At 44.9% G+C, this 141,275-nt stretch overlaps 9 protein-coding genes and 1 long non-coding RNA gene across 20 annotated transcripts; 4 read left to right on the top strand and 6 right to left on the bottom strand.

Annotated features, from left to right (window-relative positions):
* Positions 1-4,447: 4,447 nt before the first annotated feature.
* Positions 4,448-6,375, top strand: LOC117838141 (GDSL esterase/lipase At5g45910). Of its 3 annotated transcripts, none has more exons than XM_034718054.2 (4): positions 4,448-4,907; positions 4,986-5,198; positions 5,424-5,572; positions 5,682-6,375. In XM_034718054.2, exons 1-4 carry the CDS (start codon positions 4,541-4,543, stop codon positions 6,180-6,182), a joined length of 1,230 nt encoding a protein of 409 aa, XP_034573945.1. In that variant the 5' UTR covers positions 4,448-4,540; the 3' UTR covers positions 6,183-6,375. The 3 variants fall into 3 exon arrangements, with proteins under 3 accessions (XP_034573945.1, XP_034573943.1, XP_034573944.1); XM_034718052.2 differs by having other exon boundaries at positions 4,455-4,907; positions 4,983-5,198; XM_034718053.2 differs by having other exon boundaries at positions 4,460-4,907; positions 4,983-5,198; positions 5,427-5,572.
* A 46,696-nt stretch (positions 6,376-53,071) lies between these two features.
* On the top strand, positions 53,072-54,950 carry LOC117838142 (GDSL esterase/lipase At1g28600). The gene is made up of 5 exons (XM_034718056.1): positions 53,072-53,383; positions 53,478-53,690; positions 53,790-53,941; positions 54,032-54,311; positions 54,445-54,950. The coding sequence occupies exons 1-5, from the start codon at positions 53,110-53,112 to the stop codon at positions 54,711-54,713; spliced, it is 1,188 nt and encodes a 395-aa protein (XP_034573947.1). The 5' UTR covers positions 53,072-53,109; the 3' UTR covers positions 54,714-54,950.
* A 5,889-nt stretch (positions 54,951-60,839) lies between these two features.
* LOC117838143 (shewanella-like protein phosphatase 1) lies at positions 60,840-64,986 on the bottom strand. The gene is made up of 11 exons (XM_034718057.2): positions 64,575-64,986; positions 64,355-64,458; positions 64,078-64,191; positions 63,768-63,983; positions 63,429-63,564; positions 62,963-63,138; positions 62,736-62,827; positions 62,550-62,619; positions 62,022-62,125; positions 61,677-61,795; positions 60,840-61,208 (listed from the first exon to the last, which is right to left on the bottom strand). Exons 1-9 carry the CDS (start codon positions 64,762-64,764, stop codon positions 62,039-62,041), a joined length of 1,185 nt encoding a protein of 394 aa, XP_034573948.1. The 5' UTR covers positions 64,765-64,986; the 3' UTR covers positions 60,840-61,208; positions 61,677-61,795; positions 62,022-62,038.
* A 4,613-nt stretch (positions 64,987-69,599) lies between these two features.
* On the top strand, positions 69,600-70,813 carry LOC117838146 (uncharacterized). The gene is made up of 2 exons (XR_004636520.2): positions 69,600-70,302; positions 70,468-70,813. It is a non-coding gene; the product is annotated as an uncharacterized lncRNA (long non-coding RNA).
* Positions 70,814-73,506: 2,693 nt separating this feature from the next.
* On the top strand, positions 73,507-77,481 carry LOC117838140 (subtilisin-like protease SBT1.8). Its single transcript, XM_034718051.1, has 2 exons — positions 73,507-75,300; positions 76,511-77,481. Exons 1-2 carry the CDS (start codon positions 73,662-73,664, stop codon positions 77,170-77,172), a joined length of 2,301 nt encoding a protein of 766 aa, XP_034573942.1. The 5' UTR covers positions 73,507-73,661; the 3' UTR covers positions 77,173-77,481.
* A 2,364-nt stretch (positions 77,482-79,845) lies between these two features.
* On the bottom strand, positions 79,846-84,622 carry LOC117838144 (serine/threonine-protein kinase RIPK). The gene is made up of 5 exons (XM_034718058.2): positions 84,175-84,622; positions 81,429-81,564; positions 80,651-80,787; positions 80,380-80,503; positions 79,846-80,263 (listed from the first exon to the last, which is right to left on the bottom strand). Exons 1-5 carry the CDS (start codon positions 84,571-84,573, stop codon positions 79,905-79,907), a joined length of 1,155 nt encoding a protein of 384 aa, XP_034573949.1. The 5' UTR covers positions 84,574-84,622; the 3' UTR covers positions 79,846-79,904.
* A 2,008-nt stretch (positions 84,623-86,630) lies between these two features.
* Positions 86,631-108,289, bottom strand: LOC117838139 (protein OPAQUE1). 8 transcript variants are annotated; one of them, XM_034718045.2, is made up of 38 exons: positions 103,929-104,324; positions 103,656-103,799; positions 103,219-103,364; positions 102,979-103,135; positions 102,770-102,828; positions 102,271-102,427; positions 101,419-101,568; positions 101,183-101,319; positions 100,117-100,263; positions 99,948-100,049; positions 98,280-98,337; positions 98,096-98,197; positions 96,991-97,028; positions 96,791-96,917; positions 96,521-96,694; positions 95,949-96,080; positions 95,642-95,751; positions 95,410-95,470; positions 94,397-94,574; positions 93,424-93,629; positions 92,887-93,006; positions 92,066-92,164; positions 91,548-91,769; positions 91,068-91,186; positions 90,578-90,668; positions 90,388-90,432; positions 90,224-90,307; positions 89,917-90,087; positions 89,692-89,841; positions 88,973-89,149; positions 88,686-88,823; positions 87,953-88,023; positions 87,769-87,868; positions 87,637-87,693; positions 87,498-87,554; positions 87,314-87,394; positions 87,154-87,236; positions 86,631-87,038 (listed from the first exon to the last, which is right to left on the bottom strand). In XM_034718045.2, exons 1-38 carry the CDS (start codon positions 104,061-104,063, stop codon positions 86,897-86,899), a joined length of 4,527 nt encoding a protein of 1,508 aa, XP_034573936.1. In that variant the 5' UTR covers positions 104,064-104,324; the 3' UTR covers positions 86,631-86,896. The 8 variants fall into 8 exon arrangements, 3 of the variants coding, with proteins under 3 accessions (XP_034573936.1, XP_072146679.1, XP_034573938.1); XM_072290578.1 differs by lacking the exons at positions 103,656-103,799; positions 103,929-104,324 and adding an exon at positions 108,066-108,289; XM_034718047.2 differs by lacking the exons at positions 87,314-87,394; positions 87,498-87,554.
* Positions 106,348-107,992, bottom strand: LOC117838145 (stress enhanced protein 1, chloroplastic). Its single transcript, XM_034718060.2, has 2 exons — positions 107,125-107,992; positions 106,348-106,945 (listed from the first exon to the last, which is right to left on the bottom strand). Exons 1-2 carry the CDS (start codon positions 107,180-107,182, stop codon positions 106,623-106,625), a joined length of 381 nt encoding a protein of 126 aa, XP_034573951.1. The 5' UTR covers positions 107,183-107,992; the 3' UTR covers positions 106,348-106,622.
* Positions 108,290-111,678: 3,389 nt separating the features above from the next.
* LOC117840502 (MOB kinase activator-like 1A) lies at positions 111,679-115,948 on the bottom strand. Of its 2 annotated transcripts, none has more exons than XM_072290945.1 (7): positions 115,923-115,948; positions 113,519-113,570; positions 113,117-113,225; positions 112,931-113,024; positions 112,695-112,828; positions 112,424-112,587; positions 111,679-111,938 (listed from the first exon to the last, which is right to left on the bottom strand). In XM_072290945.1, the coding sequence occupies exons 1-7, from the start codon at positions 115,946-115,948 to the stop codon at positions 111,864-111,866; spliced, it is 654 nt and encodes a 217-aa protein (XP_072147046.1). In that variant the 3' UTR covers positions 111,679-111,863. The 2 variants fall into 2 exon arrangements, with proteins under 2 accessions (XP_072147046.1, XP_034576902.1); XM_034721011.2 differs by having other exon boundaries at positions 113,519-113,567.
* A 9,205-nt stretch (positions 115,949-125,153) lies between these two features.
* LOC117837557 (F-box/LRR-repeat protein 15) lies at positions 125,154-135,771 on the bottom strand. The gene is made up of 17 exons (XM_034717238.2): positions 134,989-135,771; positions 133,458-133,722; positions 133,223-133,355; positions 132,745-132,844; positions 132,458-132,655; positions 132,097-132,367; positions 131,886-131,984; positions 131,716-131,804; positions 131,505-131,604; positions 131,234-131,404; positions 130,861-131,013; positions 127,695-127,855; positions 127,412-127,610; positions 126,568-127,025; positions 126,020-126,083; positions 125,647-125,736; positions 125,154-125,563 (listed from the first exon to the last, which is right to left on the bottom strand). The coding sequence occupies exons 1-17, from the start codon at positions 135,390-135,392 to the stop codon at positions 125,486-125,488; spliced, it is 3,033 nt and encodes a 1,010-aa protein (XP_034573129.1). The 5' UTR covers positions 135,393-135,771; the 3' UTR covers positions 125,154-125,485.
* Between the last annotated feature and the right edge of the window lie 5,504 nt (positions 135,772-141,275).

Genomic DNA, 141,275 nt, shown 5'->3' with positions numbered 1-141,275 from the left:
GGGACCCTGGCAAGGGCCCCGGTTGTGGCTGCGATGCGAGGTGGGGGAGTGCGTTTCCTCCCTGCGGCGTCGTTGTCGTTGGACCCCTTGGAGTGCACGTCGGCCATGAAGCACTCTTGCGAGGGGTGGTGGCTCCCATTGTTGGAGCTGGCGTCGGAGGCTGTCCTCGCCACACCCACGAACTTGTTGTTCGTGGGTGGCACGATCATGGACCGCGCCAGGAGATGACCGTAAGTCGCCGCGGCGTTGCGCAGCCCGAAGGGCCATTCCTCCGAAGGAGGCCTCGTGGCGCGCGCGCGGCCGCTCACCACCATTCTGGCGGCGGAGCTGGAGATGACGGGGCGAGCGGGCAGGACACGAAGAGGGATTAGCTCAATTCCCTCCCCCCGTGGCGAGGAAGTCCAAGCTCCCGAAGCGGATGAGGGAGCCGGGAGCAAAGCCGGTGTCGCAGTTGGCCATACGAAGCTGGTGATGTATGCGCAAAGGTCCCCTCCCTGGCACGCCAACTGTTGTTGTCAAGAATAGCGGATCAAGACTACGACAAGTAAACTTGTTTTATGCGCGTAAGGCTTGGATGGTTGCGTGAGAGGACACGGGGTTAGACTGGTTCGGGCAGGAATAGCCCTACGTCCAGTGTGAGGAGCTGCTCGTGTTACTCATGCGGGGTCTGTAGTAGGGTTTACAAACAGGCGAGAGAGGGAGCTGGCCCCAAGTCTCTTGGGTGTGCACTGATGCTCGTGAGGAGAGGGGTGAGTTCAGTTGGCTTGAGAGTCATCCCTGTCTCGGGTCTCCTGGTCCTCCTTTTATAGCGCAGGGAGAACACAGGAGTTACAGATGAGCTAGGTGTAAGGAGAAGTAAAAGAGATAAGCGTGAAGGTAAAGTAGAGCACTGGTGGAAGGACCGAGTCCCCGGGATCGCTGCCTTCCCTTCCGGTCTCCGTCTCCCGTCAGCGTGGCCGCCAGAGGGGGGTGGCTGTCGTTGGATCCTGTCGACGATCCTCTGGTTGCCCGTCATTGCCGTGTGTGCGTGATGCACGTATCATCCGACCGCTGTGGCCAAGCATGATGATGATGTCCAGCCAACGCAACTGTGCACGTCGTGGGGGACGGTCGACCTCTGTAGCCCTGCGTGCTGACCGGGAGGCGCGACCATCATGTCCCTGCTGTCGGACCAAGCGCAGAACTGGGCGGCACTCCGTCTTGTGCCGGGAGGCGCGGATAATGAGTGCCCTACGGCGAACAGGGGAGGCCGCGGACTAGGACGGTGTCGCTGTAGCCTGTGCGATCTTGGCTACAGTGTACCACCCGAATACTGTGGCGAGTCACGTCGAGGAGCGCGGGCGCCTTTCTGTGTGCCAGAGCCGCAGCACATTCATGGCGAGGTTGGTGGGGGCCCACGAGATCTACGCCCTTGTTCGCTAGTCTACGCCCAAGGTGGATCCTTATCTTGTGGGCCCGGATGAGTCCGACCCTCTGCGCCTAGGGTCGAGCGAGGTGGAGCCTTGGGGCGAGGGGTCGGGCGTATCGTACCCTAGGACCGTGGGTCGGGTGAGGCGGAGTCTTGTGGCGAGGGGTCGGGCGTGTCTGACTCCCTATTAATGTCGAGTCAGCGGAGGTCACCATCGTTGTAGGTGGGCCCAGGACTTTATGATTGTTGTTTAAGGAGCATAAGGAGGTCGTTAATATTTTCCCCCAACACCTTCTTATCGAAAAAACAATGGACGTAGCTTCGCAGGGTCTCATCTCGCCATTGCTTGACTTGTGCCAAGTCAAGTCTATTGCCTGGACGCTGCATTGCTCCCGCGTAATTGTTGGTAAATGCCTTCTTAAGATCTGGCGATGAGTCAATTGAGTTTGACTTCAATGATTCGAGCCAAGTGAGAGGCGTTAATTCCATGCATATGAGAAAATAGATGACTTTTGTGTCATCGTTCCCTCCTGCAGCTTGAACTGGTAATGAGTAGCATCGAAGCCATTGAACTGGGTCCTGCTTGCCATCATATTTGGAGATGCCTAAAGGTTTGAATTTCTCGGGTAAAATAGTCTTCCTGACCCGACTTGTGAAACCCAGAAAGCTATCGTTGTCGTCACCCCTTAGTCAACTTCGAGAATTTTCCCATTGGGTTTCGGGGGAATGTTATTCGAATATGGTTCTCAGATCATAATATGTTGATCTTCAAACTTACTTATGAGTTTTCCTTTTAAAGGTTTTTCTCGTATGAATTTATAATGAGACAATAATCCAAATATGCCATATCATTTTCTTCTTATATTTTCCCACTGGGTTTTAAAGGAGTTTTAATGGCATGTGGACATACAAGTTGGTTTCTCCTCAATATTTTTCCCATAGGGTTTTTAGAGGAGTTTTTCCCATAAGATAATCAAAGATGATTGAACAAGGATTACATGAAACTTATAAGAAGCTAATTGATCAAGGGGGAGTGTTGTGAAACATTTTATTAGTGATCCATTAGGATTAGAGGCAACTGTATATGACCTTTTATGAAAGGGTGTGGACCTTTCATGAAGGGACCAACTCCCAAAGGACATGATGCCCTTTGAGCATGTCCTTTTCCCTTTATAAATATGTAACCAGACCATTCATTTAATCAACGGTAATGCTAACCATCCTACGTCCGACGCGGACGGAAAATATCGGACGCTCAGATCCACTCAAACGGCATCAGGGCGACGGACCCGAAGTATCATTTAAACCAAGCTAGTTGCAAGCTCAAGTCCGATCGAGAGTTATCTATTTGCTGCAGTGCTGCATGCTGGGTTGCCCGCTATGCTTTCCTCCAAAATCCTTCACTCCTGCTTTGCTTTCTCCTTGGAGCTCGCCACACCGGCCATGGCGGGCGCCGCACCTGGACCTCACCCCCACCCTGCCGGCTATGGAGGCCGCTGTGCCCGAAGCTCGCCTCCGCCTCGCCAGCCATGGAGGCACCTCGCCGTGCCCGGACCGCGCCCCGCCTCACCAGCCATGGAGGCCCCCACGCCTGGAGCTCGTCATCCGCATCCTCTCGGGCGTGGCCCCAACCTCTTCTGCGTCGCTGTCCGCCACCTCCCGGCATGGCGCATGGCGCGGCGAGGCTATCAGTGAGCGAGGCCGGCAGCCATGGGCGCGCGTGGCGGGAAGCGGTCTCCATAGCCGACGAGATGTTTCTGCATGTTGCAAGGGTATGTTTCACGTGTTTCGGATGTTTCAGAAAAATGTTGCAAGAACTTCATGTTGATGTTGCAAAGTAGATCTAGATGTGCATATGCTTTGCACATGTGTTGCAAGTGTTTAACCTATCATATGGTGATTTTTTGTTTGGAAATGTTGCATGAAACATGCGTTTGATGTTGCGGTGGAAATTTTTTTAATCAGAAATGATGTTTACATTGAACGATTTTTCGCATATTTTTCAATGTTGCAACCTCATACTTTCGATGTTGCAGATGTTGTTTTTGAATGTTGCAATGGAGCATCCGATGGGAAAGTTCCCATCGGACGTTCGAGCGCTAGCAACACCCTTTAATCAATTGAAAGAAACCTTAGATTCATTCTTTCAGTCTCGTTTTCAACTCTCAACAAAAAAGATATACTGCCACAATAGATAACATCCTCAATAGATAAAACATGTTCTTTAAACCTAACATGGTTCCACATGCAAATACATAAGGGGATTAAATGCGATTATAGACTAATCAATACTAGCTGGCTTTTCTTTATATTTAATCACAGATGGCACAATTTAATTGGAGGTGCCCTGCCCACCTACTCATGGGATATTGGCATGTTCGCTTCAGCTTATTCAGCCGGCTTATCAGCTACCAAACAATATTTTCCTCTCACAACAAATCAGCTGTTTTAGCTTTTCAGCTGGCTTATAAGCTGAAGCGAACAGGTCCATATGTTGTCGGTTATCGCACATGATCAATTTCTTAATTGTTTGATTAATCTACCTCATGTTTGGCCCTCAGATTAATTATAGTTTCATGGGGCATCTTGTTTTCGCGTCAGATTCCATTATAGAGGGTGGATTAGGTGCTTAGTTTGATTAGTTGTACTTGCGTTTCATGCCGGGTTACATACAGTTTTCTAGTACTTGATATGGTTTCCAACCACAACACAGTAGGATTACTTATTAGAACAATGAAGATCGAGGGCCAAGGCCTTCATTATATTTTTTTCGTTCTTTGCAAAAAGAGAATGCATCTCTTCTTTCAAGAAATTAAGCATATAGTATCAGTGCTTTCTTTTTTTAAAAAAGTTGCGGCTTGAGCAGAGACGGATGACACGTCCTTTTTCTAAAAAAAAGTTCAACAAAACACAATTTCTTTAATTCACAGACATCGTGGATACCATCTTCTTTTTCTTTACTTTACTGCAAATCCTCAAATTTTCACGGACTGCCCCTTTGCCAGAGGAGCAATAAACTCCGGGATCTTCCGCCATGTGAACAGCTGTTGTTCCATCATCTTTTCTTTTCTTTTCTTTTATTTACTGCAAACTCTCCGAGGTCCTCATTGATAAACCAAAAGCTACTACAACATGCTACCTCCAGTAAAGAAATCACCCAAATCGGTCACCAGGGCACTACAAATAACGTTGCAAACTCTCAAGACCTCCAAGAAGGTATCCATGGCGCAGCTTTCACGTCTCCTCATGGGGCTTCCACTACTGCTCGCCCTTCTCGTCGCAGCAGAAGCCGCTGCCGACCCGGCCACCGGCGGCAGCCTCAGCCTGGCGCGCTACACCCGCGTCTTCGCATTCGGCAACTCGCTCACAGACACTGGGAATGCCGCCATCTTCCCGGCCACGGCGAAGGGTCCATCCACCCGGCCGCCGTACGGGCAGACCTACTTCGGTCATCCCAGCGGCAGGGCCTCCGACGGCCGACTCATCATCGACTTCCTCGGTACCAAACTTTCAATTCCACCGTTTTTCACGTGCAAATGCATGCAAGGCTCAAGCCAATCCGTGATGCACGCAGTAGAAGAACTGGAGGTGCCACTGCCGACGCCGTACCTCGCCGGCAGGACGGCTGCTGACTTTCTTGATGGCGCGAACTTTGCGCTGGGCGGTGCGACGGCGCTCGACCCGGCGTTCTTGGCGAGCCGAGGGATAACGTCGGTCGTGCCAATTTCTCTCGGCAATGAGACAAGCTGGTTTGTGAATGTTCTGCAGCTACTAAACTCCTCAGGCTACGGTAAAAATATGATCGGGCAGCATTCTATTTTTTTTCTTTCCTTTCCTTTTTATAAACAAGATGAGGGGCTTATTTAACTCAGATCTCGTGGCACCTAAACTAGTACGTGGATTCTGCATCCGTATAAGATGTGGAAGTTGACCTTCTGAATGGACATGCAATCAAGCCACACATCATCGGCGTCATCATATCCTGTCGACTGTTTTAATTTGTTTAATCATGTAGCAGATCAACGCAAGATCACGGCGAGGTCGCTCTTCTTCGTCGGTGAGATCGGAGTCAACGACTACTTCCTCGCCCTCATGAGCAAGTCCGCCGATGTCGCGGAGAGCCTCGTGCCACACATCATCGGCACCATCCGCTCAGCCCTGACTGTAACTACTATACACCCACGAGCTCATCGACACCCTGTCGATCACATGTCTGGATAGTGGCGTCCAACGTTTCTGGCGGGATTTTCTCTTACCCTTTCGATCTTCATAGGCCATGATCGGCGCCGGAGCGAGGACGGTGGTCGTCACGGGGATGCTACCGCTCGGTTGCGAGCCCAAGCTGCTCGCCATGTTCCCAGGTGGCCCCGGCGACTACGACCCCGTGTCCGGTTGCGACGCCCGGTTCAACAGGATCGCAGTCCAGCACAACCGCGCGCTCAAGCGCATGCTCTGGGAGCTCCGGCTCCGCCACCCCCGCAGGTCCTTCCTCTACGCCGACGTGTACCGCTCCGTCGCTAGAGCCGTCGCATCGCCGGCGAGGTACGGTTTCGGGAGCAAGCCGCTGGCCGCATGCTGTGGGGGCGGCAGCGGGCCGTACAACTTCAACTACACGGCGTTCTGCGGCACCCCGAAGTCGACGACGTGCGCTGACCCGTCCGAGTACATCTCGTGGGATGGGATCCACCTCACCGAGGCAGCCCACGAGTTCATCGCACACGCCATGCTAGGGGAAGTGCTGTCCGTGGTGGAGACAGGATCCCGACAAGCCTGAGGACGGAAGGCTAACATACGTACAACGCATCAGGATCACAGCTTGTTCAATTGATACATTAAAATACATAATTTCGTGGCAAATATAGAGCGGTAATGTAAACAGGGTTAAGGACAGCATCAAAACGTTGGGATCATATATTTTGCTCTGCGTTAGCACTGAGACGTTTAGTTCCCTTGACATTTGTTTTGTAGTTTTATCCTTCTCAATCTCCCGTAGAGTCTTCAAGATCTCGTCAGTGACCTCATCGATATTATCCATCATTAAACTATGATAATGAATAGTGGATAATTCGTTTTGCTTTGCTAAAAAAATTAATTATACTATACATAAAACAACCTCTTAATCACAATAAACAAGTTAAAAGGAGTAACATTATCTATAGTACTATATCTAGATATACCATGAGCCCACAAAGCTTGAGAAAAAACCTGAAAACATCTCCTAGGATTGTTTTTTATCTTCTTTATTATGAGTTTGATCAAAGCTTGTTACTTGCTCAATCTAAGCATAATATATATGGAGATGATTTGAGCAATTCGATCTTACAAGATTCAGCAAACCTCAGCAGCCATAATATATGTTGAAGGGATCTTGACACCCTAAGAGGGGGTGATGTCGGTGTTTAGACCCGGTAACCTACCAAGGGGCTGCTCGAGGTAGTGTTTTAGCTGGTAGGGCTCGCTAAGATCAGGAACTCGAAGATAAATGTAGGCACACGATTTAGACAGGTTCGGACCGCTGAATTGCGTAATACCCTACGTCCTGTGTATTGGTTGGATTGAATTGCTTTAGAGGGGGTCCCTGCCTCGCCTTGTATATTCAAGGGTGGGGTTACAGGTCAGTTGGTTACAAGAATACTAGTCGGATACGACTAGAAGAAGCCTACCCTATTACAACGAGTACTTTCCTAATCCTCGATCAATTCTTATATTTCCATGTAGACTATATCGTCTTGCGCCATGGTCTCAATGTCAGATATGTCTCGGTGTCGAGCCTCATATTTGGGTCCGTCCAAATCTTTTGGTGGACCCATAGATGTATGTACGACAAGCTCCCGAGTAGTTTTTAGTCAAATGCAGTAGTTTCGAGTACTTTTGTACACTTCACCGACTAGTTTTGGTGCTCTTCGAGTACTTCATCTGGCTGAATCTTCAAAGGTAACTAAAAACTGTCATGCGGCTAGAATGTGCGCCTCATTTAACTTAGTCTTGTATCCTTCAACCTTGTTTTTTATATGGAAGTGCAACGAAAGTTTCACTCCATATGGAGTAGCCCCCGAGCCTTAGGTTGAATCGAAAAACCAGGCTGAGGAACAATCTGTAATTTGCATCACTTGCCCCTTAAAATCCGAAGAAAAAACTTTTTGTCAATGGACACATGGCAATAGCTCCCGAGCCTTTAGCCGACTAGTTTGGTGGGTATAAGGTTCAAACTTAGTCAACGTGACCATCTTTTGGAATATCCATATCTTTTTTCCGAAATAAAAGAAACCACCAATCAATTTTCCTGAATTTTGGGAATTCTTTGAATCGAAGACCATTCACTTGTGCAAACTGTGTCACTGTTATAAATAACGGAGGAAGTTATCCCTTCTGTTTTACTCTTGCCATTCACCTTTCCAACTTTCACACTGTAGCCCTAGTGCTGCCACCACTGTTCGATCTCCGAACGCTAGTGCCGCCACCCCCACCATGTAGCCCCAAGCGTATGCAACTAAAGACGCTCGTGACACTAAGGATGAGGAGGAAGACCGCTGCATCCAAGCTCGCTGAGGACAAGAATAAGAAAAAGAGATCCGGCAAGGGGAAAGATCCTCAGTTGCCAGCGCCTAAGTACAGCAAGACCAATCAGACGGCGCCGCCCAACGTCGTGTGCGCCTGGAAAGAGTCGAAGGCAACCGAGGGTGACATCAAGGCTGTTGTCACCGCAAAGCTGTTGCAAGGGCAGTGCTATATTCAGTGGAGATCCGCTTTTGGGAATGCCTGCCCATTGGAATCATATCCAAATGAGACGGTAATCTTTCTACACTTCATTGAGTGAGGCCTTGGATTGCCCACCTGTGATTTCTTCCGAGGTCTTCTTGATTACTACAAGTTGGAGTTAGTGCATCTAAATCCTAATGAAATTCTGGAAGTTTTTCCGTGTGAAGCCACAACCCTCGAGGAAACAAACGTTGTTGGTTGTAGGCACTAGAATTTAGATGTGGGAGACAGTAAGCAGCCTGTATTTGAATTATGAGTTGATAGACTCCAATGCTGGGTGAAAGGAAAAATGGTGCTACATTGGCAACCGTGATCCGAAATACCCAAACTGACAGGACACCACCCCTCTTGGAACAACCGGTGGCTTGATGAACTGAAACATGGAGATTGCCTCCAACTACCTGAATTTATGGATAAAATTGCCAAGTTGAAACAAGAGGGGCTCACTATAATTGGAGTAGCCTTTAGCTTTATGAAGCGCCGAATGCAGCCTTTGTAGCAGCGATGCCACTATGGCTATGAATACACTGGTCTCAACGACCCATCCAGATTTTCTCCTGATGAAATCAGCACAGATGAGATCATGGTTAGCCTCAAACGGATGTTCAAGAACATGGGCGGGATCCCCATTATTGTGCGGGAATTCAATGCCTCACACCCGCCAAAGCCTATAAGTACTCATGACTGTGGCTCCTAAGTACTTAATTTGAAAGTATTAGTCAACTAACTTGTCTCATTTTGCAGGAAGATGTTGATTTGTACTTCTCCGTTCCTCCTCCTCCTGGATCTAAAGATGTCTGTGAAGTTGCTCCTCGCTTGTTTACATGGGAAGTCATGAGAGGCGATGACCAGGAGGAGGAGGTCGTCGAGTCCTCCAGCGGCACTAGTTCTAATGTCGCAGATCGATATGAAGTTAAGGTCCGACCATCTGCTAAGGTCAGATCTTCCCCCGTGGTAAAGAAACACTCAGCCACAGATGAACTTGAAGTCGCGATCCCTCCACCACGAAAGAAGAAACGGGCTGCCCTTGCAAAGCGGGTCATGAAGAAATCCAACACTGTGGATGATGTGCCTCCCAAGGTTTACCTATGAGGAAAGACAAGATCCTAGGTATCATGTACTCCCAAAGGATATTTCCAATGTCACCACCGTGTCTACTCAGGATGACACTGGTGGTTTGCAGATACTCGAGCTAGCGATGGAAACTGAGAAGGCAGCTGCCTTGGCTGCTCAGGACAAGTCACCGATCACCAAGGAGGTGATCAATGTTGAAGATGATCCAGAGTCTGTTGTTAGCAATGACAACTCCTCTAGAGATGCAGTGAACCCTGCTGGCGCAGAGATGAGGTCAGCAGCGGGGGTGGTAACTAAGGCTGTCGAAGATCAGGCTGCAACTTCTCAGGCTACTCCAAAGGCACCATCTCCAGCTATTAAGCCACTGCGCCTGACGGGAGAACCCAAATTGAAACTAAGGAGATCTTTAAGGTATCCTTGGTTGCTCTTTTCAGTATTTATTATGACTCGTAAGTAAGTTGCTTGTGATAGAAATATGTGCCCTTCTGCAGGAAATCCTTGGACATAGATTTGGCTAGGCCTGACTCCAATCCTGTGACTGATGGTGGCAGCCACTCAGCTCAAGACATCATCCAGGCTCAAGCAATACTTCCGCCGCCGGAGCAAATTGTGGAGAAGTCATCTACTCCAAGGGCTACGTGTGATGTGGCGGCTCTTATGCATGAGGTATTGGCATCATTGACCGATGTTGTGCCGCCAGCCCCTGACCGACAAGTACTCGAAGAAGTGGTGGCGACTACTTCTAGCACTGTGACTACTCCCGTAGCCCTCGAGCCAGAGGTGGAAATTGAAGCGGTGACAGTTTTGGAAGTCATGGCTGCCGACGCGTCCTCCGAGCTAGGTCTGTCAACAAACCTTACCATGGTTCCGCAAAGCACAACTAATTCTAAAGCTCGTGCGGATCCTCTATCGGTCGGAGAAATTCGTCTTGAAGAAATTCAACTGATTGATGACCCCTTGTTGAATATAAATGTGGTCACTGTAATGATGGAGATGCACCACCGTATCAGCAATTATGCAGAGGTATCTTCTTTCTGACTTGATTTGTTGATAGTTGCCTTGTAACTTGTACTCGTGTACTAATACAAGTACCTATTGTGTGTGTCGCAGGATGTCATCAAGCACTCCCGCTACAAATCCCAGATGCTTGAAGGATGGGGACAGTACTTCGTGCTGAGTCCTTGAAAAATAACTTGCTAAGGAGAGGGAGCACTGTTCTCGATTAGTGATGAAGTATGACGGACTTGCCACTAAATACCAGAATCACATCTTGCAACTTGAAGAAGAGAAAGACCAACTCAGCGGATGCAACAAGTCCTTGAACCAGCGGATTAAAGGTAATTGTTATTCTTGCTACTTTCTAAATACTGATTCTATTGTGGTACTAACCCTCTGCTACCTTAATGTGCAGAGCTTGAGAAGTCGAATAAAGAACTCCAGGAGAAAGCCACCAATTGGACCAATGCGTTCTATCATGTGACTGACTAGCATGACAAACTTTTCTTGCAAGTTGAGAAGTTGGAGCATAACCTGGAGAAGGAGAAGAAGATGCGCGAGGATGGCGAGGTTGATCTTGTTACTGCCATGGAGACCATCAAGATTGCGAGGCTAAGGCAAAAACTGCCACATTCATCCTGAATAAGATTTATGAGGCCGCCTAGCCGATTGCGGATGTGATAGAGCCCCCAGTTGATGGTGTAGAGCCTTGACCGCAGTCAGAGATACTCAAGGATGCGCCAGAGAAGATTTCTGGCTATATTCAAAAGATGGCGAAGTCTATCTCCTAGCAGGTCTTGAGCTTTGTGAAGTCTTTCTATCCCCGGGTAAATTTACAACCCGTTGTTGAAGGGATGGCGTGAGACTGCTTGGACGAGTAATTCAAGGAGAGTATGCGGGAGATGGATCCTGTCGCTAAAGAAGTAGCCAAGCAACTAGACCTTGAGTAGATCTGGAGATGAACAAACATTAGTATTTGTATAAAGAACAATTATCAATGCTTGTAATATATTAAAGTCTTTATGAAATTATTTTCTTGCTTTGCAACTTGTTATTTTTAGTGCCTCTCACAATTAATCCTGATCGTTGCTCGTATGATTAATGTGAGTGTCTGCATACAAGGCTTCTTTTGTGAGCCTCATCAAATGCACATTGTAGAGTACTTAGGACATGTGTTCTTTTGTGGAGCACGAGTACTCGAGCTATCTAGATAGTAGACTACTGGGCGAGTAGTCTCTTCAGGGTTTCGACGACTAGAGGCTATCTTTACAACCTCTCTAAGTTGTATTGATGTTACACTTTGGAAAGCCTGGAACTGGAGACTTGTTATTACAAGCTGCAACTAGACAGATTTGTCTTGTGAATAGTCACTCAGGTCGTACTGATGGCTTCTTTTTTGCAAGCCGCCAAGGGACAGATTTGTCCAATGAGTTAACTAACTCATGAAGTTTACTGCAGACTTGCTTGCAAGCCGCAATTGGACGATTTTGTCCAGTGAGTTCAATAACTCAGGATGAATACTGCAAACTTGCTTCACAAGCTGCGATGAAACAAAAATAAGTAGTCAAATTATGCTGAAAACATGTATTGTATTGTAAATACAGCTAAGACCGATGGCCGATTACATGTATTGTAAATCTAATTTATGGATTAAAAATGACACAGATGCTCGATGTTCCATGAGTTGTCGACATCTTCATCGGAGGGATAGTGGAGCCTCTACGACCCAGGTCCAGTGACCTTGGAGACAACGAACGGTCCTTCCCATGGTGAGTTTAGCTTGTGCAGCCTCTTGGTGTCTTGGATACGCTTCAGGACCATATCGCCTATATTGAACAAATGTTCTTTGAAGTTGCGATCATGGTAGCGGCGGATCCCTTTGTAATGACTTAGGTTTAATCAGCCGAGCTTAATCTTAAGACAAGTTCCCAAATCTGTTGTTCAACTCAATCCCGACCCCTGACGTCTAGCAGAGCTCAGTTCTTCTCTAAGTCCCGAAACCAGTGTCTTCCAAACTGTGGGAGAGCCAGGGGCTGGAAGTGGACCCAAACGACGGATCCCATGGATCTCTCAGGTCAAGCGCGCTAGAGCAAGTGTGCGGCCTATTTCAGAGCCACTCCGCCGCGTGGCTCAACCTCCCTGACGAGCGCCGCCTCGCCCAGTCGCCGACCGCGACAAGATGGATCAGCGCGCCTCCTTCCCAATCGCGCGCGGAAGCCCCTTGCATCCCTTTCCGCCTTGTCTCGTCTTGCCCAAGATCTTGCCGACCGCGCCAGGCGCCCTGTCGCTGCTGCGACCAAGGATTGGCCACTGCCGCGCCAGTCCGCCTCGTCTCCTGCGCACATCTCCTCACCCGGATCCACGGCCATGCATCCCAATGCCTTCCGACTTTTCCATCGCCCCCCTCAGTCGCGCTGCCCACGCGCGCGCACCGCGACGATACCGCCCTCACAAACCACGGCGCCTGCAGTGACAAATCCTTTTCCCGCCTTGCCAGTAACGTGTGTTGGCGGTATGCCCTAGAGGCAATCATAGAGATGATGATATTCCATTTGTATCCATGATTTATATTGTGTTCCTTGAATATCCATTAAAGGCTACTTGAATTGATTTGCAATTATGTGAATTATGTGTGAAACTCTTTACTTGTATGGTTATTCTAAAGTTGTCCCTAGTCGGAGTTCATGTGATGACACACATGAATATTAGACTAGCACATGTATTAGTTGATGACTATGTTTCACAAGTCATGGACATGGATATGTTGAACTAATAATGTGGGCACATGTGGAGACATGTGCTAGGACTGACCCAACACGAGAAGTAGTTCTCTCTTTAAACAACATATACGCTTTGTCCTTAGACCTGAGATTGTCGCATGTATTCAAGATGTGGATTGACCTACTTAGGGGCTATCAAACGCTACGCCGTAACAGGGTAGTTATAAAGGTAGCTTTCGGGTTTGTCAAGAAGCATGCTATGACACATGGTCAATCAAGATGGGATTTGCCCCTCTCTGATTGAGAGTGATATCTCTGGGCCCCTCGAGTGATCGGATCCGAAAATGCATGGCCATGCTACGTACGGTTAAGAGTTAACCTACAAAGGGATTCCGAATCACAGGATCGAGAAAGAGCGGTCGGCTTGAAGCTAGACCAAATATCGTGAGGCAAAGGGAATAACATGTATATAATGTTGTGATGGTTCGTCTGATATGATCTTCGTGTGCATATAGGAGTTAGCACGTCTTGCTAGAGGCCGCTACCGACTATTGGGCCAAGTAGGAGTACTCGGGCCATGTCTATACGTATCCGAACCCATAGGGTCACACACTTAAGGGGCTGGAAGCCCAATTCGGATGTGATCTGAGTTGGATTAGGTTTAGAAGTACTAATGGGCCTCGGACCCAGAGACCTGTTAGGAACCTCTATAAATAGAGGGGTGGGGCGCCCTAGGGTTTACACCTTTTTGGCGAAACACATCTGCCGCGCCTCCCACGCCCTCGCCTGTTGCAACTCACGGATCTAGCAGTCCGGCTTGCGACGCTTCCTCCCTGCACGTGTGGATACCTTTGAGGTGTTGCGCCTGCAGCATTTGGACAAGCCGCTGACGAGCCACGACGAGCCGCCGACGAGCCACGACGAGCCGACGACAAGCCGCGGCACGAGGACGATCTTGCTGCACGTGGACGAGCTGCTGAGGAGTTGTTGGACGTCGACGTGATCGACTACGTACGACTACATTGATCGACTTCACTGCATCGACGCGAATCTACATCTTCCGCACCAGTAGTGCATCGAGTGGTAATCTCGTGTTCCTTATACGGCAGTTTTCCTGATTTACGTGGTAGAAATTTTTTTTTTGCGCTAGTGTAGCCTACCTCGTATCCCAACAGTGGTATCAGAGCCGTAGTTGTTTAGTTTTGGATTCGGGATGTGTGCATATGGAGATATGCGAGTTTTCAATTTGATCTATGTCCTGGTTTCGTGTTCTTGCTGCAATGGTAGTGTAATGACATACTCCTTCCGGTCGGGTTTCCGCCATCGAAGTTAAGTGATACACGTAATTCCAGTTGCAGTGAGCGAAGATCAATGTGATCGGTCGAATCGAAATCCAGGTTCATACGCCAGGCGCATGAGATGTGCAATAGTAGATGGGATCTACTGCCGGGGTCGGGATTTTGCTGTGTGCGTATGCTTCGGTAAATCAACCGTAACTTTTCGGTATGATCTCGAATCGGGGCGAATTTTATATGAAAATTGATCTACAGAAAAAGGTACACATGAAATTCAACGGCTTTACCGTTTTTGGTGAAATTAGATTTCCCAAATTTGGCTTGTAAGATGGAGTTTCGGGCCTCCGAAGTTTGGAACGTTAGGACGCTTAACTCTGTTTTGCAGGATGTATGTATCTTGTGATCAGTATGGCCCTTTTGTGTATGTGATGCATGTGTGTAACTCTTTCGTGACCTGCGTGTCGCGTGTATGGCAACACGGCAGGAGCCATATGTGTTGTCACTTTAATGTATTTAATGGTCTGCGTACCAATCTGTGATGATCCAAGCAACTATGTAATCTTCATTACTAGCTTCTTTACTAGCTATTAGGCGTAATAGCATGTTCTAGTTCTTGGAGGACTCATCACTAGGAGGATGACGCACATGGAACATGGAGATGGAGATCACCATGGTGAACATGTTCTATGGAGATGGAGATCACCATAAGAAAAACGGGCCATACTGTGTCACAACTGTGTGAATGCTATTCTGTTTATGTTTTACTTTCGGCATGTTGTGATGTTAGAAGTAGAACGATCCCTCACAAAGTTTAAGTTAGTATGCCCTCCCAACTAAAACTTGCACCGTCCCATGTCTTGTACAATTAGTGGTGGGTCTATGAAATTAGGGTGCCACTAGTTTTCCTTGATTAGACGGGTTTGTGTCGGACACTTACACGCATAAGGGTTGGTTTGCTTAACAAGGTTATCTTAATGGTTAAGGACCTTGGGGCATAAAGGTTGGGCGCCGAGACATGGAGATGTCACCCAACAACAGGATTCATATGTGATATGATTAGCAAAAGTTGCTTACCGATCTACCTTGTTTGCTAGCGGTGATGCTAAAGCTCACTAGTAGATTTGTTAGTTGTGGATCCTGAATCATTAAGTATCTATAGAGGGATATTGATTTTAGTGGGAGTAGATTCTGTTAAAATAGTTTAATGTGATTTGCTCTATCATGGATACATTTGTCTTAGTGTATTTTGCATTACTTTTGTTGTAGATTAAATGGCACCTAGCAACACCACACCGTTTGCTTTGCGTTCGGTCCTTAAGAAGGACAAGTTGAATGGAACAAACTACTCGGATTGGATTCGTAACCTGAGAATTGTTCTCAGTGCCGATAAAAAGGAAGATGTTCTAGACACCCCACTACCACCAGTACCTGCTGATGATGCATCTGCTGCCGTTAAGGCTGCTTACAAGAAGGCATTTGATGCTAATCTTGAGGTAAGCTGCCTTATGCTTGCTTGCATGGAACCCGAGCTGCAGATGCAGTTCGAAACAAATCATGAGGCACACGATATGATCGTGATGCTCAAGGACATGTTCCAGACACAGGCTAGGACTGAAAGGTTCAATGTGTCCAAAGCCTTTCTGGAGTGCAAGCTAGCAGAAGGCGCAGCAGTAGGACCACATGTAATCAAGATGGTTGGTTACACTCAGTGATTGGAGAAGCTGGGCTTCCCAATGGGCAAAGAGTTGGCCACTGACTTCATTCTTTCATCTCTTTCGCCTAGCTATGGGAACTTCATCTCGAACTACCATATGCATGGGACGGAGAAGGGTCTGAATGAACTGTGTGGTATGCTCAAGACAGCAGAGGTTGACATTAAGAAAAGCGCTAGCAGCAGCCATGTGATGGCTGTACAGAACAAGCCTACCTTCAAGAAGAAGGGCAATTCATGGAAGAAGAAGGGTAAGGCTGGAGTGTCCAAGCCAAACCCAGCGCCCAAGGCTAAAGCTGGACCTGCTCCAGATAAAGAGTGCTTTTAGTGTCATGAACCTGGTCACTAGAAGAGAAACTGCAAGCAGTACCTAGCTTCGTTGAAGAATGGCGGAAGTAAGAGTACTTCTACCTCAGGTACGCTTGTTGTTAATGTTATAGACAACATATTTCTCGCTGATACAATTATTAATTCTTGGGTATTTGATACCGGATCGGTTGCTCATATTTGCAATTCGATGCAGGGAATGATATGAAGTAGAAGCGTGGAAAGAGGAGAAGTTGATTTCCGCGTGGGCAATAATGCAAGAGTTGCTGCGTTGACTGTCGGGACGATGCAACTCCACCTCCCGTCAGGATTTATTATGGAGTTGAATAATTGTTATTTCATTCCTAGTTTAAGTCGAAACATTTTGTCTCCTTCATGCTTGATGAAGGATGGTTATTCATTTGCGAGTGAAAACAATGGTTGTGTGATCTCTAAGGATGATATGTTTACAGCTTTTGCACCCATTGTGAATGGATTATTTGTTTTAAATCTTGATGGTTCACCTGTCTGTAACGTAAGTGCTAAAAGGCCTCGGCCTAATGATTTGAGTCCTACCTACTTGTGACATTGTTGTTTGGGTCATATAAGTGAAAAGCGCATGAAGAAGCTCCATTCTGATGGACTTCTAACTTCGTTTGATTTTGAATCATACGAGACATGTGAGGCTTGCTTGCTAGGCAAGATGACCAAGACGCCTTTCACAGGATTTTCTGAGAGAGCAGTAGACTTGTTGGAACTCGTACATAGCGATGTATGCGGACCAATGAGCACGATGGCTAGAGGAGGATTCCAATACTTCATAACTTTAACTAATGATTTTAGTAGATATGACTATGTCTACTTGATGAGGCACAAGTCTGAAACCTTTGAAAAGTTCAAGGAATTTCATAATGAAGTTGAAAATCAGTGTGGCAAGAAAATTAAGGCCTTATGATCTGATCGTGGAGGTGAGTATTTGAGCCACGAGTTTAGCAATCATCTAAAGAGTTGCGGAATTGTTCCACAACTTACGCCGCCTGGAACACCTCAGAGAAACGGTGTATCCGAGTGACGTAATCGAACTTTGTTAGACATGGTTCGATCAATGATGAGCCAGTCGGACCAACCGTTGTCATTTTGGGGATACGCTCTAGAAACAGCAGCTTTCACACTTAATAGGGTACCATCTAAATCCGTAGTTAAGACACCATATGAGATGTAGACTGGAAAGGTTCCCAGTTTGTCTTTTCTAAAGATTTGGGGATGCGAAGTGTTTGTCAAGCGACTTCAGTCGGACAAGATCACACCAAAGTCGGATAAGTGCATTTTTGTGGGATATCCAAAGGAAACTTTGGGATATTATTTCTACAACCGGTCAGAGGGCAAAGTGTTTGTCGCTCGGAACGGGGTTTTCCTAGAGAAACAATTTCTCAAAGGAGAAAAGAGTGGAAAGACAGTGCATCTTGCAGAAGTTCAAGATGAGCCGATTGGGCAAGAATCAATGAGTGATGCTAACGTAGCAGAACAAGTTGAGATACCCATGGCAAAAGAAGCACCGCCACAACCACGAAGGTCGGCAAGGCTCTGCAAAATGCGGGAAATATTATTGTTGGACAATGATGAGCCTGCGACATATGCAGAAGCAATGATGGACCCAGACTTCGAAAAATGGCAGAGTGCCATGCAATCCGAAATAAAGTCCATGGGAGACAATCAAGTTTGGAACTTGGTTGACCCGCCTGATGGTGTTAAAGCCATAGAATGCAAGTGGATCTATAAGAAGAAAAAGGACATGGATGGAAATGTTCACATCTATAAAGCACGACTTGTCGCAAAAGGTTTTCGACAAGTTCAAGGAGTTGACTACGACGAGACTTTCTCGCCTGTAGTGATGCTTAAGTCCATTCGGATTATTCTAGCTATAGCTGCATATTTTGATTATGAGATATGGCAGATGGATGTCAAGACAGCTTTCCTAAATGGAAACCTAGCTGAGGACGTGTATATGATACAACCTGAGGGTTTTGTCGATCCGAAAAATGCTGGAAAGGTATGCAAGCTTCAGAGATCCATTTATGGATTGAAGCAAGCATCTAGGAGTTGGAATATTCGTTTTGATGAAGTGGTCAAAGGGTTTGACTTCACCAAGAACGAAGAAGAGTCTTGTGTTTACAAGAAGGTTAGTGGGAGCTCTGTAGTATTTCTAATCTTATATGTGGATGACATATTGCTGATTGGAAATAATATTCCTATGCTTGAGTCTGTAAAGACTTCACTGAAAAATAGTTTTTCGATGAAGGACTTAGGGGAAGCGGCATATATTCTGGGCATTAAGATCTATAGAGATAGATCGAGAAGGCTTATAGGATTAAGCCAAGATACTTACATTGACAAAGTGTTGAAGCGGTTCAGCATGGAAGAGGCAAACAAAAGGGTTCTTGCCTATGTCACATGGCATACATCTCAACAAGACTCAGTGTCCTTCGACTGCTGATGAGTGGGATCGCATGAGTAGAGTGTCATATGCCTTCGCTATTGGATCTATAATGTATGCAATGATAAGTACTCGCCCAGATGTTTCATATGCGCTAAGTATGACAAGCAGACACTAGTCTGATCCAGGTGAGAGTCACTGGACAACGGTGAAAAACATTCTTAAGTACTTGAGAAGGACTAAAGATATGTTCCTCGTCTATGGAGGTGAGAAGGAGCTCGTTGTAACAGGTTACACCGATGCTAGTTTCCAAACCAACAGAGATGATTCAAAGCACAATCAGGATTTGTGTTCACGCTAAATGGTGGTGCTGTTAGTTGGAAGAGTTCCAAGCAGGAGACGGTGGCCGATTCTACGACAGAAGCCGAGTACATCGCGACTTCGAAAGCCGCGAAGGAGGGTGTTTGGATAAGTAATTTCCTCATTGAGCTTGGTGTGTTCCCGAATGCGTCCAGCCCATTGAATCTCTACTATGATAACAATGGGGCAATTGCGCAAGCAAAGGAGCCAAGGAACCTCCAGAAGAACAAACACGTAATGCGGTGATTTCATCTCATTCGAGACTTCGTTAACCGGGGTGAGATCAAGATATGCAAAATACACACGGATCTGAACATTTCTGATCCGTTGACAAAACCACTCCTGCAGGCTAAGCATGATGCACATGTAAGAGCTATGGGTATTAGGTACCTTCTAGATTGACTCTAGTGCAAGTGGGAGACTGTTGGAGGTATGCCCTAGAGGCAATCATAGAGATGATGATATTCCATTTGTATCCATGATTTATATTGTGTTCCTTGAATATCCATTAAAGGCTACTTGAATTGATTTGCAATTATGTGAATTGTGTGTGAAACTCTTTACTTGTATGGTTATTCTAAAGTTGTCCCTAGTCAAAGTTCATGTGAGGACACACATGAATATTAGACTAGCACATGTATTAGTTGATGACTATATTTCACAAGTCATAGACATGGAGATGTTGAACTAATAATGTGGGCACATGTGGAGACATGTGCTAGGACTGACCCAACACGAGAAGTAGTTCTCTCTTTAAACAATATATACGCTTTGTCCTTAGACCTAAGATTGTCGCATGTATTCAAGATGTGCATCGACCTACTTAGGAGCTATCAAACGCTACGCCGTAACAGGGTAGTTATAAAGGTAGCTTTCGGGTTTGTCAAGAAGCATGCTATGAGACATGGTCAATCAAGATGGGATTTGCCCCTCTCTGATTGAGAGTGATATCTCTGGGCCCCTCGAGTGATCGGATCCGAAAATGTATGGTCATGCTACGTACGGTTAAGAGTTAACCTACAAAGGGATTCCGAATCACAGGATCGAGAAAGAGCGGTCGACTTGAAGCTAGACCAAATATCGTGAGGCAAAGGGAATAACATGTATATAATGTTGTGATGGTTCGTCTGATTTGATCTTCGTGTGCATATAGGAGTTAGCACGTCTTGCTAGAGGCCGCTACCGACTATTGGGCCGAGTAGGAGTACTCGAGCCATGTCTATACGTATCCGAACCCATAGGGTCACACACTTAAGGGGCTGGGAGGCCAATTCGGATATGATCTGAGTTGGATTAGGTTTAGAAGTACTAATGGACCTCGGACCCAGAGGCCCGTTAGGAACCTCTATAAATAGAGGGGTGGGGCGCCCTAGGGTTTACACCTTTTTGGCGAAACACATCTGCCGCGCCTCCCACGCCCTCGCCTGTTGCAACTCACGGATCTAGCAGTCTGGCTTGCGACGCTTCCTCCCTGCACGTGTGGATACCTTGGAGGTGTTGCGCCTGCAGCATTTGGACGAGCCGCCGACGAGCCACGACGAGCCGCCGACGAGCCACGACGAGCCGACGACGAGCCGCGGCACGAGGGCGATCTTGCTGCACGTGGACGAGCTGCTGAGGAGCTGCTGGACATCGATGTGATCGACTACGTATGACTACGTTGATCGACTTCGCTGCATCGACGCGAATCTACATCTTCCACACCAGTAGTGCGTCGAGTGGTAATCCCGTGATCCTTATACAACAGTTTTCCTGGTTTACGCGGTAGAATTTTTTTTTTTTGCGGTAGTGTTGCCTACCTCGTATCCCAACAACGTGCCCCGGCAAAGCCGTTGGCCTGCGCTTGCTAGTGTCGCCGCTCGCCCTGTCTCGCTTGCAGCACCCTCGCCTGTCGTGCCCCTTTCCTTCCTTCCTGCTGCACCCTAGCCGAGCCGCCGCCCCCAATCCACTGCTTGACGCGACCAGACCCATGCTCGCCCTCACCAATCCTTCCTCCCGGCAAAACTGCGCTTGCACAAGCTCTGTCTCTAGTGCCCAATGACCAAAGATCCTATCCCCGAAGCTCCGCTTCGCCGGCCAATGGAGGCGTCGACCAATCGCCGCCACGGCAGAGCACTCCATCCTCTTCGCGCTGCTCGAACTCTTTCTCTTCCGCGCAGCTATAAAAGGGAGTACTAGAGCTTCTACTAGAGTTCCCTTCACTAAGCTCTTGAGGGACTCCCCCTCTCTGCTCAACACCCGCCTTTCCTAACCCACCAGCCGCTTGCTTCCTCCGCGCTGTGCTAGAGCTTACTTGTTGTCCACAAGGAGCACCGCCGCCGCTGGAGCACCGCCGGACCTCGCCGCCGCCCAAGCCTTAGCACCTTAATTCTTTCCTCCTGAGTCTATTCCTTCCCAACCCCAAGACTTCACCAAGTGGGCCCAAAGGTAAGCTGCCGACCCCTGTCCGGTTCGCCCGACCCCTGTCCGGTTCACCCGACCCCTGTCCGGTTCGTCCGACCCCTTTTCCGTTTTGCCCGGCCCCAATCTGTTTCACCGACCCTTGTCCGCCTTGCCCAAGGGCTCGGTTGTATCCTTTTCTTTGACCAAGGGTATCTGTATAAAATTTCGAGGACTTCTCTATGTTAAGTCTGAGGACCCCGGTACAGTTATTCCTTAAGTCTGAGGGTCAGATCATAAGTTTCTCCCAATCCGACCCTTTTGTCTTGTTCTCTATCAACTGAAGCTTGGAATTCCACACCTTTTCCTGTAGCTTTGCTACAAGTTTCTGAGCTAAAGCGTGCAAGTGTTGTTGAAATAACCGTCTAAATGTTTAACCCCTGCATTTGGATTTCTGTGTCAACTAAATCTCGCTGATGGCACCTACGAGCTGCATCCGGTGCCAGAAAACGGAGCGGTAGCTGAGCTGCCGACTGCAGGAGCTGAAACCGAGTGCGCCAAAGACCAGTTTGCCTCCGCCCCGCTCGAAGGCAAGCCCCGGAGCATAACCCAATCTTTCTAAACTTGCGCATGCCTTCATTTGTATGTATGTGCATTTATGTTATAGGAGTTGTGTGAAACCATATATGCATGACTTAGTTCCCTCGATCTGAACATTAGCATGACACGTCCGAGTAGTTGCAGTGCTTAACATGACTCGGTAAAAGTTGAGTGATTTCCTGTCGCTCGCGAGTTATAGGAGTTGTTTGTTCTCCTTCTGGTTACAACTATAAGGATGGTGGACAGGGTAGGGCCTTGTGAACTCTTTTGGTGGTCGGTGGATCGCCCCGTCTGTCTATATGAAACTGCTTAAGGTCGGAAAGTGTTGGTGTTCGTGATCAAGTGTTTGAAAGTACTAATCTCATACTAGTATGGGATGGGGAAGCCTAGTATCTGATTGAACTGGGGCGTGGCTTATACCCCTGCTGTCCTTGGAACGAGGTTCCCATAGTGCATCATGTTGGTGCAAGTGCGGTCACAGTACGACAAGAGGTCGGGACTATGGAGCATTGCATGCCAAGGGAAGTTTGGACCTGACACGCGCCTGGGAATTGATGGGGACGGCCGACATAGGAAGCGACCCTCTGAGGTGCGCGGATGTCGTGAAATTAGGTTCGCCATGCATGGTTAAGAAACTCGAATCGATTCGTCTGCCTCTCACAGTTTAAGACTGCTTGATCGCTATGCTACACTGAGTAAATATGAAACATGGTGATGATATGAACTTGATGCTTGCTCTCTATATATTTTTTGGAAACTATGTTTGCTTAGCATAAGTTGCAAATATAGACTGGATAATGAACTTAGAACCGGAGCTAAAATATTGAAAGTAAGGACCTAATGTAGTTGCTTTTGGCAAAACAAACCCCTCAGCCAAAGAGCCTTGCATGTCTAGAAGTTGGTGGAGTAGTTTTCCCATCGGTCGGTTAAGTCTTGTTGAGCTTAGTAGCTTAGCCTTGTTTGTGGCATCTCTTTCAGGTGAAGTTGAAGCTTCTGAGTGTGCTGCTGTTGGCACTTGGCCGCCCCAGTTTCCTCTTGGGTGGACGGTCAAGTGGGATCCCTCCTCGGACAGCGAGGACAGGGACCATTGATGTCCTGATCGGCCTCATCAGGGACATCCGACCCGACGCTAGCTTCCGCCGTTCTGTTTTACCTTTTCCGCTGCTCATGAACTTGTAAAACTTTGATTTTTGAACCAATGTTGAAATAAATTGTTGAACTTGTTTAACTTGGATGATCTGTTGTATTATCTGGAACCACTCACCTTCGTGTGAGCTATGCTAACTCGGTCCTGTATAAGTGGTTTTATCGGATGAAATCCGACGGATCGTCAAGTTAACTTGATTAAAGCATATGATCGCATGTTAGGCGACTTAAATGTGCTTTAGCTAAGTTAATCCGGTGTTCCGCCACAGCTGGTACCAGAGCAGGTTTAGCAAGACAGAGAACACAATAGGTCCTAAACACTTTCTTTTTAAATAAAATTTGCAAGAAATGTGTTGAAAAATCTCGTACGATCGTTAAGGATGAACTTAGTACGAGAGGCGTTAGGGGAATTTTGGGGTTATTTTAGGTAGCTATTACTTATTGGTTATTTTGCTAACCTCCAGCACTTCACCACGTGTATCATACGTGTGCCGAGTTCCGCATCACGAGTATGCGAGGGTTGATAGGGAGTTCTATTCAAAGGACCCTATCATCGCGGTTGTTTTCACCCACGTTTATTATACGTGCGCAGGTTCCGTATGTTAACTCATGCGAAGGGTGGTATGGTTCGATTTCAACGAGCCTATCATCACGGTTGATCACCCACATCTATCATACGTGCGCACGATTCCGCATCACGAGTATGCGAAGGGTTATATGGTCCTATTCAAAGGGGACATATTTCCACGGTTGTTGTGTTGTCCATGCAACGTTAAACGCATGGGTACCATTTCTATAGTGAATGGTAATGTTTGGGGACGCTTTCGTGAGTGCTGGCACGAAAGGTTCATGTGGTTGTGTTTTCTGCAGGTTTACTAACCGTGTTCGCATAGGAAAACGATATTAGAAAACTGACTAGATACTATAGGGAGTGACGTAATTGTTGCCTTGCCACCGGCTCTAACTACGTAAGACCTAGTCTTTTTGGCAGTTATGTTTGCTTGAGAGGACGATGTAGGTCGTGCATGCGTCATGAACTAAAATCTAGAAACACACATCCCTAAAACAACCTTGCCCTGGTTTAAGCTCTTCTTCGCTTTAAGGATTTCTAGCTACCTTCTCAGCTTGTGCTCTGGTCAGAAATCCGAGTATCTCACCCTGCCCGATCTGTTCTCTTTCGGGGGTCTATCTCATGCTTCTTTCTATTTTTGTTCCAGATGGCTGCTCCCGGTGTGACGGAACCGCCCAAATTAACCTGACTAAAATGCACTTAAGTTGCCTGACATCATGCACTTTAAGCAGGTCAACTTGGTCGTCCGTCGGATTTCATCCGATAAACCACTTACTCAGGATCGAGAAGCATTGCTCACACGAAGGTAAGTGGGCACAGAGATTACAACATTCCCATCACAATAACATAGTTCAACACTTTATTACATCAGAGTTTTCGAAATTCAAACAGAATTTGCAAGGTTTCAAACAATGAAGAAGTAAAACAAGCGGAAGCTAAACGTCGATACACGATATCATGACGAAAGCGATCATGACATCAATGACCCCTATCCTCGCCGATCGAGGATGGGTCCCAAACAAGACAACACCAGCAACCACACCTGAAAAAGAAGCCACAAGCAAGGTTGAGTATACTAATACTCAACAAGGCTTACCCGTCAGGTGGTAACTACTCCACCGACTCCTAGACATGCAAGGCTTTTTTGGCGGTGGGTTTGTTTTTGCCAAAAGCAACTAAAGTTGGTCCTTACTTTCAATATTTTAGCTCAAGTTCTAAGTTCATTAACCAGTCTAGATTAGCAACTTATACTAAGCAAGCATAGTTTCAAAACAATTAAAGAATAAGCATCAAGATTAATATCATCATCATGTTCCATCTTTACTTAGTGCAGAATAGCAATCAAGCAGTCCCAAACCGTGAGAGGCAGACGAATCGATTCAAATTTATTAACCATGCATGGCAAACCTAATCTCATGACATCCGCGCACCATGAAGGGTTGCTTCATTTGTCAGCCGTCCCCATCGATCCCTTAGGCACGTGTCAGGGTGTGGCGTCCCGCCCCCCTGGGGCCGGGCCCGCTTACACCTAGCAGCTCTCTAGAATATCAAGAATTCCCTCACAGACCAACACAAGTCTTTTCTGCGCACTTTGTCCTCACTCGTGCGCACCCGGGAAGAGCTTCCCGGTCGGTCACCCATCCCGAAATTGCTCCGGGCCAAGCACGCTTAACCCCGGAGTTCTTTGAGGATGAGCTTCCGGAAAAGAAGTTGCAACTTGTTGGTACGAGTATTCTATCAATACTATTAAGCCTTGGGCCAGTATGTCACACAGGGCCAACTGCCTTTGGCATGCAATGCTCCATAATCCCGGCCTCTGTCGTACTATGACCGCACTTGCACCCACATGATGCACCATGGGAACGACATTCCAAGGACAGCCAGGGGAGTATGCCATGTCCTAGTTCAATTAGGTACTAGGCTTCCCCATCCCATACTAGGTATGAGATTAGTACTTTCAAACACTTGATCACGAACGCCGACACGTTTCGACCTTAGTCCAATTTCATTTAGATAGACGGGGCAATCCACCGACCACCAAAACAGTTCCCAAGGCCCTGCCCCGCCCGTCATCCTTATGGTTGTAACATAAGTAAACAAACAACTCCTATAACTTGCGAGTGACAGGAAATCACTCGACTTTTACGTGTCCTATTAAGCATTGCATCAACACAACTTATCATGCTAGTGTTCAGATCAAAAGGGTACTAAGTTCATGCATCTAAGGTACCATTCAACTCCTATAAACGTAAATGCACAATCATAAGCATCAACATATTGCATAATTTAAAAATAGGGAAGCATGCACCGGGGCTTGCCTGGAATCCACACTAGGTTAGTGTTTGTTAGACGACACTCGCTTGGCGAGCATCTCCCATCTCAGCACTTGCTTAGTCCTTCCATCTTCGGGATAGCTCCACCATACACCGTCTTTCGGTTCGGTTCCATCATTACATCCTTTACATGGTTTATCTAGCGTATCTAAATGAGATGCAAGATGCAAGAGCATGAATACGAAGAACAGTAAAAAGAGCTGCATCACACAAAAGCATTCGGGACACGCACAAGGTTACACCACAAGATATAAGCACTTAGAGAGCAAGTTATTTAACTAATTATCAATCAAGTCTCCATAGATATAGCAAGCATAACAAGCATGGCACACTAGTTAACTCAAGTCAAGCTATTGCAAGCATTTAACAATCAAGAGTTAATTAAGCCTAGCATCATACAAGAACTAGGGTGATGGTGCTTATCAACATGGCATACATAAGTGCATCACACAACCAGCAAGTTGAGGTGATCAAAGTATATTACATTTATTTTTAAACAATTCATACACAAGCAAGTCACATACCAACATCACTAAGGTTCTAGCAAGCTATGCAACAAGGTTATTTTGTAGCAACATCCACACATGAACATTTATTAGTTGAGTGCTTGATCAACATTATATAACACATTTATAAGATTCTCAGGTAGATAAATTTAACTCTAACAGTGATATGAGCTAACTAACAAACACACAAGGCAACGTCAAGTTAAAGCTAATAACTTAAGCACATTCACAGAATCTGGACAACAGCACATAGTCACTTGTTCGAGCTATAACTAGGGATATAAGCATCCAACAAAGGTGACCCTAGACTTTCTGTAAAGTTAACGAAATTATCTAAAACTTTTTTTATTCACACCAAAAGCTGATTCAACAAATAAGAAGGTGAAGACACACCAAAGAGCGGATCTGTACAAACAGGGACAAAAAACTAACACGAACTTCATAGATGCATATCTGGAGTTCTAGACCTCCAACAACCATGATTCTTAACTTGGTATAAACCTTATTAAGTTATTTATAACTTTTTTATTGTCATCTTAAGATGATTCAACAGTTAACAAGACTATACTACACCAAGAAGCAAATCTGTCCAAGCGTGGACAGATTCTGACATTAAACTTTAGACAGCCATAAGTTGAATTCTAGCTTTCACAACAAGGTGGTTCTAGACTTTTTAGAAAGCTTAACAACCCATGCACAACTTTGTTATAAACACCACAAGCTAAAACCAAAGTGAACCAGGTCAAACATCACAAAGAAGACATCTCTGTTCAGATTAGGACAGATTATGTTGTTCTACTTCACAAGCTCATAACTAGGGATTTATACCACCAAAAGGGGTGATCTTTAACAATTTGAAAGGCTCATGAAAAACCCTACACTTATTATATTATCTCCATGACATGATTCAAATCTTAGCTAAGTCACAAAACACAATCATTCAGACCTATACATAGAGCATGCAAAACCTGACAATGAACTTGTAAAATCTATAGCGCCTAAACCATCAGGCTTATGGTCATGAAAGTTTAACACAAGCTATATTATGAAGTTACCTACAGCTTTTGTATTCACCACAGTTATAGAAAACATCATTTGCATCATGAAAATATTGCCACAACAGAAACTACTCTAGCAGCCATTTCAGCACATATGCAACAAGGTTCTTCATTTAGTCCTTTATCAAGGTGACACATGCATAAGTTAAACACATAGCACACAAATACTTGAACATAGTTAATTAGCATTAGTTTTAGATAATATGGAACACCCTAAATACCTTAAGAAAGGTGAAGAACTTTATAAGCAGTTGTTATATTAACATGAGAGCATACATATGAGTCATATTCAAAGCTTAACTCCTACTTATCATAACTTAGCATCATATGTACCCCTCAAAAATAACTATTAAAAGCTTCACATGACCTAACTATATGCATCTACTAGAAAACTTTCATCATCCAATTATATAGTAAGCATACATATTAATTATAGGTGATGTGGAACATCTCATTGGGAGCTGAGATTTTTATGGATGATAGATGTTATCAAAACATGGCTATTGTATAAATCACACATGCTCAGGTTTTATAATTTAATTGCTATGAAAAAGACAAATTGCTATAGCAAGAAAACATGTAAAAGCAAGATAAATCTAAATATCATTATTTTCTATAAACATATAGCCATTTTATATGTTATTATGGTAGAACAACATCATACAAAGGTAGTGGAACCACATTTCCCATTTTTACACCTACATTAAAGTTATAACTTATTTAAAACTATTTATGAAGTAATAAACAAGTTAACTCAATAACTCAGTCATACATGCACCAATCAGTATGAAATTTTTACCACAGCACAAGAGAACCACATATAGCCTACCATAAAAATTTCACAATGATTGGAGCACCACAACTTTAGATATGAAAATGATAAGCACAGCAAGCTAGAATTTGCCTATTTATCAAGATTAAATCAAAACATGTTAAAAACAGTACACAACTAACATTTTTAATATTTTTATTAGCTATAGGGTGTCATAACAAGACCAACACAACTGGAATCACAAGTTTTGGACTTCTATAACTCAAGATGTGCATCTAACAACTTAAAAGGATTTCTAAAAGCACTCTGAAAGAATAAAAAAAACATCAGAAACTTTCTACTAAAACATATCATATTATGACTCTAATGTGTAAACCTACTCACAAGGATTCCAAAACATCCTCATTTGCTATTTTATGATTGTTCTACAATTTACTATGAATTTTTAAAGTTTCAGCCTTTTTAGATCTAGAAAATAAAGAAAAACCGAGACAAACTTTCACTCTAGCCCCCAGGTCTACGGGTTAATTGCGAAAAAGTCCCTGAAACTTCCCCATAACCCCCTACACTTCCTTCTTCTTCTCCAATGAAGCCCCCCACGCACCAACAGTACACAACATAGGCACGCACGCACGGGAACAGGCACGGCCGGCCATGGACTTGGGGCCGAAGGTGGGGGAAAGAGAAGGGGCGGCTTGGGGAGGGAGAGGGGCGGTGCACGGGGCCAAGGAAGCTCACCAGAAGGGCCTGGTGACGAGGAGGAGCGGCACAACAGGAACTTCCAGGAGGTAGCGGATGGGGGTGGGGGAGCTCGCCGTGGGGAGGGTCGTCCAGCGAGGGAGGACGGCCGGGAAGTAGCAAAATGGAAGCGCGACATCGAGAGGATGCTCTAGCTGCGAGGAATCAAGTCGAGACTCGACCATGGTGACGGATTTGGGCAGCGAAGTTTGGGGAAAACTTGGAGCTTGTACTGGCAATGGTGGTTTGGGAGGGGGAAGTAGTTCTGGAGGGGCTAGCGCTGCTTATAAGGCGAGAGGGGACGGATAGGAACGACACGGCAACGCTGGGCGGCTATTGGTGACAAGGGCGAGCGTCGGGCATGGCGGCCCCATGGTGGCACTTCTGTCCGTGTGGCACCCATACCGTGCAGGCGGAGCACTGCCCAACCAGGCGTGAGGAGTGGTGTAGGAGGGAGGGGGAGCATGTGGGAGATGCTTAGGGGACCTATGGGTGGAGAGGGGCCTGCTGGCATGGCTGGAGGTGCCCAATGGCCATCCTCGGTGTCTGTGCCAGCCAAGGGGAGCCGTGCAGGTGGCTGGACAAAGGTTGAAGACGACTGACGCGTGGGCCCACGGAGAAATAAAACATGCCAACTTTGACCCTTAAACGACCTAGCTATTGATGTCTAAAAATTCTCTAAAAATACTCGTTGGAAAGATAAATCACCAAGAATCTAACGCAACAAGAATCAACTCAAAAGGTTTTATAGTTTGAGCACAATCGTCAAAACAAAACAGCTAAAATTCAACTTTAAATGAATTTTTAACCCAAGAAAACATCTCTGAAAAATTTGGTAAAAATATTGTAAAATCACTAAATGGTGTCTAGTATTTGAATAAAATATTTGTGAGCACAGTTGTATGGAATTAATTGGGGTCCTTCAAAAATTCGATTTTCCACCGATAAATAACAAAATTCGGAGCACTTAACAATGCATGGCCAAAACACTCATGTATGCACAAATGATGCTTATAAAGGCCAACGATGCACAAAAAGATGTTCATGATGCTTAAATATGCATGATGATGCTCGTGATGCGTGTCATGATGAAGTTGTCGTGTATAACATGTGTTTTCACACCAAGTTCGAACTACGCGGTTTGATTTCCAAAAGTGAAGGTTCGGGAACAAGGTATATGCTATGACTTTTATAAAGATCAACAAGGAAAAGCTCGACGAAGTTGGAGATAGGATGGTAGGACCTTTGGTGGAACGTCGGTCAAAGCTATTTTGGAATTGGATTTGAAACTTGACCGATCGTCTACTCGATTTTGGAACATCCTCTGCTCAAAATCAGAAGAAGTGTTGTGAGTAGAAGGTGTTCAACTTGAAAGTTATACCAAAATTATTTTTATTTGCTTCACAAGTTATTCTCAACAGGAGGGAGTTTTTAAAACTTGGTTCGAAAACTGAGGTATTTTTGGACCTTAACTCTCAGTAAATTGGAGTTAGCTTTGATTTGCTTCTTAATCACCCTATTGATTATTTGATTTAGGTTCTTAATTACTTGGGCTGTCACAGCCGGACATGTGTTTCGTGGCGCCGATGGCACTTCCCACTCCACATGCCTACATTTCGAGGGCTTTCCTGCTATTTTGTGGGATACTTTGAGGTGGTTTGGGTACCAGTCACCGCCTCTTTACGTGGGACGTGAGTACCAAGAGCACGGAGTGCAGCAGTGCAACGTGCAAGTGGTTGTACCTCCACCCCCTGTACAGCCTAAGTGGCCCCAGCTCGAGGTCTCGACCTACGGTCATACCCTTGAGGACACTTGGGAGTGAGCTGCCTTGCAGGCTCTCACTCAGTTTTGCCGGCTACATCCGTTTGAGGTCCTCTTGGACCCGATCGGTTTGTTCCCCACCAGGGATCGGATGGACCCGGCTTGGCTTGATCGCGTCAATAACATGGAAGTGTTGGTAGCCTCACACTCACTGGTTACCGTCTCTACCACGACAAGGTGCATGTCAGCTTTGTACCGACTAGTCGAACTTCAAGGACGGATGGCTGTCTTGGCACGGATCGCCGTAGACACCCAGGAGCATTTCAACACCGTCAAGAGAGACTTGGTGGAAAAGTCATATTAGCTTATCCAAAGGGGCATACAGGTCTCCGACATGCAGACCAAGATTACCCAGCTAGAGGAAAGGGCGGCTGATATGGAGCAAGACATGATGCAGCTTGCTGAAGAGAAATTGGAGGTTGAGATGGAGCTCGCGGTTGCTAACGCACACTTGGCCGAGCACCATGCCGAGCTCGATGCTATCCATGCTTTGGAAATGCAGCTGGATGAGCAAATGGCCCCGGAGGAGGAGGAAGACCCCGAGGAGGTAGAGGGAGTCTCGAGTATGGACATTGAAGATGGCGACGCCCCTTCTCCAACACATAGTGTTTCCTCAGTAGGCAACCTAGATGACTTATAGGTCGAAGGCTGTAGGAAGTTAATCTTTTGTTGAACTCCTCGGCAACCTATAATTTTGGATAGTGGTGTAATAGGTCAGCCTTGAGTTGAGTACTTCTTCTGTGTTAAAGGGCCAGTAATGAAATGATCTTGGTAAAATCAGTTCCTTTTTCCCCCTTGCTCTTGAATCCACTTTTGACCCTTGTGGGACACGCCTTGAATACCAAAGTTGTGCGTGAAGTTTGCGCTGTGACCGCACGCCAGGTTTCCGTTCTTTGGGTCTGTCCAAAAACTTGGCCGACCCCGGGTCACAAGGTCGGATGCGCCCAACCCCTCGTGGCAGGTCTCCGCCTTGCCCGACCCCTTGTTACAAGGCTCCACTTCACCCGACCCGGGCACTAAGGGTCAGACATAGCGGGACCCATCGGATAAGGTTTTGACTCGCTCGAGGATGCGTGCGAACCAGCCGATGAGAACACGGATCTTGTGGGCCCTACCGAGCGTGGATCAGAATACCTTCCCATTCGGTTAGCAAGAGTAAAACGACAGTGCAGAAATGAGCTAGTTACTAACTAAGATGGCAAAAAGAGATGTGCACCTCCTTAATAAAAGATATGTTGTTGTGTTGGACTATCGGCAAGAGTCACATTTAAGGATTCAGCACATAAGTCCCCGCATGATTGGAATACTTCTGGGATTATGTAACTAATGGAACACTGACTCTTGCAGATGGCGCACCGCACCCATTCCGATTCTGTTCCCAGTGGCAGTGAGCAGAGGCAGGACCTTCCCCCGCCTCCGCCCCCGCCTTCGCTGGAGGCGATCTTGGCGGCTCAAACTGAGCTGCTGAGACACATTGCACAAGGGCAACAACAGCAGCCCCATGGAGGAAGGGCTCATCAGTAAAAAACATGGTGCTCGCTATGAGGATTTCTTGGGAACGAAGCCCCCTCTGTTCCAGAAGACACAAGACCTGCTTGACGCCGACGCGTGGATTCGTGCCATCGAGTCCAAGTTCTCCCTCCTCACCACCCATTGCTCGGAGGAGAACAAGGCTCGGTTCGCCACGAAGCAACTGCGTGGTTCTACCCTCCTATGGTGGGATCACTACCACGCTATGCAGCCGGCCGACCATGTCGTCAGCTGGGAAGAGTTTAAGACGGCGTTCAGGGGCCATCATATCCCTGAAGGTCTCCTGGAGCGAAAGCTCAATGAGTTCCTGGCCCTTACCCAGGGAAGTCGTGATGTCCTGCACTATGCACAGGCTTTCAATGATCTGTGCCGATATGCTGGATATCATGCGGACACAAATGAGAATAAGCGGGATAGGTTCCGCAGAGGATTAAGCCTGGAGCTCCAGGAAAGATTGAACTCGATAAGGGTGAATACCTACAATGAGTTGGTCAACTTGGCCATCTCACAAGAGGACTGCATGAAGGCTCTGGCAGCCGAGAAGAAGAGCAAGGCTCCAATGTCGATGCCCAGCCCACATGCACAGAGATTCATAATGGTTCCCCCATAGGCGCCCAGCCGACCCTAGCAGTCGGGAAGATGGGTTGCCCGACCCCCACCAGCGGCAGCCCTTCGTTTTCTGGGATTTCAACCTCAGGCACCGCAGCCGACCCTACAGCCACCGCCGTGTCCTGCCAATGGTAACCGCTACTTCACTTGCAGCAATGTGGGGCATTTCACCAAGGACTGCCGCAGAAATCAGAATCAGCGCCCAGGGCAGAGCAACGCGATGCTCAATAAATGGGAAGAAGCCCAAGATGCAAGTTCGCCAAGGTCGGCTGAACTTCACCAACGCAGCAGAGCTTCCCGAAGGTGCACCGATAATGACGGGTACCTTTCTTATCCACAATCATTCAGCTTTGATTTTGTTTGACTCAGGAGCATCACATAGTTTTATTGGAGGAAAAACTAGTGACAAATATGGGTTAAAGGAATGCCAAACAAAAAGGTCTTTTAGGATCTCCACCCCGGGTGGGGTAATCACATCAGATAGAATGAGTGTCAATGTGCCTATCCAGCTAGGCCGAACCCTTTTTAAGGAGAATCTTGTTATCCTCGATCTAGAGGGGATTGATGTCATCCTAGGAGTGGATTGGATGACTAGGCACCAGGTTGTGCTAGATATCCCAGCCCGAGCTATCCATGTCAACTCACCCCACCAAGGCCACTCTGTTGTCCAACTACCTCGCCAAGAAGATAATTCTTGTGTGTATTCCGCAGTTGAGACCCAACTGGAGGACATCCCTGTAGTCTGTGAGTACCCCGACGTGTTTCCCGATGACTTGCCAGGCATGCCACCCGACAGAGATGTGGAGTTTTCCATAGAGTTGATCCCCGGCACAGTCCCTATCTCCAAAAGACCTTATCGGATGCCACCCGCCGAGTTGGCTGAGTTAAAAATCCAACTTCATGAGTTGTTAGAGAAAGGCTTTATCTAACCCAGTACTTCACCCTGGGGTTGCCCAGCCCTATTTGTGAAGAAGAAGGATGAAAGTCTACGCATGTGTGTGGACTACCGACCCCTCAATGCGGTGACTATCAAGAACAAGTATCCCCTTCCCAGCATTGATGTTTTGTTTGATCAGTTAGCTAGAGCTAGAGTGTTCTCCAAGATTGATCTTTGCTCCGGCTATCACCAAATCAAGATCCGACCCTGTGACATCCCCAAAACTGCCTTCTCCACAAGATATGGACTCTACGTGTACCTGGTTATGTCTTTTGGACTCACTAATGCACCCGCTTACTTCATGTATCTCATGAATTCGGTGTTCATGCCCGAGTTGGACAAGTTCGTCGTGGTGTTCATTGATGATATTCTAGTGTACTCGAAGAATGAAGAAGAACATGCCGAGCATCTTTATGTGGTTCTTCAGCGTTTGAGGGATCATCAACTTTATACCAAGTTCTCCAAGTGTGAGTTCTGGTTAGAGAGTGTCAAATTCTTGGGGCACACGGTCTCTCGGAATGGCATAGCAGTTGACCCCAGCAAGGTACAGGAGGTCATGGACTAGAAGCCACCCACTTCAGTTCATCAGATTAGGAGTTTTCTCAGTTTAGCAGGCTACTACCGTCGTTTCATCCCAAATTTCTCAAAGATAGCTAAGCCGATGATTGAGCTACTGAAGAAGGAAGTCAAGTTTGTGTGGAGAAACAAATGTGAAGAAGCCTTCCACACCTTGAAACAATTGTTGACTTCTGCCCCAATTTTAGCTCAACCCGACTCTTCTAGGCTGTTTGAAGTGTATTGTGACGCCTCTGGCACTGGACTTGGGTGTGTTCTTATGCAACACAATCAAGTCGTTGCCTATGCCTCACGGGCGTTACGACCTCATGAGCTAAACTACCCAACCCATGATCTTGAGCTTGCAGCAGTGATTCATGCCTTAAAGATATGGAGACACTATCTGATGGGCACCCACTGCAACATCTACACCGATCACAAGAGCCTCAAGTACATATTTACTCAAGTCGATCTCAACATGCGACAAAGAAGATGGTTGGAGTTGATCAAGGATTACGATTTGGAAGTACATTATCACCCCGGCAGAGCCAACGTGGTGGCAGATTCTCTTAGCCTCAAGACCCATTGCAATTGCTTGTCGGCAACCCACTTCACAGAGACCGTGTGCCATGAGATGGGAAAACTTCGTTTGGAGATCATTTCCCATGGAACCCTCGGTCATGTTTCTCTTGAATCTACTTTGGAAGCCCGAATTGGGTCGGCACAGTTAGAGGATGAGGAGTTAAAGCTAATCAAAAGGAAGGTTGCACAAAAGGATGAGGGGTACAAGCACTTCCGACAGGATGAAAAAGGGAGAGTGTACTATGAGAACCGACTTATTATTCCATCTGACCCAGATCTCAAGAAGCAAATCCTAGATGAAGCCCATCTCTCCAAATTCTCAATCCATCCGGGCAGCAATAAGATGTATCATGATCTCCGTCGAACTTTTTGGTGGAGTGAAATGAAGCCAGAAATTGCACGCTATGTCTCGGAATGTGACACGTGTCAGCGTGTCAAGGCCAGCCATTTGAAGGTAGCAGGTACCTTGCAACCGCTACCTCTTCCATCATGGAAATGGGAAGACCTCAGCATGGATTTCATTGTTGGATTGCCCCTTACATCTCAGTGGCATGATTCCATTTCGGATCATTGATGTCATGATTGGCTTCTTCATGATGTCCTGCAACGACGTTTAGCTTCCGTTCATTTATTTCTGTTATTTGAAAACTCTGCAAACCTTGCTTGAATTTCGAACTTGAGGTTGTAATAATTTGATGCACTTGTTTATTTGAGATGGACTGTTGTAATCTCTGTAACCACTCGCCTTCGTACGAGTCTTGCTTTCTCGATCCTGAGTTTAGTGGTTTATCGGATGAAATCCGATGGACGACCAAGTTGATTTGTTTAAAGTACATGATCGCGTGTTAAGCGACTTAAGTGTGCTTTAGCCATGTTAATTTGGGTGGTTTCGCCACAGCTGGTACCAGAGCTTGAAAGCAGGATAGAGAAAACAATAGATCCTAAACACCTTTTCTAAATAAAACTTGCAAGAAATTTAATCCCGTACGGTCATTAAGGATGAACTTAGTGCGAGAAGCCCTAGAGGAATTTTAGGTTATTTAAGGTAGCTATTAGCTATTGGTTATTGTACTGACTCCCAGTACTTTCGCTCACGTGTATCATAGGTGTGCAGAGTTCCGCATTGCGAGTATACGAGGGGTGATAGGAATTCTATTCCAAAGAACCTATCATCGTAGTTGTTTTCGCCCATGTTTATTATACGTGCGCAAGGATCCGTATGTAAAGCATGCGAACGGTGGTATGGTTAGATTCCAATGAGCCTATCATCACGGTTGTTCACCCATGTCTATGATACGTGCGCATGATTCCGCATCACGAGTATGCGAAGGGTTATATGGTTCTATTCGAAGGGACCTATTTCCACGGTTGTTGCGTTGTCCATGCAGCGTTAAACGCATGAGTGCCATTTCTATAGTGAACGGTAACAAATGGGGATGCTTTCATGAGTGCTAGCATGAAAGGTTCAAGTTATATGGTGTTTTTCTGCAGTTACACTAACCGCGTTTACGTAGGAAACGATATTAGAAACTCGACTAGTTATTATAGGGAGAGACGAAATTGTTGCTTACCACCGGCACTAACCACATAAGTCCAAAACTTTTTAGCAACTATTTCAGTTGAGAGGATGATGTAGGTCATGCATGCATCATGAAATAAAATCCATGAAACCAAAAAAAGCTAAATCGATCTCGCTCATGTGCTTAAGTTTATCCCACGTTAAGGATTTTCTAGCCGTCCCTTTTCAGCAATGATCACCTTGTAAAAATCTTTTGGGTTGTTTTCATGTGTTATCTCCAGAAGCTTTATATAATAAATTTGTGTAAAGAAACCTTTAATTAAGATGCTGGTAAAATTTGGTAAATTTTGCCCAAAAGAATTGTAAGTATGATGTTGTAACTCCTTGTTGTTGAAAAACACAGTTTGTGCACCTGTTGAAGTTTTACTTTTTCGACTACCTTAAGAACAATTTGTGCTAGTCACTGCTTAAGCAAAGTTGTGAAGCACTGAATGGAGAACATTGTGGTAAACTTTCGGCTTATTTGAATGTCTGGTTTGACAGTTATGCTCAAATTGCTGCTATACTGTCTCTCAAATCACAGCATGTACCACCTGTTAAAAACCTAAGCATATCAACCTGTTAGGATCTGTTTTCACTCAACCTCTGAATACCAAACTTGCTACCAACTTTCTGAAGAATATTCTGGTAAAATTTTAGAATTTTTGGATGAATACTTGTTGAGTTATGAGCTTTTCTCTAACCTAACAGAATCTGTTGCTCGTTTTCAAGTTTTTAATCCATGTCTCACTTATCGATCTTTGGTTCCAGATGGCTGCTCCTGGGCATGTGGTTTTCGGCACGGATGGCACCTCCCACTCCACATGCCTACACTTTGAGGGCTTTCCCGCTATCATGTGGGATACCTTGAGGTGGTTTGGGTACTAGTCGCCGCCCATTTATGCGGGACATGAGTACCAGGAGCACGGGGTTCAAAGGTGCAGCGTATGCGTGATTGTACCCCCACCCCTGGAGCAGCCACAGTGGCCACCAATCAAGATTTTGGCCTATGGACATACACTTGAGGACACATGGGAGTCTGCTGCCCTGCAAGCACTAACTCAGTTCTGCAGGCTACACCCTTTTGAGATTTTCTTGGATCCGATTGGCTTGTTCCCCGCTAGGGACAAGCAGGATGTGGATTGGATTGACAGGATGAATAACTTGGAGGTGTTGGCTGCCATAAACCCGCAGTGCACGATCTTCACCTCAGCCCGGTGCATGAATGCGCTATTCTGACTGGTCAAGCTACAGGGTAGAGCTATGGCTACCTTGGCTAGGTTGGCTATGGATACCCAGGAGACTCTTACCACCACCAAGAGAGACCTGGTGGACCAGTCGCTTGAGCTCATTCAGAGGGGCATACGGATTTCTGACATGGAGACACGGATCATCAAGCTGAAGGGGGAGGTAGCAGATATGGAGCATGACATGCAGGTACTCGCAGAGCAGAAGTTGGATGTTGAGATGGAGTTAGTTGTTGCCAACGCGCACTTGGACGAGCACCATGCCGAGTTAAATGCGATCCACGCGCTTGAGCAGCAGGGGGAGAATGAGCTGATGGAGGAGGAGGAGGAGGAAGAAGACCCCAAGGAGATCGAGGATGTCTCAAGTATGGACTTTGACGGCGTTCAGTCTCAGCCCCAAGTTGGTGACGCTCCTTCTCCGACGCACAGCGCTGCCTCCGTGGGCAACCTAGATGACTTTTAGATGTTTGTTGTTTTGAGTCGGTCTTTTTGTTTACTCCTCGGCAACCTATATTTTGGATGGTGATGTAATAGGTTAGCCTCGAGTTGAGTACCCCTCTAGTATCGAAGAAACTTGTCGCAAGCCCGGACTTGCTTTGTCATGAAGTAATTGCAATGTTCGAAATCTTGGTAGATTTCAGTCACTGTTTTGATCTCACTTTTACTTCCACTTCTGTCCACTTTTAAGATGAGTTTTGAATACCAAAATTGTGTGAAAATTTGTGTTCTAATTGCTCGTAAAATTTCAACTCCTTTGGATCTGCTAAACTCACATTAGAACCAAATTTCCACCACCCAGCTTGCTGAAAAACAGCCTGCATAGCAATGCGCTAACCTCATTTTTTGACCACGGTACTTTTCAGTTCGGTTAGCAAGCATGAAACAAAAGTCACTGAGTTCGGAGTGATCTAACCGCTGACCAAGGATGGGAAGAAGAGATATGCACCTATTCAATAAAAGATGAGAAACCATGTGCATAACAAAGAAGAGATATGCACCTACTTAATAAAGGATCTTATTGTTGTCTTTCTCACTATTGATAAGATGGATGCTTATGATTCAGCACATAATTTTTACTTGTGATTAAGCAAGCTTTCGGATTATGTGACTAATGGGAAAGTACACTCTTGCAGATGGTGCGCAGCAATCGTTCAGGATCGCTCCCAATTGGTGGCAGGGATAACCAAGCACCACCTCCACCACCGCCCCTTCCGCCATCGCTCACAGACGTTATGGCTGCACAAACTGAGCTCTTACGACACCTAGTCCAAGGGCAACAGCAGCAAAAGCAGTAACCCCGGGGAGGATGAGGTCCCCCGCAGCCCAAGGTTGCTCGTTATGAGGATTTCTTGGGCACACAACCCCCGACCATCCACAAGTCGGAGGACCCGCTAGACGCAGATGCTTGGATTCACACGATTGAGTCCAAATTTGAGATCCTCACCACTCCATGCCCGGATCTGAACAAGGCTCGGTTCGCAGCCCAGCAGCTGTGTGGTTCTGCCCGACTCTGGTGGGACCACTACCATGCCATGCTGTCGGCTGACCACGTCGTCAGCTGGGACAATTTCAAGACCGCTTTCAGGGGCCACCATATCCCTAAGGGCCTACTAGAGCATAAGCTCAATGAGTTCCTGGCTCTTACCCAGGGAAGCCATGACATCTTGCATTACGCGCAGGCCTTCAACGACCTGTGTCGCTACGCCGGCTATCACGTGGATTCGGATGAAAAGAAGAGAGATCGGTTCCGCAGAGGCTTGAGCCTTGAGCTGAAGGAAAGGCTGAACCCCATCAAAGTGGACTCCTACAACGAGCTGGTAAACCTGACGATTTCTTAGGAAGGTTGTATGAAGGCCCTCAAGGCCGACATGAAGCGGAAGGCACCAATGCTATCACCTTGGCCGCCTGCTCGGAAGTTCAGGATGGTTCCCCCTTCAGCACCTCACAGGCCAATGCAGCCTGAGAGATGGGTTGCTCGCTCTCCACCGTCGACAGCACCTCGTTTCCCCGGTTTCTAGCCACAGGCACCTCGGCACAACCTTCCACCGCCGCCACGCCCTGCAAATGGTAACCGCTGCTTCACCTGTGGCAACATGGGATATTTTGCCAAGGACTGCCCCAAAAACAAGAATCAACGCCCTGGTCAGAGTAATGCCATGGCCAACAAGGGGAAGAAGCCCAAGGTGCAGATTTGACAAGGGAGGTTGAACTTCACCAATCTGGCAGAACTCCTGGAAGGTGCGCCAGTAATGACGGGTACATTCCTTGTTCATAATCAACCTGTCCTTATTTTGTTTGATTCGGGAGCATCTCATAGTTTCATTGGGACTAAAACTAGTGATAGATGTGGGTTGAGTGTTTGTCACACAAAAGGGTCGTATATGATTTCGACCCCAGGTGGAAAAATAGCCTCCGACTGAATAAACCACTTTGTACCTATCAAGTTAGGAAAAATTCTTTTTAAGGAAAACCTCATCGTTCTTGATCTAGAGGGGATAGATATCATCTTGGGTATGGACTGGATGACCGGACACCAAGTGATGCTAGATATCTCTGCCCGAACTGTCCACATAAACTCACCCCTACACGGAAGCTCTACCTTACACTTGCCCCACCAAGAGTGCGTAAATTCTTGTACCTATCCAGTGATGGAAATCCGGTTGGAAGATATCCCTATTGTCTGCAAGTATCCCGATGTATTTCCGGATGACCTGCTAGGCATGCCACTAGACCGGGATATTGAGTTTGCTATTGAGTTACAGCCAGGCACGGCACCGATATTGAAAAGGCCATATCGAATGCAACGCGCAGAGCTGGTAGAATTGAAGACCCAGTTGCATGAACTATTGGAGAAGGGCTTCATTCGCCCAAGTACATCACCATGGGGCTGTCCAGCATTGTTTGTGAAAAAGAAGGATGAGAGTCTACGCATGTGTGTGGACTACCGACCTCTCAATGCGGTCACTATAAAAAATAAGTACCCTCTTCCCCGCATTGATGTGTTGTTTGATCAATTAGCCGGAGCCAGAGTATTCCCGAAGATAGATCTTTGCTCTGGTTATCATCAGATCAAGACCCCACCGTGTCCTGAAACGGCTTTCTCTACACGATATGGACTCTATGAGTACCTAGTTATGTCTTTTGGGCTCACTAATGCACCTCCTTATTTCATTTATCTCATGAATTCAGTGTTCATGCCCGAGATGGACAAATTATGTCGTGGTATTCATTGATGATATCCAGGTATACTCGAAGAGCGACGAGGAACATGCCGAGCATCTTCACATAGTTCTTCAGCGCCTAAGGGATCATCAGTTGTATACCAAGTTCTCTAAGTGTGAGTTCTGGTTGGAGAGTGTTAAATTTTTAGGACACACTATCTCTCGAGATGGCATTGCAGTCGACCCCAGCAAAGTACAAGAGGTCATGGATTGGAAGCCACCCACCTCAGTTCATCAGATTCAAAGCTTTCTTGGTCTAGCAGGCTAGTATCGGTGATTCATTCTGGATTTCTCAAAGATAGCTAAGCCTATGACTGAGTTATTAAAGAAAGGAGTCAAATTCAAATCGAGTGACAAATGTGAAGTAGCTTTCCACACCTTGAGAAGACTTTTGACTTCCACCCCGATCCTAGCTCAACCTGACACTACTAAGCTGTTCAACGTTTATTGTGACGCCTCCGGCACTGGACTTGGATGTGTTCTTATGCAAGACAACCAAGTCATTGCCTATGCCTCACGAGCGTTACGGCCACATGAGCTGAACTACCCTACACATGATCTTGAATTGGCAACCGTAATCCACGCTCTAAAGATGTGGAGACACTACCTTATGGGCACTCACTACAATATCTACACCAATCACAAGAGTTTCAAATACATCTTTATTCAAGTAGATCTTAATATGCGGCAAAGAAGGTGGTTGGAATTAATCAAGGACTATGATTTAGAAGTGCATTATCACCCCGGCAAAGCCAATGTAGTTGTAGATGCTCTCAGTCGCAAGGCCCATTGTAATTGTTTGTTGGCAACCAACTTCGCAGAGACCTTATGTCATGAGATGGGAAAGCTCGGTTTGGAAATTATTCCTCATGGCACATTAGGTCATATTTCCATTGAATCTACCTTAGAGGACCAAATTGGACTGGCACAATTAGGAGATAAGGAAATAAAGCTCATTAATAAGAAGATTGCACAGACAAATGAGGGGTATAAACATTTCCGATAGGATCAGAAGGGAATAGTACATTATGAAGGTCGACTCGTGGTTCCATCTAACCCCGATCTTAAAAGGAAAATTATGGATGAAGTGCATCTCTCCAAGTTCTCAATTCATCCCGGCAGTAATAAGATGTATCATGACCTCCAGCAAAAATTTTGGTGGAGTGGCATGAAACCAGAAATTGCACGCTATGTCTCAAAGTGCAACACGTGTCAACGTGTCAAGGCAAGCCACTTGAAGGTAGATGGCACCTTGCAACCACTACCTATTCCATCTTGGAAATGGGAGGATATCAGCATGGATTTCATTGTGGGATTACCCGTTACCTCTCGGCGCCATGACTCTATTTGGGTTATAGTGGACTGCCTCACTAAGATAGCGTATTTCCTTCCCGTTCACACCACCTACACCGCTCGAAAATATGAAGATTTATATCTGGACCATATTGTTTCCCTTCATGGTGTGCCGAAGACAATCATCTCTGATCGAGGTGCTCAATTTGTGGCATGCTTCTAGGAACAACTATAGTCATCGCTTAGCACCAAACTAATTCGTAGCTCTACTTACCACCCTCAGACTGATGGCCAAATAGAAAGGGTAAACCAAATTCTAGAAGATATGCTACGTTCTTGTGTCATACATTTTGACAAAAATTGGGACAAGTGCTTGCCGTTAGCAAAATTCTCTTACAACAATAGCTACCAGTCTAGCTTGAAAATGGCACCATTTGAAGCCTTGTATGGCTGAAGGTGTCAAACACCTTTGAGTTGGTCACAAGCAGGAGAAAGATAGACCTACGGACCTGATATAGTGATTGAAGCCGAAGAACAAGTAAAGATAATACAAACACATCTCAAGGCCGCTCAGTCATGACAGAATAGTTACTCCGACAAAAGGAGAAGACCCTTACAGTTTGATATTGGTGATCATGTATACCTCCGACTCTCCCCGACTAAAGGTGTACAACGGTTTGGGGTCAAAGGAAAATTGGCTCCCCGTTACACTGGCCCCTATGAAATTGTGGAGATATGCGGACCCGTCGCATACCGGATCAAACTTCCCGAGAAGCTTTCAGCCATTCACGACATCTTCCATGTCTCTCAACTTAAGAAGTGTTTCGAACCCCGACAGAAATTTTGGAGCAAGAGCATTTTGAAATCGAGCCCAATTTATCCTATGCAGAGTATCCTATCAAGGTCCTCGATCGTAAGGAAAGATACACCCGAAGACAAGTTGTAAGGATGTATAAAATTCAGTGGAGTAACCACACGACAGATGAAGCGACATGGAAAATGGAGGAATACCTTAATAATCACTTCCGCGGTTTTGTTTTCGACCAGGGAGGTAAGGCACGCAAGCCACACTAGTTCGTCTTTTCACTCGAATCTCGGGACGAGGTTCGTTTTAAGGGGGTAGACTATAACAACATAGCCTAATTAAACCATTTTTAATCTTAAGTAAAGTTATTAGAGCATAAAGAAGAACATTTGGCAATTGTGAAGGCAAGTAAAAACACACTTTTGCCATCACAAGATAAACAACTATTTAAACCATAACTCAATTTTTTGCTTAAGAACTTAAACATTTGTCCAACTAAGAGTTGTAGAACTCAACCTTCCTAAAAACTCTTATTTTTGGTGTTTTGCTTGAATCTGAGCATAAGATCTTCAAAGACTCAAAGTTCAAAACTGTGTCAATTTAAGAAAAATAGATAAAGCCCCAACTTTGGAGCTCTTTATCTAAAAATTTTCCAAAATAAACCTAAGCTGAACTCTATACAAAAGTTTTAGAGCTTCAAGCCCTTAACAACTTTTACTAAAGGAGTAAGGTCGAAATCCACACAGAAGGCTTCCAAAACCCATGTCAAAGTCAGCTAGTTTGGTCAACCCAGCTCCAATCAGCAATCTAGGCTGTTTGGAATCAGTTCAACCATGCATCTTGACTTAAGCTTATCTCACAAAACTTGAACAGAATGCCAGCAAAACCCTTTATAAGAGTTTGAGAACTAAGTTTATACAACAACTTCCTCAATTGGACTCTGGTCAAATTCACATCAGAAGCTTTTCAAAATTGGGGCTCAACTCAGCCAAAACCCTTGAAATCATCCACACTACCGTTTTTGCGTAAGTCTAAAAATCCAGCGTTCCTCCAAACTTTGAAGATGTGTATCTTCAAATCTATAGCGAATTTAAACTCAGTTCAATTACAAAAGTTGAACTTGGATCTGAGGACTACAACTTTTGCAAAGGGAGTAAATGCTGCACAGTTCAAGAATCGGGAGTTAATGGCATTTGAAGATCAGCTTGGCGACGCAATCCTGCAAATCCCTCGGCCAGAGCGCACCCGAGCACGCGTGCCACACGATCTCGAGCGCCGCCGCCGCGTGGCACGGCTTCACTAGCGAAGCCATCTCACCCAGTCTCCGGCCCCGGCAAGATGCCGCCTCGCGCCTCGCCGCTAGTAAGCGTCGTGGTCCCCCCATGCTCCCGACAGCCTGCCTCGCCCGAGGGCACGCCCCACCTCCTGTCGCTGCTCTGCCCGTGCGCGCCCCCGCGGACACCTGCTCGACACTGCCGCCTCCGCCAACCGCCGCCCCGGTCGCGAAGCCTCGAGCACCCGCCTCGCCAACCCGACGCCCCGACAAAGCCATTCCCCGCGCGCACGCTCCCTTCGCCCAAAGCCTGTCACCTCGCCTGCCGCACCCCACCGATCACCCCCCCCATCTGCCAATGGTGCCATTGCCATTAATGGCCACAGCAGCGCCCCGGCTCTCCTCCGACCCCCAGCTATCAGTCCCGGCCCCGCCTCACTCGCCTGCTCCGCCCGACCCTATAAATGGAGCCCAGGCGCCGCCTGAGCCCCCTACCCCGCTCACCCTTGCCACCCGCCAAGCTCCCCTGCTCCACATCCAAGCATCACCGCTCGGTCCTCCCATGGAGAGCCCACCTCCACGCAGCCTCGCTCTCCGCCGCCGCCGCAAATTGCTCTGCCACCACCTCGCGCAGCTCGAGCCATTGACCGTTGCCGTCACCAAGCTTCGACGCCGCCGGAACGCCGCCACCCAGCTCCGCTGCAGCTGCAGCCCCGCCTTGCGCCATTCTGCCTCCACCGAGCCTCCTCTACGCCCCAATCGCCGCCAATCAACTCCCGGTGAGCTCCCAAGCCTATCCTGTGACTTCTTACCCTGGATTGGCCGGCGCATCGCCGGAATTTGGCTGGACCGCTGCCGTACGCGCCGCCAAGGGCACACTTGTGTCTTTTCCCTTCTTCCAGGGACCTTAGCGCTAAAGTTAGGGACCTCTGCGCGTTTAACCTATAGACCTAAGGGCTAGACCATAAGTTTGCCGCAGTTTCTTTTAATTTTGGCAGAAAATGATCCAAACTTTGAAAATGCACCATAACTTGCAGAAAAATTTTAAAATGGTAAATCCAACTCTCAAGTTTTTGTTTCAGAGAATGGAAGCTTATAAAAATGATGTGGAGCCTAGCTTAGATGTTTAAATCTCTGTTTTAGTTTTATCATGGAAATTTAAGGTTGCTTTTGTCTTTTTGCATAATAATTAAACTAGAGATGATAAAAATGTGAAGCAAATTGAAATAAGTCAGTGGTGTAGTATAGTTTGTAGGAAAATTATAGAACCTGGTCAAAAGCAGAAGGAAAACCACTTTCCTTTTTGGGGGAAGAATAATTAGGGTAAATATATGGGAAAAGATGCCCTTCACTCAAAATTATGAAAAATTCACCGAAGGCTCTATTTCACCTCTGGAACCTACTGTTAAAATTTCATACCCAGATTCGTTATAGTTTCTGTCTTAAAAATAGTTAAGCACACACTACCTTATCATAATGAAATAGTTTTAATTATTTTTGTGCAACTCTAATAAGCCTCGAATTTGTGCGTAGCTTAATCATAGCAAGATTAAGTTGCTGGTAAAATTTCAACTTCATAGCTTATTGTTGATAATAGAAATAAAATTTGAAGATGAACCAAATTAAATGGAAGAAAGAACCTTGAGTAAAGGTAATAGTCTTTTTGGGAAGAGGTAAAAAAAAACATTCAGAAATAGGATAACTTTCCGATCTAAAGTTTAATAAACTTAAGTTGTATATATGTACACAATCACCATCAAGTCAACCCTGAGTTATACCATAACACACCTTACCTTATGCAGATAAAGAAGGTGTAGCACCTTGTTTAGGTGAATGTGGTCATAATGTAATTTATACTTTAGTGCTAATTCGTGTTTTGCATCCTATATGAGAAAGCATGGAAGTTGACCTTGATGCATTTGCATTTCGTGTAGAGTTGAACCTTGCTGACGAATCTGCATCAAGTCAGAGCTGAGCTCATACCGGAGCAAGCCGAGGACCAGTTCGCTAACTCCCCATGTGAAGGCAAGCCCCGAAGCATGATTTCCTATCTTTAAATATTTGCGATACAATTGATTGCTTGATTGTGCATTTATGTTCCAGGAGTTGATTGAAACCGTAGATGCATGAACTTAGTACATTTGATATGAACACTACTATACTGAGTCGAGTAGTTGCAATGCTTAATAGGACTCGGTAAAAGTCGAGTGATTTCCTATCACTCGCGAGTTATAGGAGTTGATTGCTTTACTTATGTTGCAACTATTAGGACGATGGACGGGGCCGGGCTTATGTTCGGTACTCGGTGGTTTGCCCCGTCTGTCTACATGAAATTGGACTAAGATCGATATGTGATAGTGTTCGTGATCAAGTGTTGAAAGTACTAATCTCATACCTGGTATGGGATGGGGAAGCCTAGTACCTGATTGACCCAGAACGTGAGCGGATCGTTCCACTATCTCTGGAATAGAGTTCCCTTGCGGCCACATGTGGTGACAAGTGCGGTCATAGAACAGTAGAGGCCAGGTCTATGGAGCCTTGTACCAAGGGAAGTGGGCTCGACACGGATCTAGGAATTGATGGGGACGGCTGACAAATGAAGCGACCTCTCGTGGTGCGCGGATGTCGTGGGATTAGGTTCGCCTTGCATGGTTAAGAAATTCGAATCGATTCGCCTGCCTCTCACAGTTTGGGATTGCTTGATCACTATGCTACGCTGAGTAAGAATGAAAGATGACAATGATCTAATATTGTTACATATATTAATTGCTTGGAAACTATGCTTGGTTTAGTATTGTTGCTAACTTAGAAGGGTAAACAACAATAGAACTTGTGGCTAAAATATTGAAAGTAAGGACCTACACTAGTTGCTTTTGGCAAAAATAAACCCCAGAGCCAAAAAGCTTGCATGTCTAGGTGTTGGTGGAGTAGTACCACCGGTCGGTTAAGTTTTGTTGAGCGTAGTCGCTCAGCCTTGTTGTGGCACATCTTTTCAGGTCATGTTGATACCCCTGAGCTCACTGCAAGTGGCACTTGGCCTCCCCAACTTCCTCCTGGTTGGACGGTTGAGTGGGATCCCTCCTCGGACGGTGAGGACCGGGATCATTGATGTCATGATTGGCTTCTTCATGATGTCCCACAACAACGTTTAGCTTCCGCTCATTTATTTCTATTATTTGAAAACTCTGCAAACCTTGCTTGAATTTCGAACTTGAGGTTGTAATAATTTGATGCACTTGTTTATTTGAGATGGACTGTTGTAATCTCTGTAAGCACTCGCCTTCGTGCGAGTCTTGCTTTCTCGATCCTGAGTTAAGTGGTTTATCGGATGAAATTCGACGGACGACCAAGTTGATTTGGTTAAAGTACATGATCGCGTGTTAAGCGGTTTAAGTGTGCTTTAGCCAAGTTAATTTGGACGGTTCCACCACACCGAGGTGGTGAACGTAGGCTTTCGCAGTGCTCCTGCGAGGACCGGCATGACCGGATCCCTGTCTGGCCTGGTGCAGAAGCCCTGATGAGGTGATTTTCTGATTTACATGCGAACTAGCGCACTCGTATATTGGCCAGAAAAAGTGCCAACAGTTAGCTTGTAAACCATCCGTCGTCGCTTCATCGTAATCGCAGCGCTATCATATCGGCGGCTCTCATCGCCGAGGATCACCGCATCGGCTCGTACAGCCGGTGCCCGAAGGCCGTCGCACATTGCATCTCCATCAGGACAACGTCGCTACCAACACGCTGCTGCTGAGGATCACTGTGCGTCTCCAGGCGTCGCTGCACTTACACGGCCAGGAGGCCGAGCGTTCATCCTTGTTCGCCGGAACAAAAGTACAAGACGGAAGGCAATCTGCAAATTGGGCTGTTATCTACTATTAGTCTCCTCCGTACTTGGATTGGTTATCTTTTTGTAATTTCTATTTTGAGACTCATTCGGATTAATTACTAGTTGCCATTAGAATCTCACGTTTGCATAGTCATTACATTGTGCTGCTGCTTGGAGAGCTTTGTGCTATATATTTCTGTGTGTTGGCTTGCACGGCAATTTCTTGTGCCAACAGTTATTTTGCCCCTAACTGAATTCGGCTTCATTCTTTAACTCAATAATAGGAATAAAAGCGTTGCTCTTCCCCGATTACATTTCATATGTCTTCTCAAGTAATTAACGTTACCTAGGAATTTTTTTCATATCTTGTTACCATGTACAATAGCTTCTGTTTTCTTACGATATATCTCCCTATGCCATCAGGCCTAAGAATTTCCCACCGGATATACCAAGAACACATCTAAATGGGTTCATCTTCAGTCGATACCAACGCATTCTTTCAAAAGTAAGCTGCAACCAAGTAAGAATCTAAGACATGATTTGACCAATATGCCATCAATGTACACCTCTAATATAACACCAACTAGATAATGGAAAATTAAAATCATAGTCTAGCACCGGCATTCTTTGAAAGAAGTTATGACAGCCCAATCGAACAAACCAACAAAGTTTGGACATCTAAAGGCCATTTAGACATGCTTTCTGCAGCCATAAATATGGATTGTAATTTAACTAGGGTTATTATAAATAATAACAATAATTCTATGTCCAAATGCATCATAAGTCAATGTAATGGCTAAAGCCTTCATATATTCAATGCAAACTCTTAACTTACCATAGACCAAACTTACCAATGTAAACTATATATTTAACTTATTACCATAGGATACTCTATCTTTAGGAGTGGCTCTATTTAGATATCTAAAATCAATGCAAACTCGAACTTAGAGATCAACTCAACATACTCATATATATATAGAAAATTATCTATATGCTATTGGAAATTTAACCCATCCCTTGTATGCCATCCAAATTTAAGTCATCCCTGTCATTGAAATTTGAACTCCATTCCGTGTAAGCCATTACTAGCACATTACAATCACATACTCCATCCATTTTTATTTATAAGGCACACACGCATATCAAAATTCAAACTTTGTAATCTTTGACCAATAATTTGACTATTAATTTTTTATTTTTATAATGTAAACTTTATAAGGTTGGCTACAATGATTATAAGTTTATAACCATAAATAATATAATATAAGATAAATGAATGATCAAAGTGTTATTTGGAAGATCATGCCAAGTTATACCATGCCTTATAAACATAGATGGAGAGAGTAACTGTTAAGTGAAGCTGAAAATAAAATTATTACCCCCAAGAAAAGAGATGAAACATTTTTCCTGCTTCCTATTATGTTACTGCAGTCAACAACAATCAGTATGTCTTCCAGTAAAATTTTCAAATTCTTTAGTTTCAGTCGTCCTTTTCCCTCTCCTATCCTCCACTCCTCCCATCATCCTCTCTCCCTATCAAATCGACGCACAACGGCGTGCCGCCGGCCGGGTTGCGGGCTGGCATGTCTGCAAAAGAATAGGCGGCCGTGGAGCCGTTGCCCATGGCAAACACTTGCAGCGGCCATCCGGGTGCTAGGGGTAAAGGCAAGAGCGGGGAGTGGCCGGGGGTCGGGGGGCGGCATGTCTGTGAGTAGGCAGCCGGGGGGCCGACGACTGTGGCAAGCGCGAGCAACGGTCATATGGGGGTGGAGGCAAGCGCGGATAGTGGCCAGGGCCGCAAGGCGGAGACGAGCGCGGGCAGCGGCCATCCTGGGGCCGCGGGGTGACGGCGAGCACGGGCGGGACCTCCCAAGGCTGCGTACGGTGATGTGGGGGATTCGGCTGCCCGATGGTGGAGGGGGCGGGTTGGCAACGAGCCCCTGCACCGATTCTTGAGGACGGGCGGACAAGGATATGCGGCTGTCAGACCAAGGATCCCCGCGCGCTGGACTGTGACCGCCGAGTCCCGACTTGCCAATTTGGGGAAGAGGAGGAGAGGAGATAAGAGATGAGGAGGGGCAAATTCTGGAAAATGGTGAATGATGCATATGTTTGTCTTTTTTGACCAAAGATGGCAGAGTTAAATTTTCATATGGCAATGAAGGAATAGTCTAAACTTTGATGGTATATAAGGGATGGGTTAAATTTTCAATAGCATACAGGAAATTTCGCTCGGATATAATCATTTTTCTGTATTTATGTAAAGATTATTGTGCCCTAGGAATAGGATACTTTTAGAACGAAGTGGTTGAGAGGGTAATAGATGTATATTGTAAAAATAGTAGTTCGTCTCCCATGTAAATAGACTTTTGAAGAAATGAAATACTAACAGTTGTCCTAACATCTTTCTTCCTTGTTCTCTCTCGCCTCGGCCCCGGGATGCCCCGCTCGGGCGACTCGGGCGGTGGCCCAACCCTAGCCGCCATCGTTCTCTCCCTCCCCTCCACTCCCCCTCACCACCGCCAGAGGGCACCGTTGGAAGCCCGTGTGGCCCCTGGGAAGGCGGCGGTGGGGCGGTTTCGCCTACTTGTCGCGCCTGCGCGGATCTGGCTGAAGATGGCACGCGAGAGACGGTGACCTCGAGGCGGGACGGTGACCTCGTGCCAGCGCAGTGCGAGCAGCACGAGACGCCAAGCGCGGCGTGACCCTCTCCCTCCCCTCCACTCCCCCTCACCGCCGCCGAAGAGGGCGATGCTACTGGCGGCTTCGACAGTGGCCGGCGGCCCTGGTCCGGCCAGGCCCGGATCCGGCACGCGCACGCCAGGATCCGGGGTTCCCTAACCTTTGAGGTGGATTCCCTCGTGGATCCGCTCCGGGGGGCACCGGCTAGGATGCGGCGTTCAAGTCGGGTTCACGCTCATGGACCAGCCTGGATGGCACTACGTGCAGTCCTGGTGGTGCGGGCCGTGTTGGCTGGTGCTTGCTTGCGGCTACCCCCTCCCCTCCACCTCCACTCCGGCGGTCATCCACACGCCACACCGGAGCTCACCTCCTTTCCAGCATTCTCCATGGTCAGAACTGGCGTGCTCGGAGGATTGGGGCTAAGTGAAAGCCTTTGCCCGCCTGGCGGGCCGATGAAGACAACACTCTCAGACACCGTCTACCTTCTTGGAGGCGTCATCAAATGGCCTCCTCTCCTCTATGCCATCACCACCGCCGGCGACCACCGTCCCCGCCCCTATGTTTGCAGCAGAACTAGAAGGTTCTTAGTGCTCCTTTGGATTCTACTGTGGTTCCGCAAGTGTCCACCACTGGCGCCTCTACTTCGTCGACACTCTCCTTGTTGATGGAGATGCCAAATCAAATGTTGGGTGTCACCTTTGCCAGCCGTCCCTCCTTTTGGGCTTTCTCCCCTCGAAGGACGTTGGATGGCGGTATGCGGCACCTGGATGTGCCTTAATTGGTGTTGCTTTCAGCTTGAAGGGAGGTCATCGTTTGCGGCGATATTTTGGTCGAGACGTTTCCCCACCCTTTTGCCCCCGTTCTGTTGGCAAACCCTCCCAAATCGTTGGAGGGTGGTCACAGGGCGGCGTAGCTGCGAGGGGTGTTGTGGTGGCACTTTAGCTCCGGTGAACCTGGCAAGCAAGTTGCTCGGTAGTGGCTCCCATGGACGATTGGTAGAATGCACTTTGACTTCTTAGGCACCTTCTGTTGTGTTGAGCTTGCACCGCTCTATGTATCGGCTTGGAGATATTTCATGTTTTCTCTTCTATAACTTCTTTTTGTTTCTCGCCACGTGGCTAAGAACTCATATAATCCCTCCCTGTATGGTATGTCAGGGATCAAACTTGTACTGTGCCGTCTTACTCTCGATCAATGAGAATCAAGTAGGTGGGGGATCTTTCCCCAAAGTTGTTCGAAAAAAAATCTTTCTTCCTTGTTGATTTGGAGAAATTCCAAAAGGCAGGTTCCTGACGTCATTGATGAGGAATATATAACTTGACAACCAATAGCAATTCTGTGCTTCTGGATGGCCTCCATGAAGAGGAATTCTTGCGGTAGAACGTGCAGGAAGGTTACGATTCCTTTTCTTCCAAAAATGCCACCAAAAATAAACCACGATGCCATCAAAGACTCTCTCATTTCATTATTTTGCATCTGCAACCTGCATCTCTTCCTCCCCATATAGTGAACTTTTCCGTTCAATGTTCTGAACTCTGAAGTCTCTCTAATCCTATGGAGGAAAAATTAACTTCCAAACCTCTTTGGAGCACTGACAATCTTTTCATAAATGTTTAGGAGCTTTGGGTTGGGAGTTGGGAGTAGCGAAGTTTGCAAATTATCAGATCATTTGGCCAACCCCTTTTCTGAAGATTGTTTGCTGTCCATGATCCTACGTCAGACCTGCAACCTCAGTCGAAGAGGTTCATCCTTCCTAGTACTTCAAGAAAAGTTCCAGAAATATTCAATTCAACCGAGGAATTCCCACAGCTTCCGCAGTTTCCTCGTGTACAAATCAAAGGCATGGGCTGCTTTAGAGATGAAAGAACACACAACCTTCTCGACAAAAAAGAAAGAAAGAAAGAACCACGACGCCGCCGCTATAAATAGCCCTGTTGCGAATGTTGAACCACACGGCTCAGACCGATCGATCTCACGGGTCGTGACACCGGAAAAGCGAACGAAATGGCGCCACTTTCCCGCCTCCTCGTGGCCGTGGCGCTCCTCCACGCCGCCGCCGCCGCGGCAACCGCCTCTAACGTCCACGGTGACCACCGCAACCGCAAGCCACGCTACGATCGCGTCTTCAGCTTCGGCGACTCCCTCACCGATACCGGGAACGCGCTGCACCTCTCGCCCAGCGGCGGAGGGCCCGCGAGCCGGCCGCCCTACGGCGAGACCTTCTTCCGTCGCCCTACCGGCCGCGCATCCGACGGCCGGCTCGTCGTCGACTTCATCGGTGAGCACTGAGCAGCACCGGCCACCACACCAGCTTCGTCATTTCCATGTGATAAAATTATCAATATCGTGACGTGTCCATGTGGCGCACGCAGTTGAGGCGCTTGGCTTACCGCACCCGACGCCGTACCTCGCCGGGAAGGCGGCGGCGGATTTCCGCCGCGGCGTGAACTTCGCGGTGGGCGGGGCGACGGCGCTTGACGTGCACTTCTTCGAGAGCAGAGGACTGGCGCCGTTCGTGCCCGTCTCTCTTAACAACCAGACAAGCTGGCTCAAGAATGTTTTACAGCTTTTTGGCTCAGCTAAAGGTAATAAATACTGATAGTGTTTGGTACTCCTAGCAATTAACTGAGGAATAATTAAACGTCTTATATATGATCTTCTTCTGCACTCTGCTGTCTCTGCAGAGCAGAGGAAGATCACGTCGACGTCCCTCTTCCTCGTCGGAGAGATCGGGGTCAACGACTACTTCATCGCCGCCCTCGGCCGGAACCGCACCGTCGGCGAGGTGAAGGCCTTCGTGCCGCGCATAGTTGCTGCCATCCGTTCGGTCGTCACCGTAAGCTCGCACGCTGCGTACTCTACTGTCTGCTCAATGTTTGCCTTCCAAGCTCAAACGTGAGGCGTTTGCGTACATCTACTGACACAGGACGTGATCGCCACCGGAGCAAGCACGGTGGTGGTCCCGGGGATGATCCCGCTGGGCTGCGAGCCGCAGCTGCTCGCGCAGTACAAGGGCACCGTCGGCGCCGGCGGCTACGACCCGGAGTCCGGCTGCCTCACGCGCCTCAACGGCCTCGCCGAGCTGCACAACCGCGAGCTGCGCCGCGTGCTCGCCGGCCTCCGCCGCGCCCACCCCGGCACGGCCATCGTCTACGCCGACCTCTACCGGACCGTCACCGACCTCGTCGTGTCTCCCGCCAAATACGGTATACGCGCTCACGGCGACGCACACCATTGGTCACCTCTGTCTCCGTGACGCGACGGCGCGTGGAAGGCTCGAACGGTGTGCGCACTCATATTTCTCTTGGCATGGTTTCTTATCTCGATCATCCATGGCAGGTTTCAGGAGCAGGCCGTTGGTGGCGTGCTGCGGCGGCGGTGGCGGCGCGTACAACTTCGACGACACCGCGTTCTGCGGCGCGGTGGGGACGGCGGCGTGCGCGGACCCGTCGGAGTACGTGTCCTGGGACGGGGTGCACTTCACAGAGGCCGCCAACAGGCGCATCGCCTGCGCCGTGCTCGAGGGGTCTCACGGCGCCGACGCGCCGACGCTGTCCAACTCATGGGCCACGATGGAGGCTTGGCGTCGTAGGATTGGCTGCGTCTAGCAGTCTGGTTCCCGTGCCAGGTTGAGGACAGAGTCGATCGGGCTACCCCGTGGGCTGCACGTGTATACCTAGCCATCAGGCATTTCAATACTTAGGACAAAAAGAATTTTCCATGTAGTATTTCCATTTGATTATTGACAATGATACGTAGGTATAGGAGTCAAATTAAGGGCATAATTAACACGGATATGCTGCAATTGATGTGACTAGCAGCTACTTGGGAGGGAGACCACCTTAGCTTGTTCCACAATCTCTGCGATAAGCTGTGACTTGCAAGTTCATCACTCTACCCCACCACCCGGTCCAGATCCAAAGTACACATTATGGTCACATATCGTTCTCATCTTCCAGTGCCTTGATTCTATTACCAAAAATCAAAGCCGAAACGCAACAAATTAAAAATTGAGAAAATATATTATTCCCTTCGTCTCACAGATTGTAGATCTTTTTTTACTATTCTAGATACATAATTTTTGTTATACATCTAGTATGTCCAATACAAAGGCCTGGTTTGGTTACTCTTGCTTATTTTTAGCACCCGTCATATCGAATGTTTAGATACTAATTAGGAGTATTAAACGTAGACTATTTACAAAACCCATTACATAATTGGAGGCTAAATGGCGAGACGAATCTATTAAGCCTAATTAGTCTATGATTTGACAATGTGTTGCTACAGTAAACATTTGCTAATGATGGATTAATTAGGCTTAATAGATTCGTCCCGCCGTTTAGCCTCCACTTATGTAATGGGTTTTGTAAATAGTCTACGTTTAATACTCCTAATTAGTATCTAAATATTCGATGTGACACGTGCTAAAAATAAGCAAAGGGAACCAAACACCCTCAAAGTAAAAGCTATGAACCTAGAAAAACTAAAACGACTTACAATATTGAAATAGGAAGAGTATATGTACAAATAGGTGTGTAGTGACTTTGTCAATCTAAAGATATAACGACTCATTTTATAGCTTTTCATAGGGGTATGATGTGTGTGCCTACGTTCAGGAGGGGGATATAACTTGTCAATCTTATAATAAATGGCGGTGGGAAAATTGACAACAAGGTGACATTTTGTATATTTCAATCGATGAGCCACGTTAGCTAGCTATAAGTGAGCTGGCTTTATTTCTAGTGTCTCCAAATTTCTCAAACAAAAATACATAAAAATAATTTTGACAAAGGATATGCATGCATCAACAATTTTTTTACTGCATGGAAGCACATAAATATTGAAAAAATTGACGGCCATAAGATATATTTTGGCCCAAGTAATGTACTTATCATTTATTAATAAATAAAGATTATTTTATAAAATAATGATCAGCTGGAAGAGGTTTTATCGATAAAGATAGCTTCGCATCAATAGCTAGCTGACATTGGCTCTATTTTAGAGAAGCTTAGGGGGTGTTTGGGAGCACTCCACTCCACGAAAAATTGCTCCACTCCACCAACTCCGAATATTTCGCAGCCAAACGCGTCTAGCTCCAGCAACTCCGGCTCCAGGAAAAAGGTGGAGCAGGGGGGTTGATCCACGTTTTTTGTGGAGTACCTCAAGGGGTGTTCCAAAAAACCCCTTTACAGACCTCCTCGTGGAGTTGGTGGGTATTTACCCACCATTGCCACTCGTTACACACATACCGGTTCGATTCAAAGAAAAGAAAACACCTCGTCGCCGCCCCTCGCCCCGGCGCGCCGCGCCGCCTGCCGCGCCCCGCGCCCGCCGCCCGCCGCCCGCCACGCCGCCCCGGCCTGCCGCGCCGCCTGCCCGCCGCGCGCCCTGCGTCCCGAGCCCGCCCGCCCGCCCGCCGCGCGCCGCGCCCCGCGCCCCGCGCCACCCGCCCGCCGCCCCTGCGCCTCGAGAGAAGAAAGGAGAAGGAGAAGAAAGGAGAAGAAAAGGAGACTGACAAGTGGGACCCATTCACATGGGTATAATAGACCATTCACAACAAGTGCTAATATTTTTGGAGCTAGAGCACTGCCATTAGCCAAACACGTGCAGCAGCTCCATGTTTTTTTTGGAGTTGGTGGAGTGGAGCTAGGAAAGTGTGGAGCTGGTGGAGTGAAGTTGGTTTTTCTAGAGTGGAGTACTCCCAAACAGGCCCTTAGTATGGTGTAAACAACTGCCAGCTAGTTAGGGGGGAAACGGTAATATCCGTTCGTCCGGCCGGCCGAAAGGGTCATGGACTAAATAAATAGTTTATATCTGAATTTGAATATTTAATATATGTACCGTATCCATATTCAAATACGTTCGTAAAGTTGAATATTTAATATAGCAATAAGATAGATATCAATAACCAAGATATCATGTATCCGTATATATTCATATGTATCTAATCTGTTTTCATCCCTACGGCTAGCAACCAATCTCCTGAAGTCCTGATCCTTTGGCAAATAAGGCTCGTGCTGAGTACTGCTGCTCCGTTCCAAATTACTATTCATTTTGATTTTTCTTGGTACATAATTTTTTATATACACCTAGATAACGCTATTACAGAACTTGTATTCGAAGATAGGCTATCACCGTCAGTTTTAAGTAAACCGTTGGTGATGCCTCTTCACCGCCGGTTTCGGTGCAGACAAGGACATCAGCTGTTAAAACCGACGGTGATACTCCTTTTCACCACCTGTTGGTGGCTAAAACCGACGGTGAAACCATCACCGCCAGTGCATTATACAGACCGGCGGTCTAACGATTCACGGATCCGAAATTTTTCAAACTTGGCTTCGAAAGTTTTGCGTCCGACTCCCTCTCCACCACCACTCTATCTCCCCACCGGCCCCTTCTCTCTCATCACAACTCTCTCTCCGCCGGCCCTCCCTCTCCCTCTCTCCAGCCCTCCCTCTCCCTCCGCCGCGACCCCTCTCTCCGGCTCTCCCTCCCTCTGGCCCTTCCTCAGCTGCCCCTCTTCTCCCCCCTTCGCTCGCCCTCACTCATGCAGGCGAGAAGCGGCGGCGGCGCACGAGGAAGCGGCACGGGGGCCTGCGTCGGTGACAGTCGACGCGGGGAGCTATAGCGGCAAGGGCGGCGCTCAGATCTATGATGGATGGGATGTTGCAGCGCGCGGACATACGACGGCGACGGCAGCGCGGGGGGTTGTGTCGGCACACAAGGAGAGGTCCACAGGCGTGGGTCGGGGCGATGGCGGGCACAGATCTGGATACAGGTCACCAGCATTGATGGCAGGTCACCTCTCTCTCTCCCTCTCTCCCTCCGTGTCGGATCCAGCGGGACCGCGGTGGTCTGCAGGTTGCGGGGCTGCGGCGGCCAGATCCGGCGAGGTACGGCCAGCCGGATCCGACGAGGCAGTGCGCAGCCAGGGCGTTGGGCGGCGATTTTTTTTTTATTTTTTAATAGACCTTCACCGTCGATCCATCAGTGCCGAAAGTCAAATAACGGGTCCAAAACCGGCGGTAAAGGCCGATTTGGAGCCAGCGGTGATGTACCTCTGTGGAGTAGTGATATATGTTATGTCTAGATACATAGCAAATGTTATGTATCCAGAAAAGTAAAACGAATAGTAATTTGAGACAGAGAGAGTACATGTGAATTAAAAGTACCATTATTTTCTCCATAAAAATGAATTAAATTACCACTACCCTTTTAGAGAAATAAGAAGATGAATGTGCCAGAGACGGTTGGCCTAAGAGGTTGCTTTTACCTCTGACCAACAGCATAGGTCAGAGTTTAGGTTTATCCCTTCCCTTCTACTTACTTGAGAGTAGGGAGCAAAACTAGATAAGTCTTAAACGAAGACCGGGTTTAATGATACCCTCCCCATTTGTAACTGCTTACAGCGGAACTTCTACTATTCATTCTATCCACTATCTCTCGACAAATGAATCTGAATCAAAGTAGAGTAGAAGGCCAGACCTTAGGCGAATTTCGGTATCAAGAGATGAAAGTGAAAGGCGGAGGTATCCTTGGACCCCAGAAGCTAGTTCCAGTATCCTCATTTCTTTGGACACCAAACATGCAACATATCCTCCATTAGCATTAACACATCATAGTGAAGCTTCCTTCACTGAACAGATCTTCAGCAAGAAGTGACTAGTTGTCATTCCAAACTCCTAACCTTTTGTTTATCTCTCGCTTGCTTCGATTATAAATTCATCAAATGAAGGATTCAGAGCTTTTGTGTCCCTACAGTTAAGTACCAATATCTTTCTTGTCCGTCCAGCTATTCAGGAAAGGAAGGCAATCGATTCAATTCATTCCCCAATTTCTGGCTTGGTGCTGCGCATTATTAATAATATCATATAGCACGCATGCAGCTAGCCTTAGTGGCTGTAAAAGGTGTTAGGCAGCTCAGAATATGTGTTAGCAGCCCCCGTGCGGTGGCTCACTCACTTATATTTTTAAGCAGCCAAGAGAGGCGTTTAACTCGTGTCTTGTAATGATAAAAATCGCATCAGGCTTCCTGGACGACCAGGAGATAGACTAAGCTCCCTCCATATTTTCAAAATTATGTATATATTTCAAGAATTCAATAAAAATGAATTGGAATTCATGGTTTGTATAGGGATATAATTGCAATTTCCACTACTGAAAAGGTGTCTATTAGTACCACGTCTAAACCCCCTCTAGTCTCGGTTCTAGACCCGGTAATACGAATCCAAGACTAAAAGTCTCGCCCTTTAGTATCGGTTTTCTCACCCGGTACTAAAATGATCATTTAGTACCTACTAAAGGATTTTGAGTCAAAAAATATTTTAAATCCCGAAGATGCTCACACACACACGCAAATATTTTAAAGGGCAACCAACTGGCACTAAAAGACCTCCGGTGTCTACCAAATTTAGACCATGTACTAGTAGTATCGGGTCCGATTCATTCCGATTTTTTTTTTGGGATTGAAGCCTCGTTTTCTAGTAGTGTTCGTTGGGATAATTCCAGTTGGTACATGATAGAAAAAAAATATGTTCTAAATGAGGCGTCAATTAGCCTTCAATATATGTTTGTGCATCCCCTGTGGTGCACTTGCCCATTTTCGAAAGGACATAACTTTACTAGAGAAAGGAAAAAGGGATTAAGGAAAAAGAAAAGGACGCCACAACTTGAATTGATAAGGCAGCAGAAAGTACTTTTGTTCAACATTTTTCTGACTTCTTGTTGTTGTCCTTGGAATCGAACTGCTCTATTTCCTTGAATTTATTCTATCCGATTTCCCTGACGAGTTTAAAAGCACCGTCTTACCTGCTTATGGTGCAGATGATGCAGACTGTACATACCGATTCCAACGTGGCTTAACAGGGGCAAATTAACCAACATCCTTTCCACGTGATGCAAACTATTATTTCAAAATCAAGTACTATCCCATCCTCAAGTGTTTGATGATATCATTGGCGTCATTGTCTACATGATGTGGATTTCACAGTCCATATGTAGTTTCATAAATATGATTACCGGTCAAATTAAAACATCTATTAGTATATTTTTCTGAATTTATTTCAATATTAAACAACACCATTCTTTTTAGCGAGATGACGCACCAATCGACAACAAGGTGGCTATAATGACCTCATCAATCATATAAAAATTATGTATGTATGAGTATGCTTTCATAAAAATGAGTATGCATGTATGCATGCATGTATGTATGTATGAGGGTCCGTGTTTATAATGTGTTTGGGAAAAAAAAAATAGAACGTTCAATAATTGTAAAACCATCAATCCATCATCAGTAAAATAAAGGAAAGGAATTTGCATGCGTACAAACAAACCCACGCGGAAGATACACATGAAGTTTCAAGCGAAAATGGGATGGGATCGAAAGCCGAAAGGGCTGGTCTGGAGGCGGCCGAAAAGTTTCTTGATCAGTTTCTTTCGAGAAAAAAAGGTTCTTGACCTCATGATCTGGGCAGAATGGCAGATTGATCTCTTTTATCGCGGCGGCTGAAAAAGTTGGAGGTCAGGTTCGGCCAATCGGCCCCTTGCGGAGCTTACTGGGCTGCGCCTGCGCTAGTGCGCGAGCGTGCGCGCCTATTGCTGGGTTCACTATCCCTGAACAGTGTCACGTTTCTCGTCATAAAATTGTTCAACGCAGTACCACGTTTCTTGTCATAAAAATATTCACCGCTCAAAACAGAATTGTGAATACACGTACTAAAATCTAAGCCAAATTTGCAGGAAAAGTATCAAAGGCACTTTGCTTACTAACAATCCAGGGTCAGCTGGTTGACTGGTTCTGTAGGCTTTTCTTCTGTATTTTGGTGTTCACAATGCTTGCGGATTCTAGCTATCGATGACATGAAAAAGGACAATTTTTTTCTTAAGATGACAAAGCATTTACATGAGAAGCCTTCGGCATTATCACGTCTCCTCCCGCTCGTTCTACTACTTCACGATACCTGATTGCCTACAGCTCTGAAGAAGACCACTATGGAGGAATCCTTGGATGTTGATGAAAGTGCGAGCACCACCAAAAATTTTTTCCTCCTGCTTGGCAAAATAGGCCGCAAACCTTCGCCTTCGTGTGGGCAAGCATTCACCTGCAATTTTTTTTAAAAAGTTAATATGCATGACTTTTTTAAAAAAAATTTGTCAGAATGGTGACTACAAGTCTGCTACTGATATCGTTTATGGATATATTCAAATTTGAGAGAACAAAACTTAAAAGTGAAAAAAACTAGTTCGATGTTGTGTAATTCAATCATGTAGTATCAGATTTTTTTTATGACGGAAAATGTATGGATACTTGATGACGCCTTCTGATCCTGTAGTTCTTTAGTCCAGAATTATGCTGGTTAACTATAAGTTAGAAAAAAATAATTATAGATTCGATAGTTCAATTCCAAGCAGTAAATTTTTAGGAGTTCCAGAGCTTTCAAGTCTTGTTTATAAATAGCTACATACCATGAACCATACATGCTTAGGATCTGCCAACCTATAATATTCATGGTGCAGTGCAATTCTGTTCAAATATTAAATACAGTTCTAAGTGAAGGTAATGTACTAACCACATCGAGAAAACCTTCACTTGAGTTTATATATATCGCTGTAACTTTCCTTCCTATATTTCCACCCAAATTGTCTGGTACTGTAGCTCTCCGGACAAAGAATGTTTGCTATTATATACCTGCAGCAACATAATTATTTGTCCCCAGAATTTTCAGTGTATGGCAAGCAATACTTATGAATGGCTGTATGATGGCATCCAATTGACATTTTGTTTTTATCAGAACTCTCAGAACAAAATATTACAAATTGATGAAGTGTCTATATTTCAAAAGCTCCAAAAACAGCATGGCATCCTACAGTTATTTACACAAATGACGAAGGTGTTGAGATGAAAGATTGCTTACACATGTTTCTCAATGTTTTATAAATAGTCCAACACTTCCATCTCGTCATATGAGTCTCTCCGCTTTTTCAAAACCCTTGGTCTGTCATTGACTATTTCTAGAACCTGATACATAAAAGTCGAACATCAAACAACAAATTGAGTTTTTCAAATCTAGGCCTTCATTGTATAAGGAAAATAAAAATAAGTTTATTGGTTTAGCTAGTGTGTCCTACCAGTCAAGGAGGCTGGAATTTTGGATGAGTAAAGAGCAAGTCATTTATTAAAAAATCTTCATTAAATATTTCAAGAAAGTGTGGCATGTTATCTATACAATACACAGGTTACATAGAAAAAAAAAACTTAGTACACATGCCACGCAGATGGCTGCCAAATACACCTCATGAATTATATAGCAACATGTCCGAGTGTCAATAAATGTTAAGCATAATTGAAATAATATTTTATTCGAAACAGTCATGGCATTTCAAATTTCAAATGTCTAATGAATCCTATTTTCAAAAAGATTAATCCCTAAAAAATAACATACCTCTGGTCTTGAGTAGAGAACACCATACGACATGCCCACATCAACGCACCAAACTTTGCCGTCGCATTTGCTGACAACAGAAGAAAGCCACTGGTTAACTCATCTCATAAAATTGGCATCTCGTAAATCTCCTATTGAAAATCCTTTGCATAGAACGCTCAGTTGAGATTTGAGAACGATAGGTACCAATTCACACCACCAATCTGGGGAGTATGCCCTACCACCATCCCCTTTGCTCCCACAGATTTCAGCGTTTGCTCAGCAACAATGGAAGATAGCTGAAACCAACATGGACATCTGTGTGATCACTTGTGAAGTGTGAAATATTTGTTTTTTCATTGAGATACATATTTCCCGTGGTGCAAGAGAAAGCACCCGGAGGTCTGGTTACTGGATTAGATTATTTTTCTAACCATCAAAGCACGGCGCGGCCTTTCGGCAGGGTCATGCGAGTACAGTCGGCTCCATACCACACTGTCATAACCTCTAGTAGCTATGAAAGGGATGCCTGTCTCATCATCGCTGTCTTCACCTGAACATTTCATCCACATTGACACTTCTCTGTTCATACGCTCAATCCCGTATTCAACTGCAGACAAGAAGAGAACAAACTGAGCCAAAACGCTTCACTTAATGCAGTCCATGTTATCAAAAAGAACATTTCCAATTGTAGCTGAAATTTTGTTGGGTCACAAGATTCACGCTTGTTAATGCTAGTCTGAAACAAGAGCCTCATTCTGCATTTAGTTTATGCAGTGGTTGTTTCAGTCAGGCAGGCTCTGTTATATATACACTCAACCAGGTATATGTTTGAGACTAAGATGACGTAAGCAACTGCATAGGGTAACACTGATACAATGGGAGGGAAGAGGGGTTCACCATGATGAGGAAGAAGGCCACCATGACAAAATACCCAGTCATTGATCTTAAGGACAACAGGATGACGTGCCAATTCACAAGCTAATGGACCACCTCGCTTGAAAAGCGATGATCTTGCAGCAAACCCTCTCTGCTTCTGTCTCAACATTGAAAGCCAAACATTTCAGAATCAGAAGCAAAACATATAGCCTCACCAGTGCATATTTTTGAAACAGCTCTGTGAATGAGCTACTAGCAGAATATTATTTTTTTCGTTGCTGATTAAGATGGTGGATTTCGTTTTCCTACTAAGTGGTTAAGTGAATTATATATATTGATTGCAAAAGTGTGTATGCTTACATTGACAAAGTTCCAAGGACGCCAGTCACTGTTAGGCGAAGCCCTGTATTCTTTCTTCCTCCTTTCAGAGACGTCAACCCAGTTGAGAAAGACCTCTTCCCAGTTACCATCACATTCATCAAGGTACTCAAGGAAGCGTATGCACTCATCAAAACCCCCCGGATCAACATACCGGAAATCACCTTCCACATTCATGGTTTCATGGTTTCCATTAACCTGTCGAAAAATCAAACTCCATGTACATCAGAATGTAAGTATCCGCTAACTAGTGGCATTTTCAGGGATAAGGGACGTAGAGTGGCAGACAAACCTGAAATACAGCACCACCTTGAGATTTGGCTTGCAAGTTCAGTGAGCTCAACAGTGACAGTATGGCAATTTCATCTTTCCCACGATCAAGGATGTCCCCAACTTGAACCAGTACCTATCACACAAGCACATCATATATTCATCTATTTTCCGTGTGGGGACAGAGTATGAAAGGAGAGCAAGCTTGAGAAATATCAGTAATGGACCAACGTTTAACTGTTTATGCTCTGCAACGCGCAATGCTAAAGCACCGAACAAGAAAGATTGAGGGGGTTTACCGTGCGCCCGCCTGTCCACACATGGCCGTCTGATTCCGCGCTCAGGACGCCGGCCAACACCAGCGCCGCTCTCGTCTGGGAGAGATCGCCGTGGACATCGCCAACTGCAAACGAGGTTCACGTTTAATTGACACGGCATGATATGATACGCAGCTACGCCTAGTGAGTAGTGACCAATATTTGCAAATGACTAGATCGGCAGAACTGCTGACGTACGTACTGGCGACAATGCGGCGGCCGGGCGCAGACACGACGGTGGGCGGGTCACCGGCGACGGTGATGGGGCGCGGGGGTCCTCCTCCGGCGCTGGCGACGGCCCGGCATGACGAGACGAACCTTCCGCTGCCGGTCCTAGGGTAAGGCGGCGCCACGAAGCCCAGCCTGAGCGAAAGGACGACGGCCATGGACATAGATAGATGCTGCCACGAGAGCTTGCTCCGCCTAGCAAGGTCGTGCTAGGCCGTTTGTTGAGAGGAGCTAGGAGCTACGAAGGGAGGAGGGAACGAAGGCGGCAAGCCGGCAAGCGAGGCGAGAGGCGGGCAGCTGCTGCGAGCTGCCGCTGTAAAATTGAGCGGCGATGAGTCCATGTAACTGGCCAAGTTCTTGGTGGGGAAGGCGAGGTGACCTCTGAGCCAGTCGTTTGCAGATGAGTTTCCGGCTGCTCTCTTCTTGCTCTGCTGCTCGCTGCAAGGACGGGCCAGTTGAAAAGGAAGGCCCATAATGTGGTGAGTCGGGCCGGCCCAGATCGGCCTGTTAGGATGGGCTGGGCTCAAACTTGCAAGTGCAGCCTTTAGTAACGATGCTGGAGACGTGTCCCCATGCCGGTGGCGTATTGCGTTGTTCACCGTTACGCCAGCATCCATCAACTCTCTCATCATCTGTTGACTTTTGTTCTCTCTCCCTCTCTTTTGAAAAAGGAGAACCAATCCCTCCCTCATCACAATGGATGAAGTTCGCAGGGGGGAGATTCTAATGTCACCCACTAGCACTCCAGGGAGTACATATGGCACGATCTAAAGTTCTCTAATTCGTTTCAAGAACATAATTAGATCCTTTGAAAAGTTTCTGGATATTCTAGCATTACGCTCCAACCGAAGTGGATGATACCTTGCAGAACATCATTAGTTGTGATCATTTGTAGACGTCGTTGTCGTTATGCCATTTAATCCATTTCAGAGTGGAACTCTTCAAGTCTTACCCAATAATTAGTCAAATTATGTCCAATGTTTAGTGTATGAACTTGCATCAATTGATCCATATGCAATACTATGTTATTATTGAGATTTACAAGTAAATAACATTGAAGTCGTTAATTGCTTGGAAAGTAGCATTTTTCAAAGCAACTATGTAATCTTATTAGGATTAGCCAAAAGTCATGGGTCACGGTAATCCAAACTGTTTGATCTCTGAAGAGCTCCTCCCTTCGTTTTAAATTTTAGGTCATTTTACCTTTTATAAATACATAGATTTTGCTATGTATATAAACATAATAGATATATAGGTGCGTAGCAAAAGAGAAGTATCTAGAAAAACTAAAACGATCTACGATTTAGGATAGAGTGAGTAACTATTAGCACATTAGATAAAATCTCGTTTCGATCCCGGGCTAATAGGCCAGCTATAGTAGCTAGCCTTACCTATCCCCCCAGTTAACAATTAGTTTAATAGTTAGCTCTAAGGATCCAAACAACTCTAAGGTGATGATTCACATTGATTTCTTATACTATGACTGTAATGTTATATACAATGCACATACTTTAGTTCTCTCCACTTAACTAATCTATACTCCTTTCGTCATTAAATTGTAGGTCGTTTTAGTATTTATAGATTCATAATTTTGCTATTTATCTAGATACATAATAAAAACTATAAAGGTAGAAATGATGAAACGATCTACAATTTGGGATGGGGGAGTATATAATAATATTATATCACTGGTAGAGAATTGGCCTTTAGTCCCGGTTGGTAGGATGCAAATCTCCCGAAAATCCATCCGGGATAAACCAACCGAGATAAAAGGGGGGGACAAAAGACCCCCTTTTATCCCGGTTGGTAATACCAACCGGGATAAAACAGGTCACCATGCCAGGCGCTGCAAAAAAAAAAGAAATTCCGGGAGGGCCCCCAACACGCGCACGTTGCAAGTTACAAGTCACGCGATTTTTCATGCGAAATATGCGCGTGCGCGCTGCGTGGGATTCAAACCCACAACCTCCAGCCTCGCGCGTAGCTTCCTTGCCATCCCACCTACACAGCACATCTGACTATATAGGGGATGCAATCCTTTTGTATTAACTCGTGGGGGACCCTTTTATCCCGGTTGGAAACACCAATCGGGATAAAAGACCCCTCCTTTTATCCCGGTTGGTGTTTTAAACCGGGATAAAAGGCCTCTCAGGGTCTTTTTTTCCATTAGCCTTTGCAACCGGGATAAAAGGTCCTGGTTGGTGAGCCCCCTACCAGTGACCGAGCTTTAGTCCCGGTTGGTGAACCTTTTGTCCCGGGCCAACTTTAAACCGGGACAAAATGGGGTACATGGAAGGTGAATTCTCTACTAGTGTATGGAACGAAGTAACATCGAGAGATTTTCCTATATTCCCGTATCTTGGCCGTTAGCCTTTTAGAGATTTGGCTTTATATGTGCTAATCCTCACTGTCATCAGCTAGGGTGATACAACTTCATAATCAATCCGCAACTTCATTAGCTCATTGGTTAGGAGCTACGGGTACGTGCGTGGAATGCGCGGTGCCACCATGCAGGATGCAGGTAAGACTGCCGGCCACAAAGGCAAGACGACGTACGGGATTTTTCTCTCTGGTGCGCCGCGACCAAATAAAAACTATATATTGCGTGCCACTCTCCACCACGCGACACGAATATCAGTTGCAGTAGTAGGGAGAAAAAGAAGAAGATTCCGTCGCCTTTTCGTGCATGAAATCGGTCGTGTGTGGCGCCAGCAATCGAGTTCCCGGCCCCGCGATCACCGCGCGCGGATCGCGTCGCGGGGACACGCACCCAGAATTATTTCAGCAGTGGCATCCGTTTTCCTTTCTTTCAACAGGTTATTATGGCCGTAGGCTCCGCGCAAACCCTTTCTTTTTTTTAGTTGGGGGAAAAAAGAAAAAGAAAGTCTATGATCGTCGATACTGTTCAACGCACTATGACTAGACGTGGGAATGGATCTTCGTGACCCGGAGTTCCATTGGACTTTTTCCTTTTGGATTTAACTGGACTGGACGTGTTTTGGATGTGGATATTCACCTGCTTCAAGTCCAAACGTATCATGGATAATGAATTATTTATGGACAAATTTTTTGGATGTCCAAGCAACCACTGGACTGCATAGCGCATCGGAGACGGCGCGCGCTCTGGTCATGACTGCTCGCCGAAGGTGCGGCGGAGTTGGGCTTCCCACTATAGCACAAAACGTTTGCGGTGGCGGTCAAAACCCATCTCTCCTGGCGGATATGGCAACAACTAAATTTCACCCCAGCACAAATCGTCATCAGTGCAATCACGATCTAGGCTAGTGAGTGCTTAGTAAGCTCGCCACCACAGCTATTTTTTGGAAATAAAAAAAAGCTGGTCGTAGCAGTCGTGCCGCCGCATGCGTAGCCGCCCGGCGCTGTTGCTCATGCCGCCACCCGCATTGGCCTCTCCAGCGCTACCCCACCAGCGTCGGCCGCCACCAGCTGCCCCGTTGAGCCCTGCCACCACCGGTGGCTCGCGGCAAGCTACCTTGCCGGGCCATGCCCCCACTAGTCGGTCGCCTGCATCAGCCCCGCGCCAGACTTGCCCCCGCCGACACTGGCCGCCACCAGCTGCCCCGCCGAGCCCTGCTTGCACCCGACGGCCGAACGCGCCGCCCCGCCGGGCCCTACCGCCAACGCCGGCCGCCGGTGGCCTGCGCAGGACGTGCCCCCGCCGGTGCCCTCAGCCATCCGCGACGCCCGCCAACAATTAGGCCCCGGATCCTTTGTGGTGGCGGGTGGTAATTAGGCCCGCCAACAATCAAAAATCTATGTGCCAGCACAAATTGTTTTTTTGCGTGGTGGCGATCCGCTGCTCTTCTGCATGGCCATATCCTCACGAGTGGCCTCGAGCTTGCCGCCGCAGCGCAGACAGACCTAGTTTCAGTGACTTTCCTCTGGCAAATCACAACGTAACTTACCCATACTTCTCTACCCTCTAAATCCGATCTAAAGGTTATCCTTCATCTTGATCAAAAAGAAAACAAAAATAATTATTGAGCCCACCTGTTAGTCTCAGTGTCTTCTTCTCCTCCGTCTGCATCTCATTCATGTCCGATGGGCGGGGGCGACATGACCTGCGTCTCTCCCCATCAGCGCGCTTCAACATCCGTGGCAACTTCGTGTTGCCAGAGCCAGACCATGACAAGGCCCCCACCCCTCCATCCCCCTTCTCCCTCCAGCCTCCATGTCGTTCTTCTTTTTCGCAAGCCATTGCCCCCCTCCACTTCCTCTTCGCAAGTCCAAAATCCGTGGTGCTCCCCTCTAAATTGACCATCACAAACTCAAATTGAGGTTGCTCCCTGCCCTCTCATTGCTCGAATTGACGCTGTAACCTACAAGGACCCGATCTCCACCGCAAAGAATGGAAGTTTTTACTTGTTGGAGAAGAAGATAGAAATCCATGAAGACAAACGCTAGCTTCATGTTGGCTGCACGCAGAGGTGAGGAACTCGACGTGAGCACACCTTCCAACGGATCGCTCCCGTCTCGCCTGCCTTGGGCGGTGTCATCCGCGACGCGCACCAGCCCGCCGGCGAAGGGGACGACGAGGCGAACATGGAGCACGCCGTCAACATCCGAGCCTATGCCGTGCACGCGCCGGTGGGCGGGGCTCGTGTATTGGAGCTCCTCCAGCAGCATCTCAATCACCGTCCTCTTAGACCAAGTGGTGCCGGCCGTCGGCAAGCCTAGCTCCCTAACCAAGTGAAGCGGCTTGCCACGGTGACTGCATTCAACAGCTGAAAAGGAGACTAATATCGTGCCTCTCGTTGGATTTTGTTTGAACATCGGATATGAAGCTGCAAGTTATGCTAGGACTTACTGAAGGTAAGCCATGGTCGACTCGTGCTCGTTGTCTTGCCCTGGGGTGCCTTGACCAGGGGCGGATCTTAAGGGGGGCTAGCCCCCCTACATGTGTGAAGCCAATAGATCCCCTCCTAAGCTTCCCTATATTTTTTAGTCATGGATGAAGGAGTGTAAGAAGAAAATAAAGAAGAGGAAGAAGAGAAAGAGGAAGGAGATCCACTAGTAGAGAACTGATCTTCCATCTAACCCCTTTAGTCTCGGTTAACATTGGACCTGTGACTAAAGTAGATTTAATCCCAGGTCACAAATATGCCACCGAAAGCCACCGCGGGGGGAGGCTTTAGTACCGGTTGTAAATACCAACCGGGACTAAAGCCTCCCCTTTAGTCCCGGTTGTAACGGCTACAAAATATCCCACCGATGCTGCACCCTTTTGTCCCGGTTGGAATTTCCAACCGGGACTAAAGGGGGGAGGGGGTCTTTAGTCCCGGTTGGTGTTTCCAACCGGGACAAAATGTCCCTTTTCACGCGCTCCCTCAGGCCCTCTCTCTCTCCACCTTATCTTCTCCTCCTCTCCCTTATCCTCACACAAGTGCTTTCCTCCTCTCCCTTTCTTCCAAGCACTTCCTCTTCTCCCTCTCCTCCTCTCTCTTCTCTCTGCGCCGCCGGCACCTCCCTGGCCGGGCCGCCTGGCCACTGGCGCGCGGGGCGCAGGGCCTCCCCAGCCAGGGCGCCTCGCCTCCGGTGCGGGGCCTCCAGCCGGCCCGCCTGGCCACCGGCGTGCGGCACGCGGGGAGGCACCTGAAGGTGCAGCTTGGGAAGCTGCATGGGCAGCAGAAAATGGAGGCCTTGGATGCTAGTTAGAAAGCTACGATCGCTAAAGCGAGAGCGTAAGCTGCCCCTAGCTCCTTCCTACTTTTACATTATCTTTGGTTCCTCAGGGTTGAACAACTAATAGCTAGCTGGTTCTTATTTTTTTGGTAGGTCTAGCCGACGAAGAGGAAAAGCTTTTGATTAATTGTTAACTTCATCTTCGTTTCACTTATGATGTGTAGGGAAATGGCTTTCCTTCAACAGATTTATGATGGCTCTGATTTGTGCGTGGGGTTTATCTTCACGTCTTGGATCCTTCGAATCCGCTCTAAGTCTTAATCTAGCTAGTACTGTATCGTATCCATGGTCCATCTAGGCATCGTCGATCAGGATGGTTGTTATTTGTTAGAAGCGTGCGCTTTGGAACAGATCATCCTGTCACCCTATGGTTTGTTCTGCAAACTAGACATGTCTCAAAAAATTCCATGTGTTTTTGTGGCGGATGCACCGAAAAATTCCATGTGTTGTTCGATATTGGCATATTTGTGCAAAGTTCTTTGATAAGTTCATGAGAAGTTGTTTTATAAAGTAAGTTTATCGAATCAAAATCAGAGAAAGAAAAGACCAACCAGAATATAAATTATTGGCCAGTTTTTTTTATTTTTTTAGAACCTTTTAGTTCCGGTTGGTAATACCAACCGGGACTAAAAGGGTCAGTGCATGCGCCTGGCATGGCCGCTCCTTTAGTCCCAGCTAGTTTTACCAACCGAGACTAAAGGGGGTCTTTAGTCCCGGGTGAATGATACGGGACTAAAGAACCCCTTTCGTCTCAAAAATTTAATCCCGGATGGATTTTCGGTATCTTTGAGGTTTACCAACTAGGACTAATGCCGCATTTTCCACCGGTAACCAGAGGAGATGAGGAAGAAGAAGGTAGTTTCTTGGGCTGCCTCCGCCACCAGCCCTGACCCCACCACCCTATCAGTCGAAGCTGCCTGACGACCACTTCAAACCTCTTATCCGCTATTAGAAATTAGAAAGAGGAACGGGAAACGGGATAACAGGAGGCAGCCCACGACGGATCCTATCCTATCCCATCGCATCCTTGTCTTTGCATTCCACGGACGCACGGCGAGCGTGCGCCGTGCGACGCCACGTTGGGAGTTGCCGGGTTGATGCTAAAAGTTCCGGAATCACCACGAGCCTGCGCATCCCGATCGAGCCGAAGCAGCAACAGCCAACAGCGGCAAGTGGATTTTGTATTTTCTTTTCTTTTATTTAATGCCCGTTGGCCTACCTCCGTGCGGGAGGAGAGACGCCTGTCGTCGCGCAGCGAGAGGCGAGGCATCCTCCTCGGCCTCGGTCCTCCCCTCCTCGTCGCTTTCTTCAATCCGCATCCGCCGTTGGGAACAGAGACACGGGCAGATGCGCGTGCGCCGATGCGAAATTCAAATCTCCGCTCCTCCCTGCGTGGCTCCCTGCCGCATCTGTTGTCGCAGTAAAAGCGCCGTTGATTTCCTTTTTTTTCTACTGCGACTTTACTGGCCGGCGGGTCCGCAAGACAGGGTCAGGGGAAGCGTGGTGGGGCCAAGCCTGCCGGTGACCTGGAGGACCGGTTACGCTGGACACAGTGTTCACGACGTCCTTCCCCACGGTGGAGTTTACCGTTCACCCCGTGTTCACGGCTTCACGCGCCCGCCCAAAGTTACCGTTGGGAGCCTCGTGCTTGGAGTGACCGTGCATACAAATACGAGAACAAGTACTTGACCTCGGCTTTTAATCATCTACAGAGCTTCCAAACGGGCAGCTTGCACAAACCTACTCCAAATTGTTGCGACCCAATAACCATCTACCCTCACATAACTTGTAGCAGATTGCACAATCCAAATTGTAATAATCCACAATCCCGACAATGCAATCTAGCGAGGATCCAAATAGAATCTTTCATATCTATATATTTTATATGGTCACATACTAAATTTTAAAACATGCTTTTCAGATATAGAAATGTAATTTTAGCCTTATATTGTGTCTATTTAACCTTTGAACTCCACGCCAATATGTTGCTTGGTGTTTAAAATGTATTGACGACGCCTATCAAGATGGTTTACTTTAGCCTATTAATGGTGCTTCCTCCGTTCGTTGTCTTTTCTAGATACACAATAACTTTTATTATGTATATAGGCATAACATATATGTACGTGGGTGTCAAAATCTATGTATCTAAAAAAACTAAAATGACAAATAGTAATTTGGGACAGAGGGGGTAGTAAAAAAAATGAGTTGTACTTAGAAAGAGCCTACTAACTGGATCGACCGTATATCCATCTCCTCCTTTTGTTCAAAAAAATTGAAAGGATTCTACGTATCCATCCTCCCATATCACTTTGCGCTCATCCATAAAAAGAAAGCCAAAAACCCTCTCCAAAACATTAACAATATGATTGACCAGCAAGATTTTTATATGCAAAACTCATTTGTAGCATTGTAGAACCACCTAATGTTTCAAACTTGCAAAATAAACTGATCATGAAACAATGCTGCATTATACACTACTAATATCACCAACTTTAAAAGTGATAAGATTGAAGGTATTATCTACCTTGATTCTCCACAATTCACATTGTTTATCATTCTCAGGATAAACGTTCAAAATCCCACCATAAATTATAGGTGAGCAATTTCAAAGCAGCTATCACAACCACACTCATTCATAAACATAACAAAACACATATCAACCCAATCTTTAGCCGAATACTGGAGTAATAGCCTAAAATGATGCTCCATTACTCATTAAGAGCAACTCCAACAGACTATCCATTTTTAGCTTTCCATTTGACTCTCTAACTAAGTTGGCAAAAAAATTCCTCTTCATATTGAGTTGCTCATTCCAACATACTATCCATTTCCCACTTTCCAAATTCCAATAGGTAGCTTCCTCTCTAAAAATCTACACTCTCCATCCACTCCAAACATCATCAATCTACACTCTCCACCATTCCAAATAACCTCTCCATTTCACACTACAATAACTCCATTTTGAGCGTGGGACCCACATTTGGCAAGTCAAACCCGCTTGCCAAGTTTGGAGAGTGTGGGTAAGTATTTGTCAAGCTGTATGGCACAGCCATCTGATAGCAACTCTATTGGAGCATATTTTTCCAGCAGACTTGCAAAATTTGTTTCAGAAAGAGTGTGATACCCATTCTATTGAAGATGCTCTAATCATGTCTTTCCCACTCTATTTTTTTCTTATAAAAACCTAGAGACATTCTCCATCTTCTTCCTCCCACATCACTCGGAAAAGCCCCCAGAACCTCTCTAAAGCCCTGCAGTAGGGCCCTACCTCGCCACAAGCCACAAGTGCTTCCCACGCAGCCGCCATTATCATCACCACCTCACTCTCACTCCCCCCAACAGTCACGCTCCCTCTCCAATGGAGCTCACTCTCCCCCTCCTCCTCCTCTTCCTTGCAAGCCTCTCGCTTGCCAATGCCAATGCCAATGCCGACGGCGGCAACACGACGACCTACATCGTGTTCATGGACCCGGCGCGGATGCCGGCCGTGCACGCGTCCCCGGCGCACTGGCACGCGGCGCACCTCGAGTCACTGTCCATCGACCCGGCGCGCCACCTGCTGTATTCCTACTCCGCCGCGGCCCACGGATTCGCGGCGGCGCTGCTCCCGGACCACCTGCCCTTGCTCCGCGGCAGCCCCGAGGTGCTCCAGGTCGTGCCCGACGAGGTGTTCCAGCTCCACACCACCCGCTCCCCGGAGTTCTTGGGCCTGTTAACGCCGGCGTACCAGCCGGCCATCGGCAATCTGGAGGCGGCCTCGCACGACGTGGTCATAGGGGTTCTTGACACCGGCGTCTGGCCGGAGTCGCCGAGCTTCGCGGGCGCCAACCTGCCGCCACCGCCCGCTCGATGGAAGGGGGTGTGCGAGGCCGGTGTCGATTTCCCGCCTAGCACCTGCGGGAGGAAGCTGGTTGGCGCGCGCAGCTTCTCACGGGGACTCCATGCGGCGAACGGCGGCGCCATAGGCGTGGGGAGGACGACGTTCAGGTCGGCGCGCGACAGGGACGGGCACGGGACGCACACGGCGAGTACGGCGGCGGGCGCGGTGGTGGCGAACGCGAGCCTCCTCGGGTACGCCACGGGGACGGCGCGTGGTATGGCCCCCGGGGCGCGCGTGGCCGCGTACAAGGTGTGCTGGCCGGAGGGGTGCCTCGGCTCCGACATCCTCGCCGGCATTGACGCCGCCGTCGCCGACGGGGTGGGCGTGCTGTCGCTGTCCCTCGGCGGCGGCGCGGCGCCGTACTTCCGGGACACCGTGGCGGTCGGCGCCTTCGGTGCCGCGGCGGCCGGCGTGTTCGTCTCCTGCTCCGCCGGGAACTCCGGCCCATCCGGCGCCACCGTCTCGAACTCCGCGCCGTGGGTCGCCACCGTCGGCGCCGGCACGCTAGACCGCGACTTCCCGGCCTACGTCACGCTCCCGACAGGCGCACGCCTCGCCGGCGTGTCCCTCTACGCGGGGACCTCCCCCTCTCCCCGCCCCGCCATGCTCCCACTCGTCTACGGTGGTGGGCGCGACAACGCGAGCAAGCTCTGCCTCTCGGGAACGCTAGACCCGGCCGCGGTGCGCGGCAAGATCGTGCTCTGCGACCGCGGCGTCAACGCGCGCGTGGAGAAGGGTGCCGTCGTCAAGGCCGCCGGTGGCGCCGGGATGGTGCTGGCCAACACGGCGGCCAGCGGCGAGGAGCTCGTGGCGGACAGCCACCTTCTCCCGGCCGTGGCAGTTGGGCGGACGGTCGGCGACAAGATACGGGAGTACGCGGCGCGCGGCGGCGGCAGGCCGATGGCAATGCTGAGCTTCGGCGGCACGGTTCTTGGCGTCCGGCCGTCGCCGGTCGTGGCGGCATTCAGCTCTCGCGGCCCCAACACCGTCGTGCCGGAGATCCTCAAGCCGGACATGATTGGCCCGGGGGTAAACATCCTGGCCGGTTGGTCCGGCCTAGCTGGACCGACCGGGCTCGCTAAGGACGGCCGCCGGACGAACTTCAACATCATCTCCGGTGAGCGTCCCAGTGTCACTATCAAACTCTTGCATTCCTCAGATTCAAAATCCACATCTTGCCATGCTGCTATCGTCCGTATTTGGCTCTTGCACTCCTCAGATTCAAAATTTCACATCTTGTCATGTTGCTAGCATGTTTGAATTACTGATTTACTGCTCATACACGCATACCACAATTCAGTCAGTTAAGGAGATGTACTAGGAAACAGGATTCAGTCATGCTCATGCTGTTGCAGAAAGGCCGTTTCATCCCAACTTTCATTTCTGTCGTAAGAAATGGCATTTGCTTTCACTGACTTTTGTCAGGGATGCACATGTGATGCTTTGCAAGATATGAACTCATAAAAGGCAACAGCAGCTAGGACAAGATACTTTTTTACTTTTGTTTCTTTTGATTGCCAATTCAAAAGGCATGAGGCAACCAGACACTAGTGTTTGATTACTCCCAACTTTATAGACTGGATCTTGTGAATCTGTGGTGACATTTTCACTACTAACTGAAAAGAAAGGTGTCCAGTGTCGTGAGTACCAAAATTTGCTACAGAATCAAAGAATTCTATGCGATCTATATCTCTTTAATTCTTAGATGTGTGATTAATGTCAGAATAGTCTCTGATTCTTTCCTGCAGTAGGATTAGACCAAAATCTAAACAATGTTTGCTTACTGAGATATTGATATGTTCTTAGAAGCATAGTTTAATTGATTGTAGATAAAGCTGTTTCCAGCGTACCCCTGGGTCATGTGCATTGCTGCTGTGTGTTGCCATGGTGGTTGAACTGACGATCTCATGTGCGTTTTTCACCACGTTGTGGGCCATTTAGGACAAGAAGAGAAACATGCAGTAGGTTTTTCCCTTTATTTAAAAAAAGTTAGAACTAGAACTAGATGGAATGGAAGGAATAACTGAGTTGTTGCTGCCATAACAGAGAATTCAAATGTAGAAATCAAGTGAGATTTCTTTTCCCAGTTGCTTTATGTTCCATCAAGGCACTCTTGTATTCTCAGCTATCGTTTTCTCATATGTTGATGCATAGATAGTGCTTTTCCGAGTTTCTCCCATGATTGATATTATTTATTCTTGACTACATAAGTTTGCATGCTATTATGAGCTAACCTGAACACTACATTTGACTAATTAGTCTTTCTAATTTATCTGGTGTTTGCATTTATCAGATCAATTAATTGATTACTTCTTTGATTCCTGCAGGGACATCGATGTCCTGCCCTCACATCAGTGGAGTCGCTGCGCTTCTGAAGGCCGCTCACCCTAACTGGAGCCCTGCTGCCATCAAGTCTGCACTGATGACCACTGCATACACCGTTGACAACACAAACTCCTCTCTTCGTGATGCAGCAGATGGGTCACTTGCAAACGTATTTGCTTATGGTGCTGGCCATGTCGACCCACAGAAGGCGCTTTCTCCAGGCCTTGTGTATGATATCTCCACCAATGACTATGTTGCCTTCCTCTGCTCCCTGGACTACAGCGCCCCACACATCCAAGTGATCACTAAGATGTCCAACTTCTCCTGTCCGAAGAAATTCCGTCCTGGTGATCTCAACTACCCGTCGTTCTCAGTGGTGTTCAAGCAGAAATCTAAGCGGGTCATGAGGTTCAGAAGGGAGGTGACCAACGTTGGCCCAGCGACGTCTGTTTACAACGTGAAGGTCACCAGCCCTGCATCTGTTAGTGTCACAGTGACACCAACGAAACTGACGTTCAAGAAGGTCGGGCAGAAGCAGAGATACTATGTCACCTTCGCGTCGAAGGCTGGTCAAGGCCAAGCGAAACCGGATTTCGGGTGGATATCCTGGGCGAACGATGACCACGTCGTTCGCAGTCCGGTTGCCTATACATGGAAGATGTGAGTCTTCCTGGTGCCTAATCATGCCCCGGAGCAGGTGAAAGATAGATAGCTTGATCTAGTTTGCTGATCGCTCCACAAAGAGAATCGGCGTGGAGCACTCGACTGCAAACCTGTATTTGTTTCTTCCCTTGGTTGGTCGGTAACTCACCGGGCCTTAATATCTATCTCCTCTAGTCTTCAGAATCCGGCATGTAACTTGTGAAATTAACATGTGACATTTCCTTTCTTTTCTAGCTTATGTTTGCAGACATGACTCTTTTACTCCTGAAGCTGTGCAGAATGAAATGATTGGGTTTCTGTTTCTCTGCTACCTTGTTGCTTGTCAAGCCTTGTATTGATCTGATTTACTAATGTTTTGGACATGTTCGTCAGAATTTCAGATTTAGACTCTGGTCTGACAACGCTCAACATGTTACTGCTACTTTGCCCTCCATATAGGCTGCCGCTCTAAACGCTGGTGACGGGATATGCATCGTCCCCAAATCCGCCCCAACCATAATCGCACACAGTGGCACAACACATGAGAATTCTGAATTCAGATCCCAGAATACTGTGCCATTTCAAGGTACGTTACGTCGCGTACGCCACTAGACTGGCTCGATGTACATTACGGATCTGCTTTCTGGGACAAGGAAAACGAAAAGGCTGCGTGCGTTGTCTCACACCCACGCCGCCTTTTGCCCGGCATGCGTGTGTACGCCTGCAATGCAAAGCACGCGTGCTCCCCTACCATCTTCTTCCCCGCAGATCTCCGTTGGAGATAATCTGTATTACTATTGTTATATAATTTCTCTCCCTCTTTCTCCAGCATAATAGGATGACGGTAGCATAGTAGGATGCGTTTGTATCCCGCGTCACGTCGACCCAAAATTATAATGTGACTTAGGGGGTGTTTGGATGCGAGGTACTAAACTTTAGGAGGGGTCACATCGGATGTTCGGATGCTAATTAGGAGGACTAAACATGAGCTAATTATAAAACTAACTGCAGAACCCCTATACTAATTCGCGAGACGAATCTATTAAGCCTAATTAATCCATCATTAGCAAATGGTTACTGTAGCACCACATTATCAAATCATGGACTAATTAGGCTTAATAGATTCGTCTCACGAATTAGACTCCATCTGTGTAATTAGTTTTGTAATTAGACTATATTTAATACTCCTAATTAGTATCCAAACATTCGATGTGACAGGTACTAAAAAACTTTATGAGCCTGTATCCAAACAAGCCCTTAGCCCATGTCTGCTTAAATTTACTTTGCATTCAGCCCAAATCAAAGTCTCGAGCTCATACATCTCGTCTTGATTGCGATTGAGTAGCGGTGAGGTTTCTTGTGGTGCAACCTGTCCATCAGAATTCGAGCCCTCGATTCGACGCTGGTGCTTGCATTTTCCTGGATTTGTTCTAGGATTTAACTGGCGTTATTCTTTTAGTGGTAGGCGACGTGCCCATTGATAGCGAGGCGTCAATCGTCAATCTTGAGGATTTGCCAGCTCAGTCTTTCTGATGTGCTCATAAGGATAGAGTTCCATGCGTGTGTTCGTAGGGGTGAGTGGGCGTACGTGTATGTGAGCATCTGTGTGTGTATGTACTGTGTGATTCGCAAAAAAAGTACGTGTATGTGAGCATCTGTGTATGTACTGTGTGATTCGCAAAAAAAAAAGTCTCATCTTGATTTTAACTTCCATATCTACATTGCATTTTTCTCTTCAAACCTGAATATACTTTTAAATCCATTTGGACTATTATTTTTCTTAGAATAAAGAAAGTAAGCAAATGCAGTTTAAACATTTTTTTTTGAAAAACTCAACAATTTGAATGAACAGTGCATTTAAAATAATGTTGTAGGAGATGGATGGACAAACCATAATTTGATTAAAGGGGATGGATGATTAGTTGGGTTTGAATGTCGACCTTGAAACGTATTTTTCTCCTCTGACCTTAATCTACTTTAAAAATCGTTCGAACCATTATGTTCCTTAGAATAAATAAAACAAAACCATATCAAATATGTTTTTTTAAATCAACATTTTGAATGAACCAGTTTAACTTTTGGAGAAGTCAATATTTTATATAAAATGTTGATTGGGTTTTCAAAGTAATTATCTCTTAAAAAAATTTAAAGCTGCAAAACCATATTTCAAAGTAATCAGACGCGCACAGGAGGTTCTCCTAAAAGTATCTTATCAGAAGTTTTCATTCATTTATCGTTTTCGCACTTGAATTGGTAGTTACCTTGCCTGAAAGTATTTTTTCCCCATGATGAAAAGTGTTTTATTTTTAATTGGAAGTTTAATATGCTCATGACTGAAAGTTTTTGGCTTTAGAACCCTTAAATTCTTTTATTGTAGAGCCCTGAAATAAAGTGTTCTGACGTGAACTGCAAGATTTATTTAACCACAAATCTAGAGTTAGCATTTATTTCGAACAGAGAGGGAGAAGGGGGAGGGAGGGGTACTATGGGGATGGAGGAGAGTAGTCCTCTCTAACGTCGAAGGCGATGCCGGTGAAGCTGAGAACGGTAGTGAATCAGGCGGAAGGATGGGCAGAGGAAGGTGGAGGCAAGCAATTCTTCTTTCTTTCTTTTTGGACGTGCGAGTGGACAAGGACGGCTGATGGGGCAGCCTCCTTTCCAAAATAGCGATGATCAGTCTCCATCCTATCCATGATGACACAAACTAGATTCATTTGTAGAGCATCTCTTGTGCTCTTACACATCACCGATCGTTTATTTGTTCTCCGGCGGCGCCGTGTACACAAATGGTTCCACGGTGCCATCGTCTAGAGCAAGCAATGACTCCAGGGCCTCTACAACGGCTGACATCTGGGGCCGGGATTTGGGGCTTACATGCAAGCACTTGTGTGCTATCGCTGCAGCCTTTTGGGCAGCTCGAGTTGGGTACTGCCCGTTCAGCCTCTTGTCCATCACGCGGTTGAGCCTGCGAGAGTCGTTCAGGCACGGCCGCGCCCATTCCACGAGGTTTTGCTCTCGTGGTGGCCTGTTCTTGTCCACCGCCTTCCGCCCTGTTAGCAGCTCTAGTAGTACAACGCCGAAGCTATACACGTCGCTCTTTGTTGTTAGATGTCCTAACAAACATTAAGGAAGAAATGATAGATTGGTCATTATATCTTCGGACTTTTTGCTTGCATATGCATCTTGGTAAGAACAAATTAAAGCCAACCGAAATAATGTAAGCCTATACCAGTCATGATGTACTCGGGTGCAGCGTAGCCCTGCGTGCCCATGACCCGGGTCGAGACATGGGTTTCGTCTTCTCCAGGCCCATCCTTTGCTAGCCCGAAATCCGACAGCTTTGCTGTGTAGTCCTAGAAGAAGGGAAAGAACCACAGGAACTGAATGTTATTGTTAACAAAAATTACAGAGGGTCTTTGGTATGGTGACCGTCTCACGCTATGTATGTAGGCACTGAATTATTCAACTGGTTACTACCGAATCTATGCATGTATACATACCGAGTCCAGTAGGATGTTGGAGGTCTTGAAGTCACGGTAGATGACGGGTTTTGCAGCTTCGTGGAGGAAGGCCAAACCTTTGGCAGCTCCAATGGATATCTTCAATCGCGCTGACCACGGCAGGGAAGCAGAGTATTCTGTACATCCATGAATCCATTTGGGCAGCAATGGTTAGCCAAGTAAATGTAAATCGGGAGAATACTGAAGTTATTGTTGGCGATTAACTTTTCTAAGTGTCGGTATGACTAGCTATTTGCAACTATTACTTGTCATCTATTATTTGATATTGTCCACTTGATCTAGGAATGTGGCTTTATCATCGGCTTCGGATCAAACTTCACACCAATAACCTTTAAGGCTTTAACTAACCATTAAAAAATGCGAACTTGTCTGTGTGTATATAGTTGCAAAATGAGTTATAGGTATATAAACAAACCATGAAGTGTTAAAAAAAAAACTCTATGCATGAATCGCATCGAGGTCGTCAAGATCAGGTCATCAGATGCATGAGGAGAAAGACTGATGTATACATGTCAAATATATACGTGACAACATCAAGTCTATAAAAATCTAAAAAGCAATATGAATAGTCAATGTTGTCTCTTATATTTGGACATACATATAGACGAAAGCTAAAGGTAAAATTGCATATAGAGATTATGATAGTGACCACTATTGAGCGCCTCTGATTCTAAAAGATATAAAAAGCTAAAATGAAAATAGTTTAGAATTTGTATTATTAAGAAAAACAAAAAGGAAATCATAGAATCAGCCGTACTTTTGAAGAGATGCTTCTCCAAGCTGCCCCTCGCCATGAACTCGTAGACAAGAAGCCTGTGCTGGTCCTGGTAGCAGTAGCCGATCAGTTTGACGAGGTGTGGATGCCGCATTTGCCCAAGGAAAATGACTTCGGCCTGCCCAGCCGAAACAAATAAACAATTCGTCACAAATGGATACAGGTCACAGGTCAGAGTATACATATCATTTTCTAAGTATTTTAAGGAATATTTTGACCACTGATACTTACTATGGTTGAATTATTTGACCAAATAATGCAGTGTAGGTTAGGTGGTTGACAAGTTGACTAAAGGTTTCTGAAAGCAAAAATCACGTCTGAAGAGGAGACGACTTGGCGACTTTCGTCCAATGTGATCACAGCTAAGCTAGATGGCAACACTACAATTTTCTTTAGAGCAGGGTTAAGATAATCTAGCTAGTTCTTGATTGTTAAGTAAAGGGAAAAGTCCAATTTTCATCCTTTCTTTAACTATAACAGAATTCTGATTTTCAACCCGCAACTACAAAACGGGACACGGAGGGCCATCCAACTGTCGAAACCAGACAAATTTGACCATTTGGGTAGCTTCAAGAGTGGTTTTGCATTTTCTAAAATTTAGATTTAATTAAAAAATCATAAATAATTCATTTCAAATTAGAAAAATATCAAATTGATGCCAAAATTTTTTCTGAAAATGTAACCTATCTATTGGTGTTCTATTTGGTATTATTTGAATCTTAGTTGTTCATGTTCATTATGTTTAATTACGAGCAATAAAATACTTGGAATAGTAGCAAATATGATGTAAACAACTTCAAATAGAGTACAACAAATAGCCTACATTTTTAGAAAACTTTTGGTACCAACTTCATATTTTTTGGATTTGAAATGAATTAGTTATTATTTTTTTATTAAATCAAATCGTTTAAAATTTCTACAAAATGCAAAACCACCCAAAGGTCCAAATTTACCCGGTTTTGACAATTGGATGGTTTCAGGTTAAAAATCAGATTTCTGCATTGAAAATCAGATTTCTGCTATAGTTAGAGGGTGAAAATTGCACTTTTCCCTTAAGTAAAATACTAAAAGGGGTGTAAAACTAACTTTTAGGGTGCATTTGGATGTAGATATTGGGTTGCTGGAATTGAGTTGTGTACCAATACTAAAGCAAACTAGTTGTTTGCATGTAGATGGAATTGTTAGTTGGAATTCAATGAGATGAAAAATACCAATTCATGTTTGAGTTTGCATTTGGACGATTTGAAAATTCACCATCTCCTCCGCTCCACGGAGGCCGAGCTCCACGACTCCGACCCTTTGCTGGGGATGAATTGGACGGACTGGGATTTGACATGCGTTGCAGAGCGAAGATTTGGGCTTAATTTCTCACACAAAAGAACAAGAAGCTGAGAAGAAAAGCAACAGAAAAGTGCCAGCACAATCCATAGAAGTACACCAGCAAACGAGGAAGCCAATTGAAGCATGAATGGATCTGCACTACCAGTTCCATTAGAGCCGTGGAAGGGAACGACCATGAGGCACAGAGAAGATGAAATCGAATGGGGTATCGTGCTCCTGGTGGAAGGACGAACATGTGCCCAGCGGCGCAAGAGCAGGCGGAACTGAGAACCTGGAGGAGGTTGCCCGTGCTGCAGGAGCTCGAAGGCTCCAAGCTCGCCCGCGGCGGAAGCTGCTGCTGCCGCCGCCAGGGACGACGAGCTTGCCGCATCTGCATTCGCATTGAGGACAAAGGAGATTGATTCACACGGTCACGATCTCGTCTCGTTGATTCGCGTGCAGCTCTCTTGCGCACCTCCGCTGCCCATCGAGAGGATGAGAATGGGCGGCGCCCTTGCCGGTCAGCCCCTGCGGATAGGCACACGCGTAGGGATGGCGGAGGGAGATGGAGATGGAGATGGGCCGCGGCGGTGGGATGCGGGGGAGCGGCGCACTTCACGGCCGGCGGAGGGACGCACGGGAGCGGCACGCGGGATGCCGGTGAAGGGGCGGCATGGCTCGCGCAGGAGAGGAAGGCGGAGGTGCAAGAGAGAGAGACGGAGAGACGCGGGGAGGGGGAGCGACAATGACCAGGAGACACTTTGCCATTTTCCAGTTTAGTTCTTTAGTACAGTTTCAGTGTAAAGTCAATAAAATGCTTAAATATTAAGACAATATTCATCACACGGCCAACAATTCAATATCAGGTCCCGGAAAATCGGATTGAGAAGTATATACCCATTGTTTATTAGTACGTCTAGAATGGTAAACAGGTCCAAGGTCTCGGCTTCCTCAGTTATTGGTTTGATGAATGAACCAATCCTAGATGAGTAAGTTGCGTTGATTCAAGGAACTTTGGTGGGATAACTCAAGCCATCATGCTTATGTTGTGCATAATGAGTGAGATGGTGACGGACTAACCTATGTTATTTCTTTTCTTGAAACAAAAACCTATTTTATTTCTCAAACAAAAGTACTAAACGAAAAAATATGAGTGAGAAAGTGACGATATAGTCGTCACATTCATCAAAGCAAACACTCCCTAAAATCAGCTACTCTAGGCTCAACCACCTCTGCCCAAACCATTCAAAAGTAAAAGAGACTATTGAATATGGCTGAAAAACGGATTAATATCTACTCATTTCAGATGAACAACAGTGCACACCAACCACTATATTCTCGCAAATCTGCAGGGTGATTAACATTAATAATCAACTAATTAGCCGCGAGCATAGAAACTGTAGCTTACCAGCCATTCTTTGTGGCCCTGCGAGCCTTCGAGGTCGAGCAGCTTCACAGCGACGGCCTGCGGCCGCAGGCCGGGCCTGACCCGCTCGTCGACGCGGCCCTTGTACACGGGCCCGAACCCACCCTCGCCGACGAAGTTGGTCATCGAGAAGTCCCGCGTCGCCGTCCGGAGCTCTTCCACCGTGAACGCCAGCACGTCGGACCCCGCCAGCGACAGCGACAGGTCTAGGTCCTCCGGCGACGGCAGCGGCTCCGGCGGCCTCGAGCTGGAGGCCACCTTCGCTGCGTTCCTCGAGCCGCCGGAGCCGGAGTCGCCGGAGCGGGCGGCGTGGGAGGAGCTGAAGCAGCCGAGGCCGAACAGCGAGCTCCACGACGTCGACGACGACTTGGGCTTCCCCATGCGAGCGTGCGGTCAGCTGGTCGATCAGGAGTGGAGGGATTTTGTGTGGAATAGTCGTTTGTGTCGTGTGCTTATATGGGGTGTGGGCTGGTTTGTGGGAGTAGTTGCTGTCATCATCGGTCAATCAATCAGTTGTTTGGTTTGGTTGGGATAGCTACGTAATTACTAATTAGTGGTTTCTGAGCGAGCTACTTAGCTTGTTTTGATTTTTTTCAAATTCTGCGTTGTATCAAAAAATAACAGATTATTATAACACTTACATTCCGTAATGGATTTTTAAGACTAACCAAATTATACTTCTTCCGACTCTGAATAAAAAGTCAATCATATTGTAAAATTTATATAGACTAAAATTTACTTAATGCATTACTAGTTTTACTTAAAGAATGCTTTTCATAATATAAATCTCCTTCTATTTAAGATAATACTTTTATGAGAGAAGCTACCTTAGTGCATCTAGTTATTAGTATCCGTGATGAGGAGCTAGCCGATAGGGGTTCAAACCGCAATTCTCACACATGTCCATGTGGTATTCATAATACCACGGTAACCCACATCATTATACATTTCTTAGATATCACTAATAAAATTGTCATATTGGAATCCTGCTAGATCTTCACCCGGGAACACACGATCGTTTCAAGGACTCGAGTACTCAACTGCTATGTTAGGATAGATCGCTAGAATTAATGAATTAATTTGTTAACTGATGATAGTCTCGTCAAAAAATTACAGAGTTAAGACTTGTGGAGTGGTAAATACAACTCAGTTGCAAGTACCCTCTGCAACTCGAAGTAACTTATATTGTGCTTGCGAACTGCTCAGTTCATGAGGTTTGTTGTAATGGAATCTGATCACCCGTGTTCGAGTCCTCGACTTGGCACGGTCCTTGTCTTTTTTTGAATTTATTTCAGGATTTAACCGGTGTTATTCTTTTCAGTGGTAGACGACGTGCACATCGATAGTGAGACGCCTATGGTGACTTTATCAATCTTGAGATATACCAGCTCAGTCTTTTCAAGGTGTTTGTAGGGATAGGAATTAGGATTGTACCTATATTCATAGGAGTGAGTGTGCGTGTGTGCATGTGAACGTCTATTGTTTTGCAAAAATAAAAATCCTTATATTATGCTTTTACAGAAAATTTTATATTGTACTTGCAGTATGTTTCCCGTCATCAAATTAAATTGTGTGATGTAGCTTATGCATGATCTCTTCATATTCTAATTCCAGTGCCGATTACTTCAAAAGAATACTCCGGTGCCGTCCTCGGAATAGCGTATCTTGCAATCCACTGCGATATTTAAGCTGGATAGGCAGAAGCTAGTAGCAATCACTGCCTGTTTATAATGACGTTAGTTGCATCTGATCCACTTCGTCAAGAGTCTCTACGTCTTGCTATTGTCCTACAGCGACTACTGTGGTTTGATTCATATGTTGTCGTAGATACGGACAAGATGGTGAGCACCATCGCTGCCTAGTTGCGATTCTTTTAATGTATTGCAAGAACAGGATGGCCCCAAGTTTCTCTCATGAGACACCAGCTCATTTAGTCAACATCGCTCTCGACCTGTTTTTCTCCCTTTTTTTTTGGTACCCTCTCTCTGCTGATATTCCTTCATCTAAAAAAACTGATTTGCTTCCTCCGCCCCAAATTAGAGGTCGTTTTGGCTTTTCTATGCATACTAATATCTATGAATCTATTCTATACATACTAACATCTATGAATCTAGAAAAGTCAAAAGATTTACAATTTGAAACGTAGAGAGTAACTTGTAAAAACATATGTAGCTCCAATTTGCCATGTTACAGTGATCTAGGCAGGGAAGAACGGCCAGTGTATGTTGTAATTGTCTCGTGTACTCTAAAGTTACCTGTGGCCATATATACCACGTTTCTCCTGGAAAATTTATGCTTCAAGAAGAGCATGTAGCTTTTCTCATTATCGCCATCGTTTGGTCATTATCTCTCTAAAGTCTAAAATCATGAATCTTAGTCAGACCTGTCATACTTATGCAGTTTCCAGGTCGTGGATAAGGAGTTGTATATACAAAGGGTTTCGAGGCAAAACTAGTCCATGAATATAATCACAGAGAATGTGTCTCGACAAATTAGTCCTTGCAATAACCTAAAAAGAATATGGCCTACTATATCTGTAACATAGCCGATGGCTTGAGATGGAAGGCGTGAGACATAACAAAAAATAAAAGCAAATGGTGGATGAATATAAGCAACAACTGAAACAAGAAGGATACCTATCATTCCTCTAATTTAGCTCCCGGGCCACCACTATATGCTACCAAGGTTAGCAAACCTAGGCAATTCATCGCGACAAGTAAGGTGACTGGAGGTGCTGCATCAAGAACTGGGCAGAGTGAACATGACGAAGCGTTGAGGGCATTTCGATGTTTGACATGTCAACGTCTGGTACTTCCTCTGCTATTTCCTCAGTTGTGAAAGGAATGCTGCAATTGTGGAGAATAGGAAGGATCGTGTAGATGTAAGTTTAAGTGCATGAATCATGCAAATTAGAAAGACAGACCAATAAGTTCATGAACTGAAGCTCCATTGGTAACTAACCTCAAGTCATCGTCTAGAAGAAATGAATTAGACACAGGATTTTGAGTGTCATTGCTCACCATGTCCCTCATTTTGGCAACAACCTGCAAATAACCCACTGATGTTTAACTGAACGCCAGAAACTGGACTGCATGTCACAAAAAAGAAGATGGGAACATACATCAGCAGATACACTATGGGTACCATATTTGTCATCCCAGTACATCGTACATATACGATATATCTGTCTCACACTTAATGCCTGGCAGAAATCGAGCAAGATAAAGAGTTTTTTTTATTAGGAGGACAATTCTATCAAAGCCTAACTTGTATACAGAAGTAGCAGTATTGAAATTTGTCTATACCGGGCAAATATTCCTCTTAATCTGCTCAAGGGTCTTTTTGCTTTTATGTGGAATGATCTGCATTCCATGTACTGGTTTGAGAAAGAAGCATGAAAACATTACTGTAATCTAGCTATCAAGAAATGATACTAAGTTTTACCAGAAAGTCAACCGCTTGCCTGATGAACTTCAGCTCATCCCAAGATGCACCTGCATGCTAAAACATAGAATAGAATAGGTATACTGTTGAATGCTGATCAAGATACAAATGAGAGCAAGACCTGCTGCAAACCTCTTCTTCAGCGTCCACAATCCATTTCTCAAGTACACAAAGCCCAGATTTCACATATTCTCCATTTGAAAACGTGCAGCATTCTCGTCGTAGGAGCATACTAGACATTAGAAAAGGCAGAACTAAATCAAGAGCTCGTTGACCTGAATGCTTTCTAAAATATAGTTGACATTGACAGGCTAACCTATTGAACAACTGTACATTAATGAAAGAGAAAACTTGAGTTACTAGCTTGCGGATGAAAAAAGAAGGCACCTGCAGAAAGATTTGTTTTCAAGATCAGTAAGAGTGCTTAGATCATGAAGAAAATCAACTACTCCTAAATAAGAACAGTGGGTTCCCTAAAAAAACAAGAGCAATGGACAGGTGCAAAAGAGGCTGTAAAGTTCAAATAAAGAAATTGAATACAAGCTTGTCTAGCATTTGTTTCTGTGCAATCAGGCCTTGCTCAAGATACGGTTTCTTTTGTACTTCATTGGGTTGTACAGTCAATGCCCCCACTTCCTGGGATTGTGAAAAGGCATTTCTTCCGTTCATTCAACAAACACTAATCGAATGGACCAGCTTTCTTATGCCAGTAGGACTCTCAAAATGACGAGTCAACAAGAAACCCTCAAAACAATGAGGTGGAATACAGTCACATCGGAGTCTTCATCTTCCTACAATTCTTTTCTCCATTCAGCAATTTTAGGATTCACATTTCGCTCTAGACTTAGAGCATGGCAAGTTGGTTATGGTTTATGAGATGTCTCGATTAGTGGCTATCTACTACCTAGTTCAAGGGATTTAGGAATTACACTTGCATGACTATGATGCTATAAAACCATGTAACTTTTAGTTGCCTCAAATGAAATTTGCCAATAGAATGTTTGCACATTTGGAGTATATACATCAATCATTTGTATCGAGTAACTCACAAAATTTTTATGTAGTCTATCCATCAATGAGTCCAAAAACTTAACAATCCGATCCCAGTGAGTACTTATTGGTTGCTGCACGGCCACGTCAGGCGAGCTCGCCCTCCTTCCACTGCCTCCTCGAGCAAGTTTTGGTGCCTTTTTATCAACATAAATAGAAGGTTGAAGCTGTTGCTTTGCAAGATGAACTGATAAAAAAAATGTGCATCCTCCAGCAAAGAACTTCCACATAGAAAAATTTGTGCTGGACGCAATCAGCAAGCCACTGGGGCTACAAGATCATATACCTGAATGCAAAGGCTTAAAAGTGGTGATATCTCTTTCTTTAGATTGTCACGAATTAAGCCAAAGATCTTCTCCAAGGAAGCAGTAAGTTGTTGCTTAAATAGCATGGCCGGGTATCGAGCATCAATGTGTGACATGCATGTCCGTTGTCCAAAGGCTTTCAAAGGAGACCTGAATGTCTGTAAGAATGTTCCGACAATCAATTTCAGATAGTAATTATACACTCCCTCTATTGTAAACAAAAATGAACTAATTAACTTTTCATAAACATCATATATTTAAAAACAGAGGGAGTATGTTTTAACAGATAGTAACGATATTAGTACTATAAGCAACAAGGTCCACTATTGCCTCTGTTTACATTTTCGGAATAGAATTCAGGTTCCCCATTTATGAGAATTGCTAACCCCAGCTGCCATGCCAGAATCCAGGTAGTATTCTTGTATATTCCAGCCAAATATCCATTCTCCGTATTTTTCGTCTACTCTTCCCAAGCTTTTGTATGTTCTTAGTTTCATTGAGTCTATATCTTTCAAAGATACAAAAGTAACCTACTATTAGTCAGTACAAATCATACTGGCTAATACCAATGTAATTTGTTGCTGCTAGTAACAAGCTGATTTCCAGAGATAAATTGATCCTTAAATCCAAACAGCATGTACAAAAGAGAGCCGCAAAATTCAAGCTGAAAAGTGAATAAGTTGAATGGGATGGAACTCACTTCATTTGCCTTTTCACTTAAGTGAGTATCTGAAGACGATCGAGAGGGTGCCATGATGAATCCTTTTGACCTTAAATTTCTTTGTAACATGCATAGAAGGGCAGACGTATTTGCCAGCCAGTAGGGCAAAATGTCATTCTCATTTTCTGTCTGAAAAGCAAAATGTTGAAACCAATAACCAGAGCACCTCAGTCACATGGTTATCCATATAGAACAGGGTCTAACCTTCAGGATGCTATTAATTGTGTGAATTATGAAGTCAAAAATAGTAGTTCTTTCAGCCTCAAATACTCCCCAATGGAGAAGGCATTTGTAAATGATACAGGCTGCAACTGGTTTTCCCTTCTTGAATCCCATATCATCTTTGATGCACCGTTGGAGCACATCATGATAATCCTGAAAAAGTCACTTTTTTGCTTGAGTATGCTATTCATACCAAAAAGGAACACACATCCTGGAGATGACTGATATCTAGAAAGAAAATGTACATAAACATAGTGTTCTTTTTTATATTAGAGAAAAATATATTCACCTCATGTCTATCAGAATTCATCCTTGACCTTCTTGGTTCTGTAATGTTATGTGGGAGAGGTGCAAGCTTTGCAGGTGAAGATTCCTGAAGGCAGACAAAATTTCATTTATCAGTAGCCAAGATGAATCTAAGTTGAAAATGATAGTAAGGCTGCACTGTCTTACAAAGTATGACCTTGGGCTGCATGGTGAAGCCCCAATCTGATGGCTCTACGAACAAATATAAGAAAATTCATTAGAACATAGAAGTTCTTGACTCAGAATATTCAATTGAACAGAATACACATTTATTTATATAGAGAAAGAGAAAGAAATGGATGTATTTCTAGAATGAATAGGAAATAAATCCATATACCCCAGTTCGGCTGTGCCTTGGAGATAAGTTTAAGGCCTTCTGTCTCAATAAATGATTCTCATCTTCTAAATTTGAGATCTTATCCTCCAAGCTGTAAAGAAAAGGTCTACATATTTAGCGAATAGGGTTTGTCTATGTAATCATAATAAGAATAATTTTATTTCATGATGATTTTTAGAATGGTTGAAAAATTGAGAGCCGTCCATCCAGATGAATCAGACGGTGGAAAGATAGGAAGTACCTAAAGAAAAGTACTAAGAAATACCAAATACGTGGGACCACGTACCCAATTTAATTTAATTTTTTAATTATCTTTCTCAGATCAACGGCTAGCAAAAATTTAATAAAAAGGTACCTGGAAGTACCAACTGGTACTTATATGAGAAAAAATAATAAAATGTTTCAGTACAAAATGCTCATCTTTTAGAAAACACTTGATATTTGTATTTAAATACTTGACTCTAAGATATTGCTGTAAAAAAAATCTTACTTTTTCAAGTTATCCCGGAGATGCACGTAGTTCTTTTCCACATCGTGCAGCTTGTCCATATTATCATGGCTACATTTTTGAGCTTTTAATAGCTCTTGTTCCATTTCAGCATTCTTTTCCTGCATTACAGAAACACCTTAGAAATTAGATCGCTGATTCAACAAACCTATGAAAGCTAACATAATATGGACTGGGATTGATATGGATCATTCATTAAGGAATGCTTATATTACAACCTGTTTAGTTTGCAAAAGGCACTTGTGAGTAAATGCATGCAAATTAAGAGAAATCGCAAACTAGAATACAACTATATCAGAACATTAAGAGCAAAATGAATCAGTCACTAACACCACATTGGTGAGAGCTAAAAAAGTGAGTAGCACATACGTAAAAATTGGAAAGTGGCATCAAATGCTGAATGCATATAGAACATGAAGTAGAGATACAGACTAAACATAAATTTTATAGGTGGAAAACCACCTTCAGTGAAAAATTCTCCCTCTTCACTTCTTCTATTTGAGAAAGACTGCTACGCAGAGCTTCTTGATCCTTGGATGATAACTCTAACTGATGCTGGAGTGAGGCAATTTTCTTGCAATTGTTTTTATTTTCTTCATTTGATGCCTCTAATTCTAACTTCACAGAATCCAAGATTTTGAGAAGCTTAGATATCTCCAATGCCTTCGACTCTTCAACAGCAAGCTGTGTACACACACAGGATAATATAATTGATCGCTATCAAAAAAAGAATCAATATAGAGAAAAAATATATATCTTTGACAACAAATATAATAGTCTTCAACTGGACTGTTGAGAATATGAAGAAAACATAGATTATGCTAAACTATTTTGATGCTTTGCTGCTAATTGTTGTCCCTCAAGTCTTTCCTTCAGGTTTTGGCATCTCTGTAGAGAGCATCATGTACTTGATAGGGTAATTAAAGCACTTCATTTTGAAAGTTTTTATATTAAAAGATATCTATCTCATCAAAGCATACCCTTTGCCTTCTCTCTAAGGTGAATCGCAAAGTGAGATCTTCTAAGCTCTTCTCGAGTTTGCCTTTTGCTTCACGTAAAGCTCCAGCTTCATATGCAGCCTTGAAGATGGAGAAATTCAGTACTTGAAGAATGAACTAAAAATATCAACATACTACATAATCATACTGCATGACATGTGAATCATCAATAATACAAGATATGGATACATTTGATAAAAAAAAGGTAAATGAAATGAACTACGGAATGGTGCGCCAGTAGGTTTCATGCATCAACTAGTCACCCAAAGCTCAAGCTTTTGATGAAAGGTGTGAAATATACTTCACAAGGTTTCACAGACTAGGCTAAATGTTAATAAATGTTTATTACCATGTACCTTGGTATGTAAAAATCCAGGACATGCAAGAATGAGATAGTTACAGTGTGGCCATCTGGAATGGAAAGGATTTTTTTAAGCATGGTGAAATAGGTATGATCATCACATGTAAAATTTCAGCTTTGGATTTCCTGAATGGATTATAAGATAGGTACCATCAATTCATCACTCAATTTCTTTATAGAACTATTTTTGGTTAATAATACAAATTTGGTGCAAAAGAACAGGAAATAGTGAATAAAATAAAGGTGATATCGTATGTCACAACTTGCGAACAAAATATATCGGCCCATGCAACCCAAACTACCAGTGAGTAAAAATTACAAAGAAATATTTTATTTAGTATAAATTTAGGAAAGGTTCCAAACATTTTAGTTGTTATTTCCATGGTTCCAACCAGATACTTTTAAGATACATCAGAATGCAGATAGTTGCTATAGTTCATACATGTTTAAGGTTCCGCAATGCCCTTTTAGCAAGCTTCTGTCTCCAACAGCACTGGATGAGAACTGTTGCCCGTCGGTATTGCTGATGGAAATTATGGAGCTTCTGCATCCTCCACCAAGCCTATGTATCAAATCGACAGGGTTCGTCAGTATACATCAACTAGATGAACAAAGGTTAAACTAAAAAAGCATAAGGATACAATAATAATTGAGATTTACAGAGGAATATTACATCCTCGATCTAATGAAACAATTCAATGACTTGAATTTAAAACTAATGATCCTACCTTGATCAATCAAATGAAACAATTCCCCGACTTGAATTTAAAACTAATGATCATACCTTGATCACCAGGAGAGAGAGAGAGAGAGAGAGAGAGAGAGAGAGAGAGAGGGAGGGAGGGAGGGAGGGAGGGAGATGGAGATATTTATTAATTGCACCAAAGATATTAACAGACTGAATTTAAGAGTGAGGCGGGGGTGGGGTTTCGAGTATCAAAGATGGGGTGGGGGTACGAGAATAAAAAATGAGAAAGACCTGTATAACAGTAGATGCTTTAGCATTCTTTAAGTGCTGCAAGGTCTGAACTGCTAAGATATAGCGAATGCCAGACTGGATCACAAGAGCAGCAGAACGAAGATGCAAATATGCACAACGACACAACCATCTTCGAGCGTATCTTTCAACCGAAACAGCTGCTGCTATCTGTCTCTTAGCTTCAAGCACATTTCGTGCTAAACACCCTGCAGAGCAACCAAAGCCAATGATCATTACTTTGAGGACCAAACTGATATTTGTAGTGCATCAATCATTAACAATGTTGGGTCCTTACAATATGACTCCTCTAACATTTTGCTAAAGTATTGGTCGATAAGATTTCTCCTAACTTGCTTAAAGAAGCTCATCAAATAAACAGAATATGGTAGCAGGGGTAAGTTATGACATTAAGGGCGACCATGATGTTGCAACAAAGTAGTCCATATGGAATAAATAATACATGCAACCCATCTATAAACATTGTGCAACCAGTCCATAGTGCTACCCATAGTGCTATGGGCTGCCCATATGAATAAAATATAAATTTCTCTCCTCTTCCTCCCTCTCTCTCACACTCTCACCTGTACTATTGCTGGGATGGTTGCGTTTGATATTTGTTTTATTTGCTTGTGGGTCCTACCTATTTGGTCCACTTGATCTTTACCATTGTGCAGAATTCAACAACTAAAGACCACTGACATAGATCCATTTATTTGGACCAACCAGTACCAAAATACATTGGGACCACCAAAGCACATTCGTGAGAAAAGATGAGGATATGATCAAGAAAAGATTTATACTGTTAGTGGAAAGTAGCAGTTTTTGCATTTTTTAAAAGAATTTGTTTGTTACTTTATTTCAGGCATTTGGAACTGTGACGGCTTTATCACACAATAAATAAGCATGTTGTCTTGTAGAAAGAAATGAAGAATGAGCATGCAAAGTATGAAAACCACAGAAAGATCTATCATACCTCGGCAATATAATTGGATGGAGATAGAAGCTTTCCTCGTTGAAAGAAATTTCTTGCGAGCAACAAAGGTTCGAAAGTGACCCTGCACAATCCTGGAAGCATTGTCCAGAATCTCACCACGTCTGGAGTCCAAAACAGCAATCTGGCCAGCCCGGAGGAAAATTTTTGTTCTGCCAAGCTGAAGAATACAATCAGACTCACAATAGGTATACATCATTCAAATCTTATTTCCATAAAACTTTAGTTCATAAAAATGTCCATTCAGGGGTAGCACAAACTTTAGTGCACTTGAAGGGGCAAGCAGGTAGATTCAACCCTTCAGTTAACTCAAAATATAAAGCACTCAAAGGCCAAACATAGAAGCACCTCTCTCCATACACGACCTGTGCAACAATTGCCTCTTTGGTTCTTTATCTACTGCTGGTGATATACATATTTTGTCTTAAAAAGAGAAAGGGTGTGTCTACCTTTGCTTCTTAAATTTCATGATTAGTTCCAAGACCTGAAGAGTGACTTGCTTATATCCTTAACATTTTAGCTAAGAGACACAAAAAAAGGGAAAGCAATTACGAAAAATTGGCAGCAGGAGAACTCATAGGTGCTAGTTGAATGCAGTGCAGTTAAATGTTCTTAGTCTTAAAATAGACTCAACACAAAAGGGTACTATTTCCATGTTCCAAGGCTGGATAGAATTAGGACAATGTGCGAATTGAGCATAGCTCAATTGCTTATGTTCCTTGTGGTGGAACTTGCCCACATGGGTTGAAGTCTCTAACTCAGCATGGGTGCTCACATTTTCAGCTCAGTAGAAGACACATGCCGTCAACAACAAAGCACTTATGGTGACTTCATAGATCCCAAGATCTGCTGGCCCAGTTTCTCACAAGCGTTCATACGGGTAGGATGTGTGTGCATGCGTTCGTGGGGGTGAGTGTGCGTGCATGTACGTAAGCATCTGCATCTGCACTATGTTTTTGCAGAAAAAAGAGAAAAAAAGAATTAGGATACTGTACTTGAAAGTTCTCGAGGTTTAGTTGCTTTAGGATCCTCTGTGTCAGTGATCTCTCATCAAACCTGCAATAGTAGAAGAAGAAATGCATCGATAATCCTTTACTCTATATTGATGTGATGATAAAACTTCCCAAAATGAAACATCATAGAAGTTGATCGATGCAAATATACTATTGAAAGTTGACATATTCTAAGGAGGTTCTAAAGTACTCATCAACAATGTTAAAATATTACCTTTCATCCATATGTTCTGGCACAAGAAGCCCAAAGCGATTAATGAATTCAGAGTATGTTCTCCGTGTGGGATAACCAGCAAGACTTATCCTAATGGCTTCAAGGACACCCTGCAGTTAAACCCAATAAATAAAGTAACTAAATTAGTAGCTTCTATGATTCCCAGGATGAAGCATATCAGAAGAAAGATGAGGTTCTGAAGCATATCAGAGCAAAGATGAGTTAAGCAGAATGGAGAAATCATTGACATGAAACAAACTTCAATTGAGAAATCATTGAGTTTGGGGAGAAAATTAATGGTACTAACCCCGCTACGCAGTTGCTGTAGTACACTGCCATTTTCAAACTTCTGCGGACAATTGAGCGAATTTGGCTTTATGCAACGGACATAATGAGGTTCCGTTGAGCTAAGTGTCTCCATTAGTGCTTGGAGTTGTTGCTGTTGGGATTAGATAACTGACCATATCATAAGTATAATCAAACAAAAAAATGAAATTCAAAATAAGCATGTATTGGTCTTGAGGAATTTCAAAAATCTTAATGTTCAATTAACTTGAGTGCACAGTAGGTGCGCATGCGCACAGAGAGATTCATGACCGAACTCAACATGTTTCCCTGGCTGCAAGAATTTAAAATTTATATATATGTAATAATAAATTTAGAATATATTCTTGTAACAAAAAATATTGGAAATATGTTCTAGCATGCTGCTTTCTTGTTTCCCTTTATTATCAGTGAGCAAGTAATACAAATATTATTTGTACCATGCAAAAAAAGCTGTATATAAATATGTAATACCACACTGTGACACTGGCCACAGAAACGAAGATTAATAACCAAGAAACAGTAAGTAAATCAACAACTAGAAAACAACTATACCTTAAATCGTGAAGCTACTGAAGAGAACTTATAAGATGATTTTGATGGATCATCTTGATGCGAAGCAAAGAGGCCAGAAATAAATGAGCATTTCGAAGAAGACAAAAGATTCTGGTGCTCTGCAATAACATAATCCCGGTTCTTCTCTAAAAATAAATCAGTTTGGTAGATCACCTACAAAAGGAGACCAGTTTGCCACATGTTTTAACCTAGTCAAGGGCAACAAAATGCTAAGCATATCTGACAAGAAATGTGGTTCACAGGACATGCCTTTCCAGCAAAATGAAATAGCGCAAAATCTGTCTTTGAGAGCTTTGGCTTTTCTAGTCTTGGATGTGCTCTTAAATTCTGAAACAACTTCATTGCAAAAGTTTCATGTGTTGACTTTCCAAGCATGCTGTTTAACAAGACTAGAAAGAAGTCAGAATGTTGAGCTCATAAATGTTTGATAAAAAACAGAAAAACCTTACCATGCTTCATCCAATAGTGAAACTATGCCTATTGGTTTCTGCAAAACAAAACATAAATAGCATAATTATATAAATACACAACTAGATAAGTAACATAACAATAGAAGAAAATTTCAGCACTAGATATGTATTTCCTGATGCAACCCACTAAGTATGCAAAATGTCATTTTCTACAAATCTGGTAAGATAAAATCTTGATAATATGCGCATCCAGTTAAATATCCACTCAGACACAAGCCAAAAAGGGATTCCGAATGTTAAATACAGTGATTAAAGGGACGATTATTTTGGAATATGTTTCATTTATTCAGATAATCTGCTAGCTTGAAACATAAATGGAGGAAAGATTACAAGAACAAAATACAACACTACACACTGGTACTACATTACACTAATAACACATGCAGTGAAAATGCCATCTTTTTTCAGAAATTCAACTGTTCAATTACATGTACATCAAAAGGCAAAAGACTGTACCGACATTGCTCACTCATAACTAGACCCGAAGCTATATGGATTACTTATTTTATGTACAAAATGTAAAATATTATTAAGAGTAATGTTTTGACATACTACAGCAATGCCACTTCTGTAAAAGTGGCACGTACGAGTTAGCGACTGTTGTCAACTGGAAAAGTGTGCATCAAATCAACTTGTACCCTTTCCATATTCGATTGGGAGAGCTAAAACTATTAGCTCTGTTTGCATTGCTATTAGATTATTCAGAATTCCGTTCAGAAATCTACTTAAGATACATTAAACAATATGAGCTGCACAGCTACAGGCCCAATGCCACGATTATAAGGGGGAAAGGAAAAAAAATTGATACATTTAGTCAAGCTGGTAAAGGTAAATCAAATATAACTAGCACACCATATTATGTGCAGAAACAATTCATAAATAGAGAATGTAACAAACTTCACTGACACATGCCACAGGTATGTCAAGACCATATCGGATTCATTATTTGTGCACACTGGTATGGCAATTGATAGAAAATCTGAGCGAACAACACAATATTGGCATTCAATATTCATATCACCATAGCATAACAGAGGATATTTCAAATGTAACTGTAGATTCTCTTAGTCTTAGAAGTTTAGACCTTTTCAATAAGATCCAATATATCTTGGTTATCAACAAATTCAATGTAGCTCCAATTGATTTCTTCTGTTTTATATTCCTCCTGCTCCATCTTGAAAACATGCTGGATCAAGAAATTAAAAGAAAAAAGGAATCAAATATTTATATCCATGAAAGGGAGCATGAGAGGCAGGTTCATAAAATACCTTATTAAAATGCTGTTGGAGCTTTTCATTAGCAAAATTGATGCACAACTGCTCAAAGCTAGCAGAAGGAAGGGTCATCAGAAATTCACGAACGATAAAAATTAATGAAATAGAAGACTGTCAACAGTATTGACAATAGAGCTAAAGAATACATGTGAAGTTGCTACTACAGTAGGTTTGGAAATGCATTGTGCTATATGTACCTTTCAGCATACTCTGTTTCTCTTCTTTTATTTCTCGTTTCTTTTTATGTGTCTGTGTCCTAACCTTCATGGGCATGTTACAATTTCTCAATAAAAAGATTCAACCAAAGTGTATGAATCCAAGGAATGCCGGGGTTTCCCGGCATATTGCAATATTATCAACTAAAATGCTGCTGTATCATATAGGGACACTAGATTCAGAACATGCCTACTACATTTTTTATCAATAAGGTTAGAACATGCCTACGAAGGTCTCTAGAGGCACTGGTACGTAGTGGAACCCTAAGGCATGACAGTAATGTGAAGAGAGGCAGAGGAAGACCAAAATTGACATGGGAAGAGGCAATAAAAGGAGATTTGAAGGGATGAAATATACCCAAAGATTTAGCCCTGGATAGGAGTGCTTGGAAAACAGTTATTCACGTGCCAGAACCCTGATTTGTGGCTCTTGTTGGGTTTCAACTCTAACATACCCCAACTTGCTTGGGACTGAAAGGCTATGTTGTTGTTGTCGAAGGTTAGAACACCAGAAAAGGTGAAAGGGTGCAATAAGTTTCCTTTTTTTCATTACCATTGATGAGGTTCCATTTGAAGTTCTCTTACAACTTAGGTATTTTGTCAATGAAATCCTTACCCTATTCAGAAATCCTTGCGCAAGGGCATGCTATGCAACAGAAATCAGGGGAACCAAACATGCCTATAATTACTGGGTTACGAGCTTGCTAATTATTTGGCAACAAAATCTGGCTTTGCTTTTGTTTGTACAATATAACAAAAATTAGCACTGCATAAATAATTGCACTGGGTATTATTTTGAGTGTTACAGGCCAAAGGAGCCCAACTAGCCCAGCAGGCCCTATGGGCCAGGGGGGCACGCGGGTGAAAAGTACCCACATGTACTGTAGCAGCACCCCCAGGCAACCACCGTGTGTTTTGCAAAATAGGTTAGAGTTTAGGAAGAGTCTAGAGATTAGATTGCTTAAGGGTCAAGTCGAGTCTCCTCTATTTAATAGAGCCCCATGTATCCAATTGAATCAAGAAAGAAGTAAAGGGTTCAACCCTACAACTCTCTAGCTCTCAGGCCTTTGGCTCTCTCTCTTCCTCCTGCGCCCCTTTCTCCCTGCGCCTCCACCACAACGGCTGCCAGCCACCACCCTCTCCCTCCCCAGTACGCAAGCCCATAACATTGAGACTTGTAGTTCATTCAAGAATAGCCACCAGCACAAACTTCAAAATTGGTTAAGCCGCTTCATGGTAGGCAAATATTAGGCCTTTGGTTTTCCTTTTTTAAGTTTGTACAAAATATCAGCATCCAATAAATACTTGTACTATGTATTTTTTTTTAATCATGCAGCTTCTTGAAGAATAGCCACCAGCACAAACTTAAAAATTTGGTTATTCTGCTTAAAGGCAAGGTAAGTCAGCCGCTGCTTGTTAGTTTTGAAAGAAAGACTGAAAGGCTAACCTGTTATATTTGAAACACTCAAAACCATAGATGTCCAAGACCCCAATCTGTGACCTTGACTCCACGTCCTGCCCAATGGACTTATTAATGTTGTCAACGAGCCTGCAGTAGCCACGCTATAAGCACCACATTCAAAAATGTAAAACAACGTGAAGAGACACGGTCATACCAATCAAATAGTCGTGCATAAACAGTCTTTGCAAGAGTATCACGACCAATGACAGCTGCAGAACTGTCAACTGCCTTGATTATGTTTCCTTCAGGAGTTTTAATTGTACGATAGCACAGAGTTGAAAGTAAAAGCCCTGCATCGACCCTACAGATAAACAAACAAGACCTTCTATAAAATGGTGCCTAGACATAACATGATTATGAATAATGTTAAATTGGTGATGCTCACGAAGAATCACGAGGCATATGATCATGAGTACTGTTAGTATCTTATATTTCCAAAAAAAAAAGAACATCGTACTACCTCCGTTCTTAAATATATGTTTCTACAAATATTTATGCAAATAGGTAGACCTACAAGTTAAATCTAACGTACATTTGACGATAGACGTAGTGGTACTCAATTTACTTTATTTAACTATTTCATTGAACAGATTTGTTGGTCAGGCAGTGGTGTCATATATTTAAGAACGTTGGTAGTATCTACAAAGCAATGTCCATACTGATAAAGCTTAAACCAAATGAGTAAGCTTTAGGCAGGTACTGGTAGTCTTCTCAAAAAGTTACAAGTTTCAAATGAGGAAGCAGTTTCATGAGCTTGATAAAATAAAGTGAAGGCCATGAGACATATTTAATCTAGAAGATTTAACAAAGTCATCGATGCATAAGGCATTCCTTCACTACATTTGATGGCATGGCATGGTGTTAATTTGGCCGTTAATAAAGAAAAACAGAAGACCAAAGCATTTGCCAATTTTGCGTGAACAAAATAAGGCTGCTACTTATGCAAAAGGCTTACTTTTGTGAAGGGGGCATATCCCTTTAACTTTGGGTTACTCTATAGGAGACTCAGGGTTTTGATGCAAAGAGTTCGTGGTGAGGCAACACCTGTTAGCTATCTATGAAATAGTATATCAAAAAGCTGGAAAAACATAACTAACAAGAAAGAGAAAATGCAAACACACTATGACAACATCACAAAGTAACATGTTCACTTTGCATTTTTGTGATACAGAGCAGAAGCAGGTAAGAAGACTAAGAATAAAAATTAATAAAATACTCACATAAGCAAATCAGCAGCTGTCTGGAGATGGAATTTGCATTTTTCATCCTTAATAACAGATGAATCAAACTCTTTACCAGGAGAAAATTCAATATTCCCTAGATGAAGGATAGCAGCCACAAGTCGGAATATAGCTTCCTAAGAGTGATAGGTAGTATCATAAGTCAAAGTTATTTATCAAGAGAAAAAGAATTGAGTGATTTTCTTTCCCAGTGTAGGAATGAGGCCAAGATGAACCTGATCAGAAAAACATATACCAACGATGTCCATTGCCCTTCGTGTTTTTAAATATTCCTCTGCATCACTGACCCCTTGTAATTCATACATATGGCTTTGATTCACATAGTTAAAGTTCCTAGGGTGAGCAAGCTTGTATTTGTCTGCATCCTGGCAATACAAATTTACATAGCATAAGGCATCAATTATGAGCTAAATACCTCTTAATTGTGGCACATACAGTTTCATAGAAGTTTACATGATTGATAATACAACATACATTTATAAATATTGACCTGCAAGCAGGTTTAACCCAACAGAGTCCCAATCTCTCTCATGATGATGCAAATCATTCGATTGAGTAATCGACACAAATACCAAAATACCAAACTTCGAAACAAAATTGAGGATGAAATGATTCCATAAACCAAAAGCGTCTATTTTATGAAATGAAAATGTCCATTTCACTCCCCCGAAGGTTTTCAGTTGTCCAGAATAACCCTCAAAACCATTTTTCTAGTTCACTTTATGTTCTCAAACTACTACCAAACAGTCACTTCACTCCCTTTACGTTTGAGGCAAACCTTCACTCCTTAGTGATATTTGTTTTTTTTGTTTCTCTTTACACAAGTCTTATTGTAAGTTGAAACTTCTGTCAGATTACAGATGACAACATATGTTATCTTATGATATATTCATAATTTTTCATGACTACTTGCATATCATGGGAGCTCCTGAAAGAGGTTTAATACTCGTGAAATGGAAATGTTTTGGCCTCCTGAAATATATTTCCAGGCTAAATTTTAAGGGGAACATCATAATTAGTCTCAGGGGTAACAATCAATACAATCGACATTAGGTCTATAGACAAACCTGCCCAGATGCACAAAGTTGATAAAAACAGTGGTAATTCCTTTCAGACTCAGATATTTGCACAACACGAGACCGTTCCAGGAGATAAGTTCGAACTGCAGCCCCAGATATTTTACCCGATTTGTCAAATTGAATTTCAACAAATTTCCCAAATCGACTGCAATCAAATAAAACTAGTAAGTAAAAATATGGTTATATGCAAGAAAACAGTACACCAGCAAGTATATCATGCTTATCTACAGCTTTTTTTCCACATCTTCGAGCATACGGATAGGAGTTTCTAGCTTCATTTATTTTGATCATGAGGGTTACACCTACACTGTTATAATTTTATGCCCAATCAATAACTATAGCACCGTCACTGTTCTAAGAATATAAAATGATAGATGTATCTAGTATTCTAGTTGCACCTGAACAAAAGAATCAAACAAGCTTTCTTTTTATGAAAAATAGTGAAACAAGTTGACTGACTCAAAGAAAATTAATGAACAAAGCTCACCTGGAGTTATCATTTCTCACTGTCCGTGCATTACCAAAAGCCTCCAACAGTGGATTTGACTACATTGAAATGAGAGCAGAAAAGATACAGAGTTGAGAAAACATAGAGGCAAAACTTATTTAGGGGAAAAACTGTTGGGAATACATAAAGCCTTTTACAGGACACGCTAATCATGGCCCAAAAGCATTGATGAGAAAACTGAAAGTTACTTCTAGAACTTGTTGCTCCACAGAGCGGACATCACCAGCTGCACGCCCCCCAACAAAAGTAAGGTATCGCATAATCAGCTTGGTGGTCTCCGTTTTCCCAGCACCGCTTTCTCCACTGACTAATATGGACTGGCTGCGGTTCTCGCTAACCATAGCTCTTCAATAAAGAGAGAAATGTGTCACATAACACTCCATATTATAATCTCTAACATGCTGTAAGCAGGTTTCCATGTTTCATACTTGTATGCTGCATCGGCAATGGCAAAAACATGCGGACTCAATTCACCGAACTGCACACCTCTGTACTGCTCCATCATATGCATATCGTACATATGAGGCAGCTTCGCGAAAGGATTTACAGCGATCAAGATGCGCCCTGTGTATGTCTGCATAAATTAAACCAACAGGATAGTCAGAATAACAGATGGCACTAATAACACCACGCATCAGCAGGTGATCTAGAAACCCATGTAAGCATCATGTTCTGACGAAACATAACATTTACTAACACAGATGGAGAAAGGAACCGTTTCCCCCATTCCACAAATATTGGATACATGTGATCTTACACGAGGACATGATCCTCCTTTAACACGACTTGGTAGAGCAGCCGACCAATGTGCAACCAGTGGACATTGTGAGATCATAGAGAGAGTAGAAAAGGTGGGCACACTCACGTAGATCTCGTTGAGCGTGTATCGTCGCGCAAGGTTGCAGAGAACCCCAGGCTCGTGAAGGTAGACGAGCTTGGTCATGTCGTCGACGCCCCCAAGGTCGGCCTCCGTGTCTCGCGGCAGGACCTTCCTGCCATCCACCACAGCCTGCCCACGCCGCAACCCAGCCACAAAGTTAACCAAGCCAATCCGCCGCCAGGCAATTCAACAAACACGTAGGCTGCAGCGCACGCAGCGGGGGCTTCGAAGCAAAGAGTTAGGCCGTTGCGCCCTCACCTTGACGCCGGTGGATAGAACGACCGTGACCGAGGGCTTCGAGGACGGGGAGGCGGGGGAGGAGACGACCTCGGCCTCGGCCCAGGCGAGGTCCGGGTGCTCGACCCACACGGCGGTGCCGGGGCGGAAGATCATCGCGGCGGCGGCGAGGAGGAGGCGGTGGCGGTGGGGGTCGCAGCCGTGGCGCTGCGGTTTGTGAGGGATTCCAGACGGTGGGAGTGGGACTAGCCATTTCGAAGGAGAGGTGGTCGGGAAGCGAGGGAGACGGCGGGAAGCGCGCTCGAGCGACCGCGTCTGGGGCGAACCAACCGTTGGAAAACGCAGGGAGCTCGTAACTCGTCAGGAGGCAGGAGGGAGGGAGAGAGAGCAGCCGTCGCAACTCACGATGCCACGAAGGGTGTGGCGTGTTTGAGTTCTTATTTTGTGTTTATTTTAAAACCATTTGTCAGATAAATAAATTACATGTAACCCCTTTCAAAATATAAATTTTGTTCTAAGTAAGTTTTTTAACTTAGTATAAATCTTAGCATGATCGATGTGAGAGTTTGATGCGCAAGTATAAAAATTAATAATTAAGAAATCCAGCTCAATCGCAATCAATTGATTGACAATTGCGTTTGTTCTAATACCAGCCAGCCACTTTATCCTTACCACCATCAAAACCTGGCTCTCGAGATGTCTCTTAGCTGCTAGCTCAAAGCTGATGTGGATTTTATGTATAAGATAATTTTGAAGATTATGCTGTGAGAGAAAACAACGTCGAAAAATGAGCGAGGCTACTCTTCTCTCCGCGCTAGTTTCATATGGTTTCAAGGGAGTAGTAAGTTAGATTATTGGAGACATATTTCAGTTCGTACCTCATGTCGTTCTGTTCCGTCTTTCCTCCTTGTCTCTAGGGACTTCTTATCATCGATTTTATTGCTCCCCCTTACCTCCATGGGAGCCCCTGCCCGTACACAAGCCTTTCAAGCCTTTTGGTGTTCTCCACCTCACCACGCTATCTTCACGCTTTTCACACCACCACCATGAGAGGACCCTCTGTCGTGAGCTTGTGGCTTTTCTTCTAAGATGAATCGAATGGGTGAATCTACACTTTGAAACCTAATTACTTAAAATTTTGTTATAGTTAGGGAGATAAAAAAGGGCAAAATAGGCAATTTGGTCCTGAACTATGCACAGAAGGTCAACTTTGTCTGTCAACTTTCAAATTGGCCAATTTAATCCCTCAACTTTCGTTTTTGATCAAACTCGTCCTTGTGCTGATACGTGGCTCCATATTGTCATGAAACTAATACAAAAAGTCCTTTTTACCTTTAGCTCTTTTCTCTCTTCATTTTTCACCTTTAGAATTACAATAACGAATGATCCAAAATAAATATGAGGATACATATATTTGTCGACGGAGTATGGTATAGCATACCACATATGTTGATTTAGAGCATGCGTGCACACATTAAGTTGTATATATACCAAACAAATATGAGTAAATATTTGTTTGGGTACATATATTTTGCCTATCAAATTCGTATGAGCACATAAATACTTTAAAGAGTACGAGTAGATACACTTTTTACAAAATTATATTTTGTGTTGGTTTAAAAAACATATTGTTGTGTGCATGTATTAAGGGAGTATAAGCACATACATGTTTGACCTACCTGAGCCAAGGGAAAAGGAGACCTTTTGCATTAGTCTTATGCAAACATAGAGCACTACATCAGCACAAGGACGAGTTTGACCTAAAAATAAAAGTTGAGGAACTATTTTGGCCAATCTGAAAGTTGAGGGATGAGCTTGACTCTTGGTGCAAAGTTTAGGAACCAAATTACCTATTTTACCAAAAAAAAAATTGTTGAATATTTGGAGCTCTAATTAGAGCGGGAAGGCAAAAAAATGTTGAATGTTTTAAATCATTTAAGCGAGTATTGTTTAAGGAAGTTTGACTTAGAACTACTTATATTTTTTATTGGAAAAGTACTCCCCTTCTTAAATTACAGATCATTTTAGTTTTTCTATATTTATAATTTTTTATGCACTTAAGTATATAATATATTTAGATATGTAATAAAATATATGGATCTAAAAAAACAAAACGACCGACAATTTAAAATAAAATGGAGGCAGCAGTGAAATACCTAAGTTCGATAAATTGAGAAGAAACCTCAGCGAGCTTGTTCAATTATTGATTGTAGCAAATTTTGTCTTAACTTTGTTTATGTTAAAAAAAAAAGAAAGGAACTGTCTCGATTTCTCGTGATATCATGATTACCTTAGTTACACTACTAAGTTTCTGTTTCTAAGGGCTACTACTTTATTAGTAGTAACAAAATGTCTCGTATACAGCATGTACTAAGAGTACGTAACCTAACGATTGGGAGCTCTCACACTTTTTATAACGGCAACAAGTGCAGAGTGCAGGTACACAACCACGTCAAAATAATTCCTTGCAAATAACAAAAACATAGAAAATGCATGGTACCTAATGCAATTTGCTCTGCAAGAAAACTCTTGCGATAATAATCAGTACGGAGTAGTATTTTTTTTCCCTCTCCCTCCCTTCCCAACTGCTCCAATAAAAGTCTCTATTTAACTCTTCTCTGAACACAACAAAAACTGCACACACATACAAGGCACTAGATGAAGAGCTCGAATAATGGAAGGGCCGGCTGCTCAGGATGCAATCCTGTTCGGGAATCAGTCCTGCGACCCGGATTGGAAGATGATGAAGGCCGTGAAGATCCCGACCACGCCGGTGAGCCCCAGCGCCACCGTCGGCAGCGGGGCGGTCAGGCCAACGTTCTGAAGCACCCCTTTGCCAGTGGTCAGCTCCACGGCCACCACCCCCACGAAGCCCAGCATCGCGCCGCGGCTTAGCCACACGTCCAGCCCCCCGCCGCCGCCGCCGCCCTTGGCTCCCTGCTCGCACCTCACGCTAAGGGCCCTCGGCCTCGCGTTCCTCCTGCTACCTCGAGCAGTGGGGCGTGCTGACGTCACGGACAGCCGGGGAACGCCATTGCCTGCAAGGAGAAGACGCGAGCAGGGAAGTGAGGAAGACGGCATCATCGCACCCCGAAACAAATTTTCTTGTCCCAACAATGAGGGCGAGAGTATAAAAGTATAAAACAGCAAGAAAATCATGGCCAGCGATCGAATCTCCGAAACACCGCCAATAAAACATAGAGATTTTGATTGCTACCTGCTGCGGAGGCGAGACGGAGGCGAGGAGAAGCGGAGGAGAGGAGGGGATGAGCCATGGATGGTGGAGCAGAGAAGGGAACAGGAGCACTAGCACCTTGCGGTTGCTTCCTGATTCTTATCCGCGGGGGCCGGTGGGCGCCCACAGGTCAGCGTCAGCTGTCCACCAGTGGCTGTGTACGTAGGGCGCGCTTGGTTGGTTTGCTAGCTGGCCTTGCCTCGCCTGACTCGGCAAGGCAAACCTTGCCAGCGTCGGAGAGAAGTTTTCACTCGCCTAGGCTGGTAAAGGAAATGCTTGACAGCACGAGCGCCGAGATAGCGGGCAAAAGAATCAAATACTATTTTTCTTGCCTCGCCTAGCAAAGCAAGCATCGGCAAGACATCCAAGCACGCCCGTACTCTCCGTCCCAAATATAACTTCATTTATATTTTTCAAAAATTAAATTTTATCAACACTACGTAAAGAATAATAATATAAAAATAATATTAGCAGATTTATTATGAACCAACTATTATAATATGTAATCTGTTTCATTTGAAATAAATTATTTTTAGAGATATTGACTTTAGAAAAGTCTAAACGTAGCTATATTTTGAGACGGAGGGAGTAGCATCGAAACACACAGGAACAACAGATTCGACATCTAACGCTTGAGCTGCTACAGCATATTCCGATCCAGCCATCATGGGAGCTCATCAAGCTGCACTATTTATCCCCTCCTCAGTGCAATACTCGATTCCACAGCAGCGCACGAGATCCACAACCGCCGGATGAACCCGAACCACCCAAAAGCTGCCATCTTTGCCCGAAATGATCTAACCCTAGAGAAACTCCGGCGCCAGGACCACCCACCCTAAACCTCCCCGATCCCGCCACGAATCCCCCGTGGAGACGAATCAGATGCAACCACATGGAACGGGATTTGGGGGGGCAGGCCTCACCTCCGTCTCCGGGAGCGGGCGGCACTCCATGAGCTGCTCGATCTGCGCGTCCAGGCCGCCGCATCCCCCGCCGCCACGCGAGCCCGCGGAATCCTCCATCCGTTCTCCGGCGAAAGCGCCCTGATCTACCTTACTCTAGCTGGCGCTCGTCGACGGCGAAAGCGCGCGGGGGGGGGGGGGGTGTATGGAGCTCGTGGGTAGGGGGGCGGAGGGAGAGAGGAGGAGAGGAGAAGGAACGGAACGGAGATGTGTGTATGGAGAGAAGCGGGCGGGAGGGCGCGGGCCCCGCTAGCTGTGGGGTCGAGGTGTCAGTGACATCCGTGATGTATACAGGACCCACTGTGTGACACGAAGAGGAAGATACGTGGGGCCGGGTGGATGGCTGGTGGTCAGAACGGAACGGGAGGGACGGCCATGGGTGGTGGAGAGTGGAGAAGGCAACGGGATGGAGACGGACAGCCGCGCAAACAAGTGTGGGCCATCCACGTCAGAAACACACACAAACGACGAGGATAACTGGAACGTGAAGTCCTCGTGTAGTCGTCCGCGCTGATTCGAACGTACTACCCCTGTTATTATTCGTTTTAGTAAGTTTCAGGAGGATAAAGTTCTCTGTCTTTTAGATACTAGTTATGAGTATTAAATATAATTTAATTACAAAACTAATTACACAGATGAAATGTAATTCGTGAGACAAATCTATTAAGTTTAATTAGTTCATAATTTGACAATGTGGTGCTACAGAAATGATGGATTAATTAGGCTTAATAGATTCGTCTTGCGAATTAGTCTAGGGTTCTGCAATTAGTTTTATAATTAGTGGTCCTCCTAATTAGCATTCGAACATCCGATGTGACAAGCTAAATTTTAGCCCCTAGTATCCAAACACGCCCTTAGGTTTTCTATAAATACATGACAAATGTCCTAAATTACTATTCATTTTAACTTTTACATAATATATTTTGACTTTTCTAGATGCATAACATATTTATTATGGATTAAAAAAGCCAAAACGAACGGCGATATAGGACGGAGGGAGTACATTCTCCGTCAGCTCGTACAGCTTCGTGTGTCAATGCACATGGAAGCCTTCTCCGATGCTCCGGGTGTAGCAAGTCATCAAGTTCTATATATCTCTTGTCGCAAACCGATGAATTATGTATCATGCGCTCATCAATCTCTATAAACTTCTCACACATTGATAAAAACTGTGTAATGCCCTTGGAGTTTGGAACTAGATGTAATCACCATCATGGAACTACCGGCTCCTCCAAAAAAAAAGCAACCTCGCCAAGTTTTCACAATGAGAGATAACCGACAAGTCATCGTAGCTTTGTTGTGCTTATAGGTTTTATCCATAGGCAACGTATTTGTCGATAGCGTTCTGCATATGACGGGATCTAACTCTCCGTCCCCGAATATAACTTCGTTTATATTTTTCAAAAATTAAATTTTATCAACACTACGTAAAGAATAATAATATAAAAATAATATTAGCAGATTTATTATGAACCAACTATTATAATATGTAATCTTTTTCATTTGAAATAAATTATTTTTAGAGATATTGACTTTAGAAAAGCCTAAACGTAGCTATATTTTGGGACGGAGGGAGTAGGTGCATCACAAAATCTATGAAAAGCTAAAATGATCTACAATTTGAAACAGAAAAAGTACATGGTAAAATATTTAGCAAAGAATATTTGTCCAATATCATACCAATATGATTCGCTCAAAGATCATACTCTCTTATCTTTTCTTCGACAAACGCCAAGAGAGTCGATGAGGTTGGGCTAGGGTTAGAGCTTCCGACTTTGAGGGGATTTTGTGGGCGTGGTAATGTAATGCGGAGGTCACTAGATTGACGGTAGCAATGGTTGCCAATACAAGCGGAATAACATGATACATGGTTATAGCTAACTATAATAGAGTTGGACGTAGAGGCAGAGTCAGAAAACTCAAATTTTTTCTTGTTACGGGAGAGAGAGGCCAATAATGTTAAAATTTTCAAAACCTAGTCATTTGTTTTTGGAAACTTGCATGTTTGGGGGCTGCTTTGCCCCTGCCCACCCCTTGCTTCCGCCACTGGTTGGGCGACGTTTGGATGAGATTGACAATAGGAATGTCATACTCGTACTAGTTAGAAGGGACTAGGCAGTAGTCATTGATCCAGCGATGGTTTGAGCCACCAATAAGGACCTTTTGCTTGTATAGTGGTTAGAAGGAAATGGATGGTGGGCATTGATACAACAATAGAGCTACAAGAGACGATGGAAGGGGGAAGCATGTAGGGCTTGTTTGCTTCAGGTCCTGGGAGACCTGCCTGGCTCAGGTAGCAACCCCACGCGTTGGATTTTGAGTGCCTGAGGTTGGATGGTGCTGCCTGGCCGGCGAGTTGCCTGGCAGGCAACAACCAAACAAGCCCGTAGTCATGGAGTCGAAGAAGAAAACTAGAAGAGAGAAAATGAAGGTTGCGTGAAGTAGTGCACGGTGGAGGGGTTCAATGGGTGTTGCTTCTAGCGAAAGCTACGAGACATGGTGCTAGCCCACGTGGGTTGAATGAACGGGAGGAGGGGTATGGTGTAGAGAAACATTCAACTCCGAGAAAGGTTGAAGAAGAGAAGGATGTTAGGAGATCCGCCATTAGATGTAGATGATAGTGTAGAAAATATTGATGGATTTTTCTTCAAAGATTCTATATAGCTACTACCTTCAAGCTATTGCAAAAAGGAGATAGAAATGGACGACATGTCATGCTGTGGTGGCAATGGTGGTCTATGCCAAGAATGGCCAACGGTTTCATTTTAGACTATTGATTGATGAGTTATCCTGCAACCTTTTACCATTATCACTTTTCAAACACTCCATTGAATGATGATGTAATAATAAACAACTATGTATGAATTGGATGATGCAAAAAGTCAAAAAAGCTAGTCTGAATTTCAACATTTCATAGAAAATGTTTTCACGTCAAAAATTATTTCTTGTTTTTCATGAAAAGTTCTAGGCGGACATTCCTGATACTTCAAATTTTAGTTCTTACACTAAATTTCACTATTTATTCTTAGTAAAATAATAGGAAAAGAAAAAACAATTGTATATCGTATATCCCACTAAGGCCATGTTTGTTTCCGATTATTTCTCGCTTACAAGCGAACATAGACCGACCCAAACTGTCTGCTTATTCCCCGTTTAGCAGACAATCCGCTTAGCTCAAAATCTTGGAAATAACGTGCGGACGGATGGACTTGTAGGTTAACGGTAGTTGCAATTCTAATTTTTTTTCCTAGATAGATGCACTTGTAGGTTACTGGTAGATGCAATTCCATTGTTCTTTAAGTATAGACTTGGATTTTGAATCAAGTATGTAGTATTCTAACAACATATTCTCCATACAGCTGGCTTACCAGACAATCCTAATTCCCAGATAAGTGAGCTCCATATAAGCAGAATCAAATAGGGCCTATAAATAGCAGTTCTACCAACCCTAATGTTCATATAGATCCAACTACAACTTGATATACGTTGTTCCGAGAGGAAATATCTTTAGGTAGAGAAAATTCCTGCTAGTTGTAAACAGGGTACATCAGCATGGTTAAGAGAGTCACCCAAGTGGATACCCAAATAGTTTCTCCAGGAGTTCACAAGACAAGCATGGTCTGGTCTCACTCTTAGAGCAAACGCCAAACGTTACACAAAGAAAAAATAACATTTTTAGCCTTTCCCTCACTCTTTCTGCACACTTGACTATAACAAAATAAAAGAACGAGAACGATCTGAACAATCATCGATGCCCTCTCAGCAAACTGAAACAATGGATTCAATTAGATCAATAAGCGGTGCAAGCTCAGCCTTGTCGATCAACTTGAATTCCTGCACAAAGAACGAAACCGATTCAAAAAAAAAAGAAAAGGACAAGAATTAATTGATTAATTCAATCAATAAACATTTTCGGCTTGCACCTGAAATAATTCTGTTGGAAAAGATGTCACACTCACTGACGTGAAAGGGTATACATGTCAAAAAAATGCATGACGAAATGGCAAGAATGAAAGTTATCAATAACTTTTCTATACTTCCATATCATTTTTGAAATTCTTTGGTTTTCCTACAAACAAATGAAAACTCTTCTTTCTAACTGATCAGAACGCATCATTCACGGAAAATATTTTACCATGAGATGGTGCTGTATAGTGCTCATGTTGGAGCTGCCAGTGTGTGGGAGCACCTTTATCTTTTGTATCTTAGAACTAAAACCTGTTTTTATAACTCTATCCTACTTAATTGAAAGGCAGAGTTCCTACCATTTGCTTCAAAAAAGGCAGAAGGATCAAGGGGAGAATAAAGAGGCAGCATACCGAGGTGAACAACGTAAAATGCTTGAAGCAGGTGTTAAGGTGTGCCTCTTCCTTTAGGCTCACAATCTTCTGAAAGTGTGAGTGGTAAATATGGGCATAAACACGGAAAAGACGCTTGAATATCGTCTTCACAACTTCCTTGAAATTTTGTGGAAAAGAGGTTCCTGCATGGATGGTTGAAGGCAATCAATCCACATAAATGAGGTACTATCGTTGAATTGATATATGACTTCTTAACAAGATAGTATCAAAATCAAATAAGTTGTAGTACCAATTTTCTGAGGGAAGATGGATTCATCATCAAGCTGGGCCTCTATCCAGTCCATCAAGTACTCCACATATTTGGGCGCTGAAACCTCAATCGGTTTCTTGATCTGCACCCCATCAGCCCACCTGTACTCAAACCTGGAAAAAGGATTTATTATCACCAGTCAAACTCTTGTGAACCAGATCAGGAGTTTTGTATTTGAGACCACATTCCTCTCCCAAAGAGGGCACATATCTTACTTGGGTCCTGCTGACATTGTTGGGCATGTAGCTGGTGTGCAGAATTCCATCAGAGTGCCGTACAAGATGTTCACCTGATTGAAGAAATCAACAGCTGTGAAGAATCAACAGCTATATGATCAGCACATAGGACACAGTTGCATGGTACACCTTTTCCTCTTAACATATGAGTAATGCAAAACTTACTATTAACAGCTAGCCATTCATTGAGATCCTCCCCTGGTGGCAACCGAACCGCATCCCTCAAATTTCCGCTTCCTAAGGTTGAATCTATGTGTTTTTTCAGCTGCACACCCTGCATCAAACACAGCAACAAAAAGGGAAGAAGAAATTCCTTAGTCCTCCACTATATTGGCAGAAAAGAAGTATTGCTCTGCATTTTACGAGAGCCTGTCAGCAAACTGTTCTCGTATAATTTTGATTGTCTTATATTTTTAAAAGACTCCAATCGTGCAATTCTCTACTTTCATGCGGCAAATCCCTTACCTTTTCTTTTCTTTCTAGGACGATCAGAGGGAGTTTATGAATTATGATCACAAATAATAAAACAAGGTGCCATAAACAATTTATGAAAATATCAAAGATAACCTTATTTCCGGACGGTGCATTCTTCTTAGGCCTGAATGTCTTTTGATTCCTGCTCATGAATAAGGTGCATCCACACAAAGATTGATCAGATACGTATAGCCGAACAAGAAAAAGCATGTACACGGAAAACTAATCCATGCATGTCTGGAAAACTCCATTGGAAGTTTGGAACTTCAATTACAATAGATGAACAAACATAAAATGTTTTTTATTTAAAAAACTCAAAATTGCAGCCAAGAGAGAACGTGCAAGCATTATTGTTCCCCAGGTCAAAACCATTAGTTTGTCGTTCCCTTCTCCTTCTATGTTTTCTACATATTCAGATAATAATCATTAAGGTTTCATTTGGATGTCGATATTGTAGGGCTTGGTATTGAATTGAATCCAATACCAATTCAGCCTAGTTTTGGAAATGGTTCACAATACCAAAATAATTGTTTGGATGTACATGTAATTGCTAGATGGAATTCAAGGAGGCTTCAAATACCAATTCTTGTTTGGATGTGCATATAATAGAATTTGGCATTGACTATCTTCTTCTCTCCATCGAGTCCTCCTCTTCCTCACCGAGTCCTCACCTGCGCCTCCACCTCCTACTGCTTCGACATGTTGGCGAGAAGGAGGGCCACGGTGGAGGAACGCTGCTGCAGCGCGGTGTACACCAGCAAAGGGAGATGGAGGACCCCGCCGGGGAGGAAGTGGAGGAAGAAGAGAAGGGGGTGCTGCCCGGTGAGGGAGAAAGAAGGGGCACCAGGCGAGGAGAAGAGAAGGGGCGCCGCCGGCAGCAAGGGAGAAGAGAAGGGACGCCGCCACCGGCGAGGGAGAACAGAAGGGCCGCTGCGCCGCCGCAGGCGAGGAGAAGAGAAGGGCCGCTGTGCTGCCACTAGTGAGGGAGAAGAGAAGGGTCGCCGCGCCACCGCCGGCGAGGAGAAGCGAAGGAAGTGCTTGTTGCGTCAGGGGAGCGGGCAACTGTTTCTTTTCGATGGGGAGGCGAATTCAGCGCGAAACAGAGGGGAAGTGCTTGGCATTGAGGGTGACGAGCTGCAGGTGCGGTAAATACCAGTTGGCATTGGCTCTGAATTCCAATTCCGAATTCCAAACCATCCAAACAGTAGGTATTGGAGTTAGCCAATACCAATTCTCAATTCCAAGGCTGAATATCAACATCCAAACGTAACCTAATGCAACCTTCGACACCTACCAGAGCCAGATTTTCTTAAGAAAAGCAATCAGTCCTGAAAAAGAGCAAATGATCTAAATGGTGGGAGGGGGGTTAGAGACTCAACATGCATATATGCCGATTGGCTTCGAAAAATCAAAAAGATCAACAGAATAGAACAAGAAGTATTAGGAAGAGGCCATACTTGCTCCCAACCCCGAAGAGACTCATCTGAATTTCCCCTTCACCGCTCCATCAAGAACTAGGGCACGAAAAGAAAGAGACCAACCAGCAAGGTGGTGCGAGAACTGGGGGTATTGCTTTTGAGCAGGCCCACGAGAGATAATGAAATAGGTAGGAAAGGGTCGTCACGTGGGGTTTCTATTCTCTCCTCCGCCCGGGGCTCCCCTCCTCTCCTTTTGATATTTAACTTGTCACGCGGCTGTTGGATGCGATGCAAGTATGCAATGGCCACGGTGGTGGTGGTGGAGGTGTTAGTTTAGATGGAGTTTGGCGGGATCCTAGGTTCGGGGCGGAGAGGTTAATCTCAACCTCCACTCCTCCCCCTTTGGCTAGCCTGGCGGACGCACCTTTTTTTTTTCTCCCCATCAAGACCCACCCCACCACATCTCTCCTTCTCTCTCATTATATTTAGGATCATATCGGAGACCATAATTTGATTTGGATCTCCACGCTCCCTTTTACTGTCTGACGACAAGAGGGCCAGACCAAGTCAGACAGGTGCTTCCATTATTGTAAGCAAACATGTGTATTCAGTTGATGATGTATAAATCATGACAAGTGCATTGCTACTAAAAATAGACTTGAGTTATGCATGGAAGGCATATACACGGAAAACTAATCCATGCATGTCCGGAAAACTCCGGTGGAAGTTTGGAACTTCAATTACAATCGACGAACAAACATAAAATATTTTTCTTTAAAAAACTCAAAATTACAGCCAAGAGAGAACGTGCAAGCATTATTGTTCCCTAGGTCAAAACTATTAGCTTGTGGCCCCCTTCTCCTTCTATGTTTCTACAGATTCAGATAATAATCATTAATGCAACCTTGACACTTACTAGAGCCAGATTTTCTCAAGAAAAGTAATGAGTCATGAAAAAGAACAAACGATCTAAATGGGGAAAAAATAGCGACTCAACATGCATTATAACAACCTATTGGCTTCGGAAAAAACCAAAAGATCAACCGATTAGAACAAGAAGTATTAGGAAGAGGCCATACTTGCTCCCAAGCCCGAAGAGACTCATCTTAATTTCCCCTTCACTGCTCGATCAAGAACCAGGGCACGGAAAGAAAGAGACCAACCAGCAGGGCAACGCGAGAACCGGGGGTGTTGCTCTTGAGCAGGCACGCGAGAGATTATGAAATAGGCAGGAAAGGGTCGTCACGTGGGGTTTCTATTCTCTCCTTTGCCCGGGGCTCCTCTCCTCTCCTTTTGATATTCTCGTCGCGCGGCTGTTGGATGCGATGCAAGTATGCAATGGCGACGGTGGTGGTGGAGAAGGTGTTATTTTAGATGTAGTTTGGTGGGGTCCTAGGAGCGGGGCGGAGAGGTTAACCTCAACCTCCAATCCTCTCCTTTGGCCAGCCTGGCGGATGCACCCTTTTTTTCTCCCCATCCGGACCCACCCCACCACATCTCTCTCGTTATATTTAGGATCATATCGGAGACCATGATTTGATTTGGATTCCCACATTCCCTTTTACTGATTGATGACTAGGGGTCCACACCAAGTCAAACAGGTGTTTCCATTAACGTAAGCAAACATGTGCATTGCTACCAAAAATAGACTTGAGTTATGCATGAGAGGCATATACATGGAAAACTAATCCATGCATCTCCGGAAAACTCCATTGGAAGTTTGGAACTTCAATTACAATCGATGAACAAACATAAAATGTTTTTTCTTTAAAAACTCAAAATTGCAGCCAAGAGAGAACAGGCAAGCATTATTGTTCCCCAGGTCAAAACCATTTGGTTGGGGCCACGTCTCCTTCTATGTTTTCTACAGATTCAGATAATAATCATTAACGCAACCTTGACACCTACCAGAGACAGATTTTCTTAAGAAAAGCAATGAGTCCTCATAAAGAACAAACGATCTAAATGGCAAAAAAATAGCGACTCAACATGCATATATGCTGATTGGCTTCGAATCAACCAAAAGATCAACCGAATAGAACAAGAAATATTAGGAAGAGTCCATACTTGCTCCCAAGCCCAAAGAGACTCATCTTAACTTCCCCTTCACCACTCGATCAAGAACCAGGGCACGGAAAGAAAGAGACCAACCAGCAGGGCGGCGTGAGAGTCAGGGGTGTTGCTTATGAGCAGGCCCGCGAGAGGTAATGAAATAGGCAGGAAAGGGTTGTCGCGTGGGGTTTCTATTCTCTCCTCCGCTCAGGGCTCCTCTCCTCTCCTTTTGATATTCTCGTCGCGCGACTGTTGGATGCGATGCAAGTATGCAATGGTGACGGAGGCAAAGGAGGTGTTACTTAGATGGAGTTTGGCAGGGTCCTAGGAGCGGGGCGGAGAGGTTAACCTCAACCTCCACTCCTCCCCTTTGGCCAATCTGGTTGATGCACCCCTTTTTTCCTTCCCATCCGGACTCACCCCATCACATCTCTCCTTCTCTCTCGTTATATTTAGGATCATATTAGAGACCATGATTTGATTTGGATCCCCACATACCCTTTTACTGAGTGACGACTAGGGGCCCACACCAAATCAAACAGGTGCTTCCATTAACATAAGCAAACATGTTTATTCAAATGATGATATATAAATCATGACAAGTGCATTGCTACTAAAAATAGACTTAGTTATGGAAGGCCGAGTCTAGGAGATTCTCTTCACTAATCTATCAGTTTTGGCTACTAAGTGTGTGTGTATGAGCTTGATGTTATGGTCTCGTGATTTCATCTTATAAACTTCTTTCTTTTTAGCACAAAAGATGGTGAAAGGAGTCTTTGTTGGTGGGTTCAACGGAATTGTGGATTTGTATTATGAAGAAAATAGACATCCAAATTTACCTTAACGGTAACCTGAACTTGGGTGAAGGATGATCTAGGCATACATCAATACACTCAGCTAAGTAAACTAGGCTCAGTTGTTACTCCCTCCGTCTTTTCAGCTATGAATCTAGAGTAGAGTATATCTAGATGTATAAAAAAATAATAAATATAGAAAAATCAAAACGACCTTTAATTTAATTTGAGATAGAGAAAGTATACGAAAGGCGTCTCCTGTAGAGAGAAGGTTGACAATATGAATATGTTTCTATCTTTGTTTGGAAGCTGTAAGGGATGCACTGATAGTTCTAGTAGTTGTAAATTTCGAGCAATGATCGCTTTCCTGATACAGTGAAGATTAACATTGTTTTGTTGTAATGATATGCTACTCTCGCAAGAGTTATCCCCTGTATGCATGTGCATTGCTAGCATAATCTTCTACCTCAACTTCCCAAGAAAATCCAAGACAGTCAGTCATGTCAACGTGGTCCTGCATATTGTAATTTGTAAAGCCGGGGATCTTATTTCAGAGTCGAATAAAAAGCTTTTATCTTAAAAAAAGGCTAGGAAGGACCAACTTAAAAGCATATATGATATGTTGTGATGCGTGATCTTTCAGGATATTAGTGAACAGCAAGTTCGCTAAGCTTTTAGCACACCTTGCTTTTTCCCCCAGGAACGTGTCATTGGTTACATTGAAGCAAGTTATAGCCATGTTCCTTAAATGGACTCTAGAGATTTAACTAAAAGCATTGTACAACAGTTTAGATAATTGCTGTCTATTTAATTTGCCATGCTAAACACAGACAACTAAAAAGGCAGCTTGTAGAGTGAATCGTCTATTTAGCTCTCTGTAAACTATTTAATTCATCCATAAAAACAATAATCAAGTGTACACTTGATCTTTGTAGCCATTTTGGTGCTCAATTGGTAGAATGCATGATATTAAATTAAGTCATATAAAGTCTTAAAAAACATAAATATAATATGTATATTTGTATCAATAGGTACTTCAAATACATGATATGATTTAATAAAGTTGCAATACCATTACGTAAGTCTAATTTTGGTTTTGCCCCATAACGCTGCCATATGTTCAGCCGGTTTGATGTTTATCAACCGTCGGTGAAGGAGGTCGGTGAAGCCATGGCAGATCCACCTGCACCATTCTGCTCCGGCAAAGCGTGGCCACAACTCCTCTACTCCGGCGCCGCCACAGCTTCCCCATGACCTTCTGAATCTGCACCGCCGTTGTTGCTTTCCGCCCGACGACGACACAGCGGCCTTGCGCGTTTGAGCCGCAGCGGCCCTCCGCTGACGAGACACCTCCGCCTTGAGCAGATCTCGCGCCGCCACCGCTGCCTTCTTCTCCGCTTGCTGCATGCTGGATGTCGCCGCTGGTAGGGTTAGCCGCCAGTTGAAGGCGGAGGGGATTATTTAGGGAGGAGCATGGTGGAGAGGAAGAATAGGGGGAAGAAGCACATGCTTCTTTGGTGCCGGACGGAGAATCGCGCACGCGGCCGAGCGCATCGGATCCACGCCACCGTCGACGACCCGAAGCAGGACGTACAACGCGCTTCAGGACTCGGCGTCTCGCGTCGGAGCACGCGCGCGTGCCGTCGACGAACGAGACGATGGCAACACCCTTTCTCTTCAATTAATGACTGCCACGGAGGCTAATTGTGCTGTCGTGTACGCAAATAGATGGCAGCCGTCTCTCTTTGTACGTTCCCTAAGTATGTAGGCACCATCAGGAAATCTTCAAAGCCCTGGTATGGATCATGACCAACTCTGCAGCTCAAAGCATCGCCAGACCATGACGAGAGCGCGTGCATACGAAGAACCGAGGGTAGGACAAACGATCTACCAAAACAAAACAGCCATTTTAACAATTATTATCCTCCGTAGACGAACTTTCCGTATAGGTATTCTTTTACAATACAATACCTGAAGAAGCGACTATTCGAAGAGGGCTCTCTTAATAAGATTAACCTGAAAGACCCACTACCCAATTGTCACTCCCTCATCTTCGGCTTCCCAGCGTTCCGCTCCTCAGCCAGCTAGCCGACGGTAGGGGCGTCCGAGGTGGCAGCAAGGGCGGCGACAGGAGCGCCGAGGGAGCCAGCCATGTGAGAGAAGGCGCGGATGTTGCGCGAGAAGTGGAAGCTGGAGACCTAGGGCTGAAACCTAGACTCGTGATACCATGAAAGAGACATTTAGACGAGGAAAGATTAGATTAATTATACAGACTCGCCAGGGCCAGCGGCACCCATAGGCGGGCTGCCTGCCCGCTCATACACGTAACAAGGCCCGTAGGCTCACTAGTGTACATACAGGTAAATACAATCTAACAGTGGTGTTTTGGTGGAAACGGGGGAGCTCAGATCCAAAAGGTAGTACGAGAAAAGAAAGAAGGGGTGAGGGAGAACTGGAGAAGTAGGAGAAGGACAGTCCTCGTTAGCGTGCATGTGTCCTCGAACCTTGATACTCTCTCGCATCCCTCTCCTCCGCGGTATCCCACTCCTTCCTCCATTGTTGTCGGCAATAGCACATTGCTTCTCCTCTCTCTCACTGGCACCGCACATCTTTCTGGTCCTTTTTATCTTAACAATGTTTTGGTTCCCCCCACATTATTAAGAATCTTATAATAATGTTTCTGTGGAGTTTTATCCCGCTGGCTGTTCTGTGAAGGATCTTCCATCCCGGACAGAGATCGTTCGGTGCAATAGCTCTGAACCCCCTGTACCCGCTGCACCTCCCTGCTGCCACCGCCCTCCATGTCGGGCCTCCCTCCGCGTCTGTCTGGCACCTGCGTCTCGATCACCCTGGCGCCGCCATACTCTCCAGACTCGCCCAGCCGTCGATTATTGCTGCTCTCTCGCCAGACGCCTCCTTATGTCATGCGTGTCAGTTAGGCAAACATGTTTGCCTACCTTTTGCTGTGTCCACTTCTCGAGCGTCGCATAAGTTTGACATTATACATTGTGATTTATGGACATCTCCTGTTCTTAGTGTCTCTAGTTACAAATACTATCTTGTCATCCTCGATGATTGCTCACACTACTTGTGGACTTTTCCTTTGTGTCTTAAGTCACGTTATCTAACTTTTTCGCTTTTGTCTCCACCCAGTTCGGCACCACCATCAAGGTTGTTCAGTGCGACAATGGCCGTGAGTTCGATAACTCCAGCACGCGCACGTTTTTCCTCTCCTAGGGAGTTTACCTTCGCATGTCGTGCCCCTACACCTCCTCCCAGAACAGCCATGCTGAGCGTATGATCCGCTCCATCAACAACGTCATTCGAACCCTCCTTTTCCAGGCTAGTGCCCCTCCATCCTACTGGGTTGAGGCCCTCCACACCGCCACCCACCTCCTCAACATTCTACATACTTCGACTCTTTAGTTTTGTACACCACACCTTGCACTTTTCGGTTCCGAACCCACATACGATCACCTTAGAGTCTTCGGGTCAGCCTGCTACCCCAACCTGTCCTCCAAACGCCAGCACACTGTTTCTCACTCTAGTGCTGAGGCCGAGTATCGTGCTATCGCCAACTCCATCGCTAAGGCTACCTGGCTCCATCAACTCTTGCTCGAGTTGGGCGCCCCACCGACCAGAGCGACATTGATCTACTGCGACAACATGAACTTAGTGTACATGGCATCCAATCCGGTCCATCACCAGCACACCAAGCATGTGGAGATTGACCTGCACTTCGTTCGGGAGCGCGTGTCTCTTGGCGACGTCCGCGTCCTTCATGTACCGATGTCCTCACAGTTCACCGACATCTTCACCAAAGGACTGTCGTCTTCAATATTCACTAAGTTTAGATCCAGTCTAAACGTTCGATGCGTTGACGTTCCGACAGGGGGGTGTTAGATTGTATTTACCTGTATGTATACTAGTGGGCCTACAGGCCCTGTTACGTGCATGAGCTGGTAGGCAGCCCGCCTGTGGGCGCCGCTGGCCTTGGCAAGTCAAGGGTGGCAGCTAGGGTTCCTCGCCTAACCCTAGCTGCCCCTACGCCTGGTCCCCCAGGCCTATATATGATTGTAGCCTGTGCTCCTGTATAATCAATCTAATCTTTCCTCGCCTAAATGTCTCTTTCAACCACGCCCATCGCCCCTCCCAGCTCCAGCAACACCATGGCGATCAGAGCTGCCGTCCACAACCACTCCTTACCACCGCCACTGCTAACCACTACTATCTTGACACCCTTACCACCGATCTTTCCCAATCTATCTCCTCCACTTACATGATGGATAACAATGCGTTGTCTCATTGTCTTATCTGCTAACACCACCGTGCTGACTACCTCCCCAACCTAAAACTCCGAACCACTCCAATCATGAACCATAACCCTAACTAAGGGTGCATTTGGCACCGCTCCAAACCTGCTCCCTGACGTTCTAGCTCCTGCTTCATGCTGCTCCCACTCCCAACTGCTTTAGCTCCCTGAATAACCCATTTAGTGGAGCTTCTTGCTGCTCCAGCTCCGTCAGGTGCATGGAGGAAGGCAAATCAAGCTCCTACTCCCATGAATCGATCTCAGCTAGTAGCAAATCAAGACCTACTGCCTGCAAATTGAGCTAGGCAGGCCAAATGAGGGAGGCGAGGCGAGCATAAGGAGGCAAATCGAGCTCCTCGATTCGTGTGGCGAACCTTGCCGAGCAGCAAAGCTCCAGTGTCGGATCAGGAAGGCGAATGGACTCCGATGCTTCCGCGGCCAGCCTTGAGCGTGACGAAGCACGGAGAGGGATGAGCGGTCGCCAGGCCTGCGGCAGGCGACGAGCGGCTGCTGGACCTCCGCACTAAGGGATAAGCAGCTGCCGGTGTGGCGATGAAGATGAGTGGCCGCCGGGGGCGAGCAGCTGTCGGGAGTGGTGGCGGACGAGCGGCGCACGAGAAATAGCGGCAGGCTCGTGGGTTCGGGGAAGAACGGAAGGGAATCGGGGAAGGGGGGAGCAGGGTTTTTTTTTCGCTCCCCACTCCATGTGGTAGCGGAAGAATCGCTTCAGCTCGATTCACGGAAGATTCAGACGGCCAAATTGTCGTTTGGTAGCGCTCTACCGATTCTCGCCCGGAGCGGAGCGGCTGGAGCGCTACCAAATGCACCCTAATAACCACCTAGCCTCATCGCCATCAATGGATCTAGAGGCTCGTTTCTTCCTACTCTAACTGGAGTCGTTGGAGCATCGTAGGAGTGTCGTCGCGATTCCCTTATCCATTACAATTCCATTATCCTTATTCTTACTTCCTTCACCCTTTTTTCTCATTATATGTACTAGCAAAACGCACGTGCGTTGCTACTGTAAAAGATCAACTGTGTTTTTCAAACTAATGACATTTTTTATTTCCATCACTAAATTTTTATTCCACTTATGGGATGTCTACACATTTAATAAAAAAAATTTGAATTAATTATTTTCTTCAACTCAAATACCCATTAAATTAAAAAAAAATTATTCAAGCATGAGAGTTAAATCAGCCTCCGATGGCCACCGACGGGGCTCTTTAGTCTCGGTGGGTAATATCAACCGGGACTTAAAAAGCACTTTAGTCCTGGTTGTAAATGCCAGTGGCCCTTGGGAATCTGGTGGGTGTTTTGTCCCAGTTGCAACTATCAACAGAGACTAAAGGGGGTCTTTCCTGAACAAAACGCCCCCCACCCCTCCACCCACCCACACAAGGTGCGCGCCCCAGTTTCTCTCCTCCTTCTCCTTAATTCCAACGCCCACAGGCCTCCTCTCCTCCTCCCTCCGGCCCCACCTCCTCTCCTCCCTCTCTCTCTCCTCCCTCTCCTTCTCCGTCGGATCCAGCCGGCCCCCACTCCCTCTCCCCCGGCTCCTCCTCCCTCTCCCCCGGCCGAGGCGGGTAGCAGGCGCAGGCCGGGCGGCGCGGCCAAGGCCGGGGAGGCGGCTCTGGCATGGCCGAGGCGGCAGGGCGGTTGTGGCGGGCGGGCGGGCGGCGCGGCCGCCCGGGGCTGAGGCCAAGGCCGGGGCACCTTGCAACTAAATCCCTCTAATAAGTGGGACATACTTGTCAGGACGGAAAAAAAAAGAGGCAGAAGTCTTACTTGGTAGAGATTTTGAGTCAAGAGGGCTTTCTTGTTAAACGTGAAATAAGATCCCTCCTGTTTTAGATTGTCCAAACATATGGCGCAAGAAAAAAGAAGAAACTAAACCGCTCCTCTATTGTTTTTCAAATCTATTATTCTTCTTTTTTTGCAAAACAGTGTCTTTATCAGCGAATCGCCTATGAGTGGGTGGTGTGAAATGGGCGAATCGCCGATTTGCTAAATTCCATCGCCGTCAAGAAAAGAAAAGGTGTGCATATTTCCTCTCAGCTGTAAAGCAGGAATTAGGGTAGTTAATTACTCCCTCCGTTCCAAATTATAGATTATTTTAACTTAATTCGTATATCTAATAATGATGGTCTGTGTCCGTCGCAATACCATGCGGCCGAGCTAGGCACGCACCGTGGGAGTAAAGTCCATGCTGCCTTCCTATTCCTAGCGTTTTCACATGGCAGCGCAGTCCAAGTGACTAGCACAGTTCGAGTACTAACATGATCGACAAGCGGCTCGCGGCATTTACACATACGCTAGCGAACAGGTTCTCAGGAACACGAGACGTTTTACTACACGTCGCCGGCAGCCAGCCTAGAACCAACTCACAGAAGAGGCACTGGATCCGGTCAAAGATGGCACAAATTCCCCTCATGATCATGGATCATGCTATCTTGACTGCCGAATGCTAAACTGCAGCACAAAGCACACGTCTGTTTGTTTGAGATTATAATCCATTTAGATTATATTTTGTTTGAGATTATAATCCATTTAGATTATATAATCTAGATCATGGATCATGAGTACTATGGTAAAAAAATATTTTATGATCATCATGTACCACAAATAATCTCAAATATACTACTCTTACGTAAATTATTTCAGATTATTTGTAATCCCAAGATACTTGAACCGTAATCTAGCTTAGGGGTCAGGGCATGGTCCTATTTGGTTCCACAAAACTAAAGTTTAGTCCTGTCACATTCGAGTCCTTCACATCGAATATTTAGATAGTAATTAGAAGTATTAAATATAGGTTAATTACAAAATCAATTGTATGAATGAAGGCTAATTTGCGATACGAATTTATAGTCTAATTAATTCATGATTAACATATATTTATTGAATTAATTAGACTTAATAGATTCATCTCGCCCATGATTTATGTAATTAGTTTTATACCTTCTGACCGGTATCAAACACCCGATATGACCCGAACAAACACCCGATGTGACCAAAACAAAAAAATTAGTCGCCTTAGCTAAACTTCGCACTACCTCAGTGAAGCCTCCTATGCTGCACTGTACTCTAGCTAAAATAAACCAAAGCTATACAAAGTTACACCCCAGATCACAAGTCAAGCAGCAAAGCAATATCCAAATCCAGATCCAAACATTATTATTAACGCATATAAGCCGGGTACAGATCTGATTGCTCCAACGGTACACTTACAAGTAATACAAACAAACAAACATGTCATCTTTTTTTATCTCCGGCAACAAAACAGATTCAGCCAAAATACTTATTATAGCACTTGAATCAACTGGAGAAATTGGATTGCATCGCCTCCTGGCTCACAATATACCATGCCATGCAATATATCGGCAATGCTTGGGTACTATATGTACAAGAGCGCCATGGAGGGCTATTCCTGACTTGCTTATTGAATGGATAGCACTCCTTTCTATGGTAGCAGCCTCTAATATTATGCAATGAGGCTGCTCTGGATGCGCTTGAGACTGGGACAAACCACACGGAGCCTGGCAAAATCCAGAGCATTGATCTGCAAAAACATGGGTGGCTTAGAAGACCGAGTTTAAACACAGTACACATGATTGGAATAGTGCACAAAATATGTTAGCTTACCTTTGGACAAGAATGTACATTAAGGATCTCCAATGCGCTACAAAGGGATATTGCAGATTCTAATTCCTCCTCTTGCAACATGGTGCATGCCTAGGACAAAGACACAGCATCAGTTAAGTAGATGCAACAGTAGCACAGAAAATAACTAAGTATATTGGGCAAAAACTGAAATCATACATGCCCAACATTGGTAGTGAAAATTATCGATTAATGAAACGAAGAGACACAAACTGAGGGCTTAAACTCAACTAACTAATGGAATTAACAAGTATCAATGTGACAGGCAAACAAAATCAGAACCAATTCATTCGTTCGCGGAAGCCAACCATGCTAGTCAATAACTTCAAAACAGAATTTACATGAAAATAAGTACCAGAAGTTGGAGGTTGGTCAATCTGGGGCAATCAAGCTTCAGAACCTCCAGTGAGCTACAGTTGCTGAAACACAGGTAAATATTGTAAGGCAAATTCACTATTACCAGGGGTTATGGTGTCCCCATCACCAAAGGTATAATAATCCAGCATGTTGCGGTGTTTCAAAAAAATTGAAAAAGTAGCATGTACATCATACACATAAACTTAAGTAAACCTAAAATATTCAATTTAAAATTCATCTATGATATCAAGATTCAAAAAACAGTGCCCGTGGCACATGATGAACAATGATTGATTGGCTGCCTGTCTATTTTGATCCTTGAGACGTGCCCGTGGCACATCTAAAACGAATTTGAAATTGCTTTTTTGCTGGTTTTTTAAACTTAATGTGGACTGCATGCATGATTTTCTGACAAAACTTTGCAACAAGCTACATTTGCTAGTGGGAATGCTGGAAACCCTAGATACGAAATTCTCCCTCTTGTCGTAAACACAATCAATGCAGCACAGATAAAAATGGCAAGTGTAGAAATGGCATCGATGTTACCTCAAGTTTAACGAGTGAAGATTGGAGCATGTCAAATCCACTTCCTTCAAGTTTGTTGAAAGATTAAGATTGATTTTGGACAAATTTAGAAAGTTTGCCATTGAAGGAATAACAACTTTCTTAATGTTTGGACATCCAGTACAATTGAGAACTTCAAGCAGACGACCAGATTGCTCGCTGATCTCTTCATTATTGGCTGGTGCAGAATTTGGATGGCTAAAGTCAACCGGCATATCAACAGAACTGCAATCATTGCACACCAATTCTTGCAAGTTTGTACATCCGTTCAAGTTCACATTAACCAGATTTGTACAGCATGCAAGAAGATCTTCTATCGCAGTCTGCCCAATGGATGAGTAGGACAGATCTAGCTCAACAAGCAATGGAAGAGCACCGTCTCTGTAAAGGGCATCTAACGATGAGTCACCGAGGTACTTGCAGGCTGAAAGTTTTAACACCTGAAAAAAGAAACCATTAGAACAGACTAAATCAGTACTCCATTTTGTGTATGACGCTCTGTTATATTTAACAATTAATTCCAAAATCACTCATTTCCAATTAATCCCATGTACAAAACCTAAATGGTAGAAGGGAATGATAATAAAGTGAAATGCACAGCTACTCCAATCATGACAGTAAGAACATATACTCATTTGTGTTGTTCACATAATATTACATAGGATGGAAACTATACAAAAACATTTAAGCGCTACATGCACATATAAGCAGCACAGAAAAACAACTCTAAATGTACAACAATGGCACATCCATTTCAATAAGGTTTTTATGTTTATTTACTACATTCCAACAGAAGTGGTCTAAACAGGATCACAATCAAGCCTACCTTCAACTGAGGACAACTGTCGAAAACAGGCTTCAAGCTGATCAGGAATGTGTAAGACAGGTCAAGCAAGGTCAGCTTATGAAGACAATGCAAAGAAGACAATCCATCGATGCCAATGGATAAGCATGATGACAGGATAAGATGTTCAATCAGAGGGCAAGCCTCTGCCATACGAGACAGTGAATCATCCTCAAGCTGCCTGAACATGTAAAAGACAGTGAGTACAACAACAGTAAGTACCAACTACTAAAATAAACCAAAAATTTTGGAAGTGCGGCACAACCTGCAGAAAGAGGCATCTAAGGATGTCAAAAGGGGGCAATTGATAAAAGCCTCAGAAAGCACACCACAACCCTTCAGCTCCAATATAGACATATTTGGGGCCTCAATGCGTAGAACACTTAGTTTTGGACAAATTCCCAGATTTAGGGATTCAAGACCAACCTACAAAAGAAGCCATACAACCAACATCGGAATGTAAATATATATCGTTTACTGTAAGAAAATAAGAGACCTAATTACTTCTTTGCTTCAGTTTTGCACTTTGGTGTTTGCTTTCCATCTATATAACTATACCCTTTCAAATTTAAAACAAATAGACCTAGTGACCCTTTTTTTACTAGATCCATTTGCCCCATGTCTTTATATAAATCAAAGAGTTATCAAAACTCACAAGTTCCTCATGAAGGCAATGTTCTAAAACAAGGTCATGTAGCCCAGAAAATCACCCAATCTACATAGGTCCAATCCAATCACTAGTTATTAAAATTTAGGTAGTTCGTTTCGCAGATTTATATGGTATAACTTCTCTTCTGATCATTCTAGCATCCATTGTCAATAACTGCTTAGTTTTCAAACCTGTACGCATCAAAAGAGAAGCATTACATGCTTTGAATTCAAATTTCAAATAGAAAGATGGTTACAGGTCGGGGTAGAACACGTCATTGTACTCATTACAAGGTCAATGAGGTGATTGAACGAGTACATGCCACTTTGCTCGACTGTAACCAGACAAATCAAACTGCAAGGCCAATAATGATCAACTGGCGGGTCTGCGAGGATAACAGCTGCGTACTGATTGCGACAACACCCCCTGCGTCACTCCCGCGTGGGAGACACGGGCGGGCGACCCCCGTCCTCCCTTCCCTTCACCGCGCCGCCGCTCGAGCCGGCCGCCGGAAGTCCGAGCGGCCCGCAATGGCGGCGGCGGCGGGGTGGCCTTTTCCGCCTTCATAACAGGCGGGCGCGGCCGCCTCATCATCAGAGGGGCAGCACGCGGCGGCGGCGGGGCCAGGAGGTCGCCTGTGGCAGGCGCGGCCGCGCAGCGAGGCGCCAAGATGCGCCGGAGCCGGAGGCAGCGCGCTAGCCCAATGGAGGAGGTGCGGCAGCCAGCAGCGGTCGCGACGCCCACGGAGGATAGTGGCGCGGAGGAGGTGCTGCACGCAGGGCGGCACAGGGCACGGCGCGGAGGTGGCGCCGGCGTGGAGGAGGCATTGCATGCGGGCAGCACAAGGTGCGGCCCGAGGAGGATGACTGACGGCGAGCGAGCGAAGGTGGAGGTACGACGGCGTAGTGCGAGGAGGCGCGGCGGGCTGCCATGACTGTGGCCGGGAGTGCCGAGCCATGAGCGTGCAGGGGTTGGGATGCTCCGGCCAAAAGCCCTCGCCAACGTTCTTGCTGGTGGAGATGACGGTGGCCCCCTAGGGCGTCGTTCATCCCGTTGGGGGTGTCATGTCTGAGCTACAACCCTGCTGCACGGGGTCCTCTGGGTGAAAACCTTGTCCAGATTTTGGACGAGCGACAGTGGCACCATTGGCGCGGTGCTCTCCTTGGAGATGTTGTCTCTAGAAACCCATCTCGGTTTGTGGCATCGCTGGTCCATTAGTCATGGATGACCGCAGCTGGTGGCGACAATTTCACCGCGTGGCAAGCTGGACGGGTGTTGCCGAGGCCACATGGAGGCGATCATAGTTATGGTGGCGACCACGGGTTGTTGCATGGTTGTCGGTCTTGGCGGACCGCGGCGGCTGGCGTTGCTTGGCAACGGTCAATGCGGCATGGGACTGCGTCGGAGCACGGCGCTTGCGGCAACGGCATCGTGGGACAACTAGGCTTGCAGCGGACCGCAGCGGATTGCTCAGCTTGATGGGCTACCCGGTGCGGTACATTGTCGGAAGACGGCGCAAGCGACATCCCTGGCTTGCTGACATGGCAACGAATGCTTTTGCGTGGGTGAAGCAACGAGGCGAAGTCGACCTGCGGCGGCAGCTTAGCTGATCGACAAAGATCTTGTGGAGCAGGGCAACATTGCTCACCACTCTGACAGCGACAAAAGAAACAGATCCGTGATGTGGAGTACTATAGCGAGCGTGGCGAGGCCCCCGCGCGTGGTGTTTCTTCGAGGCGACGAGAGCGAGGTGGAGTTCAACGGCGGATGTGGCGAGGCCCCCGCGCGTTGTGTTATCGTGGTGGTGACTGCGAGGCAGCCTTCAAGAGATCCGGATTCGGTGGTACCACTCTGTCAGGTGGAGTGTGGTGTTGCAGCAGCACTATAGCGAAGGGTTCCGCATGGCGGTGGCCTTCTCAGTGCAGTGCAATTAGCTTCTATCGGTTCCCTATCAGCGCAGGGCCACGCCTGGAGGTTTCGGCGAATACATGAGCATGAATGCTGGTGGATGCCGCTGTGGCGAGGGGAGTGGTGAGGCTATGTTAACATCCCAATCCAACCGGTCAAGTGTAGCAATTGAGTTGAGTGGCTACCCGCGTTGATGTCCCAATCCAACCGGGCGAGTCTGTTTTGTTTATCTTTTCTTTTCCTTTTCCTGCCTATGGCCTCCCAGGGCTGTAGTCTTGTATTTTTTCTGCTATATCAATGAAACACGCACTGTCTTGTGCAGTTCGTTCAAAAAAAATAATGATCAACCGGCATCTTCCAATCACAGTCATGTGAGAAGGTAATGGAAAGGGGTGTTGTTCACAATAACAGTGAACCAGGTCAAGGTAATCTAGGCATAGGAATCCTTAACATTACAAGTAATTGGGAATTTAGTTCATTACAGCTAATATAATCAGTTAAAACTCGAAGATTAGATTTGCTATCAATCAAAGATAAAACTGAACCGAATTTGTTAGGGCACAATAAAGATACTAAAGAGTATTCTACATCTCCTTATTTTATGCCAGAATATTAATCCATTTCCCCCTACTTTTCTCTGCCTTTGTGATGCATTTAACCCTAGTCCATGCTTCCATAGCACACTGTTCAATAAGAGTAAATTACAAGTTCTCTACTTTTCTGGAAGCCAAAGCCTTGCCTAAAAAATGCCATTGACCATCATATTCTTTCCAAGTGGTGAAGACAAAGTCGCATCTAATATCAGCTAACAGTTCACTAACAGTTCAAATAACATGTATTGCACCTCAGAACCAGAACTTATCAGTAGACTTACCGGAGAGAATGCTGCACTTTCAAGGTGGTCGCAGCCATCAAGATTCACATTTTGCAGATTTGGGCATGAGAGTCTTAAGAATGTCATCGAGCGGCAACCAGCAAGAGAGAGACTAGCCAGAGAACTGCTATTCAGTTCCACAATGCTCAAACTCTGGAAAGAGAAAAAACATCATCAAAATTTCAGTATAGCAAAATAGGTTGGCACTAATATCTTGAAAATACAAGAACAATAGGAACAAACTGAAAGCGAGAATTATAACAAAATGACAACAATGTAGAACAAGATGGAATACCATAGCTCAGATTTAAATAGCAATATATTTTCTCAAACTTAACGCACAAAAAGGGGGCATAGATATAACACACCATACCTCACAATTGTCAAGGATCAATGATCTGAGCATAGGGCAACCCCCTCCATCACTAAAGACTTCGCAAATTGCATTTGTTAATGACTCACAGTCACTAAGATCCACATCAATCAAGTTGTGGCATTGCAGCGTCAAGCTAGATAGGCTCTCTTGTTTTTGCAGCACCAATTTCTGCAGACAAACACCAATTTAGCACTCAGTAATGTTCACAAGTATTATCCAATAACTCAATAGATACCATAACAAACTTTCACATAAACATAGAGATAACCTCAAGTGCAGTCGATGTTATGCTAACACGATGAAGTGCTGAACATCTGGAAACTTTGATGTAAGAAAGCACAGGGCTTCGCAAATTCAAATCAGCAAACCTAAAATAAAGGGCAAGACAGTATATACTAAACAATAACAATTGAAAAGATTAAAAAAACATAAGAAAAAATTTCAGACAAATTTATAATGCAAAACCAGTCCCTACTTACTTGCGTAAGTGCACAAGACTTATATTCTTAAGATTTGGCAAATCCAGTGACACAGATGTCAACAGGCTGCAGTTATCAAGTTGTAGCGCCTGCAGCAAGTGCCAAAGAAGCTCCATTAGTTAGTTCAGTAGAAAGTATGCAAAATTATACCAAAGAAACTGAATCACTACCTCAAGCAGACGGCTATAAGCTATTGCAGCCATGGAAGCAGATGTAATTCCTTCGCAACTTAGTAATCTCAAGTCTATCAGCATAGGAAGCCTCACAGACTTCATTATCAGACCCAAAAAAAAGTATATCAGGTATTATTTTTCTGCTGATAGTTGTATGCATAATTTATTGAAGACATGAACAGGAAACAGAGCACAGAATAAGACAAACCTCAAATGAAATGTTGGGGCAGTTAGATGCATCAAGAACAGAAAGATTTGGGCATGCGCCAGCTATTTCACGCAGTGTCTCATCAGTAACACAAGAGCAAGATGACATATCTAGTTTTGCCAACAATGGGCAAGCTGTAGCAGCTTGACGAATTGCATTGTCAGAGAGCTTATGGCAGGATTGGAAATCCAATTCAAGCAACTGAGGACAGTTGAGTGATACATGAGCCATGCCAGTTCGCCTCAATGACAATATTTTAAGTTGGGAACATCTGGATGATAGAGTAACATATATTAGATAGCTGAACACATCTAACTATATGCATATACTACCAGAAAACAAAAGAAAAAAGGTTAATCACCTGACAGATATTCTGAGTGCACGGCACTTCAAAATTTGAAGCTCACGCAATCCATCATGATTAACAGTTACTTCTTGGATGCCACTCCCAAGAGAAGCATCAGTTACTGTTAAAGCAGTCAATAATGGACACTCAGCCAAAGCTTGAAAAAATGCTTCTCCTAGTTGTCCCTTGCCCATTGTTAACGTCTTGAGATGCCTACGAGATACTTCATCCAATAAATACAATAAAAAGGCAAAAGAATGAGCCAGCAATAGAGAAAGAAACTAAGGGAGAAGAGGGAGGACCTTAAAAACATTATTGCTTCCAGCACTAGTATTTCTGCATTTATGACACCGTGCAAATTGAGTTCTGTTACATTCTGATAACGACGGCAAATATCAACAACTGCAAGAACAACATTAGGGTCAGGTAAAAATCCATTGCAATCACAGAGAGTGATGAATAATGACAAGGATAGGTAGATTTTCTTTGCACGCCACAGCCTTCAAAAACAACAAGATGCTTAGTTTCGATGAAGAGCGTAAAAAGGTAATTCATATTTATTGATTAAAAACTATAAATCAACGTAATATGCCTCAAACTAAAAGGGCTTTGTAGGTATTTTCTTACAAATTGATGGTTTCAAGTTTGAAAGTGAAATCAACATGACAGTTATTTGCAAAAGTAAGGTGGTAGAAAATAAATAAAAAGCTAGCACTATTTTGACTTACAACTATTAGCAAAAGTGGCATGGAAGAAAACAAAACCAAAAAACTGACTTACAGTTCTGCAGTGATATCCTAGTGTTTTCGAATTTCAAACACTTCCAAAAATCTGCATGCACACTAGCAGATCGCCACTGTTTGCAGGCAACACCTGCTCTGCATAAATCCTTCTGACCCAAGAAAGAGAATATCTGCCATGGAAAACCTAAGAAATTAGTACATTTCAAATAAAGAAAAGCATGCAATATGTTTGCATTATAACAAACTACAAAAAAAAGGAACGCTGGTCACACCAGGTGCAGGAGATCATCAGAGAGATCCATTTTTATTCCAACATCTTCAGAATTTCTTCCACCTGAGTTTTCTGCATCATCAACTAGCTCATTATTGGCATCTCTTGAGCTCTCACTACCACCATCATTAGGGAAAAGTGACAGGCCAAATTCCAATTCATGTTCTGGGGAACGAGACTGCTTGAAATGAGCATGTTCATCAGAAATGGGCAAAAATGGTGATTCAGAGCCAAAGGCACTGGCACCAGAATGCTGTGGGCTTTCTCTGCAAAATAAAAGAGCCTCTTAGCATAGCTCAAAATGGATGCACCAACATGTCATCCATGATGTAATCATTAACCAATGGTGATGATAAACAAGAGAGGACAAAATTCTCCAAAGATACAGTAGATGTGACTTTCTTGTGCTCTCTGCTAATTGTATACGAAGAACAGCTACATGATAATATCCTCTTGCATAGCTCAACAAAAGACTATCTAGAACAATTTTAATACCACAAAAAAGTTGATCATTTTACAACAGAAGAAACGATACAAAAAAAATAGAAATGAAATAGGGAAACGATACATATAAGTACAGTCATATATTTGCATACAAGGATAGACCGAAAGGCTGGAACTACCTAAAATTTTATTTAATGTGGCCTGATTCATCTAATTCTATAGAATGTCAAGAAGCTCCGTTACTATTTAGGAGTGTCTATGTACATGTATTTTTCACTTTATATGATGCAGTTTTACAAACACAGTGGAAGGGAAAACCTCTTGTGACTAACCATTTTGCTAAGAATCCACAAATCAGCATATTGCATTTTTGTCTAAGGACTACAATGCATATTACAGTTCTAAGCATGTGAAAACAGAATCCAGCTCTATGCATGCAGTTGACTTATTTTAATTATCATCTTATATGTATCTGCATGATGCAGCACAAATGCCATGAGGTCGTAGGAAAGGAAATTAACGAGTACAAGGAGGTAAATGCCCTGCAATAGATTCAACCTAGTCTAGGTCTCTAGAGCTTCTAAGCAATTCAAGTGTCATGACACCAAGGATCAGGAAAGTTTGATAATACTATTGTCATGGCATGAAATATATGCTTATACCTAAGATGGCTACAGCAAGCACTTTACCAATTGATCCATTTCCAGGTTCTTTATCAAACCAGGGAAAGCAATCAGTCCGTTGCAGGGTGCATGCACAAAGAACTACACAACACCTTGAATATCATCGCTAATGTGGGCTAAGTGTTTCAACAGGCATAAACATCCAAAAAATGCACTGCTCAAATTCCCATGCATGAACCAAAACATATCTTAGATACCTTCCATGTGCTTGGAAAAGAACAAGACCTTAGGTTACAATTCAATATCGACTATGTCATGCATGAAGCGTAGATACTTTTCAGTTTCACCAGCCAAGATTTCCTAAAACTACAATCAACAAATCAAAATAAGAAGGCGCAAACACAAAACAGGACTCCATAGCATACAGAATATTTGAAAAGCAGAGGAATCTTCGCATCAACTTACTCGCCAAAGCGCCGCACTCTGAGCCGTTTATTCTGCAGGTCTCTGTCTTCATCCTCATCGTCCAGGTTGGCCCACCCAACCTCCATACTGCCACCCGCACGGGGGTCGTCTAGGATACCCCCGAACATGTCATGGAACCCGAGAGACGGGATAGGTGGTACGCCCGAGGCCCTTTCCCCAGCCCGCGAGCTCCCGGCGGCGGCGTCGGGGTTCCACTCCGGCAGAACCGCCGTCCAGTTAAGCGAGCGGGGCGCGGGCTCCTGCCGCGGCGGGAGGTGCCAGCCCCGCCGCCCCAGAGACAGCCCGAGTTCCAGCTCCTCCCGCACCTCCTCATTCCTCTCCTCCTCGTCACCGGCGCCAGCGCCAGCGCCCTCCACGCCCTTCATCCGCACCCCATCCGCCATGCCTTCAGGCCAAAACACCAAAACCAAACCCTAGAACCACCCCCGGCGCCATTTCCGGCCGCCTGCCCCCCGAAACCCGCCTCCCCCACACGGAATCCGACGGAACTCACCCTATTTCACACCACGGCACGGAGAATTCCACCGGATTCGGTCGAATCGGCCCGGCCCGCCCCCGCAAGGCGACCGCTCCTGCTGGCGCGAGCGATCCGGGAGCGAGTCCCCGGCGAGGTGGGCGGTGGCCGCCTCTCGTCGCGTCCGTACACGTGCGCTCGGCTGGGGCCGCGCGAGTCGGACGGATCTGCGCGCCGCGGAGACGGCGGCGGTGGTGGTGGCCGCAGGCTCGCGAGCGCGCTCAAGGAAGGGGGGGGCGAGAGAGGGGTGGGGGATTGAGAGGGACGGCTCGGACCGAGGGAGTGGTGGGGCGCTGCCTTTTTGTACGGTGCGGTGATGTAGGCTGACGGGTAGGGTCGCCCGCAGCGGGCCCCAGGTGCTAGTGAGGCGTAGTTTTCCGATGGGCCGTGTTCTTGCGTGGGCTTTGCGCTTGCTCAGTGCGCCTCGGGGCACGGGATAGTTCCGCGCCCGCAGTCGATGACCGGTGGGGCAACGAGTTCGGAGGAGGCTCCTCGGTGTGACGAAATGGGAGGTGCTAGCTCAATGACATGTCGGCCATATTTACCAGTCTGGTGGGCCCTGCGTCAGTGAGGATGTGTTCGTCTGTGCAGTTGGTGAGCGGCCATTTATTCCGCACGTCACTCACTGACATGTAGGGTAAGAGCTGTGGGGCAAACTGTCAGTGTGCACGGATCATGGTCCTTGCTTGTTTGGGTATGGCTGACTGACGTGGGCTTTGACTGCGAATTTGCCCACGAGACAGGGAAGGGACAGGGTGGGCCCACTATGTCTCTCGCGGGGGTGTGCTACTGGCAGTATGTTTGCGTAATTCTGTACCATGGCGGCCCCACCTGTCATCCAGCATGTGCCTCCGGTGGTGGTTGCCTGCGACCACGGTCAACTGTGATCTAAGTTTGACTTCGCACCGTTAATGTTAGGTTGGTGGCTAGTACCAAAGTGGGCTAATGGCTGGGACCCAGCTGTCATTTTCTACTCGGAATCCAGCATAAACTTAAGCATATGCCCTGGTCGTACATGAGGTCTCAACAGTTGTTTAAGCAACTCTAATGTTTATTTAAGAAAATTTGATCCAAAAAAAAGTTTCAGCTAGTAATAATTGTCCTTACCAGTCGAGAACTTGTTACCTCTAGCCACCAAATAGTATTTGATATTATGCGTGCATTTTAGTGTTCCTTAAAAAAACAAAATATAAATTTGATTATCGATACCTCTCTCATATTTTAAGTTAAACTTTAAAAAATGGTATGGATTGGTTAGTCTTCAATAGCATGTGTTATATTTTCAACATGCTTAATAACACCAATACACGGTTAAAGTAGTGTCTCTATGTTAAACAACAATCATTTGGAGACCGGAAACGTCATGAACTCTAAGTATGCCCTCAAATAGGAGAAGGCATTCAGTTATCAACCATACAGTTTTTTTTTTGTTGCCAAACTCCTATTTTCCATGCAAGGTCAATTACACTACAATGGCATCCAAATAAATACCCATTTCAACGTGCGAATGTGAAATGTTGGGACAATGAGAGAAGGGATTAACATACTGGGTTACAAATAATTTGGAAATCTTATATCGTTGAAACGCAACAAATTATGCGTATAGGCGAGGAAATTTTCAATAAACCTTCAAAAGGTTAACATGACCTAACGAGGACATACCGTTTACACTTGAGAAAAAAATTGGCTATTACTTGCAATCTTACACATGAAATTGAGATTATTTGGATTTTTTACAGTGTGTATAATATCACCTACCCTATATATGTGGCATTCTGGAGAACTAGTATCCGTTCCATGAAAACTCAACTGGGAAGAGAGAAAGAAGAATTCCATGACTAATTTAGTTAGATTTGAGGCTGGCATAGGCTGCAAGAGAAAAAAAAATAATAACTGAAACTCATCGTCTCATCTAGGACAGGATACAAGAGTTCTAGTTTCTCTGATAAGAATTATTCCTACCAACACACAATCAAGGGATATCTCCTGCATATATGTAAACAGAAAAAGAGTAGCAGAATACTTAGACATATGAACTCCCAAAATAGAGATATCCAAGCTGTGCCAAAACAGCCTCATATTGCAACGACTTTCAAAGAGTGGAGTAGCATAAAAAAATGAAACTGTTGTCCACAAGGCCGTCAGAATTCACAAATCTACTCGCACGAACCAATATTGTTACAAATAATCATGTGGTTATGCATAACCATGTGCTATCTTAGTATGAAGGGGAGAACACAAGGTCCACGATTTTTTATTTCTCACTTATAGCTGTATAGGAGAAGTATTACATGGAAATCATGAGAGGAACTTATATAGTGTAAATGCCTCAAATTTATGCAAATAGGCGAGCAAATTGTTAATAAATCCTCAGAAAATTTGCATAATATAGAAGAGGCCATTCCTTTTACACGCTAAGCAGAATGTAAAGATCAAATTAAATCCCATTTTACAGACCATGAGATAGAGAGAGAAAAATATGTATAGTAAACAACGTGGAGATCGCCTTTTTTCTAAGCAACCCCTTTTCTTATGTCCCAAAAAGGGTTAATTTTGATCTTGAGGGAAAGGATAATTAGCATGTGTCCACCATAATTTCTTGTCCTTCAGGTTTTTGCAGAGTCTTGCACTTAATTTCCATGAATATACAACATATTTCACATGATAGCAACATGATTATGGTGAGGGCCCAGGCAGTGGCGGAGGACCCGGTATGGCCTTGATTTTTCGACAAGTACCCCATGTATTCTACTGTTTTGTCTGCCGGCAGCCATCAGAGCTCTGACTCTGACATTCTGAACATGAGGAGAGGGCGCAGGGAGGAAGAAACATAGTGTTGGGCCTGATCACAGAGTCTGAAGCGTTATACGTAAGAACTGGGCCAATGGATGGGCTATTTTTTTTAACAGGCCAACGTCTCCTACTCCCAGTCCCATCTCCCCAACAGCCTGCCTCGTTGATTAGTAATTCCCTGTCTTCCCAGTAACGTGCGATCAAAGACAAAACGACGAACCCTACCACGGCGCCGGCGCACGTGTCCGGCGACGGCACGAGGCAGCGATCGAGTCTCGATGGGCGACGGCACACGAGCTGCCAAGATCTCGCGTCACGGCGGCGGCGGCCGAGCGATCGCACTGCTGAATTACCGAGGTCTCCTAGACCTAAACCCAATTAAGGCTTCATTGTCACCTGGTCTGTCTCTTGACTTGCATCTTTTTTTTTACTCTTTAGATCATCTCTATCTATATGTTAATTTGTAATTTTTACGTACTTCTAAGTTTTACAGTTGACATCGTTGCATTTATCATGTATACAGACTACTATCGATTAAAATCTTACTTTTAAGGCTAGTTTGGGAGCCTAAAATCCCGCCAGGATCCCGACCTTTTCCCAACGCGCGTGGAAACGAGGCACGAGCCAAATTTCGTCGCCATTTGGAAGCGCACGCCACGGGGCTGGGCTATCCGTTCCTCGCATTTTCCCTGGGGTAGATCCTCACCACCTCGAAGGTCCGCTTCCCCGTGCGGCTCCCCAAGCGACGCCGATCCGACTCCTCGTCCAAGCGCCGCCGCCGCCGCTCCGAGCCTCCGTCTTCTCGTCTAGGCGCCACCGTCCCTCCACTTCCCATCCAAGCGCCGCTGCCGCTCCTAGCCTCCGACTCTGTCAATCTGCTTCCACGTCCATACGTCGCCGTGTCCCCTCCCCGTCGTCTGCAACGCCGCCTCTACCCACGGACCTCTACCTCCTTTGCCTCCTCCGCATCTACCATGGCGCCTCAACCTCATCTTCCTCCTCGACACCCACTGTGATGTACTGATGTGAGTTCTTCCTCCTTCCTCCTCTTATCAGATTGCCTAGGATTTGCTCTTCTCATGGCTGTAATGTGAATTCTTGTAGTTAACATCTTGATTCCCATTTCTTCTGTCTGAGATCCAATCCCAGGAATATCAACTAACCAGCACAAGCACCAACACTGATTCAATTTTTTTAGTTAGATATATGTGTTCAAGTCCTAGATGAATCAGATATATACTCATCAAATTTTTAAGATGAACACAAACATTGCAGTAAGAATGTATAGTTATATGTTTCTTGCCTCTTTCATTTTGCTTATTGCATTCTCCTTATCAACCATCCATTTGTTTGTGCTGTCATTCCAGTAGGTTATCTGAATCGGAAAAAATATTTACATTGATGCTGCACAAGTCATCTTTGGTCTTTACACAATCCTAGTAATTAGTTAACTTTACTGCAACAAAAAATGCATTTCTTGTTTCTTAACTAAACTGAATTTTAGTTAACTTTGACATCTCACGAGCTACTACTGAATAATTTTCTGCTTAACACTATTGGTTACTAGTAACTTAGTCAATTGTCTAATCGCGATGAATACTACCAAGGGTGGTTGTAAGTTTTTTTTAGATCAGGGTGGTTGTAAGTTGTAACACTCGGGCTGTGTGTATCAGACACATGTGCAGAGGTTGGAACTATCTTTCATTTTGTTTTAAGGAAAAAAAAGATAGCGGTAGTACTGATTAAAAAGCAGCATTTGAAAGCAAACTTACTGGAGTGTCTCTTGAATCTTCATATACTGCGATACACTGACGATGTTATATATCTTGCTCAATGCATCTGCTTATAACTGTTTGCATATGACGGGGAAGGTGACTGTATAAAATACCCTGGTTAAATCTCCCCTTGCTTCCAAAGGAAGCCTTAGTTTGGCTACTGAGAGAAGGAGCTCAGGCAAGGCACAAGATCTCTGGAGGGTGCATAGGGGCTTGATGATGGTGACTTAGGTACTCAATCTCCATATGTTCTTTCAGTGAGCAATAGTTTGTAATGTGCCTTTTTATTTCAGTGAGCAATAATCTGCCATCTGCTATACCTGCACTATAGATAATGTTCTTTCAGTTTGCCAAGCAGCAACTACGAGTAGCTGAAACCTAGATATATAATTGTCAATGTCACTGATTGCCCTTTTGATTTCCAATGCTGCAACTAATCTGTAGATAGCTGCATGTAGACATCTGTTCTATTTGAGTTTGCATAATTCTCTGAGATGAATAGACAACTTCATCTTTGTCATGCCTTAATTTTCTGTGCTTGAATCATGCCACTAATTTGAAATAATTACTGCTCCTGAGATAGTTGATTGCAATCTGTTTCTTGCAAATAGGGTGTATATGTGAAAGTATCATGACAAACTACTTTGATAAAAACTTTGTTTGGACTGCTGCTAATATATGATAAATCTCTAATACAGTAATTATATCATGCGGTAACAGTTGAGTTAAAAACTTTGTTGCACTGCTGCTAACATATGCTTAATCTCTTATACAATAATTATATCACGCGGCAACAGTTGAGTTAAAATCATGGTTTTACAGCTGACTAGATGCTTAAAATATGCAAAGAGCACCTGTCCATTGGATGATTGCTTCCTTTTTTACGACCATCAGTTCTTTCCATGTCCTTGTCACAAATGCCTTTCAGTCTTGTATATTGCTAGTTTGCCACACTTTCAGTTCTTTGTATTCTGTTCGGGCAAGGCTTGTAGAAGCCGTATGAGATAGCTGATATCGGTTCAAAGCTGAAGAGTACACCGATATTACTATGTATATACCACTAAGATATTGTTCGTAACTGTTGACACAGATATGATGTATGGCTGGCTTAACTCACTCTTATCATGGAATTATTTAGCTCCTGGCTGTGCTAAGTTTGCGCTGAATGTGTAGCATGGTAGTGG

Source organism: Setaria viridis, chromosome 9, assembly GCF_005286985.2.
Source record: "Setaria viridis chromosome 9, Setaria_viridis_v4.0, whole genome shotgun sequence".
In the NCBI taxonomy this organism is placed as follows: Eukaryota; Viridiplantae; Streptophyta; class Magnoliopsida; order Poales; family Poaceae; genus Setaria; species Setaria viridis.
Note: the sequence above shows the minus strand (reverse complement) of the source record. Positions and strands in the feature narration are given on the sequence as shown.

Coding starts and splice junctions, on each gene's coding strand:
- LOC117838141 (XM_034718052.2), top strand. CDS start 4,541: ATGCTACCTCCAGTAAAGAAATCACCCAAATCGGTCACCAGGGCACTA. Junction 4,908..4,982: donor ACTCATCATCGACTTCCTCG/GTACCAAACTTT, acceptor TGATGCACGCAG/TAGAAGAACTGGAGGTGCCA. Junction 5,199..5,423: donor ACTAAACTCCTCAGGCTACG/GTAAAAATATGA, acceptor TTAATCATGTAG/CAGATCAACGCAAGATCACG.
- LOC117838142 (XM_034718056.1), top strand. CDS start 53,110: ATGGCGCCACTTTCCCGCCTCCTCGTGGCCGTGGCGCTCCTCCACGCC. Junction 53,384..53,477: donor GCTCGTCGTCGACTTCATCG/GTGAGCACTGAG, acceptor TGGCGCACGCAG/TTGAGGCGCTTGGCTTACCG. Junction 53,942..54,031: donor CCATCCGTTCGGTCGTCACC/GTAAGCTCGCAC, acceptor CTACTGACACAG/GACGTGATCGCCACCGGAGC.
- LOC117838143 (XM_034718057.2), bottom strand. CDS start 64,764: ATGTCCATGGCCGTCGTCCTTTCGCTCAGGCTGGGCTTCGTGGCGCCG. Junction 64,459..64,574: donor CGGCCGCCGCATTGTCGCCA/GTACGTACGTCA, acceptor CCTCGTTTGCAG/TTGGCGATGTCCACGGCGAT. Junction 62,620..62,735: donor CAGATTGGTGGTGTGAATTG/GTACCTATCGTT, acceptor TTCTGTTGTCAG/CAAATGCGACGGCAAAGTTT.
- LOC117838140 (XM_034718051.1), top strand. CDS start 73,662: ATGGAGCTCACTCTCCCCCTCCTCCTCCTCTTCCTTGCAAGCCTCTCG. Junction 75,301..76,510: donor GAACTTCAACATCATCTCCG/GTGAGCGTCCCA, acceptor TGATTCCTGCAG/GGACATCGATGTCCTGCCCT.
- LOC117838144 (XM_034718058.2), bottom strand. CDS start 84,573: ATGGGGAAGCCCAAGTCGTCGTCGACGTCGTGGAGCTCGCTGTTCGGC. Junction 81,565..84,174: donor AGGGCCACAAAGAATGGCTG/GTAAGCTACAGT, acceptor TCGGCTGGGCAG/GCCGAAGTCATTTTCCTTGG. Junction 80,504..80,650: donor CCAACATCCTACTGGACTCG/GTATGTATACAT, acceptor CCCTTCTTCTAG/GACTACACAGCAAAGCTGTC.
- LOC117838139 (XM_034718045.2), bottom strand. CDS start 104,063: ATGATCTTCCGCCCCGGCACCGCCGTGTGGGTCGAGCACCCGGACCTC. Junction 92,165..92,886: donor CATTGCGGAACCTTAAACAT/GTATGAACTATA, acceptor TCCATCTTCAAG/GCTGCATATGAAGCTGGAGC. Junction 87,395..87,497: donor TTAAGAGGAATATTTGCCCG/GTATAGACAAAT, acceptor GATTTCTGCCAG/GCATTAAGTGTGAGACAGAT.
- LOC117838145 (XM_034718060.2), bottom strand. CDS start 107,182: ATGGCTCATCCCCTCCTCTCCTCCGCTTCTCCTCGCCTCCGTCTCGCC. Junction 106,946..107,124: donor CCGTCTCGCCTCCGCAGCAG/GTAGCAATCAAA, acceptor TTCTCCTTGCAG/GCAATGGCGTTCCCCGGCTG.
- LOC117840502 (XM_072290945.1), bottom strand. CDS start 115,948: ATGAGTCTCTTCGGGCTTGGGAGCAA. Junction 113,571..115,922: donor CTCTTCGGGCTTGGGAGCAA/GTATGGCCTCTT, acceptor CTTATTCATGAG/CAGGAATCAAAAGACATTCA. Junction 111,939..112,423: donor ATTTTACGTTGTTCACCTCG/GTATGCTGCCTC, acceptor TTCTTTGTGCAG/GAATTCAAGTTGATCGACAA.
- LOC117837557 (XM_034717238.2), bottom strand. CDS start 135,392: ATGGCGGATGGGGTGCGGATGAAGGGCGTGGAGGGCGCTGGCGCTGGC. Junction 133,356..133,457: donor CTGATGATCTCCTGCACCTG/GTGTGACCAGCG, acceptor TTTCCATGGCAG/ATATTCTCTTTCTTGGGTCA. Junction 127,611..127,694: donor TTAGATGCCTCTTTCTGCAG/GTTGTGCCGCAC, acceptor TTACATGTTCAG/GCAGCTTGAGGATGATTCAC.